Consider the following 144,179-nt stretch of genomic DNA (forward strand, 5'->3'; position numbering starts at 1 on the left):
TTTACATAAAAGACCTTAATGTCAGATTTTATCAAATGCCTGGCTTATGTCTAGGAATACCGCTGGGCGGTATTCTCTCTACAAGTTTATGTACCTGTTGTATTGTTGAGTGTTGTTTTATGAAGCAAAATTGGTTTGATGGTATTAGTTTTTTGTTTTCTAGTATAGGCTTTAGGCCAGTAGGTGTCAGCTTGTTAAAGCCTTCGAAAACCACTTGAAGAAGAGTAATAGAACGGTAGGACTGTACATTTTCTGGTTCTTTTCCTGGCTTTAGTATTATTGTTAACTGTGTTAATTTTCATTGTGGTGAAAAATAACCTAATCTCATTATAGAGTTAAATAACTGTGTCAGAAATTGGAAGCCTTTTTTTGAGACTTGCTGCAGAGTTTTTCCAGTAATAAGATCGTATCCTGTGGCTTTTTTGGATCAACATTGTGTTTTATAATACTCTGAGGTGATCTTGTTATTTGCCATTGTTTTCTGAGCCTTCTTTACTCCGTTATTTTTTCGTATATTGTATTGTAACAGTTATTACTCGTATGCTGTTTTGTAGGTAATGGTGTTCCTGGTGTTGATTTTCATGCTGCTTCCTGTACAACTGTGTTAAAATGTTCTATTGCATGTTGGATCTGTTAATTCGTCTTTAGTGTGATGTATAAATTGATTTAATTGTTTACTTGATATCTATAATAATTCCAATTTGTTTTATTGTTGTGTAATATGCAGTTTTTTTCTATTATTGATATGTTTTTACTTACAAGACTTTACAAACAAGACTTTGTTTTAAAGTATTTTTCGTTTATTCTTTTCACTACAGCAAAATCGAGAACATCTGGAACTTTCGCAGTCTGCCGGCCAGTATGTTGTCTCTCTTGCGGATACTATGTTTAGGTTATCTATTTGTATTTCTTTTGCAGTTCACGGCCTTTGGTATTATCACAGATTAACAGACCACCAATTTGTGTTCTGCTAATCTGTGATATTATTAAGTCTAGATCCCCACATTAAATGTTTTTAATTGTAGTCTCCGCCATAAATAAACCTAGGTCCAAGTGTATCAAAAAGGTTTTAAATTCTGTATACATTTGTGGTTTAAATATGTGCTTTTTGATACTGGGTTGTCTGGTAATGTTTGACGTTGTTTCTTATAATGATTGCTGTCCCACCGTGTGCAGTTCCATCTGGATGTGGTGTGTGAAATATTGTAATGTGTTTTAAGTATATTTCTGGAATCAGTATTATGTAGTTTATAATTAATTATAAATGCTTACAACTCTCGTTTGTGTTGTGTCAAGCCATTAGCATTCCATAGTGCAAATTTGAGTGTTTAGTCATTAGTTCATTTTTGAGACAAGTATTATGAGTAAGTCTCATAAGTCCTTTTATCATGTTCTTTAACTCCTGTATGTCATTTGTCTGAATGACCATCGGAATCTCTTGTTGGTTGGTATTTACTATTTTAGCATATGTAGTCTTTATGTTGTAATTATATTTATTGCAGCCACTGGACGCTGTTGGTTTTGTAGTTGATTCGATGACTTTTTTTCTTAAGATTGGAAATGTTAGTCAGCTTTTGCGTGATTTAGAGCACTTTTTAAACATCTGTATTGATAATAGCAGAAATTGTTTGTGTGATCGTATCTTTGGAATCTAGTACATTGCACTAACTCTCTTTTTAGTCTTGGAGCTTCGACATTAATTTTTGCGTTGAGTATATATTTAATCTTTTAAATTTCTGGCCGCAGGCTGCCTAAACGAAACAATATGGAGAAATAAAAATATCGGGAAAGAAACGAAAGGCAGAATTTACAAAACAGTCATCAGATCAATAATGAGATACGCGGCAGAAACAAGACCTGACACAGAGAGAACAAAAAGGATGATAGAAACAGCAGAGATGAAAACACTTAGAAAAATTGATGGTGAGACACTATGGGACAGAGCTAGAAATACAGATATACGACATAGATGCAAGGTGGAGAACATCAAAAAATGGGTAAGAAATAGAAGAGTAGAATGGAACGATCATATAAGCCGAATGACAACAAATAGAGTAGTAAAGACGGCAAGAGACGGTTCCCCAATAGGAAGACGATGAGTAGGAAGTCCACGCAAACGATGGAATGACAACTTACTGGAGGCACATTGAAAAACAGACAGAGTCGTGTCTATATAAAAAGAAGAAGAAGAAGAAATTTCTTTATTTTCCTGCATTTTTAAGTCCACAAAAACAGTGGTAGATGTTTTTTTTGTAGTTTTTTATCGTATATTGATTCTTGTCATATGTAAGATATTCGGTTTTTTTGTCATCAAGTGCTTGTACTATACTGTCGTATATTTCAATTGTTTGGGCCTGTACCTTGATTTGTTCTTCATTCAGTACTGTGATTAAATGTTTGTCTTTTGGTACAGTGTTTAATAGTTAGTATAATGGTTGGATATTTTTAATATTAATAATAAATATAGATGAGGATTTCTCTTCCTGTTTTTTGCCTCTTCAATCTCTGCTTCTTTGTTAATTAATACATTAAATGTATTTGCAGTTGGTGTCTTCAGCCAGTAATTATCTATCCCGGTTTAAGTTTGAAATGTTGTTCCGGACTATTTCTCGTACGTTTTTTATTTTGTACTGTTAGCCATTTTTTATCATTTGTTTTATATGCGCTTGGTGGGTTATATTGCGGTAATGTTCTTTGGACGAATATTGGTATTGAGGTTGAGGTAACTGTATTGACTGGTTTGGCTGGCTTGGAGCGAAATTTTGCTGGATTTGTGATACAGGATGTGGTATCATTTGTATATAAACATATATAGCATTGTATTTTTATCAGTACTTTACGACGTGACTAGTTGTATATTCAAATTTAAAAATTGATTTATAAAAAAATTGTTTAGAAAAATTGGTACCTACCTACCACTTTTTGAGATGGGGGACCTACATATTCGTATTCAGCGAAAAAATTTTACATACAGAAAGGTGTAAAGCTGCCGGAATATAAATAATAATTTCGAATTTTGCAATTTCTTTGAATTGTATCAGAAAAACTTTTTATTATCTCCTTATTAATTTAATAATTTCATGGGAATTGTAAATTGGAATAAATCGAGTAATTTATATTGAATGTAAATAAAAACATTTAACTGTTTTATTACTCACATGATCTTATTTAATAAATATCTCGTGACAAAATAATGGGACATCGCTCTTAGTAATTGATTGCCGAAAAAACAAAAATATTATTTATAATTAAATATTCAATTGTTTTTAGATGTGCCATTAAGAGATTTGACCAATTAATTTAATGTTTGGCTATTTACCGACAGGAAAAAGTGTAACTTTAGATATAAAAACCAAATAATAAACTGCAAAAAAACAATTTTTTTACAAAATTTATATACAGGTATAAAGTTTTTTCTTCGTACTTTTTTTTTCAAAATCTTCCTGGCCAAATTTTTAATGATCTTTTTAAATGGATAAATCTTTTGGATAAATAAATAAGTCAGCATCATCATTTCTGACATAGTTATGATTCTTTTTTTTTCACTTGTTGTTCTTCTATTTTTTGACTTTTCTGTGTTTTTCTACCATGTAGGTATATAAAGAATAAAATCGTTTTAACTCTTGAATATTGTATCATCATCATCATCATCATCAGTGGTGCTACAGTCCTCGTTGAGCCTCGACATTTCTTAGTCTATTTCACCAGTCGTTTCCGATCATCACCAACCTTCGCCAGTTTACTGAGCCTATCTTCCTCACGTCCTCATTCACACCATCCGTCCATCTGACTTGGTCTGCCTTTACTCTTATTTCCTACTGGTGCCGCTAACCTCTCCGTTCGGCTCGCTAAGATAAGAATACGGCCGAAGCAATTTATCCCTGCCTGTCGTAAGAGGTGACTAATGGGAAGAAATTGAGAGGTGGAAAGCCGTCATTTGAAATGACGGTTTTGTAGAAAAGCACGCAGGGCGCTTCAGCGTTACGGTCACCGGTCTACACTCCTAGTATCTGAGACGAGACTCTCGTGGGACCACTCTACTCTCATTCCTCAGAACCAGGTGAGGTTGAACGAGCTGCGCCCTGACGCACTCCTTCCCCATTAGGGGTGCTGGGTCACGGCACGTACCCACCTTGAGAGACACAAGAGTGGAAGAGGAGAGATCCTCGACGGCTACCTGTCTACGTGCGAGGTGGAATTCCTCTATCTGCGTTCACCTTTCCGCCCTGTGGGGGATAATGGACGGATGTTCGTAATCGCAACACAGGTACTACGGGGAGGGTGGAGCCCCGCGATGCTTCGTGCAACGCGCCTCCCTCAAATGGTGTCAGACTCGTAGGGGCTAGTGGTTCCGCTTACGGTCGTATGCCGAAAGGCCAGGAAGTCCAGGTTCCTGCCAATGTTTTCATTGGAGGGTACAGGAATTATTCAATGGTGCCGCTAATCTCCATCCGGCTCGCGGAGACAAGAATACAGCCGGGCAAGTTATCCCTGCCTGGCGTAAGAGGCGACTAATGGGAAGGAATGAAGATATGGAGAGCCGTCGTTCGAAGTGTCGGGCTTGTAAAAACGCACGCAGGACGCTTCGACATTACGGTCACCGGCCTACACTCCTAGTAGTCTCTAGACTCTAGTAGACTCTACTCTCATTCCACAGAACCAAAGTGAGGTTGAACGAGCTGCGTCTCTTATACACCCTTTCCCCATTAAGGGCATGGGGTTACGGTACGTACCCTTCTTGGGAGACCTAAGAGTGGGAGAGGAGAGCTCCTCAGCGACTACCTGTCTACGTGCGAGGTCGAGCTTCGACCAGTGGTGTCGGACTCGTAGGGATCAGTGGCTAGCTAAAGGTCGTATGTCAAAAGGCCAGGTAGACATGGGTTCTTCAGGCATTTATTGTCAGTGGAACACGAATTTCTTCATGGTGCCGCTAATAGGGTTCGTCTGAGTGGGTAATTTTCATTTGATCTTAACTCATGTCCAGTCCATCAAAGCCTACCTATTTTTGAAAGATATTACATATCTACCATTAACTATTTCTTTATACTTCTCGTACAATTCAAAATTATATCGCCTTCTCCAAATACCATTCTCACAGATTGCACCCATTATTTTGCGTATTATCTTTCTTTCGAAGACGAGCAGACGATGTTCGTCTGCTTTTGGAGATGGCCATATATACTGACCCATATGTCAGCACTGGTAGTTTGAGTGTTCTATATATTGTTAATTTGGTTTTTTGGCTTAAATTTCTGCTTTTACTTATTTTTCTGCTTTTACTTATTTAGTCCAAAATAATATTTGTTCGGTATCAGTACCCTTCATTTTACTTCTTCAGATGTGTCTTTATCGCTTATTATGAGAGAACCCAGATAGGTAAACTTGTTTACTACGCTAAAGTTTTGTTTCTCCACGGCGTGGAGATGCATAAGGCAACGGGAAACCAATGCATTTAAGGCTCATAGAGCATCCCTAGTTAATCATAATGACTAACAATACAACCAAACTCTGTACTTATCATGAAAAATTGGTCCAAATTCTAAAGACACAAAACATAGACCATTGGGACTTACGAATAATAACAAACCTCTACTGAAATCAAAGAGCACAAATCGTAATAGATAACGAACCCAGTCCAGAAATTGAAATCAGGAGAGGAGTTAGGCAGGGATGTATTATGTCCCCATTACTATTTAATGTATATAGTGAAGCCATTTTTGAAGAAGCATTACTATCTCAAAGTGAAGGAATAATAATTAACGGAAGATCTATTAACAACATAAGATATGCAGATGACACCGTAATTAAGGCAAGCTCTGCTGAACAACTCCAATTACTAATAAACAAAACAAACAGTTTCTGTGATAAACATATGGACTAAAAATGAATATAAAAAAGACCAAATACATGATAATAACAAAGAAAACAAATATACCAACAAACATACATTTGGGAAATATACCGATAGAAAGAGTTGATAAATACAAATACTTAGGAACCTGGATTTCAGACAATAATGATCAAACAAGCGAAATAAGAGCAAGACTAGAAATAGCAAGAAATGCGTTTGTAAAAATGAAAACAATTCTCTACAACAAAGACCTTAGATTAGAAATGGGAGTAAGAGCACTGAGATGCTACGTGTTTTCGATACTGAAATATGGGCTTGAAAGCTGGACACTAAAGCAAGAACACATAAATAAGTTACAGTCCTTTGAAATGTGGTGTTACAGGAGGATGCTTAGAATAGCATGGACACAGAAGAAAACTAACACGGAAGTATTGCGAGAAATGGGCAAAGAATGCGAAATAATAAACACAATAAAAAAAAGAAAGTTACAATATCTGGGACACGTAATGAGGGGACAGCGATATGAACTGCTAAGGCTGATAATACAGGGAATGATAAGAGGAGAAAGGAGTATAGAAAGAAGGAGAGTGTCATGGTTGGAGAATTTAAGGGACTGGTTTAAATGCAGTTCTATAGAACTCTTCAGAGCAGCAGTAGATAGAGTAAAGATAGTGATGATGATATCCAACCTCCGATCGGGATACGGAACTTAAAGAAGAAGAAAGTTTTGTTTGGCGTTTCTAGCTCTATCTCTGTTATTTGGTATCGACGCCAACATTTGGTTTTCCTCGTTTATTTTGAAACCCATATTTTGGATGGCCGTAGTTGACAACCATCGCTTTAAATCCTCGTATGGTGCGTGCGATCACATCCAAGTCGTTAGTGTAAGCCATAATCAGCGTTGACTTATTAAAAATTGTTCCCTTGTTGTGTAACTCCGCATCTCTCTTTCTTATGCTATAATAAAGAGAAGCCACGCCAGCGCATCTCCCTGACGTAACCCCGCATATGTTTCAAAGGCTTGTGACAGATCGCATTGTATTTGGACTTAGCAGATCGCTTTACTCATAGTTATTTTTATAAGTCGTATTAATTTGTGGGAAATGTTAAGTTCATGCATGACTTCAAATAATTTACGTCTTAGGATGCTATATCGTACGCTGACTTAAAGTCCACAACGGGACGAAACGTATCAATGTTAAATTTTTTTTTCCCAAGATGTCAGAGCACAAAAATCTGGTAAATTGTTGACCTCAATGACCTAAAACGGACACAAGATGTACCAGCAAACGAATGGAAAAGATACCTGAAGGAACTGTTTAAAGGAAAGGAAAATAATAATCAACACAATAAGACACGAAATAGAAATCAGTTTTCAGGAAGTAGAGATAGCAAATAGAAGGTCACCAGGACCAGACGGAATAACCAACGAGCTTCTAAAACACGGGGGAGAAAGTATAACCCTTGAGATGACAAAACTTATACAAAAACTAATATTGTACTACAAGATACCAGACGCATGGAGAAACAGCATAATGATACCAATGTTCAAGAAAGGCGATAAAGAAAACCCCAACAATTATAGATGTATAAATCTACTGAACACCGCACTTAAGCTTACCACAAAAGTCCCAACCTACAAAATCAATAAACTAACAACCTTATCAGATGAACAAGGATTCAGATCCGGAAGATCCTGCATAGACGTCGTATTTGTACTAAGACAAATCCCAGAAAAGGCCATCGAGTATAATAAACCAGCATATTTATGTTTTATAGACCTAATAAAGGCTTTCGATCGCAGCCAAGTCGAAGACGTCTTACACCTACTGTATAAAAGAAACATACAAATCAATATTATACAAACCATCAAAAACATCTACTTCCACAATCGAATACAGGCAAAGATAAATGGAAACTAACACAGTGTATATCAGTACAAAGCGGAATCATACAGGGTGACTCGTTAAGTCCACTTCTCTTTAATATAATAATGGACGAAATAATACAAGCAGTACGTAAAGGTCATGGTTACAGAATGGAGAACAAAGAAATCCAAATATTATGTTATGCAGACGACGCCGTATTAATCGCCGAGACAGAAAACGAGCTCCAAAGATTAACACATATCTTCAATACAACAGCCAAGAAATACAATATGATAACATGAGCAGAAAAAACCAAATTTAAATGAAAATATAAAGCAGAAAGCAAGGTTTAGATACCTGGTAATAGATATAACTAGTTACGGAGATGTTGAAGAAGTACGACTATAAAGCTTAAAAGCACGTAAAACAGCGGGTTCTGGAAGAACAAACACCTAAGACAAGACACAAAAACAAGAAAGAAGAAAACAACATAAAGCATCAATTAAACCTATATTAACATACACGGCGGAGACAAGACCCGACACGAGACGATCTAAAACGAGACGACTACTAGAAACAACAGAGATGAAAATACTCCGACGAATATCAGGGAAAAGTTTGTTGGATAGGGAGAGAAGCGAGAACATAAGAAGAGCATGCAATATAGAAGACATAAATGGATGGGTGACATAAGAGAAACAGGAGTTTAACGAACATATTAGTAGAATGGCAGAGGATAGAATAGTACGAATAGCACGAGATAAGTCACCAAATGGACGAAGAAGTATTGGCAGACCAAGAAAGAGATGGTGCGATAATTTAAACAATTATAATTTTGAAGAAGAAACAGGCTTTAAAGCCTACATACAACAAGGAAGAAGAAGAAGAAGCAAAAGCAAATAATAGGATGTGATAATAGGAACACAACCATCTTAGCCGAAGATGTAGAAGAGGATGATGTTGAGTAGGACTGAAACTGGTTAATTAAGTTTACTTGAACTGATGAATAAGTTTACTTGAAACTCATTATAATCATCATTATTAAGAAATATTTTGAGTATTTAAAATTCTTTTGTTTGAATTTACTGTTGGAAAGGTATTTATGCGATATTGTCCATGAAAGTTCAGAGTGGGTTTCTTCGTACCACAGGTTTATATGGCCTAGACCTGTGGGAGCCTCTTTGTCCTTAAACAGTGGCAACAACATTTACAAAATACAATATAGTTAAAAAAATTAGTTTCCTCAGTAATAATACTATAATTTGCTCTACAAATGTAAAAAATTCATCCACTTTTACTCTCTCCGTAACTACGGAACCGTTGATTTTAGAACAATTATGCATAGGACATTTCTTGTTTTAAATTTTTGCGTAGAACATTTTTTTATAGGACCTTATTTACGCTAAACTGCATAGTGTTCGAAATATTTGCGAAAAACGTAAAAAACTACTAATTTACTGACTTCTCCCCCACTCCCCCAAACCCGACGCTCAGAATAGTGTAACTTTTTACTGAACTATATGCGGACTATATAGAACAATTTGGTGTTGAAGAATAACTTTTACTTTGGATGTCAGGGTTTGGGTCTAATTATACCATACTGTTTTCTGGGCCTTCATTTTTGACCTTTGGTATTTAAATTTTCCCTAATGAACATTAATTCAAAAAAAGATGGCACCTATGATAAGTACATACTACATTTAAGATACAAGCAATTAAAATCACATTTAAGAATCAAATTGATTAATTAAAAAACAATAGTTTTTTTAAACAATACTCGTTTAACAACTCCTTTGTCGAATATCACATATTAACGTCATAAGTATTAATTAATATTCTCATCACCTACTGCAATAATCATGTTCATTACTGCGTTTAAACAAGCCAATCTTCATACATAATAGATATTACTTCGCCACTAATAAAAATATAACCTGAGTGTTTTACAATAACCAAATTTGACGTTATTATTTAAATCTGTCTCCTATTTCAGATAATTATGGCCGCTCTTAGATGCTAATAAAGCCTTCTATTATTACGTAGACAGAAGTAATGTACCAACGAATGAATAAAACATGCTTGACAAAAATTTTATTGATTTTGTAATTGTGTTATTAGATGTCACCAAAATGATAATTAGTTCTTACAGGTATGGTTTGAGGACAGATTCTTTAAGACCTTTGGATGAAAAAGTCGACAGATGCATTAAAAAAATTAAACAAATATTTAAAAAAAAATAAATAAAATAATAATTTAATATATCTAAAACAAATAAAATCTTCATTTGCATAGTTAAAATATGAAAATATAAAACAATTTTATGATTATAAGATCACGAATAAAAATTTTCGAGGCAAATTTTTTTTTCGTATTATTATATTATAAGCTTTATATAATACTGCGTTTGGTATTCGTAGATAGATTGCGTACCGCAATAAATAGAGACCTAATAAAAGACACAATGACACACGCAGTACTATAGAATAGAAAAGAAAGCAGAAGTAAATAATTTCGATTGGTGTTTGTAACTGACAATAAGAATAAAAACCTTTTCTTATATTTTAAAGAAGTGAAGTAAAGAATTAACATTTTTACCCTCTCAATTACCAATTCACCCATGGAGTTCTCAAAGCGAAGAACTCCATGGTTTTGTACAGAGGTGAAGGAAAAATGTTCAGACAAGAAAAAAAGCTTACCTGAAATGCATGCCAACCAAGAAACAAAAGACATACAATAATCACAAGACAATAACAAACGAAATACATGCACTTGTAAGAAGAATAAAAAATGATCACTGGGAACGTTTTTTGAAAAAAAAATGGAACATGATTTGCATGGTATGCAATAGGAAAAATGACGCTTTATAAAAGGTCAAAGAACGGTTATATTTAGTAATAGTATCATTAAACAATTTAACGGTGTTAACTGGAGTTTTGTCAAAAATTGCAAAACTGTTATCTGAAAGGAAGATTCTACTTTCTCTATGTATTGAATTTGTTCTAGGATTACAACACAATTTCCCTTATCAGCCTTGCTAAGTACTAGAAAATCTCTATCGATTTTTTAATTAATTAATTTTAGCAAATCGTTTTTTTTTTAATGGCGATATCTATGAAAATTAGGTTTATACTTACATTGTTGTTGTTGAAGTAAGCTAATGCAAGAGTTTCTAAAATACTGTTTAATTTCAGCACTGTTTGTCATACCTTATATCAGAGTATCCAGCTCCACTGTAAAGCCTCCTAGAGTCAGTTAACCTAAAATTCTGACAAGAAAACTTAAGGCCTAATCCTAAAATCACAATTTATCCTCTGAAAAGTTAATGCTACTTAGATTTAAGACTCTAGGATAAAATAGGTGACCTGAATCTAATCTGTTAACTGTATCTAATCCTATATGGACTACCTAAAATCCATAAACATAATTGTCCCGTAAAGCTTGTTGTAAGTGTGTGTAACATTCCAGTTTCTATATTATTAGAGTTTATTTATAACACAATTCAGTTAATTAAATTTCCTTCACTTGAAAAAACGTTTCTTGGCTTATTTTAATGCTCCTGAAAATGCTCTGAAAGCGAAAGTGCTTGGGCAAGATTTAATAAAAAAACTCGATATCTGTCTTTTATTAGATTAAAGTTCATTTATTCGAGCATTCAACCCTATATCACTTTATTGTTTATATTGTCTATTTATCTTAATGTATTCACGGGTATCTACTGTGTATCTCTAAAAACCTACTTATTGTAAGACAAAATTTTTTGAACAGACAAATAAAAGCCGATCCTGAATATCTTTAATTAAATTTTTAGCCCGTATCACTTCATACTATAGACATTCTTAAACTAATATACAATTTACGTAGATTTTATCTTAAATAAATCTATTCTATCGTCCCATTCATTGCGTCAATTGCATATTTCCGTTTATTTCACACATCAACATCATTATATTAATCAAATACTTATGAATAGAAAAAAAAATAAGAGATTTACTTAACCAAAAGGTTTAGAATGAACTAACTAAATTTTTTCGTTTATACTAAGCCCCTTTTTCATATATTATCTCATTAATTTCCATATCTTTCCAGTCGTGTTATTTAGCAATTTCATTTCCTCAATTTTCCAGTAGCCATGATCTTCTTTATGTTAGTTAAGTTAGTTTGTCAAAATAATTTTCTCTTTAATGAAAAAAATGCAACCAAGTGTTTAAAAATTTATTAATAACCATAGAATAACCACAGAATTTTCCAGGTATTTTTGATAGAGTTTATAATAATAGGAAAATATTGTTATTTACCAGCTCTTAACTATGAAATTAAAAAAACTAAATGAACTATGAAATGAAAAAATTAGATGAACTTTCACATATGGTATTGTTTTTCTCTTCGAAAATTTCTCTTCTCTTTTCCCTTCTTTTGAATTTTTCAGGAGCTGTTTTGATGTTTTGTTATCTTTCTTCCATTTTGTGGAATTACTAATAACAATGCATAGTTATCATTATCACCATTCTATTTGTCTTTATCCCTACACACGGTTGGTTTCCCTGATTATATTTCTCCATAAGTTTCTATCTTGAGTCAAAGTTATATCAATTCCTAGGGACTTGAAAATCGGCGCAATCATTCGTGTTGGGTGATTAGCGTCTCGATGTGCCCAGAACATCTTAACCCATGCTCTCTCATTTTGTTACTAAGCGCTGTTATCCATAGACTTTCCCTAGACTTTTTAATATACTTATTCTTAATTGTATCCTTCTTTGCCATTACACTAGCCGAAGGGAGTGAAGAGAAGTTCTGGGTGTGCATTGGCAAAATTCTAAAAAGTGGAGAAAGCTTCAGTCTCTCTGAATTCAGAGAGCAATTCTTCTTGTTGCCTATCTGTTTCAGATGTTGGCGACTATCATGGCAATCTATATTTTGCAAACTGCGGATTTGAAAAGATTTGTGATTGTTGTGTTGAACCATGTACGCAGATCTTTTAACCAGGAAATTCTTCGCTTTCTTGGTCCTCGTTTTCCTTCAACTTTTCCTTAAATAATTAATTGCAGCAACTCATACCTTTCGCTATTTCTCATGATGTAACCGAGGTATTCAATTTTGGCTATTTTTATTGTGATTAACAACTCTTTTCCTTTTTGCACCCTTAATAAAACGTCCTGATTAGTAACGTGGTCAGTATAGGATATCTTCAGGATTCTACGATGAAGACACATTTCGAAAGCCTCAATTTTATTACAGGTAGCGTCTGTGAGAGTCTACGACTCAACTCCGTACCATAGTATAGGAAAGATATAACATCGCAGTAACCTGATTTTCATGATTACTGATAAATCGTGGTATTTGAATAGTTTATCCATTTTTTGAAATTCAGATCTTGCTTTCTCTATGCTAGATTTTATTTCTAGGGAATGGTCTCAATTTTCATTGACGTTCGTACCAAGGTAGGTGCATATTTTTACTCTTTGTATTGGTTGACCATTCACACTGATTCTTGTAATTTGCTGTTCCTTCTTAGAGATCATCATACATTTTGTTTTCTTAATGTTCAGTGAAAGTCCTTCTTTCTGACTCACTTCTGTGATTATATTCATTAACTCCTGGAGGGCTTTATAACTGTCAGCGAATACCACCGTGTCATCCGAGTTTCTGATGTTATTGATACATTCTCCTTTAATTGGAATTCCGGCTTCAACATCTTCTACTGCTTCTTGAAAGATTTTCTCAGAGTATATGTCAAACAGTAACAGTGATAGTATACATCCCTGTCGGAACCCACGTTTGATTTTGATATCATCAAATTCTCTTGCCTCTGTACGGATAGATGCTGTTTGATTCCAGTAAAGATTGCTAATAATTCTTAGACCACATGTGTTTATTCCAATATTTGTTAATATCTCCATCAGCTTGTCGTATTTTACTGTATCAAATGCTTTATGGTAATCAATGAAGCATGCATAAATATCGCAATTCACATCTCTACATCGCTGAAATAGCACTTGTATGCTAAATAGAGCCTCTCTCGTACCCACTGCGTTCCGAAAACCAAATTGTGTACGGCTGATTTTTTCTTCGCATAGTCTATATATCCTTTGATGCATGATTTTTAGAAATAACTTTAAAATGTGGCTCATTAAGCTGATGGTCCGAAAATCATTGCAGGATACGGATTTTGTTTTCTTTGGTAGAGCAATAAACGGGAACTTCACCCATGACCTTGGTATTACTCCGTTTAAATATATGTCATTGAATATTTTTGTTAGTCGTTGAGTACCGTCGGTGTAAATAGCTTTATGAGTTCAGCATATGCCTTGTAAGGTCCAGGAGCTTTGCCATCTTTTAGTTGTGTAATTGTTTTTTCCAATTCATATGATGTGATTGGTAAGTGGTCATTACATATGCCCCATTTGTTCCTATAATGCATATTTCTTGATTTTTATCTGTGATGATGTTCCCCTGTTCTGTGATATAAATATACAAAATGTGCGAAAACGATCGAACGTTAAGAGCGAAAGTTCTTAATGATCAAATACGAGAAGTAATTTTTTAATGGCATAGACATTAGTCATTCAGCCAGTTGCAATAGATTCTCCAATCAGACAAATACACAATCTTATCCCTAATATAAAATTAAGGTATAATTAATAGAAGGAAATACAATAACGGTCATATGAGGTCACTTGCTTCTTGTCTAGGAACCTATCAAGAATTTTTAGTAGAGAAACAATACTGGACCACTGATAAGGTGTTATAATATTTAGGATAAACGAAGTATGCAAATAAAAAAATTCCATGCTGGCGTACAAATCTTATAGAACCGTGGATGTATTTGACAAGTAATCTATAATGATAATCTATATTTTTTGTGAGCCTGTAGTCAGCAAAGACTGGATATTAAATGGTGCATACATATTAAACTTGATTAAATTTTTGTGGAGAGAGTTAGGTCCTGTTGAAACTTATGACATTCTTAACGTTGAAACTTATGACATAAATAACTTGGATATTGCGCATATCCAAAGCGTAGTCGATTTATGGTGGTTATATATTTAAGTGGAGCTTTACAATTCTTAATCCAAGTAGTTTGTGGAATAACTGGTTGTAAAGTGGCATATCTTGTAGAGTTTGTAAAGCAGTAAAGATTTCATTGATCTTCTCATGTCAATATCAGCTTTTTTTTAAATCGTAATGGCATCTGATACACATATGACAATAAAAAGAACATGACAATAAAATGCCTGATGTTGTACTGGTGTTATCTAAGTAGTCTATATATTCATTATCTTTGATTCCATATATTAATTAGAGCCAAATAAATTTTATATTGAAGCCAGTTCTGCTAAGTGCTTTAACTGATCCTCCATCATTGTAGCAGTTTAAACCAGATCTAAGAATCCACAAGGAAACTAAGTTCCTGTAGTTGGCTGTATACCATATATTAAAAAATTTTCAATAAAATCCTTTATAAAAAGGTATATAAAAAAACCAGTTGGGCTATGTTAAATTGACAAAACGTTTTCGGAATAAGTATTCCATCATCAGTGTTCTAAAAAGTATTTAACCACTTAATTAAAAAGAACATGAAATAATTTAAATTTTGACTAAGGTTAATGTAAAATGTGGTTAATACTTACAGGTTAATACATGAATGTAGCCACTAAATATGGGGGTAAAAACCCTTTAAAAATTACTAAATGAAATTTAGTTTACATTATGTCTATGTATAGTTTAAAATTAAGATGGTAAAGTTACCGTTGGATTGGTAACATGGCGACATATGACTCTACATTAAGTTGCAAGTCCTGAGACGGTATGTCTACGAGGACTTTGTTAAAGCAACTGATGAAATGACAATCTTGACAGGTTATGACGGAAGTTGTGACAGAGCAGCCAGTGTAACTGTATATGTCTATTTAAGACAGAAGCCAACGTTGTTTAAAAATTGTGAAAGTTGAAATAAAAATAAAATTATAACAGTATCAACCATCAATGTTGTTGTTTTAAATTATGTATGTGAGATGAAATTGTGGTGAGAAAATTATGTGATTATAGTTAGGCAACCAACTATACAGTGTCAAGTGGTGTGATGAAAAAGATTCTAATATAAGGCCTTTTATGTTTCAATAACATTTGGTACCTGAAAAATGGAAACTAGACACAGGTGGAAAGTTGGGTTCTTGAAAAAGTATAGGAATTAATATATTTAATATGTGAGAATGTTATTCAATGAATGAAATAAAACTATTGTAATATAAAGTTCATGTAAAAATTGACTTATAACTCAATTATATTGGGCCCTGTATGTCAAAAAACAACATTTGGTACCTGGTAAATGTAAAACTTCTTGAGTTGCAAGTTCATGAATATAAATATCTGATTAGGTGTGAACAGACTGAGTGATGTATTTATATTTTGTGTGTTGACAAGTATATGAAATGGACAAAATTTGATGGTTGGAAGTGGTTTTGTAATATATTGATCGTAAAGTACGCAACTTATAACTTGAGAAAAGGCCCTATCTGTTATAAAGCAACACTAGGTACATAGGAAAAATAAAAGATTAAGTTATAAGGTGGTAAGTTGAATGAACTATTGGTCTATATTGACTATAATAGTAAAATGAAATTGTTGTAGGTGGCTCTGTTAAATTTGAGTAAAGAGAATGAAAATTCAGGTGTTTTTGAGAAAATTGTGATAAACGGATAGACTACGGAAGGCTGAGGTCCCCAGAGAACCGAAGCCAAACCCTGAGGGAGTTGTGTAGAGAAGTAAAATAAGAATTTAATAATCTGAAAGGGGGGGATGACGGATGATCTGATCTGAATTTGGAAGTGTCGAAATAGAAGCATGGAAAATATTGGTTATAGTGGTTAAGACATGAAGTTTGGGTTGAAAAGAAAAGAGTGGGATAGATGGAGAGTAAGATGTATTGGAAGAAAGGTTTTTAGAGTGAACTAAGGAAGATGAGTATTAGGTGAACTAATAATGAATATAGATTTTTATTCTAGAAGTAAATTGGGGATGTGGGTTAGGAGAAGAGTTGGCGGTGGAGAGGGAGAAAATCCCGATTGAATGAAACATGACGATTAACGCAATTTGGGCTTTTTTGTTTTTCTTTAAGAATTTCAAGATCTTCGTATAAATCTAATTTGAGGAAATTTTTTTGGGAGATATTGTGGATAAGTGAAACGTCTTCTGGGATATTGACGGTGTGGTTGTGTTCTTTGAGATGTTGAGAGAAAGTGGAAGTATTTTCTCTTTTTATGTGCTCTAGAGAGCGTGAGAAAGAGATCTGCATATTCTACCTATGTAGGTGGCATTGCAGTCTGAACATTTAAGTCTATATACTCCACTCCGGTTCATATATTTGATAGGATCTTTGGAATTAGAAATATGTTGTCCCAAATTGTTGGGTACTTTGAAAGAAACATGGGTGTTTTCAACCGAACGTTGGATGAGATTTCGAATATCTCCAGAAAGACTTTCATGATACAATGGGAGTGAATTCACTAAGATAGAAACAGGGCGCCACTTATTTTTTTTGAAGTTCAAGGAGAAAATTAAGAAACCTTAGAGAAGAAAAGAGATAAGGAAAGATAATTTGGTTCTGAGACCAAATCGAAGGAAAGATCTCAACAGTTAACTATTGAATAAATTTGGTCAACACTCTACATAAACAAATAATAAATATTTTTATTATTAGGTGGACTCCGTCCATCTACTTACCTACGAAACTTAATCGGCCTGATCTTTCTACTGGTCAAAGGTATAGTAATATTTAAAGGTAAAAAGCAAATATTCAGAGTTATGGTTATATCGGGAAACCTTGTTAGGAGTCGACAAATAAAATACATACATAAAACAAAAACAACATATTCAACAACACAATGATAATGGTAGCTAAATGTACATACAAGTAATAAAAATACACCATCAACTATGAAATGGTGGTGTACACATAAAAATAAGCAGTAATATGAATAATAAGTACCTTTACAAATACAACAATATAATAATGCACAGGTTCAATTATCAGCGAAGAGAGCCTGATAGTGAGTAAGGAAAAATTCAACCAAGGTTGATTAAAGGTCTCTCTTTGCTGTTTAATGGCGTATCTCGAGACACTGGGTTAAAAATGCATAACAATTATAGCAAATAACAAAAATTAATCAAATATAAATTTACGAGAATACAAAAAGGTTACCGAAATAAAAATTTAACCAAACCGCACTTGGTTAAGTTGATTATTTATCTCGCACTGTTATTTAATGATGGAGAACTAAATGTTCGTAATTATGTTTATTGAAATTTCGTAGTAGCTGATGGAAAGTTCGTAAGAAAATATTGAATGTAAAAATCAGTAGTTACTCTCAACTACAGGTGAAGACATGGATGAACTTAGATTCGCCCAGATGATTGAAAAAAAATATGATAGAATACCATATTATTCGCCCAGATAAGTGGAGATACTAAGATTATGGTAACTTACAGTAATTCCTGATGACTGCTGCACTATTTCACTGAAGTTAATTTAATTTACTATAATACTTTACTTGTATCAAGCACTGAAGTTAAATTAAAATTAAAGGTACTCTATACCAATATTTAATCTAATATGCTATTAGATAAAAAAACTCAAATATACAAGTGTATACACACTTAGAAAGAAAATGCACAGATAAAGTGACACAGAGACGATAATGAGCAAAGCGCCTTTACTCGACGAATGCCCACCGGGAAGTAAGTTGGTTCCTCTAAAATTTTACCAAACTCTCCAAAAAAGTGGGGAAAATGACAGTCAGCCTGTATCTATTTCTAAGAAGACAAAAAGATTCCAACGACATCGAAACTAACGGTACCCTTCTAGCTAGGAACGTGATGAAATATAAAATCCCTTGCATTAGGTTATTATAGAAAAACATTTCTACGTGCCCCGACGATATTTAACAACTTTATCATAAAGGAACCCGGCCTTAGAGCCGGAAGGAATTAACCGAGGATTACCTAAACCGTCGTTTTTAAATGAGTAAGTAGATTGTTCCCCTTAATATTTCGGTAATTTTCAATAAAATTCCCTAATGGTCAACCGACTACAGTACAACCGACTACTAGTATTTACAAGTTCATAGCTCTTGTCAAAATCCATTACCTATACATACGACACTATGCATGTTTCTGTTGACACAACCGACGAATGGTGTATTGGCTCCAACAACTACTGCATCTTTACCTGAGAACAACCCTCTCAGACACTTGCCTTGCTAGTATAAACCTGTGAGTACATTTTATTGTTTTCTTTTATTCTACCCAAAAGTCGAGAGTCTTACAAGCAGAGACACTAAATCCCATTGTAACTGATTTATAACATTTCCATGCTTTATTTTTCTTTGTGACAAAGGACTATTTATATTTATTATAAGTACGGTTAAATTATTGCTGATTAATTTATATGTATATATTTATCTGTTTTGCTTACCTGGTGAAGCAAAAAAAAATGGTGATCACTAAATTTTATTACATGTCCTCAAGGTGCAACAATTTTTAAATTCATTAATGATATTATATTGAGGATATTATATTTACATTTATATTTCTCATTTATAGCATGCATTTTTTTATATATTTATTTACCTACGTATATTACTTTCATTCTCTTATTTACTAGGTTTCTCTATTCCTTTCAAAAATAGGGTGGTGCCCAAAATTCTCTTCTCTTCCGCGTTTCTTTCTTCATCTCACTGGTTTATCTTCTGTAGTCTAGCCTTGTCGAACCCCGACCAAGATACCAGACTGAAGCCAGAACTTTAATATCGTTCTTTGTGTAAACCTTCCTATTGTTTATAAAAAGGGTATAACTTTTGCAATTTTTGTAGTAAAAGCTCATAATCCAGACTGTCAAAGCTTCAGCAAAAAGGTCTAGAAAATCACCAAATTTTTATTTTTACTTCGTTTTTCCAAAATTCTTGTCAATTAATGATAGGCAGCAGTCTTAACAGACTTCGCTGAGAGAAAACCATGCAAAGAACTAAATATTTTGTTAGGCATAAAAAAGTTTTTCAACCTGAAGTAATAGGCTTTCTTGAATATCTTTAAAATTAATAAAAGATGAACTATTAGCCTATAATTTTCCAATTTTAAGGAATCATTAGCAGAGTCATTACAATTGATGGCTTTAGGCTTTGAGGAAAATAGTCATTTTCGAGAGGATTAGTGAGTATGAACAATAGGGGAAGGGCAATATTAAGTTCGTTAATATTTTGTCATAGTCCGCAATATCAGAATAAAGAAACCTACATTGATCATTTTGTTCAATAATAATTTGGAAATTATTTATAGGAGTAATTTCTTTTACTGCTGCTGGTGCTGCATGAATTTATTTTTATTACTAGAAAGTATCTCTGGATCACCCTACAAAACAAAATTTCCATAATTTTTCTAGCTACATATATTCTCTTTCATAATATGCCATGATACCCTAATCTTATTGTCACTGACCTCAATTCTTAGCTGATAATGAATCTGGCGAGACTAAGAAAAGAGAGAGGCATATTTGCGTTTTGCGTTTTTCTGCTCTGTAAAGATGTCCATAGGTACTCAGCATTATTGTTACACAACGTCAGCAGAATGTCAAGTCTACATCTGTATGCTTTAATTTCAGGACATTCATAGTAATTATGGTTTTTCTTCTTTCTATTAGTATTAATATCTTTTAAGGGAAATCAATGTGGAAAATTTGTGAGATTAATATTTACAAAAATGTTCCCATTGATAGTCTACATTTTTGGAATCAATCACAAAGGGATGTTCCTTTTGATCAACCTGGTTCATTAAGAATTTAAATAAATTTTGGTTTTTATTCTTCTTCTTGTGGTGCCCTATCCAATTAGTGGATGTTGGCGACAATTCTGGCATACTCCTCTCGGTCTTGTGAGGCTCTAAAGACTGCATGGGCATCGAGGTTTGTCCAATCCTTTGTTTTTTAATTAATTAAAATTGTTTTTATTATTGAATAACTATTCGTTTTTGACAACTATTATTTTCAAAACTATCAAGTCAAAAGTTACCTTCTGGGCAGCGTAGTCCGATGTATGGGGATTGAATACACTAGAGGTGAATGCATTAAGGTTTGTAAAGATATTATGTAGTTTCTTTGTTTAGCAATGTCTATCTAGAAGCTAGTATAATATTAGTAAGTAAACATTGATTTGGCATTGGTAGACAGTATGCACTAAATAAAGATATATTTAGAAACTTAATGATTTTCTGAAAAGTATTATTAAACACCATTGTTTATTTGGTAATAAATATTATAAACAAACCCTTGGATCACCTACAAGAGCAAACATTAGCTCAATTTTGGCTGCGACCAGTTGAACATTAGTCATCCCTGGTTTGCTTTTTTAAAAGTGTTTTTTTTTTAAGCATGTAGAGGACATGAGTTAAGCTATTCGCAATGATTATGTTGGATGATCTTATTTGTATACTTAATCACTTTAATCCTTACATAAAGTTCACCATTGAAGTACCCAGAATATGATCACCAATCTACTCCATTTTTAGATATCTACTAGATTAATTCGTTCTAATGAGAATATCATTACAGTTGGTTGGTACAGGAAACCTACGAATTCAGATAGATATATCAATTGTATGTCCTATCACAAGCATTATACTAAAGATAATTTGCAAAAACAAATAAAAAATACGATACTAACAATTGCAGATAAGTTATTACACCATAAAAATCTTAAGATATTGTAGGATTTGTTTATTACTAGACAAATTGTATGCGCTCATTTTCTTAAAAATATTTTTGTTTAATAAGTCGTTGGAAACATCAATCACTTTAGTAAATTCAACACCATTTAGCATAACCATTAATACTAATGCTCATAGCAGTGTTTGTAATCAAAGTCTAACTATGAAGGGGAGACCGTTGTACCTTGGATCACCTTTTGGGTTTTATTCCTTTAAACACTTAGTTGTTGATTGTTGCCATTATTTTTATAAATTTTGAAACATTATGTGCACCATGGACCAAGCTTCATTTTGCTTGTGTACCTTGACACAAACGTCTTGTACCTTGAGATAATGTTTAGAAAAACAAAAGTAACAAAAGTGAAATAACGGTCTTAATGACAAAGGAAAATATTATGTTCCTTGTAACAAAGTTAGCTTAAACAATTAAAAATGACAGAAGTCACAAACATATGTCTTCCAAGCACTTCCTTCAACCCTGGCACATAGATAGTCAGTCCATCGCCCACAAGAGATGCATCTGCACCATTTTTTCCCACTGTTGTCAAAAAACTTCGAGTTAGTATAGTAAACGCATTCTTCGTTTGCACTTTCTTCACTGTCACTAAAAGTAAGAAATAATACCTTATCATCTTCTGTATCAGAAGACGAGTCAATAAATTTCTGTTGTTTTGCTTGCCGTCGTACCTTCTTTTCTCCAGACTATGGCTTTTGTACATATGGTCTTGATGATTTTAAGGGAGTACCTGTTAAATTCTTTGTTACTTTTCCTCTATTTTTCACCCTTTCCTCTCTCGCTGCCTTTCATGCTCGTGCTTTTTCTTCTTTTATAGCATTTTTCTCTAGAGTTTCTGTAGCTATCACGGTTTTACCTGGTTTCTTCCACCAGCTTTCCTTTTCCTTGTTTGTGCCCTAGGGTAAGGCTAAACTTGTTCCGGGGTTATAAATATTTTAACACATTTTTTTCCTGTGGGAGTCGATAGAAATTCAGGTTCTTTACTTTCGTGAGTAGAATTGGTTGTATTACATGTTGCATCTGATGCAATAACAGGAACTTGAATGACTTGTGTCACGAAGTTCCCGCAACTGAAACTAAAAGACATGTAGAGTGGGTAGGCTCTTCACCTGAGGGTCCTGCAACAGTAATAGATGGTTAACTTGTATTACCTAAACGCACTGCAGGAGAAGCAACATAATTGGCTATTTCACTTGAAGTCCCTACTTCTGATGTGGTGTCTACTAAAGCTGGAAGGGTAGAGGTTGTCGAGCGATTAGTGGAATCTAAGAAATCGTCATCTGAAAATACCCCTTCGTTAAAGGTGTAGATTCCAGATTTACGGCATTGCTGAGCGGAAATGCGAGGTTAAGCCGTTTCAAGAGCTTCAGCAACCGTGTATATATCGAATGTTTTCCCTGCATTGTTGATCAACTACGCTTCAACCGCTGAATAGACTGAAAGGTCCAGCGGCTGAAGCTTATGGCTGATGTGGGGAGGAAACCTAACCATCACCACTCCTGCATCAGAGGCTTTATCCAAGGCTTCTGGAGAAAGGTGTGGTTCATTATTGTCAAGAACAAGTAAGCATCTTTTTTCCTTAGAGCAGCTGGCATAGTTCAGAAAGTGATAAAGAAATTTTAAAAAAGTTTCCTCTGTTGGCTGTCTACTTACAGATGCAGCACCAATACATCCGGGAGGCCCTCCAAAAATCATTCTGTTCTTGTAATACACTCTAGGAAAAAACAACAACGGTGAAACTGCGTTCCTTATTGCATTAACTGCTACTATGTTTATTCTGTTTGAGTATTATAACTAATATTCTGTGGTGTGAATTTTAAAACTTTTAAGTGTGGTTTTTGACCGTTGTGGGATATTATTTATTTAGTTTTGTATTTATAATTTAAACTCTTGTGTCTTTTTTGCTGTAAGTAAAAAACGAATCATTGTAAATCATCTAAGTGTCATAAACTTTTCGAAATCTTCAAACTTAACGGCACATGTAAAAAGAAAACATTCAGGTAGTATATCATATTTATATATTAATACCTACCCTCTAATTTAATGCAGTACGCACAAATAATTTTTTAGATATGCTACATATACTAGTGCTAAAGGACGTTAAACAAAGTAAATGTACTGTCCTTGCTTAGAATGTAATAAAAAGTTTGCAAATCTGATCAATCTCACATTTCATGTGAAAAGGCAGCATTCAGGTAGGTTCATATAACGTATAACCAACACCAAGACACTAAGTCAATCATAACCAAATAGGGTAAGAGCACCAGTAATGAACACACCGCTAGTAATGGTCACCATAAGCCAATTAACGTTATTATCTTGATTTCTCGTTACATTTTACTGCACATTTTTACGTTACCCTGTTACTTATACTATCCAAAATACAAAGATGCCTCAAACTTTAGCGCTCCGAAAATCAGTTTGTTTTGATCTATGGGACAAGTTCTTTAGTCTTTGGGTTGCAATTCGTGCCTGTAAGTTATTGACATTTATATATTTATTTTGTGTTGTTATACATTTAAAGTGTTAGTATTTATACTATATATTTTTTATTCATATTTACTAAAAGCATTATTACTTTGTAAGTTTTTAACCATGGCATGGGTGACCACTACTGAATGAAAATTGTGTTAAAAATTTATAAATGGTCACCACGGGTGTCCATTTCTAAAATGCAATGATCCAATAATGGTCACCGATATATTCGACCCATTTAGCGGTTTAAAAATTTTGAAGTGTTACTTTTTATTTATGCCTGTTTTCTTAAAACATCATTGTGGACGTTTTTGATTAAGGGTGGTCATTGTTAAAATACAATAATTTATTAATGGTCACTTTATCCAGTTAGCGCTTTAAAGAATTTATAGTAACCTACAATTTCTTATTATTTTGGACATGGATACCCAGAAAGGAAAGAAAAGACCTTTTTTTAAATGGACGGAAGATAAAATGAGCCTTGCTATAGACGCAGTAAAAAATGAAGGCATTTCCAAAAAATGAGCAGCTAAAAAATTTTGTGTTCCTAGAACAACCTTAAAGAGTAGACTTGAAAAAAATATATTACCGTTTGAATTGAATCATTTCAGAACAAATTTTGACAATAAAGATGACTGGAAAGGAGACTTACAATTTAAGAAACTTAATGAGGTTTGGGCAGAACTTATGGATGAAGATTTATTAGTAACAAATAAACATAAACATGTCACTGGGGAGGATGACTCTAATCTAACTCAAGGAAATGAAGAAATGTCAATATCCTTTTCAGTTCCAACAAACGCCAACTTCAACTCCAATCCGTGAGCAGAGAGAAGAAATGGTAATTCTTCCAAATGAAGAAGAGTCACAGAGCGGTAACAGCACTATTTTACAAGATAAAAGTACTAGTTCACTAACTGTTTCCGAGTTATTTCCTTCACCGGATAAATTAGAAAACGTTGCGCTATATAAGGACAAAGAAGACCAATGATATGTGGTTAGCACTCCTTTCAAAAAATGTCTAATTTTTCCTAAGACTCCTGAAAAAGAACCACCCAAAAGAAAACGAAAAATATTTCCAGCGGTTGTATCCACTACACTTTATCCATTATGATAATATAAAATCTAACAGTTGTCCTTCAAAGCAATCATAAATTAAAGTAAAAAAGCCTTTTTTGCCTCTAGTAGAATCATAATGGCTGTACAACACAACACCAACTCGCTTACTGATCATGGACATCGGAGACCAAGATCCAGCAAGAGAGTTGATTCCCATGACCACAGGGCCTCCCGGGTCGTTAATATGCAAAATCCCTGTGAAATGCCCAATAACACACCTATAAGAACAATCCACACGAATTGTCTGAAGAGAATATCCACTTGGAACGTTAGGACTATGGCTCAATCAGGAAAAATCCAATGCGCAATCAAAGAAATGAAACGCATGAAAATAGCAATAATGGGCACAAGCGAAATGAGGTGGCTTGACTCAAGTTATTGTGACATAGAAGAATACAGAGTATACTATTCAGGATCAGAAAATGGAGTCGGAATTATCACACATAAAAGTATAGCCAAATATGTCAACAACTTCATACCAGTGAACGATAGAATCCTCTTGTTACAAATAAATACGTCACCGATGAACACTAACATTATACAAGTCTATGCACCCACAGCAGACCACAGTGATGAGGAAATATCAGAATTTTACAAACAAATAAGCAACCTTATAAGAGATATACCGAGACATGAACTACTTATAGTCATGGGAAATTTCAATGCTAAAATAGGTAACGGAAAAGAAGGGCAACATATTGGTCCTTATGGATTAGGAGAGAGAAATCAACGAGGAGAAACAATGAGTATCTTTGCAGCTAAACATGACTTAATCGTGCTAAACACATTTTACAAACTACCACCTACACGTCTGTATACGTGGAAATCACCTAGAGACAACGGAGAAGACCTTATTATAAGAAACCAAATAGACTATATACTTATTAACCAAAGATATCGAAAAACAGTGTTAAAACCTACCCAGGCGCTGATATTCAATCTGACCACAATCCTTTAGTGGGCGTGTATAGAACCAAGTTAAAGAAAACACGCAGAAAAACTGTAAAAAAACATGACGCGATAAAACTGAAATGTAGTGAAGTAAAAGAAATAGTCAGTAAAACAATAAATAGAAAATTCAAAGAAATCGATAATACATCGGAAAGCACAGAAGAGAAGATAGAATCCCTTAATAAAACGATAGACGACATTAAAGACAATTTTATGAAGAACGAAGAAGGTAGAGTAGGTAGGTAGGTTTATGAAGAACAATAAGACATGGATGACGACAGAGATTCTGCAGCTGATGGAAGAAAGAAGGAAAAACAAGAACAATAACTCTATGTATAAAATATTACAACGAGATATACAGAGAGATCAGAGAACCCAAACAGAAAGAACTGCAGAAAAAATTCCAAGAAATCGAAATTCTACAAAGTAAATACGACTACTTCAACGTGCATAAAAAGGTAAGAGAAATTACAGGCAAATGTAAAAACAGAAGAGTAAGTAAACTTGTTAATGACAACGGAGAGGTAATCGTGGAAAAAGAGAGTATTGATAATACCTGGAAAAATTACATACGAAATTTATTTTTTTGATGACAGTGAGGACCAGTCCCCAATAGCTACGGAAACAGGACCACCTATACTAGTGGCAGAAATAAGAGCAGCCATAATATCACTAAAAGAAGGGAGGGCTCCAGGAGCAGACGGAGTACAGTCTGAATTTCTTAAACTCGATGATGAATCTTTAAGAATACTATGTAAAATCTTCAATAATATCTATGACACAGGCAATATTCCAAAATATTGGCTACTTTCAGAATTTATTACGTTACCAAAGAAACAAGAAGTGAAAAGTGCGGAGAATATAAGTCTAAAACTTCTTCTTAAAATTATACATTGCAGAATATACAAGCTGTGCGAAGAGAGAATACAAGACACAGTTTGGATTCATGAAAGGCGTAGGTACGAGAGACGCACTGTTTAGTCTACAGGTATTATTCCAAAGATGCAGAGATATGATCCAAACATTCTAACAAAAGCCCAAATAGATAGGCGTTAGACAAGGATGTATACTTTCACCTATATTCAGAGAAAATATTTAGTGAAGCCTTAGAAAATTGCGAACATGGAATCTTTTTAAATGGAGAATGTCTAAACCACATCCGCTATGCAGATGACACCGTTATTTTTGTAGACAATTTAAAGTTTATAGCAACTAATAAACAAAGTAAAATGAAGCAAGTAAAAGATTTGAACTACGAGTAAACATATCAAAAACTAAATTTATGGTCATCAGCAAAATAAAATTAGAGATGTCCAACTGCTTATCAATAATACACCAGTGGACTGAGTAAAACAGTTTACCTATCTTGGAACAATGGTAAACAAACAATGGTATCACTCACAAGAAGTAAAATGTAGAATAGAGAAGGCTAGGAGTGCATTCAGCAACATGGCCAAACTCTTTAAAAGCCACAACATTAATCTGGATATAAACGTAAGGCTCCTACGATGTTATATCTTCTCGATATTATACTACAGAGTTGAATCCTGGACACTGAAGCGATGGAGAAAAAACTTGAAGCCTTCGAGATGTGGCTATGCAGAAGAATCCTAAGGATATTCTGGACGGATAAGATAACCAATGAGACTGTACTACGAAGAATGGGGAAAGAAAGAGAATTGGTGTATATGATTAAAAGAAGAAATTTAGAATATCTCGGACACATAATGAGAAACGGCAATAAATACAGATTACTGAAAATAATCCTTCAAGGCAAAGTATTCGGAAAGCAAGGAATTGGGAGAAGAATATCTTTTTAAAAAACCTGAGGAAATGTTTCTCCACAACAACATCTAATATATTTAAAGCATCAGTTAATAAAATAATTATAGCCAGAATTATAGCCAATATTTGAAACGAATAGGCACCAAAAGAAGAAGAAAAAGAGTCTTGTTGTACATTCCCTTTTATTATTCCCAAATTTAGATTTTATTATTAGATTTAATATAATACAAAGATTAGTCCTTCTAAGAAAAAAATTATCTATTATTCTTCAATTATTTTGTATTAGGTACTATCATTATTCACTATTCACTATCAGATAGTTTACTTCAATAATTCTCAGCAATAATCATTAAACATTATATTTTCACTTTAGTCTCCCCACTACTTATATTTTTAAACACTTTCTTGCAAACATTTCTATTCCTAATTTGTCAATTTTAATTTTCTTCCTATTCTTTGTATGTCCTGTCTTTTCATTTATTATTATTAATTGCTATTGTTATAATTTGAGAGACACCATGGTTATTCACTTTAGAAACTTTCTTAATCATGTTTTATTTAAAAGATATTGTTTTAGTGATTCTTATTGAATTCACCATATTTCCTATTGAATCTTCAATTCTGTTCCAGCCAGAAAGGAATAAAATGGAAATAATAAGCCAGTAAAAACAATGGTGAAAAGTAAAGTGTAAGTAAAACAGTCTAATATTGAATATTCCTTGAATATTTTGAAAAAGAATAAGCAAATTTAATAGGTAATTTATCAAGAACTTATCAATAATGACAGAGCAATGTCTATATTTTGAAATTAATATCAGTATTGAACAAAAACTCAATAAATTATATTTACAATTTAATATTTAAATTTCGCTACTAAATTACAACAGAATTAATATTTAAGACATCAAACCAATGTTTGCACGAACAGTGTAGTCCTTATAAGAACTGTGAATGTAATATTCATGGAATACAGGATGAATAAGAGTATCTTTGTCTTTAGTTTTGTAGATGGGTTCACCATACCATGTACCCGTTTTCCATCCCTCAACATTCTTCATTAATTCACGTTCTTCATCTCTATTTCTTCGTAATTGTTTCAGATATTCGCGATCTCTTTCAGCCATAAGTATCGGATAAAGCGCTAAGCTGGCGCCCTTTAATTCAAGTTCCCGAGTTTTTACCGCCTTGACATTTAAATAATATAAATACGCGGCTCCTGCAGTCATGCCAATGTAGCCCCCGATTAAGGCCCATCCTGAAAGAAAATGATTTGAGGTTATGTTAGTTACGTAATTGTGTTTTCTCTCCTTTACATACCTCCAAATAAAGTTTTGGCTGGAACTCTTTTAAAATTGATTGGATTATAGCCCCCCTGTGGGGGCATATCTTGTTTAAACTCCACTTTCGACATTTTTTCAAATATATAAAAATGTCAACATTCGGACAGAAAGCTGCCAGTTCCCTGTCAATGTGTCAATGTCATTAATTGATGTCAAAAAGTCAAAGTTTCATTTGGTTTTTTGGTTTCATGTTTACCAAAACAAAATCAGTATGGCAGAATAAGAAATAATTATGTCTTATTTTCAATATTATTATAGATAATATTTGTTAATTAGAGCTGTAATATATATAGTATTTTTAAGTGTTTTTAAAAATATACTTTATTATATTCAAATAAAAGTCTCCTATTTTATCAAAGAAGAAATCTATAAACCAGTTAAATGACACAAACACAAAAATATTTGTTTACGTATATAAAAATTAGAGAAGGATTATGTTCTCTTAACTTGTATTTAATTTGTACTCTCTATTCCTGTAAAATAAATATTATTTTACTATTTTATTTAGTTTTTAGAATAATGTGTTTACATCCGATATCTGTAGATGTCTCTATCCATTTGAAGAAAGATCAAAGAGTGCCTAAATATTCCGACAGATGTGGGTGAAGTTTTATGATTATTTTTTATTTGGCCATGAACAATTTATTCGATTTGATAAGAAACTGTGATGGTGTCAAAATACGTTTGTGAAATTAATTATGAACTAACAATGATTTTGCCCGTAACCAGATATTTGGAATTAACGAAAATAGAAAAAAGTTTATTGAATTCTTGACGAGGGAAGAACAAAAGCATGAGTTGAAATGAAGAAAAGCTACACCTCAACAGATATTAACCAAAATCAGGGCCAAGAGCTCTCAAAAAAATTATATCGGTAAGTTATATTAATTTATGACGTAGCTTGGTGATTCCTGAATTTCTAATATTGATACATATTTATAAATATGTTTTGTTAACCTCACTTTTTTATAATAGGAGTAACCATGCAGTTGTTATTTAATATTAATAGCTGCAAAACAAATGAAAACAATTTATTTACCTCTTGGAGATTTCTTGTAAATTTAATAATTTTATTTAGAGTATAAGATAATTTCACAACTTATTAAACTGTATTAAATACAATCATAATTTTGTGGAAATATTATTTTATTGCAACATGTCATCATTCTTATAATGTGGGGGTTAACTCTTACATTTCTGTCTTTTTTTGGATAAAATATTCTTTTTCAAACACATGTTGCTGCATTGTCACACAGATCTTCCTGAATTAGTATTTATTACCCTTTATGTGATTCAGGCCTTCATATTGTGTGATTGTGAACACCTTATCTACACATATTATAGGTCTCATTTTGCTTTGATAGAAGAATCCACACCTAGACTTTCCTAGCTTACCCTTTTAATTATTTCACAATTATTGGAATTGTTTTGCAATTCAAAATCACATAATACTGTATTATAATTCTTTGAGTATCTAATATTAAGGATACACATTTTATACACACAAGGAAACATATTATGTATTTTCTTTTAATACATAATTTCTGTAATATTTCAGTCATATTGTATGTACTATCTAGCAAACTCACTCCAAATGCAGAATTCTATAATAAAAAATTAGTAAACCTCTATAATTCAGACATGGCATACAATAATTTATTTTTGTTTTGCAGGTCCATAAGTGAACAAGCTAAACGTTTAGATGACACTAGGAGTTGTGCCAGAATAGTGGGAGACCTATTTTCACCAAATTTACAAGTACAGCGCAAAAAGTTCTGTGAATACTGCGAAAGATTAATATTTTCAGATCCTTCACTATATGGTCGTAAAGGAGAGGAGCTACTTTGGAGGAAGGGGTATTATGATGTAGTTTCAACGGCAAAGAAACTGAAGAAAAAGGAGTACCTTCCTGAGGAAATCAGTTTCATTGCTTCACACATAAATGCTGGGATAGGTTTTTACAGCCATATGTTGTCTAAGTTGCAATATCATTTTAATTTGGATATTAAAACATTCATTGATTTTCCAATGATACACTCTGAGAAGAAGGATACTGGCGATGTGAAGATAGAAGCAATAGAATGGGCTAAACAATCAGTTCATCAGTGTCTCATTTATTTGGGTGATTTAAGTAGATATAAACTTGAAATATATCCTAATTGGGAGTCTACTCTAGCTTGTCGTTATTACCTGCAAGCTATTTCTTACAAGCCTGAGTATGGAATGCCTCATAATCAAATGGGAACCTTAGCTATGAACCAAAATAGCTTTTTAGATGCTGTTTACCACTACATGAGATGTTTATCCTGCAAAATTTCCTTTGAAGGTACTTCTAACAATCTTATAGCACTTTTTGAGAGAAATTCTAAGTTTTTGGAGCAGCTTCCCAAGGAGGATAAAAATGCTGACTGCATTATAGAGCCTGACCAAAGTGAGAAGATCAAAAGATTTGTAGCTAGGTTTCTTTTGCTTATAGACATTTGGTATTTCAACAAAAAAGTTCCTAAAGTATATGATCTTTGTCATCAGACCTATAAAAACTTGGAAGAATGTTTAACATTTGTTAAATTGACAAACAGTGAGTCAGGAGATGGACCTACAGATGGAGATTCTGTAGAAACTGATTCTGTAGCTTCCCATATAAGTGGAGACATGATTTTCAAAATTGTAGTCATTTCTTTACTCTGCATATCCAAATTGAAGTCTTCAAATTCATCTCAACTATCCACAGCGGTGGCTTTCCTGTTGGGTATTTATTCTCAGTTGATAAAGAATGTTACCAATCATTTACAAGAAGGTATTTTAAATTTTCCCCAAAATGAAAGCAAAGGAAAGTCTTTGAATGGGATTTTAAAAGAACTGATGACTGGTAGGAAAAGAGCAAGATCAAAATTGAGAAGGAGGAAGGTGTTAAAGAATGAAAGTGATGATGAATCTGAGGCTAGTGGCAATGAAGAAGATGAATTTAGTAGTTCTGATGATTCTTTCATTTCTGATGATGAAGATGTGTTAGATGTATCTTCAGATGAGGAGTCAGATATTATTAAGGTGAGTTTGATAATTGTTTTTTTTTTCTACTTCCAATTCCATAAGTAACCATTTTTTATTCACGAAAATTTTGGCTTCCTCCTGAAAATACTGTGTATAAAATAGGGGATGTTAAGAAGTATTTTTGAATAATCATTTAAAGAAATCATTAACAATAAATTCAGAAACCCATTTCTATTGTACTTGGACTTTTTACAGGGCAAGAAAGGTAAATAAGTTATGCTGTCTTAAATTGCAATATAAATGTTACAAAAACTTAATAAAACATTTTTGTAAGCTTTTGCATACAGAATTGAAGTTTATAGTCAGTCTGAGTATAAAGTAATATGTATACAGATGTGGATGATCTACTCTTATCGAGGGCATTTTGAAACTGTTTCATAATAGTAGTTTTCCACTAAATAGACAAAATACAAACTTGTGTTGAATAAAACAAAACTGCAACTTTTTGCAAACCGTCTGAGGACAGGCTGGTTCTGCAACAGTTGGAGTTTTGTTTTTTGGGTTCTGCTCAGAATCAGTAATATCAAAGGGTTTCGGCGTGTTTTAAAACTCGAGTCTGTTTAGTTGAAACAGTCATGTTGTATTGATTATTGTCGCCTTACTATTTTGAATACGAATTTTGTACTAAATTAGTTGTTTTGGCTCGGATTATTTCTCCAAGTTACTCACACATTTTATTGAAACTTAATAGATCATATCTGAAGGTGACAAAGTTTCCAAAAAGCAGTGGACTACTGAAGAAATATGTATTTTAATAGAAGCCTTCTGGGAACATAGAAATTTGTGGTACCCAAAGGATAACAACTATAAAAATAGAATTAGAAAATGGATTCCTAGAAAATTGTCCAATTGTTTAACATCAACTGGATAAAAAGTGAAAGAAAAATTAAAAACATAATTTCACAATATCAATGTGAAACAAGGAACTACAAAAAAATGAAGAAATCGGACGCATGGTAGAATTTTACACCCAAGTGGTTTGGTTATAAAATAATCCAATGAGTTTTATGCATTTTCTTTTCTAAACATGTTGCTAGGTTATTGAAGAAATTGACTTCTTCATGACAACCAGTGGAAAAAGACCAAAGATAAAAACTCAAATGTTGGTGGAAATAAAAGTTTTGGTTTTGTTTCAGTTTTGATGTTGTTTTTTAAGTTCTAGAACTACAGTTAGAGTTAGTAGTCTAGAATTAAAGTTCTAGTTCTAGTGGAAAACCACCATAAGATTCATACATAATTTGTTGTGCAGTGGATGTAAGATAATTTTCTAAGTAAGAAGCAAAATTTTGTTTACTATTTTTTGGTTTTTTTCTCTTATGTTACAATTTGCAAGATTTTATTAGGTTTTTCATTTGTACAAGGAGAAAACATATTTTTAGGATGCTTAGTATAGATTATCTTCTCATAAAGATTTAACTAAAAGGGTTGAATAGATAGATAAAAACCATTGAAAAGATTGTATGTGCAGCATTACGTTAAAAACAACTAATCATTGTGGGACGGAGATTATGATTTACTCATTGTTTTTTAATATAATAATAGACGGACAACAATTTTATTTTAAAGTTTATTTCAAATTGAGTGATGTTGGTACCTATTAATACTTAGTGTTTTCAATTTAAAAACCATCAATCCTAATTACTAAGAGCTTGAAAACAAGTCATAAATATTTTATTATATTTTTTAATTGATAGTTGAATGCAGATTTATATTAAATATTACTCTGAACCATATAGAAGACTATTAAATAGAAACTGAAAATATAAAATGTACATCGTTATAGTGTTTCTATTAGTTGGTAAAAATGATAAATTGGACATGCTTCCAAGCTATATTATCTCACATACACACACACACACACACACAGATAAATACAAAGTCCCTGTCTTTTACTTTCATTCTTAGCCTATTTTAGGGTTTTTAGGCGCTTTAGTAGTTGTCTGAAAATAAGGCGGAACTGCCGCTATGCTGGTATTGGATAAGTGTGCAGTATTAGGAAAAACATGTTAATTCTTGTCGCTCTAGCAGCACATTTTCTATCACTGTTCTTCAGTTTTTCGAAGACCTTTCGGCGGTTTTCTGAAGACTAAAATACGATGCATCTATTTTTGATTAAGGATTCGTATTCAGAGTGGAAATATGCATCAAGAAAGTGTCTCTCTTCTTTAAAAAATAAATATTTTCGTTCACTTGACAGTGAATAAGTGCGCTTGATGTACACTGAGCACCTGAATCCAATAACTTCAGAAGGCCGTAGCTTCAGGTCCTAGGTCCCATTGACTTTTTTAATCTACGCACCGAGATTTTTTTGATTTTCTTCTATAATTTTGGCCTTTATTTCATGTTCTTTTTATAGTTTCACTCCCAAATAGGTAAATTTGTCACATTTTCTTGGTTAAGAAAGTTTTGGTAAAATGATATACATTTTACCAAAGTTATTTCTATTTCCTTAGACCAAATTTTTCTGCTTCCTGTGTTATTTTCTCTGCGTTTTTTTTTTTTAATTTTTCGTGTGTTGCAGTGCTAATTATTGTTTGCTGCAAAATTAAAATACTGATTTTTCTAAGTTTATTTTTATTTAGTATCTGTAATGGGAAATTAACTACGATTTCAGTTGAAAATGCGGTTACAGTTATTTTGACGTTTCTATTTCCACTTCGAGAATCGTTCTCAAAATACAAATTAATCATATTTTTTTGTTTTGTTTTACTTGGTAAGTTCGCAGTAAAGAAATCTGTTTGTATTAGGTATATGAAACGTCAAAATAAACATACACGGGTGCAAAATTAACCGGACCCTCAGATTTTTTTTTGTTTGTGACTAGATCAAAACTTGTTTAATTTGTTTGAATTGTATTTTATGACCTATTAGCGATAACGTTTTTTCTTGTTTGAACCTGTTTAAATGTTTTGTTTAGATGTTTAGATTATTAATGTGAAATAGTGGCTTAGTATTAATTTGGCAGACACCAGAAGAAGTAACACAAGCTGTTGCTTTACAGGATGATAGGCAAAGCATTCGTTACATCGCAAATGTTTTAGGAATTTTTCGAAGTACAGTTTTTGGGAAACAGGACAATACATCAGGAGGCCTGGTCAAGGTAGACGAAGAACCACAAGTCAAGTTGATCGTACATTATCAGCACCAGTACTTACTCAACGATTAAATGATGTCCATAGAAACACAGTTTCCGTTTATACCGTTCGAAGACGCTTAAATAAATATGGAAAAAGGTCCAGAATGCCTGTAACGGGACCTCTATTAACAGCAGATCATCGGAGGAAACGTTTACAATTCGCTCGCGAACATCTTAATTGGGGTGTTGACGATTGGAGTGCTGTGCTTTTCGTGGATGAATCAAGATTTAACAGATACTTATCAGATCAGCGGCCTAGGATATGGAGAAAAGCTGGTGAACGTTATCAGCAATGTTGTTTTAGCTATGTCAGGCATTTCGCTAGAGGCTCATACAGAAATTGTTACAATTCAAGGGGGCAATTTGAACGCTCAAACATGTAGTTGTAGTAGTTTGTTGAAAAAACTTTCGTCTGATGCAAGATAATGCTCATCTGCTTATCGCAAGAATAACACGGAATTACTTGGATGAAGTTGGGATTCGTTTATTACCATGACCAACAAGGAGTGCAGACTTAAATCCAGTAGAGCATGCATGGGATATTCTGGGATGACGTATTCGACGTAACCATGGTGAGTTTGAAACCATGAATCATTTGGAGCAAGCAGTTCGTGACGAATGGGAGCAAATCCCTGAAGCAGACTTTTCTGCCTTAATCCGAAGTATGCCTGATCGAATGAGAGCTGTAATTAGGGCTCTGGGAAGATAATACACTTTACTAAATATCGTTTTTCATAAAAAAATTTATATTTAAAAAATAATAATTTTTGTTTCTTTGCAGATTTTCAAATTTTTTGAATTGTTTATTGTTTTTTCTGTGTAACATTTTTGAGTTGTAATAAATTTGACTCTTAAATTGTGTTTATCAATAAATACTCAATTGAGAATATCTCAAACTTTTTTTAAACGCCAGGTTTTAGGAAAAATCTGATTCTCCGGTTAATTTTGCACCTCAGTGTATATGTTACTGAAATTGTGGTTTATTTCATTAATGATACTAAATAACATTAAAATGTCACAAAATAGTTTCAGTTTCTTGTTTTCTTCCTTTTGCGAATCTACTCTAATGCCCTGAAATTGTTGTGACATTAGAACTAGTTTTTTAAATTGATATGATTATAATAATAAATATAATGAAAATATATTTATTTTTAAATCTATCTACTACCACCAATAATTGATATTATTATATTTGTTCCCATTCACATTATCTGTGAATGGGAATTATTTTTATTGTTTATATTTCAAGATAAAGATATAAAATGCTAAGCAAATACCGAAGTTATTTATTTTTTAAATATATCTAAAATTAAAATACTGCACAAAACGTATTAATTGTGAGAATAACTATTCAATGTCAAACAGTGACCTTGCCAACGTTACTTTCAAACAGAGTTTTTACAATGTTTTTGTCAACACATTATTATGTGATATTTTTTTTATAAAATGTGTAAATGGGGCGATATTTAAATACAAACGTATATTGTGATGGTCAAAGTATTACTTGACTTACTTAGTTGTACTTTCTTGTCAAATCGGTTGTTTGGTATTTTGCAGATATGCTACGTTAGTTTTGACGTCAGGATATTATTTGTTTTTGACCTTTATCTTTTTGTGAATTTATCGTGGATCTTTATTGAAATAAATTAATAATTTTTCCTATTATAATTCTTTCCAGAAAAATGCTTTTGTGAGATCAGAGTCAGAAGCGTTTGTATTTGAGACTTCTGTGAGGGACGGACTATCAGCGATTTTTGCATGTTAATATTACATCTGTCACATTTGGATGTATTACTTTTTGTATCCCTCAAAAATGACTTATTCGTCAACCTCACGTGACTGAGTTATATGTTTTTATGGCTTCTATTAAATAGACAAAAAAACTTATAACATTTTGGCATCTTAATATTACATCTGTCAAATTTGGATCTATTACTTTTTGTTTCCCTCAAAAAGACATCCATCAACGTCACGTGACTCAGTCATAGGTTTTTATAGCTTCTATTAAATAGACAAAAATAAAACTTATAACATTTTTTTTTATTTTATAATCAAATAACAAGGACAACATATTATTTGCATTACTATCAGTGATTAACATTATTCACATCTTTATCATTTTTTTTTTAAACAGGCGACTTCTTTATCTTTACGTATTACTTTAAGTTTCTTTAAAAAAGTAGTGCATTAATAATATTCTTATCAATACTAAAACCTACACATTTTAGTTACACGAACAATACAAAATTGTATTCAAGATTTAATTTTATACAGAGAAAAATCACGTAATAGAAGTAGATATCTACAGATTACTAAGAACAACCATGTTTGTTAATTTCTTACGAGGTTTTCCTCTGTTTTTTTATATTTCTTTCAAAAAGTTGACCCAAGACCATTATTTGTATAATTTGTTTTCACTTATTTTTTATAATTGCTCCTTTGATACTGTCCTAACTGTGTGAACCATATGCTGTCATTTTGGCATCAATTGGAGCTGCATCCAGACTTCCCCTAATATTTGTATTTCTAATTTTAGGCTTTTTTGTCTCTATTCATCAATGTAGACATTCTCATCTGCAACATAAATTGGTTGTTTTTCTTTCTTTTTTAAATGCCCATCATTCAGTTTCGATCATTATAGCTCATCACAGAACTTCTCAACGTATTCTATCATGATTTCCCAAGCTCAGTGAATACCATATCAACCTATAAGGCATAATGCCTTGAAATTATTTTATGCATATATGATTGCATTGAAGATTGCATCTGTTATTGATCTGAAATGCAAACTGGTTTTCAGATATTTCTGTTTACGTATACGCCTATTAATTATTTATTTTTCGTATCAGCTCTAAAATTTTAACACCTTGCTACAATCTATTTAATCGGCAAAGAATATCCATGTTTGGATATATACATCCCTCTCTTTCCTCCATCATGCCTGCCTGGAGGTTATGAAGCGTCGTTGAGGTGCTTTGTCTCTTCAAGGATGACATTATTGGTTTGGGGGTGATATCAGTTTGTTTTTGCCCTCTTTATAGTCCTTGCTCCTCGTCTTCTTCAGTTCTGGTACCAAGCCTGCCGCCAACATTCATGCTCCATTGGCAACAAACGGTTTCTCTCAGATTTTTGGGCCTTTTTCTTTTTTGTGTTTAAACAGATGGAGGTTGCTGTGGCTATATCCTCACCTAGGATAGGTATCGTTGTGCAATGAGATTGGAAAACCACAAAAAATCAATCTCCCCCTGTCCTTGTAGTTTGAATGCGATTCTTGGGAGTGTACGCTTATGCTCACTTTTAATGTATTTATTAGTGTGCTTGTGTGTTATTGGTGTACTTGTTATTTGTATATGTATAATGTTTAGTAATGTTGTTTTTGATGAGCTTTGTGTAAGTATGGATTTGAATGAGTGTTATAACGAAAGGGTAGGTAAAGTATGTAAACTCGGTTCGCTATTCCCAGTCCGAACTGTCTAGTGAATTTAGTAATTATTTTTTTGCGAAGTCAGTTACTTTTTGACAGACTAAAAGTGGCTGGAAATTACTATACAACCAAGTACACGTACTCATAGCCAATATTAATAATAAACTAACTAAATAGTACATAAAATAGAACTTTGCGAATTACCGACAATAAATATTTATTTATCTACACCATATAATAAATATTTATCTTAAATTATAACAACTAAAATATATTTTTTAAATATACTACCCAAAATTTGATGTGTTTAGTATACACTTTCACTATTTAGAATAATTCTTCTTTTTTTAAACAAAGTAGTATGCAATAGTAGGATACTTGAGCTATTAATACTGAGAAGTAGGAATTGTTGTGTTGTAGGTTTCCGACAATGAATCTGTCAAAATATGCCCGAGCTAAGCGAATGGAGTTTATATGGTATGTTTTGAGTGAGTTGTGTAGTTTTATGTAGGTACTTGTGTGAAGGTTTGGTTTGTGGTATTATTGTAGGAAGATGTTGATATGGCATACTCATATAATAAATTGGTTGAGGTATCGGACAGTATCGTTCCTCTTTTCAGGAAAGACATTTAAAAGGATCATTAACGTGAAATGGATGAGGGATTTCATTTCCGAGGAAAGGTCGTAAAATGGGGCTTGTTTACGGGTTGTGGCTGTCTTGTGTTTGTGGTTGTGGCCTATCTGTGAGGGCATCTTGGTGAAAATGCAGGGTGGTTTCGGTTATAGTTGGGAGATTTAAAGACATTTGTCGTAGGGCATGCAGTGGACCTATGTTGGCCGCAAAACGGACAAAAAATCGACTTTCCAGGGCATTCGCTGCTGAGACGTCCGCTTTTTGCAATATCTTGAACAGTATTTTGGTCGATTTGGAACGGAATTGTTAGATCTTTAAATATCGCAATTCAATCGTTCGCCTTCTCGTCTTTGATCCTGATACCATTCAGGAGTAAATCACCGAACTTGTTTTCAGAATTTGTGAAAACTCTGATGAAGGAGAGGGGATGGTTAGTAGAACGGGCAGTTATACGAACTATTTTGAAGAATGGAAAGTTGTTTTCGGATAGATTATTCTCGATGTCTATCTGATAGATTTTTGTCAATGCCGGCAATGACTAAGTGTGGAAATGTTGTTGATGTGTGGGAGCGGGATAAGAATTGTAGGGGTGTGACACTTGTTTTTGCGCACAAGGTTTATGGAGATAGCTATATCTCCAGTGACTTAACGAAGTTTTTCCGTGAGATTTTTGAGGTCTAGAAGGTGGGTAGTTCGTATGGAAGCTGCCTTTTGGCCTGGGGAATCTTTTAGTTAGTCGAAGTTTTGGAAGAGATTGTTCTCTTTCAAAGAGAGACTGTTTGAAGAGAAAAATTTTTGAGGGATTAGTGTAATGTAGTATTTGTGTGTGTTGTCTTTGTTCTTCTACTTTGTTTTGTTTTACTGTGTTATCGAGGAATGCATTGGATTGGTTAAGGGAGGATGTGTTTGTTCGGTTTTGTGCGGCTTTTACGTCTTATACGTCTTCTATAATACCTATAATGTGTTTGTTGGCTAGGTATGGCTGTTGGTAGTAGATTTCCCTAATTACTTGCATCCATGCCTGTTTAGTCTGTGGTTCATGTCCATCGTGTTTATCATTCTTTATCTTGGATTTTTTATATCCCTGTCCAACTTTTGCAGTATGTCATCTGACCAGTTCCATGGTCTCCAATGTATAATTATTTTGTTCCATTTGAGTACTTCTTTTACGTTGGTTTTATTACGAATCCAATTTCTTTTTTAAACAGTTTATTATTCAACATTTGCCTTTCCATATACCGTTGTGTTTTCACTTAGAATCCTTGTTTTTAGATACTGGTATTTCTTGTTCTTTAGTATATGAGATTTTACCAAATGCTGCCCAAGCCAGACTTATACTTCTTTTTAACTATTTAGATTGAGTTTCTTTGCTCACTTTTCTGATTTGCCCCTGGTATATGTATTGAGTTTTTTGTTGTATATCTGTTCGTACTACTGTGATTTTAAGGTCTTCTTTTTGCTTTGTCATGGTTTTAGTTTTATCACATTTTATCTTTAATTCCTTTTTTTTTGCTGGATATAAGTTTAATGTCGTCAGCTTGTGACAAGTGGTTGATGTATTGTATATTTATGTTAAGACCGAAGTTTCAGTCTAGCTTTTTAAAAATGTCTTTGAGTACTAAGGATTGTTGGGTTTGTTCCATGAATTTGCAATAGTTTCAATTATTCTCGATAATAAGCAACATTAATAATAATATCTTATATCATTTTAGGTATCCGACGAATCAAACTGTGGCACTCCGAAGGATTCCATTCCTAACGGCCTCCCCAACGGTATAAAAACTAACCCGCTAAATCACGAGAAAACTAAAGAAGATTTGATCAGAAGCGTCCAGTTTATGGACGTCAACGACATCCTGGAGATCGTCACCGAAGAAGCAACTTTACAAAGCATCAAAACACTCAGCGATTGGCTTCTCAGCGACCTGGACGTCCTCAAATCATGCGGATCGAATTCCGCCAGTCTTTTAAGGCAGATAACTTATTTGTTAAATTTGGTCAATATAAATTTGGCTAGTCCGAAGATGATTGGAGTTCGTCTGAAGTTATCGGAGGTTATTAGCAAGGGAATTAAGATTCCATTGTCTGAGGATACTGTGCTTAAAGGTAATGATCCTACATCTTTCTGTCTTAATAGGTATGAACATCCACTTTATTATATAAGGTATCTTCTCCATATCATTATATTCTTCCACTTTGAGTGAGTGCCTTCTAATCCAGTTTGTTAAACGTTTCGGCGAAGTCTCATTCATCATTATCGATCCGATATGCTTGAGCTTTGTGTAAAAACTAAGCTGTTTCATTAGATGTCTGCATGTTGTCTTTTCTCGAATGAAGATAATAATAGATGCTGAGGCTTCTTTGCTGAGATGTTGCTGAGGCTTCTTTGTGCTTCTATTTCTTGTTCTTGATTTGTTTGTGGGTAGGAAATCATTATAGTGTATTTTTATGTATGAGAGAGTAATAAAACAATAAATTATGTATGCAAATCCCTAAACTGTTGATACGGGTGACTCAATGAAAAACAGATATTTGTCAACAAGTTTACAGAAGTATATAGGAAAACAATTTTAAATTGAGTATGACCACCAGGTATAAAGGTTGGAGCAGAATAGAATACAATAGTTGTGAGGGTTACTAATCCCTAAATAAGGTTGCCAGTGTCGGAGTGATGGAGGTTAACAGGTACTAATGAATTTGCAAGAAATGTAAGATGTTTATTTTATTGGTTATATATAACCAATAAAAGTTTAATAAGTACCTACCTATTTGCAAAATAAAGTTTAATTCTTTAGATAAAATAAAACGTTTTATTTTATCTATTTGCAAAATAAAGTTTAATTCTTTGCCTATTTGCAAAATAAAGTTTAATTCTTTAGATAAAATAAAACGTTTTATTTTATCTGAAATGAGTGCATTCCACGAAGTAAGGGTTTCAACAATCAAACATTTAATTCTTTAATTCCAGGAATCTACGACAGTAATTGACTAGATAATTACCTTCTAAACTTATTCCACAGAAAATGTGATAGTGGGTTTTTCCATTTTTTATATAGGAAGGTCCAAGTGGCGTATTCAAAATTCTTAACAGTTCACTAAAAGTAGGTACTTCAGTTGCAAGGTGCAGTTTATTGTGTATACTAGTGTTATGGAAAATTTGGAAGTGCCGTGTAAACGCCGAAAAATTGGTCCTCTAACAGTTAATGAAAAAAAAAATCGGTTGCCTGTAAAGTCGGTTTTACGGGCGAAGATTTTACGTGACAACGTCTTTTCCCAGAGACACAAGCACGCACCGATTCAACACGCCTAATTCTCTAGTGCTGCGCGCGCAGCGGACCGATCATGTTTGAGTGGGAGAGAGACGCAAGGCATTCGCCGGTCCGGCGGGCCTCTCTCTCGTTCGGTGACTCATCGTAACAGACGTGAGCGGGCGTTACACTTTTTCATGAGTGACTCCGAGCCACAACCTAATTTAAGACGTTGTCACGTCAAAACATTAATATTTAATTGTTTTAAATCATTTACAGACAAACGTTTATGTGAAAGTGTTGATGAGACCGTTGAGTTATTTAGCAGTACACTTGGTGTTGGGAAATCTACGATGTACAGAGTTATTAAAGAAGAGAAATGTGGTAGTTTTCAAATGCCACGTAATGCTCCAGGGAAACCAAAATTTCAAATAGAATATCATTTTAAAGAAGGACTTCGACGGAAAGTGCATGAATTCTTCTTTAGACAAGAATTTCCAACATTGGATAAAGTTCTTGTCTTAGTTCGAGATGATAAGGATTACCCAGAAATGAGTCGAAGTACGTTATGGAAACTTTTAAAAGAAATAGGCTTCCGCTGGAAAAAGAATCCCAGAAAGTCTATTTTATTAGAAAGAAGCGATATTGTCATATGGAGAAGACATTTTCTAAGAACCATAAAGGAAATGAGAAACCAAAAAAGAAAAATATTTTATCTTGATGAAACATGGATCAACGAGGGTCATACACCAAATAAATTTTGGCAGGATGAAACTATTACAAGTCAAAGGCACGCTTTTGTAAATAACTTATCTACTGGTTTAAACCCACCATCAGGAAAGGGACGCAGGCTGATAATAGTACACATTGGCAGTTCAGACAGTTTTGTTGAAGGTGGTTTATTAACTTTTGAATCAACTCGTACCGGTGACTACCATGAAGACATGAACGCTGATGTCTTTCAAGAATGGTTCGAACAAATGATAGATCTTCTTCCTAAGAACTGTGTAATAGTAATGGATAATGCAAGTTATCACTCCAGACTTATAGAAGGACTGCCCACAACCAAGTGGTTAAAAAAAGACTTGCAGAATTGGCTGAGTTCAAAAAATATTACGTACCATCCCGGATCTATAAGAAAGGAACTTTATTCGTTGTGTGCCCTTCATAAAGAAAAATTTAAAAAATACGAAATTGATGAAATTGCCAAAAATCGTGGAATGACAGTACTTAGATCCCCACCATATCATTGTGAATTAAACCCGATTGAACTGGTATCGGCACAGATAAAGAGTGAAGTTTCAAGAAAAAATACCACTTTTAAAATTCATGATGTTAAACAGTTGTTTTTGGAGGCCGTAAATAATGTAAAACCTGAAAACTGGGAAAAGGCAGTAAATCACACTATTAAAGAAGAGGAAAAAATGTGGAAGCTGGACAATATTACTGATAAAATGATCGAGCCAGTTATTATAAATCTTGGTTCTGAAAGTTCATCTTCTGAATCTGATTTGGATTTGTAACAAGTAGCTGTAAGTTTTATATTAATATTTTTATTCATCTATTTAACATACCTTAGACGGTTTTAAAAACTCTTTTTCTCTTTTGTAATTTTTAAAAATTTAAAAAAATGTGAATTTTTTAAAACCCTTTTTAATGTAGGCCAGTCAGTTCTAATATAGTGTGTGATAAAAGAGGTCACTTTTGTTTACATACACACTGAAATAATTCATTTATTTTTTACAATTATTCAAAGTAATTTTTCAATTAATCTTGAGCACGCCCATGGAGTGGTCGGAGCTACCAGTTAAAATTATGCTAATTACTCTCGTTCATAAAAATAAACTATAGTTAAGAAAACTCAGTAACATAATCCACAATAGGAAACTGTACTAGTAAACCTAACAAAGTTCAACCTTTTACACCACTTGACCCCGCACCAGCTATATTTTTCGCCTGAGAAGACAATATGTAGGCACATCACGAAACAGCTTAGTTTATATGAAAACTCATACACTACGTATCGACAAGGACGAATATTTTGTCGAAATTATTACGAACTTTTTCTATCAATAGGAAAAAAACAGTTTCTGTTCAATCTATATTTTAATTTATTTATGAGGTTATTTACCTATTATTTACCAAACTAGATTATTTGCAAAATACTATAACAATAATTTCATAATGCGAATATTATATGTATGTAAGCACCTCGGGCAAAAAGAACAAGTTGTTTGTTTTTTGACGAATTGTTGTTTTACGAGGCATGTTTTTTTAAGTAAGTACCGTTTTGCGATTCCGCCGCCGCAGCGCTACGGTCGGCGTTCCGCGCATGAGCGCTGTTTACCTACATCTCTTGTCTACGCACTGACGCCATTACAGTCTGATTCTTCATTGTATACTTGTTTACTCCAGTGTTTAAGAGGCCTCCAACAATCGTGAGTCACGCTGATTGTGAAGTACGGGCTGTTATACGATTTCTTAGTGCTAAAGGCGTAAAACAGATCGATATTCATCGTGAGATCGTTGAAGTTTACGGACAAAACATTATGAGTGATGGAATGGTAAGGAAATGGGTGAGAGCATTTAAAGATGGCCGCACAAATGTGCATGATGAAGAACGGAGTGGGCGTCCTTCGGTCGTTAATGAAAATTTGGTGTAGAAAGTGGACTAAAAGGTGAGAGAAAACAGACGCTTTACAATTTCATCATTGTCCGACTGCTTTCCTCAGTATTCTCGTAGTGTTTTGTATCGCATTGTTACCGAGAACTTGAATTACCGGAAATTGTGTTCACGTTGGGTTCCAAAAATGTTGACGGATTTGCACAAAACCCAACGTTTAGGCAGTGCATTGACTTTCCTTGGGCGGTACCACAGTGAAGGTGAAGATTTTTTAGACCAAATTGTTACTGGTGACGACAAAAGAGTGAAGTTTAAGCAAACAATTTCTGCCCGGAAAATCATCTGCACAGTTTTTTGGGACAGAAAAGGAGTATTGCTAGTGGAGTTTCTGCCTCGTAATGAGACAATCAATGCAGCGTCTTATTGTGAGACATTGAAAAATCTGCGTCGTGCAATCCAGAACAAAAGACGTGGCAAGTTGAGTAAGGGTATCGTTTTGCTGCATGACAATGCCCGTCCACATGTGGCTAATCAGACCAAAGATCTCATCAAATCATTTAAATGGGAAACTCTAGATCATCCTCCATACAGCCCTGATCTGGCGCCCAGCGACTACCATTTGTTCCAGCACTTGAAGAAACACCTGGGCGGTCAGCGTCTTCAAGACGATAACGAAGTCAAAACATTTGTGATGCAGTGGTTAACAAGTCAGGCGGCAGAATTTTATCAGGAGGGTATTCAAAAACTGGTGCCACGTTATGACAAGTGCCTCAATATTCACGGAAATTATGTAGAAAAGTAGATTAAGGTACAGGCTTTCATGTAAAAATAAAATTATTGTCATATCTTTGCACGTCTTTTTTTAATTCCAAAACGGTACTTACTTAAAAAACACGCCTCGTACATTGTAAGCTTTTATATTGGGGTTGAACTTTTTTGTGTACTTACATTGTGTAGGTAGTTTATCAGCATATTTACCTTTGAGAATACGTTTAGTCGTTTTGAAGTTACGTTAAGTGTACGTACCTATTTTGAGCTATCTACCGTAAAATCATTTACTCCACAACATTACAACCGTTAATAAACAAAATACACGCTTCTGGAGTACGGAAAATCCACATTGGTTTCAAGAAGGTCATATAGAAGTGTCACAAAAAGTATATGTTTGGGCTGAGATTGTTGGACATCGGATAGTTGGCCCATATTTTTTCGATCGCAATCTGAATGAAGATATTTACTTAGACTTTTTACGTTTCGTCCTATCCCAGCCTTAGCAGCCATGCTTCCAAATGAAGACCAAGGTAAGGAAGACGGTCCCCGCCTCATTTTATAGCAATGAATGCAGAATGATCAAGAAATATTTCCAAATCTATGGATATGTAGACGAGAGTTTATTGAACGAGAGTTTCATCGAAGTGCTGAAACAACTCATTAGAGAAGACATTTTAAACATCACTCCTACTATCATTCAAAATGTCACTGATGGATTCGAACATCGAATTGGTTACTGCCAGATAGTTATTTTGAACATTTGATTTAAGAAACTGTCTTTCCTATATTATCATTTTTCGTTGATTTGTTGTCATTTTTCTCTTAGTATATTATAAAAGATTTCTTTGAATATGTCATAAAGTAATTATAGAAGGATAACTAAACTATCCTATACCGTTGGATTTGTTTCTGAAAGGACTTTTCGTTTCTTTAATTAAATATAGGGTGTTCTAGTAAAAAGCTGATAACGCCATAACTTTGACAAATATAATAGAAAAAAATTAGATGTGTAACAACAAAATTATAATTTGAAAATAAAAATCGACTTGTTTTTGTGTTTTTTCCATACTCTATCAGGAACAAAATTATGAGTTTTATTCATTACTTTTAGGACACATTGTAAGTATATTTTTTTTAATTTTTAATTGTTTGTAGGTATGGAAATACTGAAAGGTTCTCAGGACATATTAGACTGGACGTTCGTAGAGAAAAAAGGCTTAAGTCTGAAGGAAGAGGCTGTTATTAGGGTAGTGAAACTGTTATCATTTGGAAAATTTTTAACCACTGTATCTGAAACTGGAATTATTTATGAAGAAGACAGCAACATTTTCGTTTGCAACCTAAAGGAGACAAACGTGGAAGATGCAAAGAAGTCTACCTCTTTAATGGAAGAATTGGTAAGTAATGATACATAAAATTTTACGACATACTAGCTACATTACATTTATATAGGTAACTGTTAACTGCGTTCAAATCTAAATAAATTTGTACAGCTTCATTAGAATAACTTCCTTGTCACGTTGGTCCCACGGGGCAATAGTAGTATTGCATTTATCTACCGAGTTGGTCCCATGGGGCCAAAACCTTTTTAAATTCTTGTTAGGCTGCTGGTTCATATTTGTGTGCAATATCTCACATTAAAGGGCCAACGTGGCCTAGACAGAGTAAACTGTAAGAATAGTTCATTTATTATTGGAAAATGTTAGCTTGCGGTCCCAGTTAATTTATAGGAAGTGATAAAAATTAGGTAATACAACATTATGTGTGAATAAATCCGTAAACTAATTTTTCGAAACCAAATTCAGATTTATGCTTTAATCTGTGCCTTCTAAGAATTGCAAGGCAAAACAGACGTTAAAAAAATTTTATTAGAGGCATGGGGAATCTACAATTGCATTCCACAACATATCTCCTCAATTAAGCAAAAATCATTAGCGAATTGGTTTCTAGGACTTATAAAGAGTATACCGGAATAAAAGGAAAAAGACAGTTAAGATTTGATTTCATGTATAGTGCGTCTGTATATCGCCTTATACGTATGTTACCCTAATAGGGATCATAAGAGACGGATATTCACAGACGCTCTGAACGTGAAAATAAATCTTTCCTGCCTTGGGAAACAACATGGCTTCGTATGGACGCAAATAGCGACATCTGATAATAAATCCGTAAACTAATTTTTCGAAACCAAATTCAGATTTATGCTTTAATCTGTGCCTTCTAGCCTTCTAAGAATTGCAAGGCAAAACAGACGTTGATAAAGATGTTATTAGAGACATGGGGAATCTAAAATTGCATTCCACAACATATCTCCTTATCTAAGCAAAAATCTTTAGCGAATTGGTTTCTAGTACTCATAAAGACTAAAGAGTATACCGGAATAAAAGCAAAAGACCGTGAAAATAAATCTTTCCTGTCTGTTTATTGTTGTAGTGGACTGTATTCATTGAAATTAATTAATAGTCTAAAATACTGCATTTATTTATGAATTTGCACAAAAATATGAAAACAATAACAAATAGTTCTATGCTTCTCAACGGCTGGTGATGGAATGTCATTCTGTCATCTGTCGTCTGTACCGACTAGCTGGCTGGCTGGGCTGCAGTGGCGGACCGTTCAAATACAAAATGGGTTGTCGTCGACATACTCCCGGCCTTGAAAGATCCTGAATCTTTCAATTTAATGGAAGGAGAGGACATATTTTGGAGAATGACCTCGTGATGATACCTTCTTGAGTCTTTATTTTTGCAACTCTAGCGGTATTCTGCGATCCGTCATGTATGTGAGTTATTCTGCCTAGTTTCCACTTTGCTGGTGGCAGACAGTCATCTTTGATAAGGACTAAAGTTCCTTCTACTAATTCTCCCTTGGATATTTGCCACTTAGAACGTCTCTGTAGCTCGACGACGTATTCGGAAGACCATCTCTTCCAGAAACTTTGGAAAATTTGTTGGATGCGTTGAAATCTATTGAGTCGTTGTGGAATCTCTTGGAGTAGATCTGGTTCTGGAGCTAGCGTTGGCATTCTACCGATGAGGAAATGAGCGGGACAGAGTGGTGTTAAATCATTAGGATCAGGACTAATAGGACACAAAGGTCTGAAGTTGAGTACTGCTTCTATTTGTGATAGTATTGTTGCAAACTCCTCAAATGTAAGATTTGTATTTTTAAGTGAACGTTTTAAGTGAAATTTACAAGATTTTACTCCGGATTCCCAGAGTCCCCCGAAATGTGGAGAATATGGCGGAATTAAATGCCATTCAATACCCTCATGTGTACATGAATCTTGTATGTGTGCATTGTTAATTTTTAAAAATCTTTTAAGTTCAGACATGGCACCTACGAAGTTTCTACCATTATCTGAGTACAATTTGGCTGGCTTTCCTCTACGAGCGATAAAGCGGCGCAAGGCAAGCATGAATATTTGAGTGCTCAAATCGGTTACGAGCTCAAGATGAATCGCCTTTGTAGCAAAACATATGAATAATGAAATATAGCATTTATTTAATTTGGCACCTCTGCCCTTATTTTTATACAAAAACGGACCGGCGTAGTCAATACCAGTGATGGCAAAGGGAAATGTGTACAGTAATCGGTCACGTGGTAAATCACCCATGATTGGTTGTATAGGTTTAGGATTAAATCGTAAACAAGTAGTACATTGTTTAACAGTCAACCTAGATAGGTTTCTGCCTGATATAGGCCAATATGTCTCCCGAATAGTAGATAGAAGCAGCTGAGGGCCTGCATGATATAGACGCAGGTGTTCATGACGGAAAAATAATATCGTGAAATGATGTTTTGAATCCAAGACAATGGGATGTTTTTTGTCATATAGAAAATCCGAGTTAACCAAGCGACCACCAACACGTATTAAACCATCCTGGTCAATAAATGGGTTTAAAGAGTTATCACAAAGTGTGGTTCGGGATCGTCTGCCAATTCTTCTATTTCTGATTGGATAATTTTAATTTCTAAAAATGTATTTTCTAGTTTATTTATTCTGTCGCTTAGTTCGATTTTTTCAACATCATGTAATTCTAATTTGCATTTAATAGACTCTAGAAATTTGGAGAAAATTGTAAATGAAGCCTTATGACCAGCACGTTTTCTAATTAATCTTTTTAAGTGTTCGTCCGACATTGTTTATTAATCAAATAGATTCGAATTGAATTTAAATAGATATATAGATTGTAAATAGTTTTATGCAACTTACACAAACAAAAACAATATAAATAGGTATAGGAATCAGATGGGAACTCACCGGTATTTTTGGCTGTATATTGTTCGGCAATCCCACGTGTTCTTTCACTTGACCGTTAACTGTGAATCACTTTTAGCACTGATTTTATCACAAATATCGGGTCGAATGGACCAATGTTTATTGTTGTAGTGGACTGTATTCATTGAAATTAATTAATAGTCTAAAATACTGCATTTATTTATGAATTTGCACAAAAATATGAAAACAATAACAAATAGTTCTATGCTTCTCAACGGCTGGTGATGGAATGTCATTCTGTCATCTGTCGTCTGTACCGACTAGCTGGCTGGCTGGGCTGCAGTGGCGGACCGTTCAAATACAAAATGGGTTGTCGTCGACACTGTCTTTTTCCTTTTATTTCGGTATACTCTCACGTTCAGAGCGTCTGTGAATATCCGTCTCTGATGATCCCTATTAGGGTGAAATACGTATAAGCGGATATACAGACGCACTATACGTGAAATCAAATCTTAACTGTCTTTCTCCTTTTATTATGTGTGAACTTTAACAGTCTTTGTAAAAAAAATGGCTCATTTTCATAGTTTTCGGTTTTGTTCATGGCATATTTTCGACCGTCTGTTTCAGAATTTTTTTGTAGCAGTTCCTGCACATTTTTGTTTCCTATGCTTATTCCCTCTTTCTTCACTCTATTAATGTGGTTTGCTGTACATGTTGGTGTCTTACTGGCACAGCTTTTAGCTTCCTCTGCTCTTATTAGGTGCTTGAAAGCATCTGTTTTAAAATCTGGTATGGATATTGTGTTTTCTGTTACCGGTTTATATAAAATGTAGGCATGTACTAAAGATGTAGTTAGGATAAGTTCGAATCCCACTTTTCGGAACCACTTTATCCTTAGTGGATTTGAATAGGTACCTAATTGATCTAATAAATCTACGGCTACGTTGCCTTTATTGTAGTCCAGTACAATTTTAGGTTTCAGTTCTGTTTGCTGATTGCAAGCCACTTCCCTCATTATGTTTTCTTGTTTGTAAAAAGTATAAGGATGTTCCTCTTATCTTTCCAATGAATAATTGCAAGTGTCTTCTTTGCCTGCAAATATTTTGATGTTATATGTATATACAAACGCAGAACAAAGGTTAATAATAACGTTAATTAATAACGTTATCTTATATTTGAGCCTTTTTGTTTTAATATACTGAAGAAACCCTAGTCTCCCCGTAAATGGAACGAGAGTTTTGTCTATACAATCAATTCCTTAGGGACATACAACTACTGAAAATTTGGTTTTAAAATATTCAGCAGGGGCGTTATTTGATACAATTTGTCACTTTTTCTACATTTGTAATACCAACAAAATTAACCACGCGTAATAAAAATTCAAATGGATTTCTCGACATTGATGAGATGAATAGCTCATCTTTGTTACTAATCCCACCCAATGCACTAATCCGAGAAATTGTCTAACTTTAGACTTTATGGACGGGACTCCAAGCATGCAAACGGGGGGTTTGGTGTAGCGTCCTCGGCTGCAACAAGTTGTGTCGCATAGCTGTTTGTCTCGTTGCATCAAAAAATTCGTCTGCTGTACGTACATTTCGCCAACAGTGCTGCTAACTCTGATTTAACTAATTGAACAGGGAAAGGATCTATTGACTTGTAGAAACAGTAGATAGATTTATCTATTTAGGATCCAACATCACAAAGGACAACATTGACGATGCAGAGCTTAGTAGAAAAATCATCCTAGCCAATACGGCATAGTTTGCTATGAAGCCGATATTTAAATCACGAGACGTATAAAAAAAATATGAATCTACAAGACGATAATCCGACTGATAGTGAGCTATGGATGTGAAACTTGGGTGTTGACTCAAAAATCTGTAAATCGAATAGACATCTTTAAAAGCGAGGTACTTTGTTCTTGGCCTCCAATTTGTAATTTTGCTCGTCCATCGTTAGTCGTGCATTGTCGCTACTTGGCCTGCCCAGTTCCATTTCAGTTCATCCGCAATACTTGTCCTTCGCAGATCTTCGTTTCTTATTCGGTCCCGCAACGTCACTTCCAGCATAGACTGTTCCATTCGTATCTGTGCCACTTTTAGTTTCGAAGCCGTAGTCTTGGTTGGAGTCATAGTTTCCGCCCCTTATGTCATGACCGGTAATACGCATTGGTCAAATACTTTTCTTTTGAGGCTAATTGGTATGTTGGCCCTAAGTGGTTCTCGCAGTTTTCCAAAGGCTACCCTAGCTAAAGTAATTAGTCTTTGGATTTTGCATGTTTGGTTATCCCTGCTGATTCTTATTTTATAACCCAAATACGTATATTTCTGCAACAGTTGTACTAGTTTGTATGGAATAGTTAAATGGTTATTGGGGACCATATTTGTCATAAACTTAGTTTTGGTCAAATTCATTCTGAGGCCCACCTTCGAACATGCAAAGTCCAATTCATTTAACATATCTGTGGCTTCTATTAAATTATCTGTGATAAGGACAATGTCATCTGCGAAACGGAGATGGTTAAGCTTTTCGCCGTCTATTTTTACTCCTCTGTGGTCCCTATTGACCATCTTAAATAAAGGCATACTCTAAAGCCGTTATGAATAATTTCGATGACAATGTATCTCCTTGCCTTACCCCACGTTTTATTTTTATTGGTCGGGTTTTATCGTCTATCTTAACAGTCATAGTGGCATTTTTGTAAATATTGTAAATAAGTTCACTATACCTATATATGGTCAATCCTGCGGTCATTCATTGCTTTTATAAGACCGTCTATTTCGATCGTGTTGAACGCTTTATGAAAATCTATAAAAGTGAGGACAAGAGGTTTGTTGTATTCTATAGATTTTTCAATGAGTGTCTTTACTGTATGGAGGTGAATTAGAAATCTAATTGTTTCTCCAATCTTGATGTCACTAACCTAGTGAAGAGCTTGTATATGTGGTTCAACAGGCTAATAGGTCTATCATTTTCTAGGTCCGTTCTATCTTCTTTTTTATGCAAAAGGATGGTTATAGCATTGTTCCATTCTTTGGGCACCTCTCTTTGCTGCAAACATAGATTAAACAGTTTCCTTAATTTATTTAATAGCATATCTACTCCATTTTTTACGATATCTTCTATTACAATTGCATCATCTCCTGGGGCTTTCTACTCATATACCTTTATCTCTCTGGCATTCTTTGAAATGGCTGTTTGTATTCCTGTTTGATCTTCTCGTCTACTTCCATATAATTTCTCGTAAAACTCTTCGACGACCTTTATTAACTCGTCTCTACGTGATATTATTTCATTTTGCTTCTTTCTTAATTTATGAATTTCGCATTTCCCATTCGTTAGCACTCTACGTAGAACTTTTAGGCTGTTATTTTTGTCTATAGTGCGTTTAATATTATCGGTTTTACATTTCCTTAAATCTCTCCTGATTGCCTTCGAAACAGTTTTATTCATTTCTCTTAGAGTGTGGCTGTCTGCATTCTTATCGCTTCTCATTTGTCTTCTTCGATCCAGCAGCGTTTCAATATATGGACTCTCTGATTTTACTCTCTGATTTTCTTTTAGGACAGTGCACTCGGTGACTTTATTGTAAGGCGTCTATGATGCAATTTTTTAAGTCGTTAACGTGATTCTCGGAGGTTTCATGCAGTAGTAGCTTATTATTGATATGTGCCTGATATTGGTTGATATCTAATGGAGGTGTCCAGATACCATGAGATTTATTTTTAATCATTATGTTCCATCGATCTTCAATCAGATGGATATATATATATATATATATATATATATATATATATATATATATATATATATATATATATATATATATATATATATATATATATATATATATATTATAGTGTATAACAAATATTGGTGTTGTATTTTTTTTTTGATAACTGGTAAAATTTATACACTCCTGGACAAGAATATCGAATATTTTTAAATTTTCTAATTTTTGTTTTTTTCAAAATAAATTCTGGTCAATTAAGTAGTTTATTGTGAAATAGAGTTTATTTTAACAATCTTTATTGAACAATTTTAAGTTTTTATGCAAAGAAAATTGTGAAAAAAATAAATGCTTAATATTAGGTAAATAAGCTTATTTTACTCTAAACTTAAATGCGAATTTAAATTGCTTAAACAAGTCTTTTTAACTAAAAGAAGTGCATAATCAGTAACGAGTATTCCCCCTTCTAGCTCTTATTACTGCTTGCATGCTTCCCGGCATGCTTGCAAGTAAATTTTGGACATATCCTTGGGAAATTTCATTCCATTCATCCTGTGCAGCAACCCATAGTTGCTCTATCGTATTTGGAACGGGATTTGTTTGTTGTATGCAAGGTTTAAGGTGATCCCACATCTGCTCTATTGGATTTAAATCCGGGTTAAACGGTGGCCAATCCAATCTTCGAATTTGGACCTCATCATGATAATTACTCACTATGACAGCGGCATGTGATGAGCATTATCGTGCATTAACATGAATCTTTCATATTTAATGTAACCAACATATAGCAAAACATGATATTACTGGATGTTTTAAACGTAAGAGTCACCAGTCATCCGTCCAATCACTTCCACAAGTGCGATGCGTACCTCCCAACAAATACCTTCCCAAAGAATTATGCCACCATCTCCAAAACTAACGGTCTGGGCAAAATTGCAGCTGGCGGATCGTTCTCCAACTCTTCTGTAGACGTATTTTTGACCATCTGGCTTCCATAATAGGATTCTGGTCTTACCAGTTAAAAGAACATTTTTCCAGTTGTCGATATTCCACTGAATATGTGTTCTTGCAAATCCTAAAAGACGTGCTGTATGATTTTGGAGAAAACGTGGAACTTTGGCGGGGCGTCTGGGCTTTAAGTTTGCTTCTTTTAATCTTCGTCTAACTGTTTCTGAACTCACATTAACTTGTCCAACATTTAATAGCTCATTTCTGAGGTGCATCGATGTCAATGAACGATTACGTGTAGAATTAAGAACCAAAAAACGGCCATCAATTGTGGTTGTGCAAATTGAACGTCCTTGACCAGGCCTTCGTACAAAATTTCCTGTTTCGCGGTACCTTTTTCAAGTATTCGAAACTGTAGATTGACTTCTCCTGAGACGTCGTGCGATATCTTTTTGTGCATATCCTTCCTCGTACAAAATTACAATCTGTGCTTATCTGAGCTTCATCGCAGTGTCAAATTGGTGGCATACTTGTTTTTAACTTAAATAATATAATAATAATATATATGGCAAATAATATAATTAAACTTAATAAATTAAACTGAAAATAACCGAATTACTATGATTTTCTTTACGCAAAGAAGGTTATTTATGATAAAATGTACGAATGTCACTAAATGCTGAATAAAAGTCAAAATTAACGTCAAATTATTTCAAATCAGTTAAGTACATCAGTCTACTATATGAGTATCATCAGTAATCTAAAATTATTTTGAAATAATAGTGTCTACAAAAAAAAATTTGAAAATTTAAAAATATTCGATATTTCTTTCCATGACTGTATATTTCTGATTGAGAATATATATCGTAGTATACCTTGATATATAAAAAAAGGTTGAAATCGGATAATGACTTCCAATTTTGCAGAAGTGTTTCCGATCTAAATTACTCAACCAACGAAGCATTCCTAAAATAAATCGTACTACTAGTTTTAGAAGAAATAAATAGTAGCATTTAGAAAATAAAAGAATTAATAATATCTAGAAAATTTGAATATTGTGGACAACTGTGAACATATTGACAAACAATTGAAAAAATACACCCTTTGGGTACACATTACGAAGAAACACTTCAACATAATTTAAAATTTTCTATAACAGTAATTTTTACCAGTTCAAATAAAACAATAAACCGGATGATTCCTCCCAATTATTTTTCAGTCAGAAAGAATAAAAAATATGAATACCGTCTCAATTCACGGCAATGCGAATTATTCTAATGAATATCATTGTGATAAGCTCGTGAAATATTTCCACCTGTGTTTGCGCCAGAGAAAACTCTCGCTTGAACCCATATAGATGCAAATGAGGTTGCTGGCAATTCTCGCGGTGGTACGCGCTAGCAATTACGCCACATCCGGTTTTGCCGCTAATCCTGTTCTTTTTTCTGTGCGTCTTAAATGAAAATAGAACTTTTTCTTTTTCATTGGGTGGAAAACCATCAAATTTCTTGAATTATACTTTTAGAAGTAAGCCAATTGAAAAGAATGGTTAATAGTTAGAGAAACGAATGTATGTTATATTCTCATGGACAAAATTATCGAGTATTTCAAAATTTTCAGAATTTTTGGTTAAAAAAAAATTAATATTGATTAATTTAACTATTTCAGTACTTTGTACTTTATTAGTATAAGCTTCAGAACACAAGAAAATAGCTTCAGAACAATGCTTCTATAATTTCCAGCAATCATTTATTTTTTTCTTTGCCTATCGACCTGATCATTTTCTATGATCTTGACTTTTCCTACTTTTACTCTTGTTTTGTATAAAACTTAATGAGGTCGCTGGTTAAATGATATTCGATAAATAATAATAACGAAAAAATGAAATATTTTGTTTGTAAATCAGTTAGCGAAAAATAGCAAACACAACTGTCAGTAAATTACGAAATTAACTGGTCTTACTCATTATTGATGTTTGTACAAAGAATATCGACTTACCCTTTGAAATATTGATGGATTCTTAGTCAAGGAGATCTCGTTGGTACGTCGGGACGCCCGCCGACGTGGCTCTATGGCACGAGAGCCAACAAACTTGGTGTGTTTCGTTCGCTGTCTTGGGATGAAGTGTGGAGATTGCAGGTCAGAAAAGAGACTACATTCTAAACAGCAAGGTACATTTGCTGTAATTGGTGGGTGGGCGTGTCTTAATTTAAAATTTGGCGGGTTTAATGTTTATTGAACTGAAAATGGGGTATTGGTAGGAAGAGGATAATATTCGTATTTTAGGATTAAGCAGACTTATTACAGTTTTATTTGAAATGTCTTTAATTTTCCTACATTGAAAATAACAAAGTACATTTGCTGTGATTTATCGGTAGATGTATATTAATTTAAAATTTGGCAGATTTCATGTTTATTAAAATGTAAGTTGGGTATTGTTTGTTTGTGTTTAAATGACTGCGGACACTAAATCAATTCGCCAATCCAATCTTACAATTTGTACTCATTTTTTAATTAGTCATTGTTTCCTATACAATCTTATCCTAAATCTATTACTAGTATTGAGCTATAATATATAGTCTTTTTTTTCTATTAGGTGCTTTTAGTTATTTATATATAAAATAAGTGATGAGGTCCTCAGAGTTCCGCAGTAAACTGTTCTGCAGCTATCTACTTAATTCAATAGCTACTTTACTGTGGACTGTCCAAGTTCCTTTTTTTTATTTGTTTCTTATACATTTTTTTTTTTATTTTTTATAATTTTTTTTTAATTTTTTTTTCTAACAAATTACAAATTGAGTTTAATATCTAAAACATGTTTATACAATAATCTATATAAAAACTCATTGTTTTCTAATGTTAATAAATAACTTAAATTAATGGGATGGTGGACATCAGTCAAAGAATACAGCGAATTTAAAAAATTATTAACCTTATTGAAAATAAAATAAGAGAACAGTACAAAATGTTATGTTATAGGTTACCCATCTGATTACAAGTACGTTGTGGACTTTCATCTAGCTTCATTTTAAACATATATGATGGTGTAAGACAGTGGTTAAATCTCATTCTGCATATAGTTCTTGTCATATCCTTTGTACACTCCATTTTAGCAAACCAAGATTTATCCGTAATATGGTTTCTGATTGCTCTGTAATGGTTTCCTGTATTTATATTCTCATCAATATATCTTTCTTTCCATTCTTTGTTAAGCTCTTTGAATGTGTCTTATTCTATATCTCTAGACGTACAAAGATAATGATTTAATACTCCTTGTGTCACAGCGTTTTTTGCCAATTCATCTACTATCTCCATTCCAGTTATTCCACACTGGCTTTTAATTCATGCCAACTTAACAGTTTTGCCTTGTTGCTGAAGTTCTTTAATTTTATTTATTATATATAATTCAACATAATTTACTTTTGATTTAGGATTTATGGCACTAATTTTACTTAAAGCGGTTTTGTTCACTATAAATTATAAACTTTGAATGATTTATATTAGATAAATATTTTAGTGCTTCCACTATCGCTATTAATTCAGCTGTGTATATACTCATGATGGAATTGAGTTAAACATTTTACTGTTTTTATTATTGTTATCCCAGTATGCACATCCCACACCTTCGATAGTAACTTGGATATTAGTACTAGATATTTTAGGAATAAGCTGTATCATATCCTAGTGCTGTTTTTTTTTATTAAATATGTAGGTATCATTGTTTTAATTTTTTTTGTAGGCATATGCCATCTCAAGTTTAATAAAAATTATGTAGTCTTTCCTTTTCACTTTAAATTTTTCCATTGGCTGTTTTATAATAAAAATTGCTATTGTCGAAAACTTGCGTTATATATATCCAAATTGACTTTTATCTACTTTTCTTTCTAGAAAGTTGAACTAAATTGTGTTAGATTTCACCATGAGGTGAAAAATTTTTTGAACAAAATTAAGCAAATGTTTTTACTGGAAATAAATATTGAAAATCAAATAAAACACTAAATAGCTATGTTTAAAATTTATTCTTTGAGGGGGGGCCTTATTGGTGCAATGGCGAAGGTAAAACCCCTCTAAACCCCGCCTAGGACCCAGTACATCCCGATTTCAAAATACAACTCTAATATAAAAGTCTACAAATAACATCATTACTTAACATGATTTAAAATTCAGACCTAACTTAAGCATGCATACATATATTTTATGAAATTTTATTATCACTAACTAAGTAAACATATAATGTTAAATTAACTTTCTTGTAAATAAGCCTATAAAGCTGTAATAAAAATTCAATACAGATACAAAAACAAAAAATACATGTGAGCTACAAGAATTTTTCAAATTTAATTTTTAATCAGTTTCTTTTTTTTATTGGAAGGAAAATATTGCTGCTTTTCCATTTTTCGCTTCTTTGTAATATCCTTAGAGGCTTCCTGAAATTTTTCCTTCGCCTTACACTTTGCTTCTTCAACACCTGTCATAAATTTTTCTTTTAATTGTGTATAACTTTCATCATCTAAGTCAACTAAGCTGTCCAATACATTTTTCCAGTGTTGTATGTCTTGAAGACGTTGTTGGATGGTATTTTCCTGGATCATATTTCTCTGTTCCAGCTTCTTTGTGATAAATTCATTAATTTCCTCCTCATGACTTGATTTGATAATTGAATTTTCTCCCAAACACCTTGCAGCATCATCTAAAACAGAGTTAGTACCCACACGCTCCTCATACATTCTTACCAAGTGCACATGCTTACACATGGTATTTCTCACCACATATTCAGCACATTCACACTGGTATCGATGAATACAAATTTTACACACTCTACAAAACAATGTCTTACACTCATTTTCACACAGTTGTCTTATACTTACATTATATAATTTATTAGGATCCCTAAAGGATTTTACCTGAAATTGCCCGTACACCTTCACATTCTTCTTAACTTCCACTTTTTCTTTCATCATTTCTGCTATTTTGTGCGCTTTCGCTATAATCCTGTCTTGATAGTTGTTGGCATTTGGTCTTTCCATGTCTATAATTCTCTTCCACATTTTGATATCTACTAAATCTTCTATTGTGTCCAATAATTTTTCAATTCTCACTGCTGCATTTCTTCTTAGATGGTTCGTTTTTAATAAGTTGTTGAATGATTCGATCGCCATATTGGTGTTGATTCCTGAATTTCTTCTATAACAGTGGGCCCACATTTTGATCCTCTCTCTATTCTGAAAGTAATACCTACAAAAAAATATACTGAAGGGTGACTTAAAATGTATGATTTCATATATTTATTTACCTTGCCAGATAATTTAAAAAATCAAGCTCATTTGCTTCTTGTAATTTTCGTAAATATATATTGCATAAGTCTATAAATCGAGCTTCATTAGTTTCGGTAATAATTCTCTTCATTTGATTTTTCATTTCTTTCTTCAAATTAGTATCCTGTATTTTCCTCTTCCCTTGAATGTTCCAACTCCTTACAACATGCCAGGTGCATAACAGCCTCCTTGGTCGATTTCCCATTATCTTCACCCATGCATTATAATATTTAGGATCGTCATCACTCATGAAATGGTCTGCCTGAATTTCTGTCTGCATCTTATTCTTGAGGGCTCCTAAAGGGTTTTGAAAATTATTCTTACCAGTCATAAATTGTCACTAGGTACTCATATAATACATACCTAAAAAAACTTCTTGGACTAGTTGGTCCAGTCTGTTTGATAATAAGAATGCAACTGGAAAACCCGCATTTTTGTCATCCTTAATGAGAACTATTGTTAAGTCCATCCCTCTTTTGTTAGTGCCATGTGTTCCATCCATACAAATTATGCTAGAGAATTTTCGTAATTTATCTTCCATTACCGAATTCATAAATCCTAAGACAAAATCTTCTTTTTTGAGTATTTCATGTTGTTCTCCTAATAAAAATAAACGACCAAAATTATAATTTACTCAAAATTTATAGTTTAGAGATAATTCGAGATAAATGTTAAGAGACTGAATTTTTTTTGAATATTTTGATAATCATTACTTCTATTTTTTAAGCTTACTCTGTCAATTACAATATAAATTACATTTTAAAGTAGATAATTTAAAAGTCTCATAATTGAAGTTACCTAGTTATAGTACTGAGCCCATGATATGATAGATCTGAGGACAAATGTAGATTCTGAACCTTATGAAGACAAAACAAAAGAATCTTCAACAACAGACTATAAAATAAAGCAAGTTATGAAAACATAAATGAGAAAAAGCAATCCAGTAAAAAAACCATAAAATATGCATTCAAAAAGTATTAGGCATGGAGGAAAAACAAAGAAGTGAATGGTTTGAAGAAAAATAACTGAAAGAAAAAAACAGAGCATATAAAGCAGCAGTGACACAGGACCAGGTAAGTAAAAGCAGAAGACAAACAGCTATGAAAGGAAGAGAAACAAGTCCACAAAAAAAGGAGGGAAGTATAGATAGACAACAACTTCAAGAGTTACAAAATCTAAGTAAAAGAGTAGTGGCAAAAAAGTCCTACATGAAAATAAGCAAATGAAAAACAATATTTAAACTTAGGACCATGATGTACTGAGATTACAAGCATTACATTGACAGAACAACACGAAATAAAAAGATGGACAGAACATTATAGGGAAAAAATGGAAGAAAGCAGAGATGTGAACCATATAAATTACATTTGACCAATTAGATAACAGAGAAAAAATATCCCAACAATGGCTAAGATTTGAACAGCAATAGATAAACTAAAACATAATAAAGTAGCATCATCAGACTAAAAAATATCATTTGATGATACTGAAAGCAAACCACATATTGAAAAACTAACAATTACCTGATAAATGGAATACTGTACCATTACAAAAAGGAGAGACTAGTTGGAATACAGAAACTACCACAGAATCATGCTTCTGAATACAGCATGCAAGATACTGTCTCACATTATTTATGAGATCATATGCAGAAAAAGTTTTAGGTAAGTACAAATGTGATTTCTGACAGAAAATATCAATAATAGATCAGATATTTTTTTCTACAGTAAATTCTCAAAACAATTAAATGCAATATATCAATAAACACAATCTTATCATAGATGTTAAAAGTGAATATGATAACCTAAATGGAGGGTAGGTATCTAATCCAAGGAATAACTCAAGGAAAAAATCTTAAACCACACATATAAATGAGTAAAATAAAATTGTATACCAGGATCTGAATATCATAACATTCATACAAATAGGACAGCTTCAGTAGAAGGGACATGTGGAAAGGATGGAAGATGAAATACCTTAAAAAATAAATGTCAGCTGGACATAAAACAAGAGGAAGACTGAAGAGTATATATAAGGAACAAATAAAACATTACATTTTTAAAAATCAAAAATTTGACGAACATACAGAACAGAATCGGGAGGTATTCTTAAATAGACAAAGAACCAAAAAAAGTTGTATGTTGATTTTGATAAGTGAGATTTATTACATGAGGGAGGCAAAGGTAACAAAGCAGTAAATTTGACCCATAAACTATCACCACCTTCACAATAAAATTAGATATGTAAAAGGCCAGTAACTACAAACTTAGCAGTTATATTATTTAAAAATGTTTATCGCTTGTATAAAAAGGATTGTTACATGAGCAGCCACACAAGATTAATTATTATAAATAAATGTGGTAGGTATTAAAAATTTTTTGGTGTTTACCTTCTTTCTTGAATAAGAAAGCATAATTCTTGTTGTTAGCGTTCCATTCCTGAACCTTTAAGGCTGTTGCTACCTTATCATTTTGATCCCGTTTTTTGTGTATATTATACTTTCTGGATAAATTTGTGATATCTTGACTTGTTAATAGGGCAATTCTTTCTAGTTTTGGTGTTTCCAATTTTCTTGAATCATCTAAAATTCTACTGGGTGACACCCCAGACATTAACTTCTCTACAATCGTTTTTTCTTGTGCTTTTGAGAGATGCATGGTTCTTAATTCTTCTTTATGTCCAGCATGTGTTTTCCAATAACTGACAGAAACTTGTCCTTGATCTCTCTGTGTACAGAGCAGCCTGGAAGGGCAGATTCCTTTAATTTTAATTGATCCACCAGATTTCTCTGTCCTAATTTTATTGTTGGGCTTATATCCTAAAGATAGACAAGTATAAGCTTTAATTATTACAAGTAACAAAGTATTGCACCTACCGTTGATATTACTTCTGTTACACTCATAGTATAATATCTTATAATCATTTCCCTTAACCACTCTACTCATTGCATAACTTGTCTCAATTTTCTGCATATCTTTCCATGTCTCATATTCTTGTTTACTAGAAAATTCTAAAGTTATTAGTTCAATACTCACCTGGTGGTGGTCCTTGAGATGTTTTCGTAACTTCTCATGACTTTCACAATGAGTTTCTTGCTCACATATCGGACAAACTATATGATTCATTTTCTTCTTGGATACATCTATGTTATGCATTCTTTTGATATGACGATTTCGTAATTTTACATTTTTAAATGTTTTGCTGCAAAGGTGGCAGGCCCCTGAGAGAATTTCAGAGCTTGTTGAAGTAGATGGAGTACAGGAATCCATAATTTCTTGCTAAAACAAAGACTTGGATAATTAAATATGGTGTTCTAACGAACAGATTCTTAAAACAATTTAAATGAAAAAGTTTTAAATTGAAATTATTTATGTAAGCTTGGAGTTGGAATAAAACCAGCGCCAAACAGAACAAAAAAATTTTTATGTGCGCTTGGTGTTAAATAAAACCGCCAATATAAGACACATAACCTCACAAATCATATGTCGATAACGACCAATCATAGCAAATGTACCTTGTTATTTTCAATGTAGGAAAATTAAAGACATTTCAAATAAAACTGTAATAAGTCTGCTTAATCCTAAAATACGAATATTATCCTCTTCCTACCAATACCCCATTTTCAGTTCAATAAACATTAAACCCGCCAAATTTTAAATTAAGACACGCCCACCCACCAATTACAGCAAATGTACCTTGCTGTTTAGAATGTAGTCTTCAGAAAAGACCTTTTGGCCGTTGGGTGAAAGAGGGTACATCAATAAATCACCCTATTGTATTGTGATTTAGAATGCAATAATTTAAGTTAATTGAGACCGTAATACGAAACCGTACACACGTGTGCATATTTGTGACACAGAATACAAAGGAAGTCAAATTCTCCGTACTTAAAACATAATACATGAGACAACCAGTTTAGCAATTTTACGAAATAACAGGAAACAATATATTTTACTAAAGTCGTTAGGATACAGCAACACCATTTTAATTACATTTATGTTTATTATCTCTTCACCATATCTTCCTATGCACACAAGTCTTTTGTTTTCCTCTCGCCTTATCCTTGCGTTCCATCAGCAATATTCTTTCACATTTTTTTCTTATCTCGTGTCAGATATTCCGTAGTACGTCGTAGTATTCCTCAATTTTTTTTCTTCTGCTCCTTCTATTGGTTCATACATTTGCGTTATGTACCATTTTTGAAAATGTTTATTTTTTATTTCCTATTCTGATATTCCTCTGTAATCGATGCATTAACGATATTTATTGGGCCATAAATGCATACTAACACGTATTCGATCCTTTTGATACAGAAAGCGTCGAATGTGCCTAACCCTTTCCAGCGATACCACGAGCCGTACCTGTCATGGCACCTGCTACTGAGTCTGTATCTGTCGTTGCTGGACGGAGCGGCATATCTATTTTTGCTCGGACGCCAATTTGTCATGGGTAGCTCTTTTAGACAATAGACTCAGTAAAACTCAGGTTTAATTTACATAGAAATATATTTTAAATAAATAAAATACCAAAATAAAATTGTATCCAAGATATGTACAGAATTATTCAAGCGTTAATCCGAGGGACGGCTGTTTCGACGACTAGATGACCTTCTGTTTAATACCTGCGAAAAACAAATGCCTGCGTGTTACTACTCACGCGGCGAAGACGGAAAGAACGGGTCAAAGGAATAGAGATAGGAGGGGCAATCAACAATCGGTCCGGCGAAGTGAGGACAGCGACTAATAGTCACAAGAAAGAATAGGTCTGTCTCAGATCAGTACTCCAAGACCGGGTATGGAACACTCTAGCAGAAGCGGTTGGACTTCAGTCAATACCCTAGGGCCAGTAGAGTTGTTATCAGATCAATACTCTGACGGAACTCACCTTTCTCGTGTGGCGGCTGCTGTTTTATACGGTCTTAGGCCTTCCATCTCCTCTAGCGCACAACGATGGAAGAAGAACTTGCGATGGGAATGCGTATGTACGGAGCTCTGACGGGACTGATGAGGCGATGCACATCGTTACAATAATATGGGAGCATATTATTCGCCCCGTCCTCTTGTTGCCTAATTATGAGAAATAGATATTGAGGGGTAGATTAAGAAAAATTTGGTGATTGGGAGAGAACGAGATATGATCGAGATATAACGTCTCAACTAGTCCCATTATATGATCTGCGTAATATAATCTCTTCGGTAATATTCTCACGTCGTCTGTTCATTTGCTCGTAATTATCAAATATAACAGATAAACATTGTTTTCCTTTGTTTTTTAATGTACTTGTTAGGAATAGTAAATGTTTTATTTGGGAGTAAATTATATCTATGTTATGATTTATTTTAGGACATACAAGACTCCCTGGCCACCACAACGTTCAACGGCACCTCCAAGCGTACGTTCTCCCCCAACTTTGACGACGATTCTTCAAGTAAATCGCCAAACGACGGTGGAGGGCAACTCAACAAGATGAAGCACATGGGTCAGCTATGGCTAGCAGCAGAGGTTCGAGCACTAGAAAATAGAGTGGGCGCCGGCAAAACCACCGCTCTTTCTCCTTATTTGGTCTTAGACGCCGATGCGCTGATCAAGTACACGTTCATGGTGAAGCAGTTGGTGCATTCTAGGAAATTTATAGTGTTGGTTCCTACAGCAGGTACGGTATTTTAATAGGTATGCATAGTTTACAAAAATTATTGCATCAAGTAGTATAAAAAGAATCAACTTCTTAACATTACTTTAATATACATATAATATCACTTTAAGTCGTCTGATAAACAAATTTCAATCATTTGACATATGAATATTTTTGAAAACTATTTAGGCTATAGTAACAAGATAGCTAGTTCACAAAAGACAAGCAATGCAAATATTGAAAAATTAAAGTACCAGATTATGATTTTGGTCGGTTTAGGAGACTATTGTACATATTTTTGAAGATATTATAAGCAGACAATATTTACAAACTACCTATAAGAAGATTCGATATATTTTTTGAACAATCAATATCAAAATTAAACGAAAAAAGTGTAGAGTCCAGGCACGCCTGTAAATATTTGGGGCATGCTTTTGTTGTCGGCTGTGTTTAAAGCTTTGGCCGTCATTGAATCTTTGACATCTCTCCAGGGCTCTTTGTCTACCTAGTTTTCTTCTAGTGGACAGAGTCCATTTTTCTATCTTTTTTGCCATCTATTTTCAGGCGTTCTCTGCAGGTGTCCAAACCAGTTTAATCTGTTGGCTCCAATTGTGTCTAGTTTTCTAGATTAATTTCTATTTTCTATTTCTGGCATTGATGTTGATGCAATTAATTTTTTGAGCTTTTTTTGAGGCGGTTGAAAAAGGAATTAACATTTCTTTTAAGTTGTGTGCAACATCGATAGTTGAGCCCAAATCATCTGCGCTGGCCATAATTTGCGAATATTTATTAAAATGTTGACGTCACAATGTGAAGGTGTCCACGATCTCTTGGACAGAACATGTGCTAACATGAAAATGGTGATGACTGAGAAAGAACTCCCTAAACATTGTAAAAAACAGAAAAACTAGTTATCTAGGACATATTTCTAGTTTCCTACGACTAATAATGGAAGTGAAAGTGGATGTCCAGGAAGAAGAAAATGCTTGTGACTAAAGAATATAAGAGACTAGACAGGCATGGACACCCGTTTGTTAATAAGAACATCCTTCAGTAATGGAGAAGCTACCTTAAGAAGAAGATTAAAATGTTCCGCAGTTGTCTAATTTCTAAAAGACTATGTGACAAGGGAGACGCGCTAAAGCATCTCTCTGTAGTAATTCCAATATGTGTTGACTGTAGATAACTTTATGCATTATTTTTAACCTTTCTTCTTGTGGTGCCTATCCGTTATGGATGTTGGACACTAACATGGCTATTCTGACATTGTTGACTGTTGCCCTGAAAAGTCCGGTAGTGGTTAAGTTGAACCATTTTCGCAGGTTATGCAGCCAGGATATTCTTCTTCGTCCTGGACCTCTTTTCCCATGCACTTTACCTTGAAGTATGGTCCGAAGTAGGTCATATCGTTGTTCATTGCGCATTATATGGCCCAGGTATTCTAGTTTGCGACGTTTTATGGTTACGACTAGTTATCGCTCTTTACCCATTCTTTTAACCTTTACCAGTCGTATTATTTTGCCTGGAGTGGCTTCATACAGTTTATTTCTAGTATGCAAATCATAAGCTGATTTAAAATCAATGAAAAACAAATACATAAATAGATATTGCAAAATGCCAGTAACTACTATCAAGCATTGTAAACTGCTGCGAATTGTTACAAAATGGATGCTCAACTGCTACTAATCTTAGTACATCCTCAAATTTCCAACTTAATTTATACAACCTGTTACTTTTTTTGACTGTTGTTATAATATGCATACAACTAACTGATTTAAAAAACTAGTGTATCTTGCAGACTGTTGTCAACATGTATCGTTGCTATCAAGTTGTAAACTGTAACCAACTATTGCCTACTAATTGGTAAGATTGATACCAACTGTGTTGCAACTGATATCATACTATGAAACGTATGATATGGAGAGAATGATTGAAGACTAATAATTAAAAATTCTACCAACTTTAATATGATGGTAGAAATTAGATTCGATTAGAATCTAATTTCTAATCCAATATTATTGATTACTATTCAGATATTATTAGAAACTAGTCCAACCACCTAGTAACTTTGGAATAATTTCATTAACCATCGTAAACCGCTACCAATAAGCACTAATTACTGTTAGTTTTCCTAATGCTGTTTTAAATTTGCCATTTATTGTTTTCTGGCAATAAACCACAATAATTGTAATTAAAATTATATATTTTATTGACTTTTCTACTTCCAGTGCACAAATAGTTCTCTGAATGTAAAGAACTTACCCAAATAAGGAAGAGAAAAAGCTGACAAAATCTTATACAGGTATTTGAAGGTTCTAAAAGGTAAAATGGAGGAGAGCTGATGACAAATCCTGTAAGGCGCACAGCCGATTTTATTTTGTTATTTAAGTTCTTTAATTTTGAGAATTTCCAAATTAAAATACATAGAGTTTACCGAGATAATTGCAAAAAGTCTTTTTTTGTAGTAATTTATAAATGTTAATAACTTTTTTGCATAATGACATGTAATATAACTACTCAAAATTATGGCAGTTAATTGAGTAATTAAAATGTACCAAATTTCAAACAGAGCGACCTCCCGGATAGCGATTATTTAAACAAATGTACTTGCCCAAACAGTTACTCTAGAGTTATTTTGTAAATCGCAATCCATTCTTTGATGCTTCATTTTTAAGGTATATTTAAAAAAAATTCAACATTTTATTAAATTTTTTATTAAAAATCAGTTTGAAAAAGAGCTGACTTTTCGCTTCTAAACATTTATACTAACTTTGATATTTTTTTTATGTCACACGGTTTTAAGTAGGCTCAATGAAAAACTGGTGAAAAAAAACAGAACTTTCTGTTTTTCAAACCGTTTTTTAATATCAAATTTAATAAAATGATGAAGTTTTTTTTTAATATACCTTAAAAATGAACCTTTAAAGAATCGATTGCGATTTACGGAATACCTCTAGAGTGATTGTTTGCTCAAAAAACGTATTAGAAACGTTTTATAGGCAAGAAATGATTTTTTCACTTTTTAAGATGAAAAAAAAACAAAGCAAAATCAGCTATGCACTTTCACGGTATATCTACCCCTCATATACCTTTTAGAATGTTCAAATATCTGTATACGATTTTTACGTCAAATCAATGTTTTTACAGATAGGTTTTGGTGTATATCCTAAATGTTGTATTTGCTGTCAATTGGCGGTAAATAAATTTTTGACGGTTTAATCTTACATACGTCGCATGTAATGTTCGCTCATGTACTATACTTCTAACCAAATACTTTGAATGGTATACTCGGTTCGCTATTCCCAGTCCGAACTGTCTAGTGAATTTAGTAATTATTTTTTTTGCGAAGTTAGTTACTTTTTGACAGACAAAAGTGGCTGGAAATTACTATACAACCAAGCACACGTACTCAGCCAATATTAATAGTAAACAATCTAAATAGTAAATAACATAGAACTTTGCGAATTACCGACAATTAATATTTATTTATCTGCACCATATAATAAATAGTTATGTTAAATTATAACAACTAAAATATATTTTTTAAATATATACTACCCAAAATTTAATGGGTTTAGTATACACTTCCACTATTTAGAATAATTCTTCTTTTTTTAAAGAACGAAGCTGCAATAGTAGGATACTTGAGCTATTAATACTGAGAAGTAGGAATTGTTGTGTTGTAGGTTTCCGACAATGAATCTGTCAGAATATGCCCGAGCTAAGCGAGTGGAGTATAATATTATTATTCCAATATCAATATAAGGATAAAGATATCAATATAGGGAAAATAATAATATAGCAGGACGTAGTAGTATAGTATATAGGCTAATGAAGCATCTAAACAAATATGCTGCACGTTTGAATGTTATCCTAATAGATCAATGGAAAGGACACTATAGAAACTTATGATACAACCCGAACTCAGATCTCGATGAACACGAAGAACAGAAGATAGTCGTGGAACTTTTAATATACGGAGGCAGCCTACTAAAAGACTCCGACAATTAATAAGCGCCTTGGAAGAAACGCGAAATATCTAAAGAGTGGAAGTGAGATCGCTGTTTAAGACAGAAAACGGAGGAAACTTCAAGAACTACCGAGGAATAAGCCTGCTGCTAATTTTATGACATCCTAGTCAGTCATAATAAAATATAAAATCCAAAAAAACATTGCTTCCTCTAATTAATTGTCACAACCGATTTTAGGTTGGCATAATATTTGGAAAAATGGCTACTTTTGAAGTAACTAAAGTAATTAATATTAATTATTTGATGCCTTACAAAAAATTAAGTTTTAACATTGTACTTCAGGAAAAAACTTTAAATTAAATTATTTTAAAATAATAAAATAATCTTTTTCCTTTTAGACATAAATCTAGATCTGGTAACTTTTGCAATATTTGGTCAAAACTGACATCAGAAATCTGTTAAGGAGATAAGTGGACAACCGCTATTTTGTTTAGTGCTACTACTGCGTCTGCTAGTAAACCCCGCGCCCCAGTCGTTAGTAAAATAGTCCGCTGGTAAGCTTTTTTTATTATTTTTAGAGTTTTAATAACCAAAAATTTGTTTAAAATAATTGATTATCTAGTATGTTGCCACAATTCTTTCTTTAATCTGATATGTTTAAATAATAAGTATTTATGTAAAATTAAGTCCAGTCCCCTGTGCTATGAAAGGGCAGGCGCCTGTTATATTTACATGAATACTTAATAAAACAAAATTATTTAAACATATCAGATTAAATAAACAGCTGTGGCTACATACTAGATACACAATTATTTTTAAAAAAATGTTGTTATTAAACTCTTAAAATACTAACAAAAAGTTTGCCAAGGGACTGTTTTGCTAAGGGATAAGTATTTATAATTGTGCCGATGCAGTAATTTTTGTAGAACTAATTAATTAGTAAAATAAATTTATTGTTTTCAAATTGTTCATCAAAATCTCAGTTTATTAGTTTGGGGTCAACTACCTCAATAAAATTCGCTCGTTAGTGATAAAATAACAAGGGAATAATTTCTTTCTCTTCTTAATTTAGGACTCGATCCTATTCATTCTTACAACTAAGTATTGTAACTATGATATCCAGCTCTCGTACCATCGTTTTGGGGGTCCCAGGTGGTCTTGATATATTGGGTTTTTCAGACAATTTTTGTGAGCCTCTCATCGTCCATTTTGCTGATGTGGTCTCTCTACTCCCTGCGTCTTTGTCTAGTTCATCTTACGATATCCCGGACGCGGCATTGTTACCTCTTATAAACTCATTCTTTTTTCGGACTTGGAGTATGTACACTCAAAGAGTATAACCGGTAATGGATTTCAGCGCTCTCATTTCAGTTGTACTTCGGAGCTTCATGGTTACAGCTTTTTCCGCTGTGGTCTCCATCGCGTAGGTCATTACTGGACTTACGCAGGTCTTATATTATATTCTCACTTTACTTCCCATGACTCCAGATACCGTCACGTAGGTATCTAGATATTATTGCTGCTCTGTTAGAATGTGCTCTGACTTTTTCCTTGTGGTTTCTGCTACTGGTAATATTGGCTCCTAGATATTTGAAGTTTATGACTTGCTCAACACTTTGGTTGTTTGCCGCTAATTTATATCTCCTAAGTTCTCTGTTAATCGTGAGTGACTGTGTCTTTTCAATAGATATAACCATATTAAATATTTCTGCAATATTTTGGAACTTGTATAGTAATTGTTGTAGGTTTATTAAAGTAAACTGTTAATTATGGGTGACAAAATCTATAATTAATCTCTTCACAATGTATTCAGAACTACACAATGTTTTACATAGCCTCCGAGTCTATCGCTGATCGTCGCTGTTGTTCTACCGATTCATTAATGAATTTTCATTGCTGCAGATTACAAGTCACCAGATTCTTTGTTGTTTTCTATTTTTTAGATTTAATAGCTTTTCAGTTAGAATTGGGTCTTTTTATTTTAAACAAATTTTTCATTATTTTTATTCAATAGGTAGTTTTTCACCTGTTGCTATTAATTTGTGAGATCCATTTTCATGCATAAGTAAAATTGAAGCAATGTGTCTAACAGTTTTGAGTGTGAAATAATAATATACCTTTCTCTGTTCTCAGTTGTCTCGGCGTTGGATGATCTAAAGCGAGAAAAGATAGAAGCAAGGGACGCCATCAGATGGCTCGAGTCCCAGTTCCACCGCGGCAACCGCTTCTTTCGCGCCCAGCGCCCTCAAGAACGAGCTCCCATTCCTTTCATCAAATACCCCAAGAAGAAAGACAAAGAGATGCACATCTATATCCAGATAATCGAATGTTGCCATTTTCTAGCCGAGCAGCAAAAGGGCGCGTCAAACGTCGTCACGCTGCTCATTGGAAACCAAAACGTACTATCGAATGGCGAAAACAAAGAATTCAGTTACGTCGGATTGGCGCAGTCAGTAGGAATCGCCATCGAATCCATCACTAGTTTCTACGGAAAATGGAAGAAGACCAAGGGCAAAAGGTGATGAGACTGTCTACAGGAATGATAACTGGACTCAGATTTGATAGGAAAAAGGCGAAGGCGTGTAGGGAAAACCATCGCAAATGCAGCCAAGGCGTGTATCTTATCTTTGGATTTATTTAATACTAATGAGAATTTTATACTGTGGGATTTTAACAATCTTAATATTATTTTTGGGCATAATTCATATTATATTGTTCCCGTGTAGTTCTTTTGTTTTAATTTAATAATTAAACGATCAAATTGAGTATCATACACAATGTCTTATTTTTTCTTTGAAGAATATCCTTTTCATAATAAAAAAACGGGTGTGGCAGTCCAGTGGGACTGCCGGTAGAAGTTATACTTCTATACACGCGTTCGTCGGTACAAATTTATATGCGAGTCAATCTGCACAATCATTACATATGTAATGCTATAGGTAAGAGAGAGCAGAAAGAGAATTAGGTATACAGGTATATGGTGCATCGTTTGCTGTATATAAACATTTGGCCTGTAATGTGAGTATAGTACCTGTGAGTATAGTAAGTAAATGAAGGATTGAATCAATATTTTAATGAAAATATATATATTTTTATTTTCATATATGTATAAAAGGAGTTGAATGCAAAAAAATTTTTTTATACATACTCGAAAACCGAAGAATACGAAAATTGAGGACTTACCATTAACAAAACGGAATATCTAACAATAAAGGACGACGAATAGACCCACAAATCTCGATTATAGATATAAAAGATTGCGAATAATTTAAATTCCTAGGGACAGTGAAAACGAAGGAAGGAACATCGAAATAGGACATTCAGAAGAAAATATAACGGGGCCAAAATGTGGTACAAACACTAAACTCCTTACTTTGGCCTCCTAAAATTAGTTTACAAACAAAAATGACAATCTACAAGGCGGTTGTAGAACCAATTTTGACGTACGGATCTGAATGTTCGCAAATGACGATGAAAGAGAAGAAAAAAACTGGAAATGGTAGAAATCTAGCACAAGCGTGCTAGAAATCCAGACTTGGTCACATCCAAAATGAAATAATAAGAAGAACAGGATGGATTTATAATATCGTAGATACAATAGAATCCAAACAACTTTTATGGTACGGGCATGTAATGCGAATGGAAGACGAACGATGGCCAAAACAGGCGTTAAACTATGTTATATGTAATGGAAAAAAGGAGAGGAAGACCAGCATTAGAATAGAGAGAAGAAATCAGAGGAATAATGACAGATAGAGTCATAAATGATAATGAATGGAGCGACCGAAATAGGTGGAGATCGAATGGTTAACTCATAAGCGAAAATTAGAAAAAAAGGAAGTGTCACAACCAACCACACTACAGGGGCAGTTGTGATACTGCTTGAGGTTGGTAGTAAAAAGCCATATTAGCTGATTAATAAATTGTATAATCTTCTTCTGAAAAATATAATATGTACGTAACAAAGGGAATAAAATCTGGGAATCCTTTAATCGCTTATAACTAATAAGACACTGTGGCATATATAGTTGTTATATTAGTTTTCATATTACAATCAGTTAAAAAAAATTAACTAAACATTTCTAACTATACATTAAGGTAACTATTTCAAATTACAACACAAATTTGAAAGAATATTATACCAGAATCAGTGAAACAAAGAACTAGAAATGTCTTAGGAATAACCAACAATTACGTAAATATAAATAGATCAACATAAAAGAAATCGAAAGTTGATGCTGAATTTTAAAAGCTGAAAAGTCATAAAATTATGACAAATGTAAAAAGTGGTGCAAATTTTGACAAATGCCAGGCGAATGGAGAAGCAGTGTATTAGTACCTGTCTACAAAAACAAGGGAGATGTACAACAATGTACAAACTACAGGGCCATAAAACTACTTAGTCACACCATTAAAATATGGGAGAGAGTAATTGATAGACGGGGACGTGAAGTAATCGAAATATCCGATAATCAGTTTGGCTTTATGCAAGGCAGATCAACAACAGACAATTTTCATTATAAAGCCGTTGATGGAAAAGTACAGGAAGAAACAAACTCATATGGTATTCATTGATCTTGAGAAAGCATATGATAGAGTTCCTCGGAAGATTATGTGGTGAATATGTAAAGATTGTGAGAGACGTGTATGAGAGAGTAACAACTAGTGTTAGAACAGGTGTGGGAGATACTGATAAATTTCATGTGAAAGAAGGATTGGACCAAGGCTCGGTGCTTAGTTCTTATTTATTCTCATTAGATCTGGATCAAATAACAGCAAAACTATAAGGTAATGTTGCGTGGTGCTTAATGTATGCTGATGATGTAGTGTTAGTAGGAAATAGTGAAAGCGACTTGGAACAAAAACTGGAACAGGTTTAAAACTTAGTAGGACTATAACAGAGTATTTGGAATATTCATTTAAAGATAGAGTTAGTACAAATATAATAATATATATGGATGTTGAAATGATTGTCAAAGTAATAGTTTTAAGTACCTAGGATCGGTGTTACAGAGTAATGAGGGAATAGATGGAGATGCATGCAGTAGAATTAGGGTTGGATGGATAAAGTGGAAGGAAGCGAGTGGTGTGTTGTGTAACAGAAAAATTACAATGAAGCTGAAGGGAAAATTTTATAAAATAGCCTTAAGACCAGGAGGAACAAAAAATGTATGTGGCGGAAAGGAGAATGCTTAGATGGATGAGTGGAGTGACAAAAAAGGATAAAATAGGAATGAGTATATTAGGGGAAGTCTAGGGATGGCACCAATTGTTGCCAAGATGAGAGAGCATGGAGCATGAGGGTAAGATCGTTTGCTCATGTTCAACATAAAGACGTTAATCACCTAATACGAAGAATTGCTGATCTGCGGGTTCCTGGAAGTAGTATGAGAGGAAGACCTGGGGGGGAGACGCTTAGGCAGGACCTGTCGGTAAAGGGTATTAATATTGATATGACCCAAGCTAGAAACTTATGGAGAAATGTAATTAGGGAAACCGACCCAGCATAGGGATAAAGGCAGAGAGAATGATGATGATAAGGATGATAATGTTGATGAAAAGGTGCAAAAGTAAATTTATTTTAGAGAGATTGTAATAAATATGAGTTTTTCAAAATCCACGCTACATGTACCCTTATGTGCAAGGTACATTAGCAATATTAATTTTGATATCTGGTATATCTTAGATATTAAATTATCACTATTTTCCAGGGTGACTAAGCATGTATCCATATATTTTTATACAGAGTCCGAACAGAGTAGATTGGATGGCGAAGTTCGTATCCACTGGTATGACACGTCCCAATGGTTAACAAAGAATGTTCTATGGGTATACAGAACGTAGGACAAGTATGGATAAGGTATAACGAAATAAACCCCCACTGATCAACTGAGAACGTGATATGTTGACTGTAGATTTGTTGGTTCAACATGGCACGTCGGATTTGTTCTGTAACTACTGCGCTCCCCAATCCCGAAGTGTAACACCATCCTATTCAGGGATCATAACTCATGGGGGGGGGGGGGAGAAAGTGTTGCCTCGTTAAGCTGGCTAACTCTGATCAATTACGGCCTTAGCGTGGTATGGGTGCACTATCGTGCTCACAGCATTTCGTCCCAACCCGTGGAGACAGACAAGAATGGACAGCGAGAGAAAAGAGATCTCAGAAATGAGAGATGCTTCCGAGTTTAGACATAATAACATGCCCTGGAGAGACTCCAGTTGCGGGCTCTGTCTCTGCTACAAATATTCATCCAAAAAGGGTTACGAGAAGAACAGACTCTGAGCCAACTCTGAACAATTGCCCAACCGGAGCTTCATACAACTGGCGTAAGTATTGGAATAGTGCACTGGGGGGGTTGAACCACCAAAACCCCGCCTGGGTGCGCCACTGGACTATAGCTTTGACACGGGCTCACTGTCCTGTCTGACAGCATTTCATTCCAACTCGTGGAAATGAAATTGACACGAGGCAAAAAGGGATGTCCCAGATGATGACTCAAAAATAAAAGACTTCTCTAAATCCATAATTGGAAAGAAGCAATTTTAAACGTTTAAGATTGTTTGTAGTGAAAGTTTAAATTCAGAATGTTTTAGACTATATTTAATATTAATATTAACTAACTATATAGTTAACAGCTTTATAAAACCTGAAAGAGTACCCTTATAAGAACTATAAGATACTCTGATCAAAAGATATCGAATTTTTACGGAATACAATTTGACTTTGCACGCGTAACTGAAAATCACAGGTAGCTTCAAGCGTTATTTCTGAGAAAACGGTTCATCTACATCAAAAGTGCTTATAAACATTTTTGTTGAAAATTATCTGTTATATTTTTTATGTGAAATATTTTTTTTTCTACGGCTTACAGATTCTTGGTAAATCGATTTTTTCTTTTTTAACCCTCCCCTACGGGGAGTGGTTTTAAAGAGAGGTCAGGGGATAGGAGAAGTAGACTTTCATATTTTTTGGGGTCCCAAAATTGATATTCTTAGCAAAATTCAGCTCGTTCGTGTGATTTTTAGAGGTTCAGTGGTATTTTCGTCTCTAACGCCTGGAGCATAATTTCAGTAAATTAAAACTTATTTGATAACTTGTTTAAGATCAGCGATGACAAATTTTTCTTGGCAATTTTTTCAATAAAAAATGAAGTTGAAAAAAAATATAAAGATGACCAAAAACATACAAAAGTCTGCAGATTTAAAAGCTAGAAAAAAATATTTTTAAATTATTTTTATAAAGCTTATATATTTTATTTGTCATTTCAATTATATTTTGAGATTATATTAATTGTTGTACTGTTTTGTGTGTAATGGTGCTATAGCTTCACTTAATGTATTTTTTATGGTATCAAATAATGCAATATTTTAAAAAATACCAATTCCAAATGGCATTTATGCATGTATACCTGTATTCTAATATTTTAGAATATGTCGTAATAATTATTGTCAATATATCAAAATTATTACTATATTAAATAACTCCATTATTCCAACTTAATTAAGTAAAATTTCTCTGGTGTGATTTTCGGAAAAATTAATTCAATTAACTTGATATTGAATTATTGACAAATAGAATGACAAAAATCTTGTATATCATACGTACCTAAGTAAAAGCAACAGCATAACTGACTCTCGCTCCTTCGTCGCTCGAACTTTAAATGCGCTCGTTATGCTATTCCATATGTTGCATTAATGAAAAGTAAATAACTATTGTATCATATTTTAAACAAATAAATTTTGACACAGTTCTTTATTGTGTAATTTTTATTTTTTGTCTTTTAATTTCCTTTTGTATACCTATTCTTGTATGAAAGGACGCCAAATTTTATTTTGTCCGAGGTGCACAGATCCCTAGAACCGACCTTGCACATACTAAGTAGTTACAAATACGATCGTGCCTTCGCTCGATCTACTTAAACAACATTTTATCTTAGAAGCAATAAATAATAACGAATTTATTATATTGCCAGTATGCCAGTCCTACTCTTTTAAATCACCCTAGAAGGAGACTATGTTGATGAATTAGGTCGAATTTAGGCGATCTACTCTAAAGGTGGGTACACATATGCTCCGAATACCGTCTCGAACCCCGTCGCGTTCAGCGACGCGATCAACAGAAGTTCGCGACGTTGTTACTTCGATGTACGTTGTTGACGCGTCGAGGTACGGTACGCGGTTGCATGACTCCGTCCACACTTGAGAACGCGACGGGGTTCGAGACGGCATTCGGAGCATATGTGTACCCACCTTTAGGTGACTAACATAATTGAAAAACTAACCAGACTAAATTGTAGATGAGCAGAACACATAGCGAGAATGACAAATGTATATAGCTAAGTAGCTATTGGAATGATCTATGGGCATAGTGGCTACTGGAATGGAGACCACGTGAGGACCACTAGCACTATGGACTCATGACTTGAAGAAAATTAATAAAAAATGAGAGCGACGCATAATAGATGGAGTTGAAAACAAGGAAATAGAGCATATATTTAGCAGTGCAATTCCAAGCTGGATGATGAGCGGCCTTAGATTTTCTAGGTAAATTGGTTGAGTTTACCGAAAGTAGAAGCTGATCATAGCCGCAAATGTCATACATGGAACAAAAAATTTCGGTTTAGCAGTGTTGGCATGTTTTTATAATATATATGCTGTATTCTTCAGATATAAAAAGATAAAGCTTTAGAAAAGTACATTTTGTTTACATTATGTTATGAATTCTGCAATTTTTTATTTATATAAAACAAGAATGAGTAAATATTTGTTTCTTTGGAGATTAATTGCAGTTAATTATTAGAAATTTTTTTTTTTGGCAATTACTTACCCTTTGATAGATTAGGTGATAGATTTGGCAATCGTCAAATCAGCAGTTGCCAGATTTCAACAGAGGTTTGCAATTAATCTCGAAAGAAACAAATATTTACTCGTTATTGTTTCATATAAATTAAAAATTACAGAATTCATAAAATGGTATGATATTTTTTTATATTTGAAGCATACAACATATGCATTATAAAAACATCCCAACACTGCCAAACCGAAATATTTTATTTAATAGTTGACATTTGCGGCTATATTCAGCTCTACTTTTGGTAAACTCAACCAGTAAATTATACTACGGGTGCGTTCATTACGGAGACCATGACATGGTATCCTCGCTTAGAGCATAGCACTGACAGTGAACGCTCGCATTTAAAATAATGCATTTATTTTACGTGGCGATGATAATATAATACCATCCTATGGTCCGATCGAGGGTCGGCGCCTCGTGAACGCACACTAAGTTTAATGTAAAAGATAAATACAATAAGACTGTAATAAAGATTATACAAAAAATTGTAGTTAATGTTAGTGGATGGAATAAATAAATGATCTATACCACTGTGCTTGATTCAGCAAAAGAAAAAATCAATATGTGTACTACTTTCCCAATTTTAACACATATAAGAGAAGGTTGAATCTTATTTATGTATATTTAACTTATTTCCTACACCAACTCTTTATTCGATAATTACGTGTTAATAGGAAATTATTCGTAATTTTGTCACTTTGTAACTCTAATCTATTTTGGTGAATCTGCTCTTGCTAATATATCTCCAAAGTGGTAATTGTGGCGTTGTGGTCACAACGGCCGCTCAACTGCTCATTAACAGGGTCTCGCGTTACACTGCACACTCTATAAACCTAAAATGAACTGACCTCGTCGATCTATTTATATTACGGAAATATTTCGAAGATGTACCATAATATTATGAATATTTACGCAAAACTTTCGAAGAAGGGAAAACTTAAATACATGGGACGTCAGATTAAATGGAACACTGTATAATTTAGGGAACATTTTTAAAATCATTACCATTGCCTTATCTCCAATGTTTTATCAAATATTAATTAAATTATATAATTATTTACAGAAAGAAAATATTTTGAATTTTGGCTTCTTTTTCGTAACTTTAATAATATAAATCTTTGATTTTAATAGTAAGTCAGTAGCGTGTGGTATCTGCTTTAGCCGTATATAAATACATAGGTAGATCCAAAGGAAGGGCGATGAGGGCGATCGGCCACCCTCTCAAACCAAGTGATTTAATTTTTTTAAACTTTAAGCTCCAGTTTTATTAAAAACTTTACAAAAAGCAACTTTAGATGTTAAGAATTACTTAGGCCTAACTATAGACGACTGTCTGTAATAATTATTTATTTTAGTCAACATGATTCAGTCATATTTTAAATCTTTCAATTGATAAATCTTTATCACTTCAATCTGTGAGAAATGTAATTGGAATGATGAAAGAAGTAATTTATTTTTTTAAAGTTTGGTCAAATCGCAATGCAGTTCTTAAACAAATAAATATATAGTGGTTTGTACGGGGCGAGATGGGGTGAACGTCACAACGGAGTTCTTCAATTTCTAAAATATCTGCCAAAAATCTACGAATGCCTTGACGCTATATCTGCGTGGAGTGACCTACAGACCGCTGCAAAGGTAAAGATATTAAAATCGGCTATATCCCAAACTGTCTTTCTTGTAACGACTATCTGCTTATCAGTAGTACGTTCTAGTACTTTACCATTAAGTCGTTTCTTTCAAAAATAAAAAATGTATTTAAAATCAGCACGTGATATGCTTAATGATGTTTTGAAGATTTTGAATCGAAAGCAAGAAAAATGTAATTAGACAAGTCGAAAAGCTCGGGTTCGTGGAAAAATATTCCCATGAGATTTTTTTTGCATAATCACTTTCATGAAATATCCTAAAATAAGGTTCAAGAGGTCGTCCAGGCAAAAAGTTCAAATTTTTTTAACACCTTGACTACCTTGTGAGACGCCGGCATCCAACGTTATTAAATGATTTCAAATACCCTAAATCAGCCGATTAAAACGAGAGTTTTTAGTTTGTCGTATTAGTTTCAAGATGAAGTTATGAAATTGTAGTTACCTTGGTTTTTGAAAAAGTATAATATAACCTGCATATTAGATATTAAAAGTAAAATATGATTTTTAATGGATTCAGATTAATAATAAGGTAAAAAAAATTATTGCTTAAAAATTAAAACACAAATACCAAGTTACAAAAAATAATCAAATTTAATCAATGATTTAATGTTTTAAGTTAAAACAGTCCAAACACATACTTATAGCATTTTTCATATAAAAATGCTTGCACTTCATTCAAGATTTACGACGTCAGAACCCCACAGCGTTGCCAAAACATCAGAATAGTTAGGAAGTGAGGAATTTTTAAAATGTCAACTATTTGTCAAACTATTATATTCACAGTAAAAACACTTAGTTTTAAGACTACTGCAACACACTAAAATACATAAGAAAATATTTTAATACAAAATTATATATTCTAAATTTTAAACTTACCTCTTTTAGGGCTTTAATAGTAAAAACGTCCCGCCATTATTTCTTGTTGAAAATAATCTATCTTACATGAAAGCTTATCAGCTTTCTACAGACTATTTATTTGTTTTGGCATAGCACAATCACAATAATAATTAGTTTGTAAAGCTATTAATCTAAATTTAATATGTATTTATAAATACAATTTATTATTATATATTATATTATGATCAAATTGTGTAAAAAATCAAAACATAAACAAAATTCTTACTCTAAAAAAGCGGCAACACTTTATACACGTTTGTCACACGCTGAACTGTCAATAAAATTTTGAGGTATTCCCGTATCAGTTGCGTACAATGGTCTAATCTATTTAATTAAAATTATTATTTTGTGGAATATTAGTATTACAGTTATTTCATAAAATTTATAATAACAAATATTTTTGGTTATTTAATGAATATAATTATTACACATGTTGATGCCTATGAAAGATCGAGCAGTCATATCTGGGTTTCGTATTATTAGCTGTGTTAGGAAAATTTGACTCTAAGGTTGACGTTCTGGAAATTTTAAGTATAAGTGACGTCACTTTATATAAATTGTGACGTGCAAGCATTTTTAGATGAAAAATGCTATATATGGATTTCCTGAACAACTATTACAAAACGTTGCCACTTGCTTGCATTTATTCTGTGCAAACTTTCTAATGACTAATTAGCAACTTATTGTAACATGTCATATAACGCTTTCTCTTCTTTCCGTTTGTCTCGTCTCTTTATTGTTCTTCGATCAGCTCATGTTTTTGGACTTTTTCAATTTTCTCGGTCGAATTAAATCCAAATCTTTAAATAATTTACAATCTGAAATCTCTAAATGTACCTAATGATGTTGAATGATGATGAATAAATGTTTTTACATGTTATTGTTTTATATAGAAGATGAGCGTTAACAATCAAGGTTCCCAAAAGTAACTGCAAAGCTACTTTGTAATACCATCTGATAGTTCTTCTTAACACACTATAATAGCTGGCCGTTTGGTCAGATATATAGATATCTTGTTTGCATTTATTGTAAAATTTTTGTGAAATATTGTGAAACCTGGATTATGAAGGTTAACATGATGAACAAATTAGAAGCCTTCGAGATGTGGTTATATCGTAGAATGCTCAGAATATCATGGGTTCAACACATTTCAAACAGAGAAGTCTTGAACAGAGTAGGCCAAGGTAAAGGCGACTTAATAAAGATGATAAAAAAGAGAAAACTCGAATATCTGTGGCATATAATGAGAGGAAGCAGATACAGGATAATGCAATTGATAATCAACAGAAAGATCGACGGAAAAAGAGGAATTGGTAGAAAGAAATACTCATGGCTCCGAAACCTTCGTCAATGGACTGGCTTATCAGCAGATGAATTATTACATGCCGCACAAGATCGAGAACGATGTTGGCAAATCGTCATGGAAGCTACCCACGCCTAAAACTTGGGCACGCTACTCAAAGAAGAAGATTAATGTCATTTCTTCTCGCTAAATGTCCCGTGGACTGCCATTTTCAACATTTAATTCTGTGGATTACATCAGTGATCTTAGTTTTCTGTCTGATCCATTCTATTCTTTTTCGATCTTTCTATGTTATAACTAGCATGCATCGCTTGACCTTTGAGTTTCGTTACTTTCTCTTTCTTTAGTGTCGAAGTTTGGCAGCCGTAAGACATGATTGGTAGTATACACTGATCGAATGCTTTTTTCTATAGGTGGAGTGTCATCTTCGATTTGATTATAACTGCATTTTTACCAAAAGATGCCCAAACCAGTTTTATTCTCCTGTTGATTTCTGGGAGTAAGAAATCAGATTTATGTATTAATTGTCGCAGGTATACATACTCGTGTCTGTCTCAAGTGCAGTATTGTTTATTATTACATCTTGGACATCCACTAGCTCGTTGTACATGGTTTTTGTTTTTGTCAAGTTCATTTCTAGACCAACTTCATTGCTAGTTGCATTTAGATCGCTTATAAGTTCTTGTAGTTTTGCAGGATTATTAGCAATCAGAACGATGTCGTCTGCAAATCTTAGATGGCTGAGGTATTCTCCATCAATGGATAGGTCTTTGTTGTACCAGTTTATTTTGCTGAATATAATTTCTAGAGTTGCAGTGAAGAGCTTTGGTCATATTGCGTCTCCTTGTCCAACGCCTTTGGTAGTGGGAATTTCTGGAGTGTTTTTATAAATGTGCACCTTACCTTTTGCTTGTCTGTATATATTTGTTAATGTCTCTAAGTACGGTTTGTCAATGCCTTGGTTGGTTAAAGCTTGCGGATCTAGACATTTGCCTTGAGAGGGGAACAGGGAGGATTTCCAATGATCTTTGTGAATATCTTGTATATAATTGGTAGTAGATTTATAGGTCTGTAGTTTTTGATATTCTCTTTGATACATTTCTTATGAATGAGAATTATGTTTGCTGTATTCCGGTGATCTATTCCAGCTGCTTTTGCTTTACCGCCTTTAATTTTTGTAATTGCCGAAAGAACTTCTTTCGGAAGGACTTCTGGTACACCTTCTTTGGGACTGATTACTTCTCAAAGTGTTTCAGGGGCTTTTTTATAGTTCGCTGTAGAATTTAGTCACGAGTTGTATTATTTCATTTCTGTCTGTAATTCTGGTGTTTTCGTTTGTTAGAGCAAAGATCTGCTTCTTCCCAATGATTAATGCTTTTCCTGTTTTCTTATAGTCTTTTTTCTGTTTTGGACTGCATTTTCTATCAGTCCTTCATTTATTTTCTTATGTCTTAATACTTTTTCTTATTGTCTTACAAAGTTCTGTGTATTGTATTCTCTGTATGTTGCTGCTTACTTTCATTTCCCTTTTTTGTTTTAGCATTATTTTAGTTGAGAGCATTAATTTAGAGCTATCGATTTGGTCAAGTAGTCATTCATCAAATGTCCTTTAGTACTGATCTCAGTTTTCTTTTAGATTGTTTATATTTATACTGGTTACTGTTGTTTTTGTGATTAATTTTATTCTTTCTAGTTTCAGATCTAGAACAATTTTTACTCTGATTAGTTTATGGTCGCTGCCTGTTTAAAATGTATTTATTACACTGACATCTTTTATTGCAGTAATCTTGTTTGTTAAAATGAAGTCATTCTTATTATTCAAATTTCATTCTTAGTGGTTTTTAGTACCAATTAAATATTACTTTTTAAATTTTTATCCATTATCAGTATGCAATATGTAGTAGATAAATTAAGTAGATAAACTATGAAATGATTTACTTTTTACATGTAAAATTAAAAAAAGGTCAATCTGAATACTTTTTTATTGTCTACATTTTACGTCTACATTATTATTATAATTCCGGATTTAGCCATACGGCCCACACTCCCTGTAAGGGAAAATTCACTCATCCCAGATACCTACGGTATCAAAAGGATTGAGCTCTGGTGAGACTCTTTCCCTGTTATCGAGCCCTAGGTGACTTGGCAGGCTGGAGTGTCTTCCAAAAATATTTTCTAGGAGGTTCTTCGGAATGACACCAGTAGTAGAGAGAGTAATAGGTATTGCCTGGATACTTCTCATTCTCCATTGTCTTCCTACTTGAATTTTCAGATCTCTGTACTTTACGATCTTTTCATTGTATTTAACACGCAGATTTTTCGCGTCTTTGTTCTTTTATATTATTTTGTTACCAATTTTACTTTTGTTTATGATCCCTATCCTATATCGTAAATTTGTTGACCTTTGTTAAATTGTTTTAAATTCGTTATCCTAATTTTTTCTAGTACAGTAATAACATTTTTGATTTCTGTTTCGTCGTACTTTTTATTATTTAAAATACGGAAACGGTATGCAGTTTTAACAAAATTACACCACCAGTTAATGAAAATAAAATCCAATAGTCTACGTCCATGGTACTTAAAACTCAAAACAAAAGAAAAGCAGATATGGGCACGCCACGTTAGCGTTCGGGAGGGTGGTAAAATCTTAGGTAGCGGTCGGCATGCGGTTCTTTCTGGTCTGAACAAGTCACGCCATGTTTGTGTGTGTACCAGTCGCTGCTGGTCTCAAAAGTGAGACGTTTAAAGGGTTCGGAGCGCAGATTGATTGATAGCAAAACGAAGGGGGAACTGGCCATTTATATTCGATAAAAGAAGTTCATTTATAATTTAAACTGATAAAGTGGCTGTCTGTGTATTGGAAATATATTTACTTACTATCACCCTTTTTATTTTCTCCATTCATCGTCTCATTTAGACCATTTTTGTATTCTTCTTATCTCCATCGTCTGTGAGCCAGTAATTGTAGACTTTGAGGTATTACAAAACTTACCCCTTATACAGTAGTTCCGGTTTTTTATTCTTCTTCTTGGTCTTCTATCGTCCATTTTTGTACATAGGCCTCTCCCAACTCCTTCCATCGATATCTATCCTGAGCAACATACTTCCAATTTGTTCTGGCTATTCTTTTTATAGTAATCTACTCATCTCATATTCGAGTGGTTATCGATTCCTCTTGGTCGTATGCCTTTGTAAGGGTCTTTAATGTTGTATTGTGGCGTTTCCACGTTGTTTTTTTTTTGTATAGCCGTGAAGCTCTATTGGAGTTTGGCAATTTTTGTTGTGATATTCTCGACTTTGGTTTTTGGTCTTACCCAGTCATTCCTCTTTTTATCTGACAGTAGTATATCTAGCATTGTTCTTTTCATTGCCCTTTCTTTTGCATCTAGTTTATTAGTTGTGCTCGGTTAGAGTCCAGGTTTGACATTCATATGTCATGATAGGAAGGATGTATTGGTTGAACACTTTGCTCCTCAAGTATTGAGGTATTTTGAAGTTCCTAAGTATCTAACTGAGTTTTGAAAATCCTGTCCGTGTCAGTCTTGCTCTTCTAGTTTTTTGCGCACTTTGGTTCTCTTTATCAAGTTTCAGAATTTGGCTTAGGTACATACATTCCTGGACTTATTCTATCTCACTGTGAGCTATAGTTATAAGACTAAGGAAGTCTGTGTTTGTCGTTGTTTTTGTTTTTGTCATATTCATTTTTAGGATGACAAATTGGGAGCTGTCTGTGAGTTCCCCCATCATAATTTGTAATTTCTCGAAGGCGCTCGTTACAATCACGTTGCCGTCAGCGAATCGAGGTGGTTTAAATTGTTGCCTTCAACGTTGGTGTCATATATTAACCAATTTCTAGTTTTAAAGAGCTAAATTACAAAGCTTTGGAAATATTACGTCGCCTGGTCTAACTCATATCTTAATGGGGATGGGATTTGTATTTTCGTCTAGGTGTATTATGATGGTTGCGTTTTCATATATATTATGTATTAATTGCCTGTATCTCAAATATATTCTACAACAATTAATAGCTTGTTCTATCGCCCCATCTCGATACTATAAAATGCCTTTTCTTAGTCTACGAAGGCAAGAAATACAGGTAATTGGTACTTATTTGGCTTCTCTATCAGTGTTCTCATTGTCAGCAGGTGGTCTAACGTACTATATCCTTTGTCAAAGTCAACCTGTTTAACCGGTTGGTAATTATCCATTTTGCAAGTCAACCGATTGTTTATAACTCTCAAAAACAGTTTGTATACTTGACTTAGCAACGGCACAGGTCTACAGTCGCTGCTAATATTATTAGACTCAGTTAGCAAATTCTAGTTAACTTTCTTTCATAATCAATTATAATTATAACTATGTTAGTTGTATATAAGAGGATTACATAAATGATAGTATTAACCTTTTTATATACTAATTAAACAAAAAATTGAAATTATCGCAGAATTTTACTACAATACTAATATTTTGTTAAGCCACCCTTGGATTTAAGAAGTGCATCTACTCTCCTAAGCGCGCTATTTATACATATTGCTGCTATTTTAAATGGTTGTCATTATGGTTTCAATAAAAAATGATTCTCTCTATCAACTGACCTTTGTTTGTTATTGCTTCTTCGGCTAATTTCCTTTCTAGGCACTTCCAGATATTTTCGATAGGGTTCATGTCTGATAAGTTGCTGGACCATGGTCATAAAGGAATTTCTTGCTCCATTAAAAAACTCTTAATCCTTTTGGGCTTATGGAAAGGTGCTCTTACCTGCATAAAGACCTTGCAACCATTACCAAACCATTCGTTTATTTATGGAATCAATATTGTCTGCAAGACTCTTTTATACTTGTCCTGTCGCATGGTTCCGTGTACCACATATAAACGTCTCATTCCTTTGCCACTCATTACAGATCAGATTATTGCTAATCTGGGATGTTTAATTGTTTTTTATTACACATCTCTTTTCATATTTTTTTCCTGGTCTTCGGACAAATTGGTTGGTATCATCGATAATTTGAAATGTTGCTTCATCACTAAAGCAAACCTGCAAATGTGAATAAAAGTTTTTTATTACACATCTCTTTTCATATTTTTTTCCTGGTCTTCGGACAAATTGGTTGGTATCATCGACAATTTGAAATGTTGCTTCATCACTAAAGCAAACCTGCAAATGTGAATAAAAGTTATACAGTATAAAAAAAATGATTTGTATTAACTTACTTCTTACCAATCATCAATAGTCCACTCTTTATGCAAATTGGTCCGAGCTAAGCGTTTCTTGAGCATTTGTGTTATTTTTAGCATTTTAAGAGGATTAAGACATTCCAATCCCATACTGTCCACATTTCGGCATACAGTGGCCACTTATATTGAACTCTATAGGTCTCATAGATCTCTATAGGTGGGTCTTTGGTGTTTTACAGCCAAATTTTTTAAAACTCTTTGCCCTATGGGGGAGACTGAAAGCTTTCTTCCACACCGAGCCTTCCGAACCGACGTTACAGCTCGTTTCTTTTTAGTTTTTTATTCAACCTGCGAACTGATACTTGAGATACACCATATTTCTTGCTGTTTCTCTTTGACTAAATGTGGTATTTTCTAATAGAGCAGTAACAGTAGAGATTTGCTCAACGGAAAGATATTTACATTTACTCATCTAAAAAAGTTCCAATCGGAGATTAATCGTCTTGTCTTATGATTAACAATAACCATATTCAAAACTATTGAATCATACCAACATTCACCACTGCCAATTTTACAAAATTTAAACACCAATCACTAATTTAAGAAAAAACTAAAGTTTGAAAAAGTCCAGTCACTGAACACTTTTACCACATTATATTTTTGACAATTCAATCAAATCTTCATTCAATCTCTGTATCACTTTGAAGACAGTTTCAAGGCGCTTGAAATTCAAAAATATGATATGTCTAGGGTGAGTCTAATAATTTGATAAGGGAGTGTATAATTCTTTAGGTCACATTTGTCCCCTTTTTTTCTGTAAGAGTATTAGCAAAGAATATAGACGCATACTATATTATTATATGCGTCTATATTCTTTCATTAGTCATTATCAGTCATTAATGATTTTGCTATTAGGGAGACATCTATTAAATAGCTCTGTTACTTAAAGTATAGGGATTGTTACTGTCTTGCTTGTTTTCAAGTGTTCGGTAATTATACCGTCGCCGTCGTGTCCTGGAGCTTTATTATTTTCTAGCTCTTTTAAAGCTATTTCTATTATAAATACCTCTATATTTGATATTATATCTGATCTCACGTTTCTTATTTTTCTTTAGATATTTTCCTTTGTTGATTCATTAGGCTGGCTTTGTGAGCTGTACAAGATTTTGTACAACTCTTGTTGATGATCTTTGTTAGTATAATTTTCCCTTCTCTTGCTTATTATTGGTCTCATTAATTTTAATAATTTATTGTCTCCTTTTCAAAATAACTTAAAAAGTATTAGTGATATAAAAAATCTTGAAGAGAAAATACTGGTTTTGTTTTTCTAAACATTTTGTTTTTTTTTGTTTTTGCGTGAGACAAAAATTGGTTCAAAGATATTGCTGCTCAAAGTTTGTCAAACACTCGTGATTAGTGACTCGTTTAAGCCCTTTCAACTACAACCCTTTCAGAAATAAGTGTTTTAAAAAATTAATTCAAATGATCTAAAATGCTTTTGTAAGTACTTCATGGCTTAAAAGCTAACTAAGTTATGAGTAAAAATTAAATGATGCATTTTAGAAGATATTGAAACGTTTATACTGGAACATTGTAAGATACCATAATGTACTATTAAGGCACAGCCATACTTTCACCTATCTTTACAAACTAATAAGGGTTGTTTTTAAATTGAAATGAAATAAATTCATAACATTTTGATGAAAAAATATTGTAATTATAGTTTGAATAAAAAAAATACTACAACTATTTGAATTTCTTCGAAAGGGGTGGTTTTTATAAGGATAGAAATTATGTGGTAAAAAATTAATACAGTAAAGAAATCTAAATTTAATGTCACTGTATAATTAAATAATTTCAAATTGGTTGAATTTACAATTAAATGATTTATTTCTAATAGAGATATTTCTACACATAAAAAATACAAGCAATCAAGGGCGCAAGTTCAATTTAAAAGTGGAGCGTAATTAAATCTAAATCCAAACTAATCTAGGGATTGAGATTTACGGGTTGAACTGTGGTAAAATCTTAAATTTTGTTGTTTAATGTTAATTGACATTCATTTACTTGGTTAAAAAATGATTTGAATTATTTACCCACTTTAATTTGGAATTATATGATTTTTTATTCTAATAGGGGTAGCTTTCACAATTAAAAACTAAAACTCAACCAATGGCACAAGTTCAAAAGTGAAGTGGAGGGTAAGTACAATCTGAATAAAAATCGTCATGCAATTTGCTGTTGACACGGAAAATGACAGAGTATCGCCGTATTTCACGTTCATTTACTTGACTAATTCATATCATCAAAAGGTAAATGATGTTCTATCGTAAAACGTATTTTTAACGTATTTTTATCGTATCTACTAAACAAAACTTTATAACGTGATTTTATTTCGAAATTAGCTGATATTTATTAAAGTATAAAAATTCTGTTTTTCTATCCATTGTAAAAAAATGATAAACATTTTGTTATGAGTACTGCGTTTATTTTTAATCTCTAAAAATATATAGAACGAGCATTTTTAACAACACAATAAAATTAGACATCCGCGAAAATTAATTTTTGGTTATTTTATAAAAATATCCATACAGTTTTCCCATAGGTCTATCTCAGTGTGTTAGTTGTTTTAAATCTTCTTTGGTTGTTGCAGTTTCTTCCGATTCTTTATAATATAATGTATAAAGCCTTTTATTATGTTGCTCTTTAAATCCCTTCTTGTGAGTATTTCTGAATCGTTTTTGACGTTTTGTTGTTTCCTTCTTCGATCATTGTTTATAAATGACAATTGATAATCATTTTATATTAAAATCCTTTTTTTTTGGCAGCTTTTTCTTTCTGAATGCTACAATAATAGCTGATGCCACGATAGACCCACATCTATCGTGAAGCCTGCAGACATCTCCAGGAGAAACTTAGCACTAGCTAGAATACATTCAGTCCTTCCTACAGAAGTGACAGTACGATAATATATAATTTTCATAAGTATAATTTTACATTTTTATTTTACCGTAAAGCTTTGGCAAAATTTGTTTTTTGTTGCTATTAAATTTAATTTTTTTATCTATATAAATAAAAATGAATCATCGAAATGTTTGTAGGCGCATAACTTCAGAACGACTAAACCAAATTAGATCATTCTTTTTCGTTGTGTTTGTTATTATCAGGAGAAGATTTATGTAAAAGATAATTTACAAAAAATTGTACGAAAAGACGTAAAAAACAGTTCTCTAATTTTAAATCGCAATATAACCAATAGATGGCGCCATACTATGATCAATAAAGAAATCTATGATTAACAAAATAAATATTAGTATTGATAGATTGAGGCGGTTGATATTGAGATGGAATAAGGCGGTTTGGAGAATGTCTTTATTTTCCATACACAAACGTCATCCCGCTGTAGTTAATTTAGCTGTTCACCTGGTGAATGGACAACGACTTTATTTCATGAAAGAAAACGCAAAGCAAAGAGTTAAACGATCAGTAACGACAACGTTAAAATTGAAACAAGAGAGACTTGACAATATATTTATTGTTTAAAAAAACTTACATAAAAGAACTTTTTCTTTATAATGGTATATTTTTTATTAAAAATAATTTAAAATTTTCTTCAAAACGTTTTCGGTCCAGTCGGACCATCATCAGTGAAAAAACCTGAAAGTATATTTTCACTTTCAAATGACAAAAAACAAGGTAAAATTTTGACTGATAAATTACAAAACATGCGAAAAATACTTATATTAAAAGTAATTGAAACTATCTACGTAAAAAGATGTAGAAACCCGTATCTTACATGAAAATCTTGAATAATTTTAACATTTTAATGACACTAGGTCGATGTTATAAGATTTAACATGAAGTGGACATACATCTTCCCTGCTCGAAATGGTGGAAAACTTTGTCCAACTAATGGAAACAGCCAACTGATTAGGCCGGACAGGAAGTCAAAATTGTTGTTAGAATTGACAGGTACTCAAGACAGCGGACAGTGAATTTTTGGCGACGACTCAAACAAGTCCAATAAGGATATTGTGTGTAAAAATTCTTTTAAAGCAATGTATTGTTATAATTAAAATTTAAAAAATAAAAATTAAGTTAATAAGTTGGATTAAATAAATTTAATTATGAAGTTAAATTAGTCGCTAACAAAAACAAGTTAATTGCATGAAGAGTCAATCTCTGATCCTGCATTTGAGCAATGACGTTACCAACTTGTACAACAAGCAATTTGATTAACCCAGTCTGACAGACTTGCACACCCCTTAGAATGACATTCGAGTGTTACAATTTATTGGAGCGAGGTGTATTGATTCGTGGTATTAGGGGGGGACAAGGAAGGAGCCTCCACGAGATCAATAGTGACACATAGACGGCTTATCCTTCGAACACTGGACCAAACCAAATCAGATGGCAAACGTCAAGCCACAACGGTTCTTCTCAAAGCCAACACTGGCAGTAGTGAGCGTAAATATCGAGGGCATCACTATAGCCAAACAAGACATCTTATCAGAATTCTGCAAGAACACGAAATGTGAGTTATTGTGCATTGAGGAAACCCACAGAGAACGGTATTTGTGAGAACTCAAACCATAGTCTCATCTGTGGGAACAACAAATGTACGCGGTATAGAGATAATAACCACTGAGATCTGAAAATGCACAATAACCTCGTTATACAAGTCCCCAAACTAGCCTTTTATATTTTCACCCCCAACTAACTTCCAATCACAACCCAATCAGCTTATAGTGGGAGACTTTACCAGTCACAATTTACTCTGGGGCTATGCAGATTCGGACGCAAATGGAGACGCAGTAGAAGCAAGGGCCGAATCGAGTGGCCCCACGTTAATCCATGATCCTAAACTTCCATCATCTTTTCAGAGTAAAGTTTGAAAAAGAGGATATAACCCGGATATCTGTTTTTCAAGTAACAACCTCGAAGACTAATGTACCAAAGTAGTATATGGCCCCACACCAAAAACTCAGCATAGACCAATTGGTATAAATATCTTTTCAATTGTCAGACCACAAACTATTCCATTCAGAAGATTTAACTTCAAAAAGGCAAACTGGCAAAAGTATGCAGACATACTAGATTCTGAGCTGCTACGTTTTGAACCAAAAGTAAAGAACTCTGAAAAATTTGTAGAGGTATTCAAAAATGTGTCTAGAAAAGCTATCCTCAGAGGATGTAGACAACAATATGTTCCCGAATAAATATGATTAATTAGTATAATCTTTTATTTATTCCCTGTCAAATTTCTCATTGTACAGTTTGCAATAAGATAAGACTTAATCTGAGAAAGCTCTAATCGAAGCCCTAACAATAAAATTGTCGCTATGTGCAAGTTCCGAAAAGCGACACCTAGCAGCATAAATCAGCGAAGGTGTTAGCACTATTAATATTTTAATCTTATATTAGATAATTATTGAATTATTGTAATATAAATATATATATATATATATATATATATATATATATATATATATATATATATGTACATATTTGACATGTTCACGTCAAACTTATTACGAAATCGGACGTAAGAATGCAGAATTTGTGTTATGTTGCATACTTCTGCTTTAATATGATATAAATCCACTTTTCTCGTTGCATTAATTTGTGCTTAGAAGTTGAAAACCGATAAAACTTGAATTCACTATTTTTTTGTTGTACTTTTACAATTTATAACACAGCATTTTCAAAATCCCATTTTCTTCAGTAACTACTTATGAAATATGCTAACAAAGTTGCAAGATTTCACCGCTGCACGCGCACGATCGTTTCTCGTATCTCCTCCAAGTACTTGCACAGAGCGTTGCACTACTGAGGTGCCGTTTTATTGTTAAAAAATTGGCACCAAATAATCTAGGTGATAGCTTTATTGTTACACATTGGTTGTTATATTGTTACAGGGTAAATAGAGGTTAATTATTGTAAAGATTTAATGAATTTCAGAACTACTTTAGTGACCTAAAATAACTATATCGAGAAATACAATAAGCTTTATTGTGTATGTATGACTGTGTCCTTATTGCTCGTGCTTAAGTCAGCACATGCCTTAGGGTAAGAACATACCGAAGATACATGGATGTGTGCGATGGAGGTCGCGGTCGTGGTCGATACATGGATGTCAAAACAAATCTTCATTCGCGACCTATCATCGCGGTTTACAGCGATGTCGATGTCAGAACAAAATAGTTTACTTTACATCGGGTCGAGCTGTTGATCGCGTGGTAAGTTACAAGTTTATTGGTGGTTTTCAAACCATGTGATATTCGCTGGAGATACGGATGGTATAATAAATATACTGAAATGTATCCAGACTTATTCTCATATAAGCATAAAATCTGTCTGAGCGGTGTTTCTTAAGCTCTTTAAATAGGTGATGGTGTTCTTCTAGATACTGCCTTTTTTATTTATAGTTTGAGCGAAAAGCTGGCGATTTAAAGTATTACAAATAATCCACTACTTTTTACTTGAAGACATAAATTCAGTGTTCTCACTACTGTTGCTCATATACATAATTTTATAATGTAAATAAGCTAACTTTCCCGGAACACATGTGAAACACCTTAGAAACCGCACTGAAAGGAAGGTATCTTTCCGTCCGTGACCGCGACCTCCACCGCGCGCATCCATGTATCTTCGGTATGTCCCTACCCTTAGAATAAATTTTTGACAGTGTATTTGTATCGATTTAATAAGTTTTATTATATGTATTATTACATTTAATTATCGTCATAATTCGTTAAATATTACCAAAGCCCAAAAAAATTTGTCCGTTGTGAAATAAAGCAGGTTACATAGTTTATTTTATTATTTATATAATTAAATCACGCTCCGTGAACGGCTGAAAGTATTTTGTTTTTGATTAATTAAGTTGAAAAAGAATAATTTATTTTACAAACATAGGCGTGCATATGGATTTGATTTAAGTTTATAAAATCTTTCACTATTTTCTTTCCTTTCTGATCACGTCACAAAGTGTTTACATATAAATTCTGCTGATTCCGACCAAGATCCTCACATTGTTAATATATGTTCTGATGGCACCATCAGATAGGCACCGCAGACAGTTTTTCTTTAAAAACCTACAACTGACAGTCTCTGTAACAGTATTGCGACTATGCGGCAAACCGTGTTTACAATGTAATAATTTTGGAAAAAATGTTTTTTTTACTGCTTTTATTATGTAAAAAGCTACAACACTGACCACTAATACAATGTTATCTGCTGGAATCTTATGCATTAGATAAAAATTAATCAAACAATCGTTAATATACCTAGAGATGGTTACAATATTGAAAGATTCAACTTGAACATTGGTATACTTGTTCCCACAATATCTTATACAAATCTTTTTAAAAACTGTCATTAGCTGCCAGTATCGTTTCTATTGGTAAGTAATAACTGTCTACAATGTCGGAGAATTTATTTTTTTGCCTTGTGACAATGCTTGTGACCAACTGTGTTTAGATGCTGATCAACGTAGTACTTTTTAACACTCGTAATCTGTAACCAAGAACGGTAACTAGAAGGATAGAGTCTGTCCTATGCTCTAATGTAAGAAATGCACTGTGTTGAGTGTGACGTAGGTGTGAGGTCTCGTCGATGGCATTACTTATTGTTTTCTATATAATAGTTGTGCTTGCTGCCTATTTTTTTGTTGTACTAGCGGTTTAACGGACTTCTAAGACTATTAAATTATTGTTTATTGTTTCTATATATTTCGATCTACTTGTCTAAAAATATGGGTGGTAATAGATCTGCTATATATGGTTGTGACTGTGATATTTTTTACTGTTTGCCAAACGCAAAAGATTTAGTGTCGAAAACTGTAAGAGCTGAATAGATAAATCGATGCAGAAGAGTCCATAATTTGATTCCTGATTCTACTAGAATATGCTGTGTTCATTTTACAAACAATGACTATGAAACAGATCTTCAAAATGAATTGTTAGGTAAAATGCATTAAGCAATAAAATGTCTATAATAATTTTTAACGTAACTTATTTTTTTCATAATGCGTTTAGTAGGTTTACCTACTAAACGCATTATGAAAAAAACTGCAGTTCCATCACTTTGTTAGTATAAACATATACAGGGTGTCCAGAAACTCTCCTGACAAACGAAAACCGCCGATTCCTCAGATAATTTTAAGACGATTTAATCCATTTCACTTAGTCCGAAAATGGAGTCCTAAGGGAGCTAGAGCTCTTTGAAGATGACGCCTTGTAAGTAGTTTTTTTAATAACTCCAGAACGCTTCTATTTAGAAAAATGAAAACTGGTGCGATTATTTATCCTTCAGAGTTAAATCAATTCCATTAATTGCGAATTCCTAGTACCCTTCATAGGCGTCCGTTTTGGGTAGGTCAACGGGTATTTTAATGCATACCTTTTTTTTTCTGTTGCTTTTAAGCATTTGTGATACTAGATTATTAAATTTTCAGATATTCTAATACTCCAGTCGTCAGAGACGAAAATGTCACTCAACCTCTAAAAACCATACGAAGAAGCTGAATTTTGCCTTAAAAAAAGATACAAAAAAGTGTACCACTCTCACCCCCGGCTTCCTCCTAAAACATCCCCGCAAAACGATTTTGGTCATTTTTTATGATCCTTATAATGTGATCAATACAATATCCCTTTTATTGACTGGCCACTATAAAGTTTCGATTACTAGAGCCTAACCTTTAAAACCTATAGCATGAAATTTTAATTTTGAGTTTTGGCAACAAATGTGAGGCATTTGAAATATGCTTAAAAAACGTTGGATATAAAATTTCACATAACAAGCAAACTAAAACGTTTAAAACTTTTTTTTTTCGATTAAACTAATCCCTTTTTCAAAAGAACCAAACTTCTGCTATAACCTACATCCAAAACCGTCTTCTTTTAGGCTTTTACCGTGACATGCAATCGTTTGAAATGTAAAGCATTAAATTCTGCGTTTTTATTCAAATTTCAAAGGTCTCATCTTTGTTGCCACAACTCAAAATTGAAATTTCATGTCATAGGTTTTAAAGATTGATCTCTAAAAATGGAAATTTTACTACAACTGGTCAATGAACGTGATCAATTTTATTGATCTCATGAGAATCATAAAAAAGGCAAAAATCGCGCTACGTTTATTTATTTAGCACCTTTATAAAAACTGAGTATATTCGCGGCAAAATACAAAAACTGCATACGAAATCCTTTACCTTTACAACGCATTTTGATTTTTGTATATAGGACACTTGGATCAAAATATATCGAATTTTTACCGTCGAGCTGATACAAATTTTATTGAACGTTGATTTCGCTCACGTGACTAACATTCAAATTGCTTCAAGCAATATTTGTGAGAGAACGGTTCATTTTACCCAAAAAGTGCTAATAAACATTTTTGTTTAAAATTATCTCAGTTATATTTTTTATTTAAAATATTTTTCTTTTTACCCCGCTACGAGGGGCGTTTTAGGGCTGTATTTGACACACCTTATATCTCTACTTGTAAAACTAGATTAGATATTAGAAACAGAAAGCAACTTGTAGCAGAAATTACAAAATTTGATTCAAATAATTTTGAATATTGCATCTAATCAACATACTATTACTGAGTCTGATATAATTTTTGAACAAGCTGGTGACAATATAGATTCAATGCCTGAAGTAGATTTTGAAGCAAAATATAAGGAATTATTAAACAAGTATGAAAAATTAATAGATGATCATTCAAATTTAAAAAAAAAGGTGTCAAATGAAAATACAAAGATTAATAAGTCAGTTGTGGTATTATAAAGCAAAAAATATAAATGTTCAGAAAAAATAAAAAAATCTGAAATAGCTGAAAATTTGTTAAATAAAGTGTTAAACCACAAACCAAATTGCACTTCTCTCGAAGAAGAGAGTTTGTTGGACAACAGCAGAAATATCTAGAGCTTTTACACTGAGGTACTACAGTAAAAAAAGTTACCTCTATTTAAAAAATCCTTGTCGCTATCTTCTACCTGCTCTATCATCTTTAAGAAAATGGGCTCAAGATTAGTGTTAGTGAAGGCCTCTTGAATGACATATTGTTAATGATGAAATTAGCTGGAAAAAGTTTTTCTTAAAGTACAATTTTACGACTATGATGTTTCTTTGAAGTGAAGGATAACTATTTTATGTTTATTTTGAATATGATAGTGAATGATGATATATTAAAAGTATGTATTATATCTCGTCAGGCCTTATTGACGCGCCGGTAAAGATCCTAGGTATCATGTTTACATCATCATCATAAATCAGCTATGACTTTTCCATTATTGAACATAGGCTATCTCCAGACATTTCCATCTATTTATATTCCTTGCCTCTACTATCCAATTGGTCACAATTCTTTTGAGATTGGCAGTCCATCGCATTGGTAGTCTTCTCCGGCTTCGCTTGTCTGTCGTGGCCTTCACCAAGCAATTTTTTTGTCCAACTGTCGTCTTTAATTCTTGCAACTCCTGCTCATCTGCATTTTGCCATAATACGTTCGCTAATGTCTTCCCCTCCCGTTCGTCTACGAACTTACTCGTTTCTTAGTCTATATTCACATTAGTTTTGCACTCTATATATATTCACATATAACCCAAATAAATGAGTTGCTAATTAAAATTAACAATATATTGATTCCGCTAACCAAGTTGCACTGTTTTTTATATCTTTGACTTTCTTGTTTTATCCTTTCGGGTATTGTCTTGATTTGTCTGTGTTATTTTATTGAAAAAATTAAAATTTTCCCCTATTTTTCAACCAACTCGGCGCTGCTCTCTCAAAGCACTCTTTTGTTGAACACGGAAAATGAAAAATAAACAGTTGCACAGCGAAACATGGTGATATGATTAAAAAATATGATTATGTTTGATGCGATTACTGATGTAATTAAAACATTGTTTGTTTTTAAACTGCAGATAGGTTTTTTTTTATCCGACATCGACTGGATTCATTAAAATAATTTTAATTTTCGAATTCATTTAAATTATTTATGCTGACGTTTCTATTTAGTTGATTTTGTAATGTATTTTATAAAAATAATACCAATAACAAAATGGGCTTTTAAACTGATTAAAATCCAAAATTTGAGATAAAATAAATGAAATATATACGCTTCCGTATTGGTACTTCTCGATTCCGAATACTCGTCAATATTTTTTATAATTTGTGATTATGTCTCCTACAATGAGGTAAAGATCTGTCACCGATCAAAAATTAACTAAGGACGTAACGTACAATTTACCTTTCGCTTATCTCTTATTTCTTCTTTCGGGTGGGATTCCCTAATTACACTTCTCCATAAGTTTTTCTTTTAAGTTATACCAATATTAATTCCTTTCATAGATATATCCATAATATGTGAACATAAAAGGAACTTCCTTAATAAGTTCTTCTTTAACTTTATCTCGAATCAATATTTCAGTTTTTAGTCAGTCGATCAGAATCAATTAGTTTTTCTAGTTCATAATTTACCCTCCTCAGGGAAGAATACAAACTCAGGAAAAGTAAGTACTTTACTAACTTACTTTAGTCTTTGGCTCTTCCGTAAAAGTTATTCCCAAAGATGCTGCTGCATCTGCTTTTAGCAGTTCACACTTCTCTTAATATATTAACTTTTAATTTTTTGCTTTTTTGTCACTATTCATTAATCAATCATTCTCATTTCTGCAATTTTTTTTAATGCTCAATATGATCATTAACACCTTGTGGAATGAACGTTGTGCAACATATGTAAAAGAATACAAAACTGCTCTTCATAAGTACCGCCGAAACAGAAGTGACGAAAACTGTAGGGGATGTAAGTTAAATCTTATTAGAATTTCACGTAGAGTAATACAAAAACAAATCACTTAAACTAAACTGTATTGAAGAAATAAAAAAGGCACATGTAAAATATTTTGTAAGCGATAAATTTAAAACTAGCGTCCTTATTGTAACGATATTGTGATGAGACTGTCTTCTGTCCGCAACTACCTGTAGCCCCTCTCGAGGGGTGTAAGATAAAAAGGTCGGGTAACATTTAACTGAAAGTATATTATACGGGGTTGCTCGAAAGTTTTAACATTTAAGCCGCCTCCCTTGAACGCCTGCAGGGGTTGAACAAGTAATCGAGTTGAGTTAAAAGTTTGTTTCACCGTTTGTTTCACTGAAGCTTAAGTCACTGATCTGTGGGTAGGACGCACAACTTTGTCACTGGTCGCTTGAAACAACCTCTATTATTTTTAATTGTCACTGCACGAACTATTCCGTCACTACCCGCATGTAATTGAGTAACTCTACCCAGGCGCCATCTTAAGGGTTCAGTCCCGTCTTCCTTCACCGTCACTAGACTTCCAATTCTGAGAAGACTGTTGAAATGTTTTTTCTACTTAACTCGCTGCTGGAGGGATGAAATATATTCCTTGGACCACTTAGTCCAATAACCTTGGATCATTTTTTGAAGGCTTTGGAATCTGCTAAGACTGTTTTCTTTGTCATCTAAGAAATTCCGTTCAGGTATTGTGGTCAATGTGGATCCAATTAAAAAGTGTGCAGGAGTAACAAGAAGTAAGTCGGAAAGGTCGTTAGACATTGGTGAGAGTGGTCGTGAGCTTAGGCAAGCTTTAATTTGACATAAAACAGTGGAAAATTCTTCATATGAAAGAATTGTATTGCCAATGACACGCTTTAGATGAAATTTGACAGATTTTACTCCCGCCTCTCAAACTCCCCCAAAGTGAGTTGATCGTGGCGGAATAAACTGCCAATTGATACCTTCGGTAGTTAAATTGTCCCTAATAGTTGAACTAGAGGTGTCAAAAAATTTGACATGCTCATTTTTTGCGCCAACGAAGGTACTACCATTGTCCGAAAGGATGGAAGTGCATTTTCCGCGTCGAGAAATAAAGCGTTTTAGCGTTGCTAGAAAACTTTCCGTGGTCAAGCTGCTCACGACTTCTAAATGTATGGCCCTAGTTGCTAAACAGGTAAATAGAGCCTTGATAGTTTTATAATTTCGGGTGTGTCGATCCTTTAGCAAAAAAGGTCCTGCATAGTCAAGTCCACGGTTGTAGAATGGCCTAGAGGGAACAAGACGTGACGAGGGTAAATTACCCATAAGATAGGTTTCTAATTTAGGAGCCACTCTACAACAGATAATACAATCGCGAAAGATTTTGCGAACCACTTGACGTCCATTAATGGGCCAAAATTTTTCACGAATGGAAGCTAATAGTAATTGAAGGCCGCAATGATTTAAGGTAAGATGCTCATTTCGCACAAGAATAGTAGTAAAGTGGTGTTTAGAATCAAGGACAATGGGATGTTTTTTATCGTAACAAAAATCAGAATTCAAAAAGACCTTCTTGGCAAGATATTAGTGCTGTAGTTCAGAAGTCAAATGTTACTGGAGCCAATGGAATTGCCTAGTGCTGAAAGATGATCTTCTGTATAGAACCTTTAAGAACGATATTGGTACAGAATCTAAGCTTCAGTTGATTGTACCTGAAAGTAAAGTGTCAGAAGTATTGCGTCAATTGCATGACGGTGCATCAGGTGGACACTTTGGTATTACGAAGACTTTACAAAAGGTTCGAGAACGGTTCTATTGGGTGAACTGTAAAGATGATGTAAGAAGATGGTGCCGGAAATGTGAACTGTGTGCAACCAGTAATGGTCCAGTTGGTAAAAAGAGGGCGCCCATGAAACAGTACAATGTTGGTAGTCCTATGGAACGAGTAGCAATCGACATTGTAGGTCCACTTCCAGAGACAAATGATGGAAATAAATATATCCTGGTAGCCATGGATTATTTTACGAAATGGACTGAGGCCTATGCGATACCAAATCAAGAAGCTGCTACCGTTGCAGAGGTACTTGTTAAAGAATTCTTTAGCCGATTTGGTGTTCCTTTGGAGATCAACTCCGACCAAGGGCGAAACTTCGAGTCAACCCTTTTCCAAAACGTTTGTAAATTGATTGGTGTTAATAAGACCAGAACGACACCCCTATATTCTCAATCAGGTGGAATGGTCGAGAGGATGAACCGAACGATAAGTAAACACCTGTCCAAAGTTGTATCAAAACATCAAAGAGTTTGGACCAGTACATTCGTTTATTCCTAATGGCCTACCGCTCGGTCGTGAATGAAACTACAGGCCAGACTCCAACCTGCCTGATGTTAGGTCGTGAAGTTCGTTTGCCCTGCGACCTAGAGTTTGGCTGCAGACCTTCCGAAGAACATGTTGCAAGCGAAGATTATGTCGACCGCCTAAAGTTAAGAATGAACAACATTCATGAACTTGCCCGACAGCACATCCAGTTAGCCAGTGACAGAATGATGAAAGCTATGAAGTAGGTCATCTTGTCTGGCTTTATAATCCACAACGTCGTCGAGGCTTGTCTTCTTCTTCAGACAGAAAGAGTGCTAGATTCGGCGTGACCACAGAAGTTCAGCAAGATCTTTTTAGTGTTCCGCATAACGTCTCTCTAGCCCACTGTGTTGCGTAAGATCTTGAAATGACTAAAGGAATCTCATCTGTATTCTATAGGAAGTTCGGTTGTTTGAACGAGTTAAAACACCAGCAGCCCAAAGTTGGAAGAGTACTAAAATTAGAAGATGGTCCTCGATCTTTGCTGTATATGGTGACCAGGAAGTCGTATACAGAGAGGACAAGCTACGAGGATATATGGCGTGCTCTAACTAATTTGAAGAAAATCGTGTGCAATTATGACATTAAGAATTTGGCCTTACCCAAGATAGGCCATACACTAGAAAATATGGACTGGAAGATTGTCAGAAGCATGCTTGAAGTTATCTTCCGAGAAACTGGCGTACAAATTACTGTGTGTTGTATTAACCCAAAGAGATCGTGTCCTTCAAAGTCTGTAGACTGTTATTTCTTTCTGAGGGGTTCATGCAGAGCTGGAGAGTCCAGCAGATTCCGCCATCCTGGGCCTACATATAGAGTTACTGATCAGGACGCTCAGATTTAAGAGGGGAGCAGTGTTACGAACATGCTTTCAGCATGGCCCATGTAACGGTTGCAACTCTAAAAAGGCATCAAGAACATTCGCGATGTATCGAGTGAGAGAAAGAACAACAGGTCACGTAGGCGAATTAGAGGTGGGACTACGCCAGAATGTTCTCGAACAGTAACTTTAGTTATGTAACGATGTTATGAGTTTAGTTTAGTTGATACGAGATTACCGAACTGTAAACTTATAAATAAATATATTTATATAAATTCGAACCGCTCGTTTTATATTTAATCTCACTACAATATTTTTGTTAATTTTTGCGATTTAAATTCTTACTTTAGCTTTACCCAGTTATAAAGGTATTCCATCTAATTCTAAAAATATTTATTTAAAACCAGATTTGTCTAAATTTACATTTTTGATTTTGTTATCTGCGTTGTTTACTTGGCTAAACTTTATAGAAATAAAAATTGTTAATTTTTAATACCTGGTATTTGTAATAGCAGTTATTTATTTGGTACTCTCTCATAATCTTCCTTTCTTTTGGGAAATAATGAGGTAATTCTGACAGGAATCTAAAACAAAAATATAAGGTAAGTGTGTTTGTTTCTATTTCCTTTTGACTATATATGAATTTTGGTTTTTTAGAGAGGTGCAGCTTATTTGTCATTTTTTCCAATGTTTTTATCTAAATTTACCCTATTCTAGATCTATAGACCCACGTTCCAAAGCTTATCGTTGTGTCCTTCAAGACGTCTGAGCGCCACTTAAAGTACTTGCACCTGAAAATCCTATTCCTATTTTAACCCAGAATATTCCTTCCGAGCAAGTTACTTTACATACCTCCATCTTGGAAGAAGGGGTCAAGTCATGAATTTTTCAAGAAATGGTCTTTTTTATCGTTTTTTTATTTATCTCTAAGAAATATGGGACCGATAAGGTTTTATAAAAAATATTTGTTTCTTTTTAATTCTCTATCAAAAACCTATTGACAGTATTGCAATAAGATTTTTCACTCTAAACGAAAAAAAAACGAAAAACCACGATTTTTTTCGATTTTTCCATATATAATTCAGAGAAAAGATAATTTCTGTATTGACTTTCAGGTTTTTTAGGTTCTACGAACCACTTTTTAAAAGAAAGTAGAGGTGGTTTGCTCTTAAATTTTGAAAGCCAAAAACCCTACATCTTGTCCTATTAAATTTCCGTCAAACTCATTGTTTACTAAGCTCTCAAAGTATTTCTTGCTGAATTGTTTCTTTAAAATATTTATTATTTTTTACATTTAATCTAATTAAAACTGTTGTTTTATTTACTCTATCTATAGCTAGTTATCTTTTTCCACCCTTTTGGTATTGACTAAGGTAATTATAAGCGTTTTATACGTCTAATTAGGCACTGGGGTGGACGAGACACGTTAATAATGCCAAACGTAATATTGGCATAAAAAAATAAGTGCGAAATGTTATTACAAAAAATCAAATATTTATTATAATCGGCCTTGCAGGTCGCAAATTTAAAAGCGAAGAACTTAAATACGAAGCGTTCATATTTCAAATCAGTAAGTATTATTGCTTACCGTTATAATTTAAGTCGAGACCGCGACCTAGGTCAATTGTAAGCACGTTGAAATTTGTAATAATGTAGAAAAGTATCATGTCTTTTATTTTGGGTAAAAATATCAACAAAACTTCAGTTGGGCTAGTGTAGTGGAAGCCCAACATCACTAGTGGAATGCAAAGGCTGGTCTTCTGGTCGTTAAGGAAAAGGTTTTACTAAAAATAAGTTAGATGTTTCTGGTCAAATTCTAGTCTCCAAAGGAACCTAAGATTAACTGAGTATCAACCAAATATCAGTGGAATGTAGGTTGGTCGACTCTTCAGATCTATTGGTGAATATCCGTACCTCATTCAAATTGGAAAACAACAAAACGTTGTAAACACATTCGCAAGATAAATTTATTCTGAACGATTATTGAGTTTGGTGTACGAAGATGACGATTTTTTAAAACTTGTATGGTTTCCGGAGGATCGATAATATAGTTTTTAAGACATCAAATAAAAATTTAATCTGATAAGATAAGAAGTTTAAGGATAAAATATAAATTCATTCACCTTAACCTTTATAACAATCAACAAACTCGGATTCCTCGGATTTGAACTTCTGAATGTCATTTTAGAGAAAGATCTTCACAGTTAAAGAGTTACAACTTGGTGAGCTGTATCTGGACATAGGATTAATAGTCCTTATTTTGTTTTGTTGAGAACAAGGATCCAGTTATTGTTAATCAAGAACTTTATAGAGAGCTAATACATATTTTATAAGAGATTTTAACTGGTAAGTTTTATAATCATTAAATGCTCATATTCATATTATTTTTTTATCAACGATACTGTTTATTTTGGCAAATTCTGTACTTCAATTTACGATTTCTACAATATTAGTAGCTACATTTTTACACTCATGGACAAAAATATCGAATATTTTGGAATTTTCCAATTTTTTTTTGTAGTCACTATTATTTCAAAATAATTTTAGATTACTGATAATATTCATATAGTAGGCTAATGTACTCAACTGGTTTAAAATATTTTGATGTTTATTTTGAAGTTTATTCAGTGGTTAGTGTCATACGTACATTTTATCATGAAAATCCTTCTTCACGTAAAGGAAAAATCATACTAATTCCGTTATTTTTAGTTTATTTTATTAAGTATAATGAAATATTATTTTGATTTAACTAAGTTTAAAACAAGTATCCCACCAATTCGCCACTGCGATGAAGTCTAAGTAGCACATATTGTAATTTTGTACGAAGAAGGATATGCACAAAAACCTATCGCACGACGTCTCAGCAGAACTGAATCTATAGTTTCAAATACTCTAAAAAGGTACCGCGAAACAGGAAATTTTGTACGAAGGCCTGGTCAAGGACGCCCAAGGTGCACAACCGAAATTGATGACCGTTTTTTGGTTCTTTAGTCTACACGAAATCGTTCATTGACATCGATGCACCTCAGAAATGAGCTATTAAATGTTAGACAAGTTACTGTGAGTTCACAAACAGTTAGACGAAGATAAAAAGAAGCAAATTTAAAGTCCAGACGCCCCGTCAAAGTTCCACGTCTTCTCCAAAATCATAAAGCTCGTCGTTTGAAATTTGCAAGAACACTTTTGCATTTAGTGGAATATCGACAACTGGAAAAACGTTCTTTTCACTGATGAGACCAGAATCCTATTATGGAAGCCAGATGGTCAAAACTACGTCTATAGAACGATTCGCCAACTGCAGTCTCACCCAGACCGTTATTTTTGGAGTTGATGGCATAATTCTTTGGGAAGGTATTAGTTGGGAGGTACGTACTGCACTTGTGAAAGTGATTGGACGGATGACTGGTGATTCTAACGTTTAAATCAACCTACAAGATCATGTTTTGTCATATGTTGGTTACATTGTATATGAAAGATTCACGTTAATGTACGATAATGCTCGACCACATGCCGCTGCCATAGTGAGTAATTATCTTAATGAGGTCCAAATTCGAAGATTGGGTTAGCCACCGTCTAGCCAGCATTTAAATCCAATAGAGCACATGTGGGATCACCTAAAACGCAGCATACGACAAAGAAATCCCGTTCCAAATACGATAGACCAGCTTCGGCTTGCTGCACAGGATGAATGGAATGCAATTTCCCAAGGATATGTCCAAAATTTACTTGCAAGCATGCTGAGAAAGATGCAAGCTGTAATAAGAGCTAGAGGGGGGAATAGTCGTTACTGATCGTGCACTTCTTTCAGTTAAAACCTGTTGTTTAAGCAATTTATATTATCATTTAAGTTTAGAGTAATATAATCTTATTTACCGAATATTAAACATTTATTTTTTTCACAATTTTCTCCGCATAAAAACTTAAAATTGTTCATTAAACATTGTTAAAATAAACTCTATTTTACAATAAACGACTTGCTTGACCACAATTTATTTTGAAAAAACAAAAATTTGAAAATTCCAAAATATTCGATATTTTTGTCCATGAGTGTATTTATTTTATTATCAAACTTTAATATCCGTTGAGACATTATTATTTGCCGTAATAAAATATCTCAACCAAAAACGTTAATGAACACTTATCATCATTTTCCATTTCGGAGTCACCCCGTAGACAGCGCGATTTCAATATTCCAAATTAATTTCTGCGACCAGGATAAAGGGATAAAAAATTTAATGTAAACCGTTCTCTTAATAACAGTTTCCATATTGACTGTAGTTCATGCTAGACTAATTCATTGGATGATATCCATTCATGAAGCTTTTTGGTCGATGGTCGTCCAATGCCATCAGCGTCATTTCAGTTTGGTCAATTGGAATTTGAGTCGCACGTACAAATGAATGACAAGTGAATCCGTTTTGTCCATTAGATGATATTAAAAAGGAAATTTATATACAGTGGTAGTGTTACTATGCATTTTAAAAAGGTAAACGGGAAAATTGTGCATTTGTATATTATAAGCATGTACATGTGGATGTCAATAATTTGTTATCGGAAAGCAAAGGGGGAATTCGGGAACAAAAAGATTTCATCAAATAATTAGAACTTTGAAACTGTTAAGGACAGTATATGGGTGCAACTTAACTATCGGTTTATTATAAAGAATTTTATTCCAGTCATCAGAGACGAGAATGCCACTCAACCTCTAGAAATGATACGAACAAGCTAAATTTTACTAAGAATATTAATTTTGGGGCTCTAAGAAAGATGCAAGAAAGTGTACCACTTGTACCCCCCGGGCTTCCCCCTACAACCCCCCTCGTAGGGGATAAAAACGCAAAAAAATCAATTTAACAAGAATCTGTACGCCGTAGAAAAAAATGTTTCAAATAAAAAATTTAACTGAGATAATTTTAAACAAATTTGTTTAGTAGCACTTTTTGTGTAGAATAAACCGTTCTCTCAGAAAAAATGCTTGAAGCGACCGTCGATTTTGCATGTCAGTTACGTGCGCGAAATCAATGTTCAATAAAATTTGTATCATCTCGACAGTAAAAATTCGATATCTTTTGATCCAAATGTCTTATCCACAAAAACTAAGATGTGTTTTAAAGTTAGAGAGCTCAGCTTTCGTTTACAATTTTTGTATTTTGACGTAAGTAAACTTAAATTTTATAAAGGTGTTAAATAAATAAGCGTGGCCCGATTTTTGTCATTTTTTATGATTCTCATGAGATCAACACAATTTATCCCTTTTATTGACCGGCCACTATTAAGTTTCAATTACTATAATATATTGCCAGAACGGCTATTCACAGTCGCTCTGAACGTGAAAATAAATCTCTTCTGTCTTAGGAAGCAACTCTAACATGGCTTCGTATGGACGCAAATAGCGACATCTGATATTAAAATCCGTAAACTAATTTTCGAAACCAAATTCAGATTTTTGCTTTAATCTGTGCCTTCTAAGAATTGCAAGGCAAAACAGACGTTGATAAAGATGTTAATAAAGACATGGGGAATCTAAAAATTGCATTCCACAACATATCTCCTCAACTAAGTAAAAATCCTTAGCGAATTTGGTTTCTAGTACTCGTACAGAGTATATCGGAATAAAAGGAAAAAGACAGTTAAGATTTGATTTCACGTATAGTGCATCTGTGTATCCGCTTATATGTATTTCGCCCTAAAAGGGTTCTTTAGAACGGCTATTTACAGTCGCTCTGAACGTGAAAATAAATCTCTTCTGTCTTAGGAAGCAACTCTAACATGGCTTCATATGGACGCAAACAGCGATATCTGATATTAAAATCCGTAAACTAATTTTCGAAACCAAATTCAGATTTTTGCTTTAATCTGTGCCTTCTAAGAATTGCAAGGCAAAACAGACGTTGATAAAGATGTTAACGTCTGTTATGCCTTTGCAATTCTTAGAAGGCACAGATTAAAGTAAAAATCTGAATTTGGTTTCGAAAGTTAGTTTACGGATTTTAGATAAGTTATAAATAACAAAAACACACGTTTCAAACTGTAACATGAAACTATGCTCATATTGTTATTAAAAACATGAAACAATTCAACGATCAAACGTGTTAAAAATCCATTACACGCCTATATTGACGTAGCGGATACTTAAGTAAATACGCAGAACAAAAAATAATAGACTAGGGTTTACTATTTGCTTTACATAATTGACTGTTTGAGGTAGTAGAAGTAGAATTATTTACCAAAGGTATTGATTATTTAGTGTTCAAACGCCGCTTAAGTGTCACCATATTTGTTTAGGATTTTCATTTGCGGTTTTGTTCGTGTTGGTCAGTTCAGTGGAACGTTGACCCGGCAAGTTCATACGGAATGTATGTTTTTGTGAAAGAATGAAGGATTAGAACTTTTGCGTTTGCTTTGGCAAACAGTTAAACGTCAATATTTATTTTAGCAAAGTTTTACTAGGTTTTAAATTAGTTTTTATAGTTTTTTATGTTTCATGGAAAAAGGGTTTGTAGTTTGCATCATAAAATAAAAATTTAGAGTTGTCAAAACACAATATGTCCATAGTGTTATTATCATCATTATCATCATCTAACCTTCTGCGTCCAAAGTTGAACATAGGCCTCCCCTAATTTCGTTCCAGTTCTGTCTGTCTTGAACTGCCTGTAGCCAATTTCCAGCGATTCTATTGACGTCGTCTGTTCATCGTGTAGATGTTCTACCTCTGCTTCTTCTGCCTGCTCGTGGTCTCCATACTTGAATTTTTTGGGTTCACCGCCCATCGTTCATTCTGAAGACATGGCTCGCCCAGTTTGACTTCAGACATGCTATACGCTCTACGACATCTGTGACAGCCTGTTCTTTTTCTTATTTCTGCGTTTCTAACCCTGCCTCTGAGAGTCAGTCCAAGTAGCGAGCGTTCCATTCTTCTTGGCGCTACTCTAAGTTTTTTGGTTACTGTAGCCTGGGTTAAGAAAAGTATTTCGGCGCCGTAAGTCATGATTGGACGAACACATTGCTCGAACGTTTTCTTTTTTAAAACACTTTCGCTGCCAATGACGTTCATTACGTCATAAGAGTTCTGACTCTAACGCCCATGACGTTATGGAACGCATTTGTACATTTAAATTATTATGTGTGTAGATAGGCTGGCATGTATAGTCTTAAATTAATTAATTACGAGTATAAACTTGGTTTCGATTTTGGGATTGTAAAAGACATGATAGCAAGGCGTTATAAACAGCTGCACAAGAAGGCAATTTTCCAATCATTAACTGGAATTAATATCGAAAAAAACAAATATTTATTCTTTCCTGTTTTGTTTAAATAAAGAAATTGCAGAATCCATAAAGTAATATAATAAAAATGTACTTTTTAAATCTCTAAAAAATTCTGTCTCCGGCCTCTTCAAGTAATGTAGCCTTCCTTAAATTATTTTAAAGTGTTTGTTTGTCTATTTGTAGTGTAGTGTAATGTACAATTATATGTTTATGACATCTTGTTCTTGCCGGATAGGCCACAATTGACGAAATGCCCCTGAAGATGATCTAGGGATCGAAAGTACTTGGGCAAGATTTAATTAAACTGTGCTCGATATATGCCTTTTATCTGATCAAAGTTCAATTATCATTTTATCTTCTGTTTACATTCACCATGTATACATAATGGCCTTTCTTTTAAATATTTTATTTCTTTGGTTAATTTTCAGAACAAATATTCTATATTTTTATTGTCTATGGTCCATGACGTTAATTAACGCACATACTGATAGATGATCGTAGAGCGACTGGCTACGGCGTTCAGTAGGTATTAAAGCTTGCGCAGTGATAGTGTTAAATAATTTGGCATGTTGCTTTTGAAGATGTCTGAGAGAGCTCCATATGCTGCCCATGCTAAAGTGATTCTTCGTTTCAGTTAGGCAGTTTGGTTGTCCCTGGCAATTTGGATTTTATGACCTAAGTATTTATATTTATGAATTAATCTTATTTCGTCATGGATTTTCGCTTTCGAGCATGGCACAGAAAGAAGAAAAAGAGCAATGATTACGCCCTTTTTACATCAGAATACAGGCATGATTTAACCGAAGCAAAATATATTTTCTCATTTATCAGTGTTAACATATTTGGTGAAAATTGTCCTAAGAAAACAACAAATGGACATACTTTAAATTGGCAGCTTCCCATGTCTACTAATCTAAACTCCAGTTTATCTGATAGCAAAAAATCTGATCAAATTTCTCTAAATGTGCCGTTTACATTACAGACACTCTGTACTGCTGCATTTACAATCTTTCTAGACCTAGTCTAGCTAAACTGTTTAACCTATTTCTGTTAAAAATAAGGCAAACCTTCAACTGATCCAATTTCCTACAGACCAATTTCTCTTACATATAGAATGTGCAAACTTATGGAAAAATGATCAATAAAAGACTTGTGTGGTACCTAGAAAAATAATAAATTTAGCACAATCAGATTTTAGGTCACATCATATGGAAGTACACAGACAATCTAGTAGTCCTCCAAACATCAAGTATTAATGCTTTTCAGTGCATATCTCGTTGCTTGTAGTTCTTGGCCTTCTTCTTTTAATGTTTTGAATGGACAGAAAACTCGAAATAAGGTTGTCCTGGGCAGTTCTATTGGGTATAGATAGCAAGTTTTTCCTCGCATGAGAACAGTCATTGGGAGTAAAGCTTTAACACGAAAAACCTTTTAGTGGATTGTGAACACGGGTTGAAGGTATTGCAATCTTTAGGTTGGGTTAGCCTTTTTTTCTTTGTCATTTCTTTCTTTCGTGGATTTATAGGCCTCTTCCTTAATCTATTGTTTCCATCTTCCACACTTATAAAGGACTCATGAATAACTTCATTCATCCTAATTAATATTAAATTAAACATTACTAGGTCTGCGGCACGGTAAAAATGAAGCTGAACAGAACACTATCAAAACTTCTCTAACCTCAAACAACAGAGCATAATGGTTAGGGCGAATGCTGTCCTGTGATTGGCGGGTTGTGACTAACCTTTTCTGATCAACCACTTATGGTGGACAAAATTTGTTTTGTTCTCAGAGGGTACTCAGAAGATCTCAACAGGTAATTTATTGTGACAAATCCTTTTTTGAACGCCACCTCATATATGCAAAAATTCTTGATTTTTTTCGTGCTTTATGATGATTTTTCTAAAAATATTTTATTTACATCAAAAGAGGTTATTATCAGTTTATAAAACATAAATATTAACTTATTAAATATAGTACATTTATCCAGAAAACTTTCATTAAATGGTGGATGTATAAGCGCCTTCGCCAAAAATTATACGGTTCACCGATTTATAATATACACACAACGCAAAAGTCTAAGGATATTTTAATAATTTGACAATACCAATAACAGAAATTTCATGACCTTATAAATTTGCTTGTACTATAATTGTTGATACAGACACTCACTTCTGATCAAAAAAAAATTGTAAAACTGATAGCAATACGTGTTTTAGAATGTTTTTTATAAGGGACAAAAAAATCGAAATTTTTATGTTTTGTTTATTTTTAATTTTAGTCACTTTATACCATTCTTGCTTAATAGGTGAGTTAAAGATATTGTCTTTTTACCATGCAACGACAACATTTAACGTTGGACGAGATAAATAGAGCCGTGAGCCTCCTTCAGGCTGGTATACGACAAACTCAAGTTGCTGATCAGCTGGGTGTCTCCCAAAGCGCCGTAAGTCGTTTGTGGCGTCGGTTTAGAGACACTGAGAGTCCAGCCAAGCAACATCCAGGACGTGGTCGCTCTACAACTGTCGCTCAAGACCGATATATTTAATTTTAAATGCCAAAAGGCAGCCAACAATCACAGCACCCAAGCTGGTTAATGAATTACAGCTTGCACATTATGAAACAATTAGCAGCAGTACTGTGAGGAATCTTCTCCATGAAGCCAATCTTCGTAGTCGGCGACCACTGAGATGTCTACCTCTATCTAGAGACAATCGCGCTGCACGATTAACCTGGTGTTCAAGAGTTTCAGAATTGGACTGACAATGACTGGGCCACAGTTTTGTTTAGTGACGAGTCTAGATATGGATTTCATCCAGATTCTCGTCGAACAAGAGTTTGGAGACGACCTAGAAATAGAGAACGATTACGACATCTTCAAGAAGTGTATGCATACAGAGGTGGTACATTAATGGTATGGGGCGGAATCATGATTGACGGAAGAACTGACCTCATTTTCCCACGTGGCTTTCTCGCAAGTCAGCAATATTTGGACACTATTCTTGAACCTGTTGTGCGCCCGTTTGCTGCTGCTGTTGGAGAAAATTTTTACTTTATGCATGATATCGCTTGACCACATGTTGCGCATATTGTAACAAACTGGTTGGATAACGAGGGTATTGGTGTATTGCCGTGGCCAGCACAATCACCGGACTTAAATCCCATTGAGCATGTATGGGACATGATCCAACGAAGAATTACTCCACATACGGGCAAAATCTACAATGAGATTCAATTAAAAGAGCTTCTGAGAGAACAATAGTCACAACTACCTCAAGCAGACATTAACAATGTGATTCGGAACATGAACAGTAGATGTAGAGCTGTGATAAACCAACGTGGTGGCCATACTTTATTTTCAGTTTATATTTCGTATTTTTGACATTTTATGGTGGTATGTGAAACATGGGTGATTTGCAATATATTTTTTTTTGTTCCAATTTTCTGTATTTTTTTTGCAATTTATGGTTTTTGACATATTAAACAACAATTTAAACTACAAATTTTGTATTATTCTTTTAAAGTTGATTACAGCTAAACAAAATACGTCTATTTATAAAAATATCCCTAGACTTTTGTGTTGTGTGTAATTGTCATAAACCTAGAGGACCCTAGAAGTAAAGGGGCATAAGTGACATTTTTGCAAATATTGAGAAAACTCGCTGAACTAAAAATCTTTCATTCTATTTAGAGGTAAACAGATCTAAGCGATAATTCTAACAGGTGCTGCTTTCTAGCGCACTAGCGCTAGTTACTTAGCCTCCAGGCCAACTATGAGTAGGGCTTGGAAGAGAAGGGATACAGGCGTACAAGTGCACTTGTACGCCTGTTCCACTGTGTTAGTTGAGTTTGTTATCATTTTGGATGGGTAGTGGTATAGCTCCTCTAAAGCAATATTATTTTGTTGTTAAAATAATACTTTAATGTAAACTATAGCGTTTCAGGCTATTATAAACTACAATGTTTTTAAGAAGAGTTCATTTCTTATTCGGGGGCCACATAAGTGGAAAAAAGCTATGAGTAGGGCTTGGAAAAGAAGATATATAAGAGCACTTGATGTATCCAAGAAGAGATATAAGTGCACTTGATGTATCTAACAAACGTTTACAAAATGGAGTTAAAAGCAAAAAAGTCTCCTCAGGCGTATCACGCATAGACAAACGAGGATATAAATCACCTCCGAACAAAATTTCTGAAAGGGCAATTAAAATCATATAAGAGCATATTAATAAGTTCTCTAGGTACACATGCCACTACACTAGAAATAAGACTCCGATTAGGAGGTATCTTCCTTAGAAGCGTAATATGAAAATAATGTACAAACTTCATTGTGATTTCTGTAAGGAGGAAAAAAAGGAAGAATTTGTAAAGGAAAAACTTTTACAAGAATATTTTTAATACTCATTTCAACCTTAGTTATATATAAAATAATATAATATAAATGTGACAAATTTCAGATAAAAATAAATCTTGGTTCGACAGAAGAAAACGCTTTAGCTCAGACAGAAAAAGACTTTCACTTGCATAAGACGGAAGCCGTATGAACAGCAAAAGATGAGTGGCATGCCTAAAGGATGCTAGCAAAGTTGCAATCATCTTCGACTTGCCAAAAACTATCCGAAGTCCTAATGTGTCAACTTCTAAAGCATGTTATTTAAGGCAAGTATGGATGTATAACTTCGAGGTCCATAACCTACAGACTGGAACGACCCATTTCTTTATATGGTACGAAGGTCAGGCGTCACGTGGATGTTAGGAAATATCATCTTGTCTCCTAAAATATATCGAAGCATTTCCCCATCTGTGAAACACATAACTGCATTTAGCGACAACTGAGGAGGTCAAAATAAGAATCATCTGATAGTCAAATTTTAGCTCTACATTGTCAGAAACACCAATATTTAAACAGTAGATCATCGTTTTTGATAAGTGGTCATTCTTATAATGAGTGTAGCCAAGGCTTTGGTTTGATAGAGTTCAAAAAGAAAAGAACCCAAAAGGACCTGTATGTACCTCAACATTGGATGGAGGTGGTAACTTCTACAAGTAGAAAGTTTTTTACAGTACAGATGGAAAATTATGATTTTTTAGACTTTCAAACACTTGCGCCATACTTCAAGCAGAGCATGAGTGAAATACAGAGCATACAATGGTTAGATTTTCAACAGGACAAATCTTTAACCCTGTTTTACAAGAAACAGCTGGAGGTATCATAGAAGAGTTTAGTGAGCTATCTATGAAACATACTCGAGCTGGCAAAAACTCTGCCCTTCTGTCAGATCTCTTGCCAGTACCGATTGGCAAAAGGCCTCTCATTAAGCAAGCTAAATTCAAATGTTCAACAGTTATTCAACTATGTACCTAAAATTTACCATGAGTTCAAATGTTCAACAGTTACTCAACTATGTAAATCCAATTTACCATGAGTTTTTCATAAATCTACAACATGAAAGTCAACAAGCTGGAGAACTAGCACACTTAGAAGAAGCAGAATCCGAAAACGACGACTGGGATCACCATTATGACACTGATATCGATGAATCATAAGTCAATTATGTATTAGTGTTATGGTGAAGAATAAAATTTTACAAAAACTTTATGATCTTTTTACATGTTTTACCTTTATGTTACATTTCCTAGAATGAAAAAGGTACAAGTGCTATTTAGCAACCTGAAAATAGCTCCAAAATGAGTAAAATCAATAAAACTATAATTTTTTGTTACAACTAATAATAATAATGCCTACAGTTACTAACTTGGAGAAGAAAACGGCGTTGAAAGGCGTTTACACAAAATTTACTTTACTTCTAGGGTCCTTGTGGGCGTTCTGGGAAAATCCACTAACTCCATTTTTTTTAATTTTGACATTTTATTACTATTAAATCCAGAAACATTAATATTTTAACAGGAAAAACACTATATCTTCAAATTCGTCATTCATCATTTTTAAATCTGAACCATGATTTAGTCTAACTCCTTTCGCGGACTTTTTTATACAGCAGAAAGAAATTAAGTGCACTTAGTTGATTCTTATTTACAAACAATTACAAAGCTTGACAGGAAAAATCAACTAACTGCACATAGTGTAATTTTAGTTGCCTATACAAGCTGCAATAGTAGAACCTGGGACAAGGAGAATCAACTAACTCCAAATAGTGCGGTTATGTTTGCTAAACACTTCAATAATTTTAATTGTGTTTGGACGTCGATGCAACGTAGTTAGTTTAGTGGTTAGTTTATAAAATTCTTTAGAATGTACAGCAGAGGAAAGTTATTATGTAAAATGGTAGAGGATGCTGAGAAGGCACAAAATCCAGATCGAGGTTAGTATTCACTTTATTTGTTGTTTGTGTAATTATTTTATTATTAAAATAATACGATTATTAACAATACTGTTGTTTTTGTTTAGAACTGGAATAAATTGGTACTTGCTCTAAAGAAATCGCAATCAATGCTGTTCAGGAAGAACCACAATATGTGTCAATATGTAGAACTACAACTCCACTGTCCGGTATAAAACTTACATAGCTTTCAAATACAATTCGTTAATTTTAGTGTTTGTTGTAGATCCATTTAGTGATGATTCCGTCAACGATCCAACGTATAATAGTGACTCATCTCTGTCTGAACCGAGCAGCTCGGAAAACACTAAGAAGCCAATCAAAAAGTTAAATAGGCGGAAAGAAAGCAATGCTAGCAGAAAATTGTTGTGTAAAATGGTAGACGATGCTGAGAAGGCACAAAATCCAGATCGAGGTTAGTATTCACTTTATTTGTTGTTCGTGTAATTATTTTATTATTAAAATTATTTAATTATTAACAATACTGTTGTTTTTGTTTAGAACTGGAACAAATTGGTACCTGCTCTAAAGAAATCGCAATCAATGCTGTTTAGAAGGAACCACAATCTATGCCAATATGTAGAACTACAATTCCACTGTCCGGTATAAAACTTATATAGCTTTCAAGTACAATTCGTTAATTTTAGTGTTTGTTGTAGATCCATTTAATGATGATTCCGTCAACGATCCAACGTATAATGGTGATTTATCTCTGTCTAAGCCGAACAGCTCTGAAAACAGTAGGAGTCCAATAAAAAAATTAAATAGGTGGAAAGAAATCAATCCTAAAACTTGGAAATGTAATGTTGCCAGGAAAAGACGAAGTTAGGGTTTAGATTATCAAATTAAGAAAAAAACGACCAGCTAAGACACCCCAACCATTCAGTCAAAATCGTCGCTTTAAATATCACGAGGACTTCACAGGAGAAGACAGGTAAGTGATGTGTTTAGCATACTGGAATCTTGATTTTGTCAGACAGAAAGATTTTATTTTAAGTAATGTTACCGTAAAAATTCCAGAAAGAAGATGACGCAAAAATGATGACTCAGCTATTCGTCAAAATTCTAAACAATACTATTTTCAGAAGAATAAAACCAAACGTCGTATATGCCAGCTTTTCTTCGTAAGAACACTTAACATTGGTAACTGTGTTGTTCTAAATGCTTTTAAATATAGAGGTTCATCTGGAAATTTTGTTGGTAATGACAAAAGGGGGATGTCATCTCCTGTCAATAAAACTAAGCCTGAAGTTATGGTCGAGATAAAACGCCACATAAAAAGTTTTCCACAATGGAATCGCATTACTCCCGACGAGACAATAAAAGGCAGTATTTGGATAGCAATTTGTCTATATCCAAAATGTATCAGTTGTATACAGAAAATTGCGAAACGGGGGAACTGGAGGAGAAAGGAAAACCACCAGTGTCACTGGTAACGTACAAACGAATATTTTGCCGAAATTATAATTATTCATGTTTTAAGCCGAAAAAGGATCAGTGCTTAATATGTGAAATGCATAAGCCATTTACAGCGGAAAACCTAGATAATGAGACACTGCAGTGTCATTTACAAAGGAGAGATGACTGCTACTCTGCAAAACAAGCAGATAAAGAAAGATTTCTCCAAGATAATACTTTTGTGTATGCAACATTTGATCTACAATCTGTGTTACAAATACCAAGTTCAGATGTTAGCCCAATATATTACTCTCGCAAATTATGTGTATACAACCTTACCATATACCAATCATCCTAAGAAACAAGTTGTTATTGTTGGACTGAAATAAATGGCAAACTAGGGGGTTCAGAGATAGGAACGTACCTCTTTAAATACATTAACCAGTTGCCTCCACATGTAACTGAAATAGCATTTTGGTCTGATACATGTGGAGGACAAAACAGAAATCAACATGTGGCAGCTCTTTTGTTATACGCAGTGAAAAATTTACGTATTAACGTTATAGAACATAAATTTCTAGAAAGCGGGCACAGCTATATGGAAGCTGATTCGATGCATAGTGCGATAGAAAAAGCGAAAAAGCAAGTATATATGTATTCAACGAAATGAAATGAAAATCAAAAAATTCCAAACCGTACAAAATTACAGAACTAAAGTACACAGATTTTTATGATTTGAAGCACCTTTCAAAAAATCTTATTAAAAATAGATCTAAAGACGAAACTGGGAAGGTTGTTAATTGGTTACTAATTAAAAGCTTAAAATATTCCAAGCATGAACCAGGCATAATTCAATACAAGTATAGACATACCGACTCCTACCGCTCAATTCCTATTTACGGAAAGGGGAGGCCACCAAATCAACCAAAAGATTTACCCAAGCTTTACACAAAACAGCTACCTATTAGTATTCAAAAAAAGTAGGATTTAATAAAATTGTGCAAAAACAACATTATATCAGATAAATTTCAGGGTTGGTACAGGTCTCTTCCCACGTCAAAACTGGTAACAGATGTCATAATTGAACCCGGTGTTGTTCCTGATGTATATCTGTTTTTTGATAATATAAATATTCAAAACTTTTTTATCTTTTATTATAAAAGGTTTTACCCCATAAATATTAATTTATACAAAAGAAAAGACAGTTAAGATTTGATTTCACGTACAGGGCGCCTGTGCATCCGCTTATACGTATTTCGGCCTAATAGGCCTCATCAGAACGGCTTTGTATAGACGCAAATAGCGACATCTGATAATAAAATCCGTAAACTAATTTTCGAAACCAATTTCAGAATTTCGCTTTAATCTGTGCCTTCTAAGAATTGCAAGGAAAAAAAGACGTTGATAAAGATGTTATTAGAGACATGGGGAACCTAAAAATTGCATTCCACAACATATCTCCTCAACTAAGCAAAATTCTTATCGAATTTGTTTCTAGTACTCGTACAGAGTATATCGAAATAAAAAGGAAAAGACAGTTAAGATTTGATTTCACATACAGGGCGCCTGCGCATCCGCTTATACGTATTTCGGCCTAATAGGCCTCATCAGAACGGCTTTCGCAGTCGCTCTGAACGTGAAAATAAATCTATTTCTTTCTTAGGAAGCAACTCTAACATAGCTTCGTATAGACGCAAATAGCGACATCTGATAATAAAATCCGTAAACTAATTTTCGAAACCAAATTCAGAATTTCAGAATTCACGTGTGGATAACATACTTCCAAATCATATCCAGGTACCAGAACTTGACCAACCAGTGTTCCTGATTTTTAAGAGGTATAGTAATCTTTAAATGCGTTTTTCTCAAAACTTTACTTTTGTGAGTTAGTGGATTTTCCCAGAACGCCCACTATATACTTCATTTCAATGAATCATTAAATCATCACTAATATGCAAGTGGACCATCAAATCATTATATGCTAGGACTAAAAATGTATATTATAACGAAAACGATATTTTGGAAGAGAAAATGAAATATAGTATAGCCCAAAATAAACAGTACTGAACTTTTGTTTTGTAATTGTTTTTTTTAAGAAAAATATATTATTGCCACTTTACTACATGTTCTAAATGTGCTAAGAAGAAGGTTCTAACGGTATCCTTTAATTCACTGATGGATTGTGGTACCCGTTTAAAACGACAGCTTTAGCACTGCCTCAAATGTATGCGTCTGGAAATGTGATCTCTGCTCACATGGTCTGGAGAATGTGAAGGATAAGGGAAGTCAATTAATCGTAAAATGAATCTGCTTGGAAAATACCCCTGAAGAAATTGACGAATTGCGACAGTAGTATGGCAATTTGTCCCATCCTACTAGAAAAATTGATCTCTAAATGCCAAATTACGTTCACGACAGAATTGATGTAGATCATAATAGATAAAGCGTTTTAAAAGTTGTATGTACCTCTGTTGATTAATTTTCTTCGATACAATATGGACCAATAATTCCGTGTCCCGAAACGGCACTCCAGACACTCCCTTTTGCACTACGTAAAGCAATTTCATCTGGTCTGGCAAAGTTCAGAAATCGATTTGTGCGACGATGTTTACGTGGCCTGATAGATGCAAATGTGCTTCGTCTGAAAACAATACATTTTTCAAAAATTCAGGATTTTCATACTGTAACGCAAGAATTCTGGCGCAGTATTCCACTCTATCGCGATATTCCGAGGACGAAATTGTTAATGTACCTGAATCACATACAAAAATGCACCGAGCTCCTACAGGATTCTTTGCAAGGAAGTTCTTTTTAAGCCAAGATGCAACGCTGTTCTTGTCTGGCTGGTTTTCGGATTTTCCAAGATTCAACCCAAAAAATGTTTATGGTTATTTTTTGTTAGCACAATACATTACCCGTATATCTGAACTTTTCAATAACTTTCAAAATTATAGCATTACTTCGAGTACGTTATGTGAATTGATCACACACGTATCGCAGACTTGCAGCATTACGTCGGCCGATTCCTTAGGAGCGAAAATAGTGCTCCACCAAAAACACTTTCTCCTGTTTACTTAACATCATTTTTAAAGGCGCGTACAGACCTACAAACGCATGCGGTGAGCATCCACGAATACACATACGTGTGCAAATGTGGACGGCGCTTTCGTAACCTCTCGCCGCATGCGTTGCTTCCCGCGAATGACTTGAGCACACATGCTGCGAGCCAGAGTGGTGTCGGTTTTTTCGCACACATCAAAGAAACATACGTGTGCGTTCGCGCTCAGTTTAGACGGATAGCGTGAGTTTAGACGGATAGCGAGAGGATTTGTTGCATTTGCAAGACAAGTTCGGATTTATTGAGTTTTATTCATTTTATTGATTTATGTGTAAAATGGAGTGGTCAAATGAACAATGTTTGCAATTAATAGATTTGTATGAAGAAAACCCTATATTATGCCCTATATTAGACTTGTGTAAGAATCCCCTGTAGCCAGAAATCTTAATGTTATCAGTAAACGTTACTTAACAGGTATGGCTTTTCTTAAAACTGTGTAGTTTTTCTTTATTACAGGGCCTATATCATTTAAAAGACGTTCAAAGTCTTCTACTGACATACGTGTAAAATTTTGAAATTGTCCAGTATTAGGTTTTAACGCCAATGTAACAAAAATTGTGCTAAGGAGTCTGGGTGACTATCCAGTGTAGCAAAAGGGTGGACTCTAAAATGCACCTTGATACACCAACGAACTAATATGTGGAATAACGGAAGATGGAAGGGATTAGATAGAAATAAATTATGTAAAAGAAATAAAAAAAAAGGTAAATACGAATTTTAAAATATAACAGAATTAAGTGTTGGCTAGCGACTATGCAGGAGAATGACCACTTGACACTCAAAGAAGGATTCGGCCAATTTGCATGCCCTACAGAGACCGTAAGATATAAGAACTAATGACAAGAAAACCACCAAGAAATAAACAGATGAAAAATAAAAGTTGCTCTAATGAATGCTTGGGCGCCAGGAAGTTAAATGTTTTCTTCCGAGATATCTTGTATTGCTGAAATATGAAAGATAGGTACTAATTGAAATATTAAATTTTAACCACAACTTTAATAATTACCAAACTTAGGTACAAACTATTTTAAAAGCTTATATACTAAACCACCACCTCTTATGTACAGTTAACTATAGCTATATTTACAGTAAAATCCCTGAATATAATTATAAAACAATTTACCCCTGATATACCCCTTAATTTCAAATCGTGACAAAAGTCATACCCAATAATAATGTATAAATAATAAATATAATTATATACTACTCACTAATAGTTTAGTTTTCGTTCAATAATTGTTTAGGGTTTTAAGTGAAAATTCTCCGGATATGTGTGCACACGATAACCTAACAAAGAGAAATTCAAGGGAGAGTTATAACCTCATCCCTTGGTAGACAATAAATAATTAAATTAAATTACAATGATAAATGTTTTTTAAAAAAGTTGAAGATATTTATTATTAAGGATATTTTTAAATTAAAGTGAAACCAAAAGTTAAAACCTTAAAGAGGACGTAGCAAAAAGTTATTTAAAATAATTGAATGATAACAAAAATAAAAGTAAGTTCTTCCTGCCGGTTTCCGTAGGTTTCCCTCGAAGATGATCCGGTGGAGAACTAGACTCAGGTGGTAAAAAGATACCAAACCTGGCTTCCCTGGATCAGGTACTATTGGACAAATAATTCCAACTAAAAATTCTTCTTAATTTCCATAAATAAACTTGAAATTTCTTCCCCTTGTCCTAAGTAAGGATAACCCCAAAACTAAAAAAAATTCTTCCCCTGACTTGCAACTGGATTCTTGGAGTAGGCTAAAAGGAACAATTGTGTTACTTCATGTTCTTTGTACATACAAAAGGTAAGGAAAAACACAAGGGTTATCAACCTTGAAAGGCGATACAAAAAATGTCAGCAAGTGACCTTAAATTGAAATAAAAACCTTAATGGTTTTCGGTAAATAGTGACCTTCGAATGGTGTGACAATGTTTTTATAATGTATGGATATATTAAATAGATAATTTTAACGGAAAACATGATCTTTATATATTATAGAATAGGGAAAAAAAAAGAAATATTAGCCGGTTTTAACGGTATGAAATTGAAATAAATAATTGTGTGCTTTCACTCTTGAAAGGAAATAAAAATTTGAGATATTGAATCTAATACTTATAATTTATTTAGGTATAAAACTTTTCCTTAATGAAATAAGGTGAAATATGACATGTATAAAATATATGAAATACCTATCAAAGACGAAATTAAAATAGGTCTGAATTTTACTAACAATGGCGGATGATATGAAGGATTTTTCCTTATAATTTATTTGTAATTTTATCTTACCGGCTAGGGTGATCCAACTGAAAATATCCTCGTACAAAACAACAAAATAACTCAAATGATTTCTTCTAAAATAAACAGCTCTTCACAATAAAATAAACTTAAACTAAATTCGGGAAAAAATGGCACTCCCAGCCGCAACTACTCTGATCGAATCGATCCTCTTTCGATCACATCCAGTTGACAAGTAAGCGTTAAGGTCCTACACGTCTTAGAATGAATGTACTTTCAGAATCTTGCCACTGGGGGCGCAATTTACTGCCAACCTTAGAAAATAAGATTTACTGGGAGTTATTTAAATATTTAGTTTAAGAATATTTCAATGTGAATTTAATTTAGAATTAAATTAAAAGATTCCAGTCACAAAAAAAAGGTAAACGATTATTTCAGTAACGGACTCGTTACACTCCCCTCTTACTTGGAGAAAAAAATTTTAAGTGAAAAAAAAATTTTTTTCTTTTACTTGACTAATTGTTTAGCTGTAGGATAACCAATACTTCAACGATTTGTGGTGCAATCAAGAATCGAGAAAAAAAAATAAAATAAACTTATATATAAAAAATTATAGCCATGGCACCAGTTTGCCAAATACAGCTATAAACTATATTAACTCACTAAAATACCTCCAAAACAATCTACATCGATTCACACGATTATCATTAACCACAGATTATGAGTGATGTAGAAATAAAGATATGATTTCATCTAAAGATACCCACATGTAACTAAGTACAAAGTCACATACTATCTAGAGTAAAATTAAAGTAGAGTAAAGCTTTAACATAGCATAGTATAGACTAGTACTACAAATACTCAATGCAAATAATCCAAAATAATGTGCAATCGGACTCTGGTTCCAAAATTGACTCATCAATGGACAACAGATTTATAGAAGAGCATATCCAAGGAATAATCAATTAGGCAAATGGGTGGACCGATGCACAATAATAAGTAACAATAAAAATACCAAACGTATATAAAACAATATAAGTGTCGAATTGGATGGTAAATCCAAAATTGACCATACAGTGTACAACAGATTTATAAAGTAGCATATCCAAAGATAATCAATCAGGCAAATAATGACCCAATTCACACTATAACCAACTAAACCAAATATGGTAGGTCCACATATACCCACATCCGGTAATATGTGCCTAACCTTAAAATTCATCAAATAAATTATTGGATCAAAATGTGGGACTAACGGCTTAAACAAAAGGACAGCCATAAAGTCGATTCCATCCTGATGATCTGCCATCAGTACATTTGGCATCCAAAATAAAGACCAAAAATAAAAACTAGGAGGTGTTATAAACTTAATCATCCTAGCAAATGCAAAGCTGAACAACTTGAACTCAAAAAGGTAGAGTACCAAAGCATGTGAACTGCTGTGGTAACTTCTTACAACAAAATTAACTTATGCTGATACTCGATAACTATAGCAGGTAGCTACAACAAATTTATAAGAATATCTAACATAAGAGCACTAAAAGGAGTTTAATGTGCCAGTAACTCTAACAACCATAGCAAAGTAGTAAGAGTTAAGGTAGAAGTAATAACAAAACAGAACATCAAGAACGAGTAGAACAATTTCTAAAGAAACTGCAGATTTATAATTCGTTCTGATATTAATAAAAGAGAACAGGATAATTCCTAGTTCAATATACCAAAATATAGATAAGTGCCTAAGGAAAGAAGTGAAAATAACTATAAATGGTCATTTGTTGCCAAAATATGAAATACTATCCATAACTGTAATCTAAACATGCTAGCTGTAAAGGGAGCAATCCATGACTTGAATAAACTATATAAGTAAGAATAATAAATCAGCTAAGGAACAATTCTGTTATTAGACCAAAGTCTGAAATATTAAGGATTAAAGCTAAATGTTCAAATCCTAATTAACATTAACGATAATTTACTATCTATGGAAGACGTTCTACTGCCTAGATAACTGTACAACTTGTCATGAAAATGGTGAATTCCGAAATTCATTGAACAACTGAGGCCTCTAATTGAACTAAAACTTCGAACCCACATATTCAGTCACATAAACACAGGCAGAATAGTCTATATAATATAGGAGTGTACTAAAATTATGCGTACTGATTATCTATATAAATTCCTAATGACATAAAAAAAACCATCCCACATAGCAAATCCAGATACATGTTCCTATATAACTTGATCATGATCAATAAACGGAATCAAATCCATAAAAAATTACAACATTCTTTCCAACCTGGCAAAACAAGTAAGTAAAATGAGAACATAGGTTATACAACACATAAACATATAGCACAGTATAGTAGCATTACAATATTTAGTTCCATACCAGTGCAACATCTAATATAAGTAAATACTCTAATGGCCTTAATAATTTTAACTTATTATAAACAGATACTAATCAAAGTATAAGCTGTAGGTATACCAAATCTGGTGATTAATAACAAAAATCTAAGAAAATACCAAATCGTAACCAAACCGAGCCAAAACAATAACAATCAAAGGAATAGGTTAGCTTAATAGACATTAAATTAATCTTCCTCTGAAGATGAAGATGTTGCCTCATCTGTTGTATTATCAGGGAGTAAATCCTTTATATGAAATTGACCAATTCGTCTATTTGTCGAATTGTCTTTTAATTCATATACTAAAGGAGATATTACCCTAACGACAGTACAGGGAACATATTTCTGACAAAACTTAGCAGAAATGGCATCACCTTTATTTGATTTTACAAAATTCCGTTTCAAAACTCGATCGCCCACAAAAAATCGCAAATCTCGTGTCCTCAAATTATACTGATGCTGATTTCTACGGTAAGAAGCTTTCAACTTCTTCCTAATGTCAGCTAATATTGGAGGTAAGTTTTGGAGATCTTCCATACGGTGAAGTTTCTCAGAAATTTGAGGAAGAGTTGTTGAATTTTCAGAAATTAAACCGAAATAATCACCTGACAATGGAACATGCCTACCAAAATTAACATAAGCTGGAGAGCACTGAGTGGTTTCATGAACAGAAGTTCGAATGGCTTGAGCAACTGAATGAATGTACTGATCCCAAGCTCTATGATCAGTGTAAGTGTAAGATCGAAGAGCAGTAACAATGCTACGATTTACACGTTCAGTGTGGTTAGCTTGCGGATGATAAGCTGCATTGTAGAATATCTTTTGGACCTTATATTTACTTAAAAGATCTTTAAAGGCTTTAGAAATAAATTGTGGACCATTATCACATGATACTATTTGGGTAATACCAAATAGTAAGAACACTTGCTCCTCTAAGAACTTCAAAATAGCTGGAGTTGTAGCCTTACGAAGAGGGCAAACTAAAGGAAATTTGGTGAAGTAGTCTACAACTACCAAGCAATATGTATTACCTAAATAACTACGTGGATACGGTCCAATAAGGTATAAAGAGATCATTTGCCAAGGAAAATTAATGTTCCTAAACGAACCCATTAATCCAGCTTGAGGTAGGTTACTCGGCTTGCATGTTGCACAAATTCTACATCTAGAGATGTATTTCTTAACTGAGTTGCGCAGACCAGGCCAGTAATATAACTCAGCTATTTTACTAAATGTTTTATAAAACCCAAAGTGACCTGATGTCACATCATCATGAAAAGTTCTCAAGACTTCAATCCCTATTTGCTGTTGGGACTACTATTTTCCAATCAGACATATTCGATAAAGATTCAACTGGACTGATTACATGTTTATACAGGATATTATTCTCTACCTTGAAATCAGGATATCTAGTAGGTTCTTGGGTGACATTATGAATCATCTTTCGATACCAATTATCTGGAGATAAAGTGGACAGATCTAAAAGATTGATATCGAATGTACGTGACAACGCATCTGCAACCACAACACCATTGGCTTTGCGATGAACAATATTATAATCAAAGACAGAAAGCTTACAAATCCAACGGGACAATCGTTGTGACGGATTTTTCATGGAATGTAACCATAATAAAGAACTATGATCTGTGATGATAGTAAACTTACGACCCTCAAGATAGTACCGAAAGGCATCAAGACCATGGATAATTGCAAGAAGTTCTCTCTCTGTGGTGGAATAATTTTTCTGTGCTTTATTGAGCTTTTTGCTGGTATAAGCTATTGGATGTTCCGAACCATCCTTCATTTGAAATAGTACACCACCTGAAGCAGTATTGGAACAATCTGTCATGAGATAGAAATGCTCTTTAAAATTCGGAGATGTCATGACAAGTGCACTAGTAAGAGCTTCTTTTATACGCCGGAAAGCATCATCGGCTTCTGAAGTCCATGTAATAGTTTGGCCTTTTTTTCTATTTTTAAGGAGATCTGTAAGTGGGGACAACAAAGTAGAATAAGACGGCACAAACCGACGATAATATCCACACATGCCTAATATCCTACGGACTTGGGTAGTAGTCTTAGGTATAGGAAAATCCTTGATAGCAGTAACTTTATCAGGATCAGTCCTTAAACCTTTACTATCGACTACATATCCTAAAAATTTAAGACTAGGACGACAAAACTGACATTTATCAAAAACAACAAAATAACTCAAATGATTTCTTCTAAAATAAACAGCTCTTCACAATAAAATAAACTTAAACTAAATTCGGGAAAAAGTGGCACTCCCAGCCGCAACTACTCTGATCGAATCGATCCTCTTTCGATCACATCCAGTTGACAAGTAAGCGTTAAGGTCCTACACGTCTTAGAATGAATGTACTTTCAGAATCTTGCCACTGGGGGCGCAGTTTAATGCCCACCTTAGAAAATAAGATTTACTGGGAGTTATTTAAATATTTAGTTTAAGATAATTTCAATATGAATTTAATTTAGAATTAAATTAAAAGATTCCAGTCACAAAAAAAAGGTAAGCGATTATTTAAGTAACGGACTCGTTACACAAATATACTAGTAAATCGGACTTCATTTATAGGGTTCTTCTTTTAAATAAATGCGTCGTCCACCATCGCCTATTTTTCCTTTGTTTTTTTCTTTTTTAATGAACTAATAACCACAAACGCCGCACTAACCATAAGCAGCTTAGACATTTTTTCACGGATGGATGGAGCGCCTTGAGCACGCATACATATGCGGTGATTTCTAATTTCAACGAATGCTCTGAGCGCGAATGGTTTGAGTATGCACGCATATGCGTGGCTTCTCACCGCATACGTGTGCTAGTCTGTACACACCTTAACAATTAGACCTTAGTAATTAATTGTTTACGGATTACTTGACATGTCTATACTAGTTAATTTGAGTATAGCGTGCACAAAGAGACACCTATGCTTTAGTTTCAGTATCGTTTATTTCGGGCTATACTGTATTACAACATTTAACAAAATAGCATCATTAAGGAAAATCCGTATTTTAAAAAATTCCTGAAGCCGCCGCATTAATCCTATTTTATCAGGAATCGTTTTAAAGTTACCAGCAACGAAACAAAAAAAAAACAAAAAGGATGTTTTTGTTTCTTCCTAGGTCCGTCCAATCAAAAATATCTCCATTATCACTTAAGATGAAGCTTATTATATTTGCTGCCATTGTTACATCCAGTCTAGCATTTTTGTGCCCTGTAGGAGTTTATACAGGTCTTTTGCTTGGTGTGTCCTAAATATACTAGAGTCTCCTCATGGTTGCCCATATACAGTTTTTCCTTTTTACGATCCAACGCCTTGCAATCGCATAATACATGTTTTACAGTTTCTAGTTCCTTATCACAGAGTCTGCAGTTAAGGTCTACATTGTAAATGCCTATTATATTTAGGAATTCTCTTACTGGTGCATGCCCGGTCAACATTCCTGTTACTGTTCTCAGTTTGTTCCTGTCCATATGAAGCAGTTTCTCTCTTCTTTTTATACATGGTCCACCAATGAAGATTTTTCCATGTGTTTGTTTTGGGATTCTCTCCCAATATCACCCATGATTCTCTCTGATTCAGTCCGCTACAGCCCTACGAACGGCAACGTTTGGTATTCCCAGAGTTACAGCCAGTTTGTTTGATTTGTTCGATCCTCTTTTTGCTAGTTAATCTGCTTTTTGTTACCTTCGATGCATATATTTACCGATTTTTATCTTTTGAAGTATAGCACAAGTATGAGTGCTTTCAATTTCCTCACAGTGCTTCCTCCATGTGTCTCTCTTGGCTTCTCTTATAGCTGCCTAGTATTCCATACCTGTGGTTCTGTATTTTCCCCACTTCGCGGTTAGTTTGGCTCTGTTGAATAGCTTCCTCGTCCTTTACCTTAACACAGACAGTTCTTTATCCCACCACGACGTATCCCTGGTGGAACTCCTCTCAGTTAGGGGGCAGGTTTCTTGGAATGTTAAAATAATAGCGTCATTTATATCATTCACTGCCATTTCTAGATCCGTGGCGTCATTTATTGTTCTCCTCATCCTCGGTAGATGCTGGCCTAGAACTTCTTTATAAGTCTCCCAGTTGGTTACACGTGGGTTTTGATAAGTGATTTTTGCTACATTCATCTCTAAAGTGTATCTAATTTAAATATAAGGTTGAATGCTCGAATAAATGAACTTTGATCAAATAAAAGGCATATATCGAGCACAGTTTAACTTAATCTTGCCCAAGTACTTTCGATCCCTAGATCATCTTCAGGGGCATCTGAAATAAGCCAAGAAACGTTTTTTTATAACTAAAGAAATTGATTAACTTCGATAAAAACTCAAAGTTTATGGTTGATAAAGAGTTTTTATGTGATTGACGTTTATAGACTTACTTCGTTAATTGCGGCCTATCTGACAAGAACAAAATGTCATAAACATATAATTGTACATCACACTACACTACAAAAGGGCAAACAAACACTTTAAAATTATTAAAGAAAAGCTACATTGCGTGCCGAAGCCGGAGACAGAATGGCTCCCGATCTAACGGAAATGTTGGGGTGACATGTGACAAATGACAGCTTGGATGAGCAGTCACAATCATAGATATGTGATCTGCACCTTTTTAAATTCTATGAAACTAAGTATTGACCAAAAGTCCAACTGACACCACTATAGGAGGTCACTGATGAAATATAAAATTATATAGAATATTTTTTTTAAGTAGATTGAATAATCCAGATCTCACACTCAAACCTGTCTATAATAAATAGGGTGTTAGTTTGAGGGCAACTGAAGTCGACGTAAACTAAGAATGCAAGAAAAAGACTAAACAATATATTAGACAGTGGGTAGTTGACTACAATAAAATGGTCTACCAAGCACTATCTGTAATGTAGAAAGGAAGAAATCTGACTATGTAATTAAAATACTAAAAATTAAAATCAAAATTGAAAGCAAAGTATATAAATGGTGTGTAATCCAAGTAGTTGAAACATTACCTTTAGTACACAATCTTCTAGACAATTGCAACATATCGGCAAAAGACAAAGATGCTATCTTAACTATACTTAAATTATGTCTGGATCAGGACTTCTTTCAATTCAATCAAAAAATATATAAACAACCAACAGGTTTAGCAATGGGATCTCCATTATCACCTTTTCTAGCTGATATTTTCTTAGACAGCTTAGAACAGAAGTTTGTTAACAACAACAGCAAAATAGTTTTTTGGTTAAGGTATGTTGATGATTGTATAGCTCTCATACAGGGAACCCAAGATGATGCTTTACAGATTCTGGATGATCTTAATAACCTCCATCCCAACATCTCTTTTACTCTGGAACCAGAATCTGATAAAAAGTTGAACTTCTTGGACATGACTATATCCCATAATAAAGATTCTTTAGAGTACACTATTTACAGAAAACCTACCCAAACAGATCATGTTATACATGATACATCTAATCATCCAACCAACATAAAATGGCTGCTTTCAACAGTTACATTCATAGGTTACTCAAATTTCCACTTTCTAATGATAATTTTAATTCAGAACTTAATACTCTTAAACAAATTGCTTTCAATAATGGTTATGATCCTAACATTATCTATAAGCTTCTAAATAGAGCTAAACTAAAAATTGCAGAAAAGCTTGCATATTCATCACAATGTTTCCTTCAATCTACTGCTTCAAATAACACCAGATATTTCTCCTTCACTTACATTAGCAGCATTTCCAATAAAATATCTAAACTTTTTACTTCTACAATTGATAACATTAAAATTTCCTTCAAGTCACACAACACCTTAGGTTCCTTCTTAATCAACACCAAAGATAGGATGAACACACTTGACAAAAGTGGTATTTACAAATTAAAATGTAATGATTGTGATGCCTCTTATGTAGGTAGAACCATTAGAAAGTTATCCACTAGAGTTTCAGAACATTTGAAAAGACCTAACTCTTCAAGTTTTGGTCAACACTTATTATCCAGTAAACACAATTTTAACATCAACACTGGTTCATCTAACTTACATGACATTAGTAGAAAGAAAAACTATATGGAGTTGGATTTATTGGAAGATTTGGAGATTACAAGGGAAACAAATGGAAACTCTCACTGTCTTAATACTCAAATTAATTTAAATTGTACTAAATTTAAACCTATTTTTAAAAACTTTATTACAGCTTCACCTCGTAGGGGACCCAGCTCGACTGTTTAGACTTCCTGCACTGAGCACATCCATATTAATTTTATAGTTCTACCATTGACTGTGGGTTCAACTGAACTACTTGGATTACACACCATTTATATATTTTGCTTTCAATTTTGATTTTAATTTTTAGTATTTTAATTACATAGTCAGATTTCTTCCTTTCTACATTACAGATAGTGCTTGGTAGACCATTTTATTGTAGTCAACTACCCACTGTCTAATATATTGTTTAGTCTTTTTCTTGCATTCTTACTTTACGTCGACTTCAGTTGCTCTCAAACTAACACCCTATTTATTATAGACAGGTTTGAGTATGAGATCTGGATTATTCAATCTACTTAAAAAAATATTCTATATAATTTTATATTTCATCAGTGACCTCCTATAGTGGTGTCAGTTGGACTTTTGGTCAATACTTAGTTTCATAGAATTTTAAAAGGTGCAGATCATATATCTATGATTGTGACTGCTCATCCAAGCTGTCATTTGTCACATGTCACCCCAACATTTCCGTTAGATCTGGAGCCATTCTGTCTCCGGCTTCGGCACGCAATGTAGCTTTTCTTTAATAATTTTAAAGTGTTTGTTTGTCCTTTTGTAGTGTCGTGTGATGTACAATTATATGTTTATGACATTTTGTTCTTGTCAGATAGGCCGCAATTGATGAAGTAAGTCTATAAACGTTAATCACATAAAAACTCTTTATCTACCATAAACTTCGAGTTTTTATCGAAGTTAATCAATTTCTTTAGTTATAAAAAAACGTTTCTTGGCTTATTTCAGATGCCCCTGAAGATGATCTAGGGATCGAAAGTACTTGGGCAAGATTAAATTAAACTGTGCTCGATATATGCCTTTTATTTGATCAAAGTGTATCTAATTTGTCTGTGGTCTGAGCAGATCTCGTCCTCAGACACATGTCATTCTGATATAAAATTGCTCAGGAAATTTAAGGCTATTAGAATGTCTATTACTTCCTTTTAAGGTTTTAGGGTGTTTTTAATCATTTCTAAATATTTTAACTTTTTTATTAAAATTCCCGACCTATTTATGAGGGAGGAAAAGTCAATTATTATTATTTATCAATAGTATAAGCATACAACTTTTTATATAAAAATCAGAATGTTACCTCTCACATCCAAATTTAGTCGTTTTTCACAAATCCTTCCTAGTTTACATACTAACACAAGCTGCCAGGATCAGCTTAACAAAATATTGATCTTTAATTGTTTATTTCATTTGTAGTGATTTGAAAAATTTTAAAAATTAGTTTAGTATTGTTATAAAAGGGCGTTTTTTTTAATTTTTAGACTGTATGCACCTGTCATTTAATCCACGTATTAAGTAAAATTTACGTTTATTGTATGTAACAATGTGGCATCCCTAGAGTCCAGAGGATAATAGGGCAATTTCAGCAGTTGATGAACCGACATGACATCGACAAGGAGCTGATCTGACTCGAGTCTTTAATAGAGTGAAGACTCCCAACGAATACATTTGTCTATTGATGCAAAACAAATGATTGCGCATGTTTTTCAAACTCTCGTAGAAAGAAATAGGAATTAATAGGAAATAGGAATAGTGACGAAGACACATGAAACGGTGATTTTGACTCAGAAAAATTTACATCCTATTATACCAAGGTTAACAACACCTGCTAATTTACTGTGTACACTTAGTACTGTAATCATATATTTTTTCCCGATGCCGACGATTCTGAATGTTTGTAGAGTAAATAAATAAAAATGTTTTGTCTATTTTAACCTGATTACAAGGTCAATGTAGAAAAAATAAATATACTAAATAACCAAATATCTACTTATATAACTCTATAGTTTCTGCTCGGTTATTTAGATACCGAAACCATACCGACCGCAACTTCCTCGCCCATTAGAAGCAGCTATCACATGTTGGAAAGTATTCGTTTTCCCATTATATCTACCCGCATATGTTCATTTTATCATGTTAAAAGTCGTCGCTTGACCGCAAAACCAAAATTATCAAAATAACGTTAAAATAATTGTGTTTCTCATAATGGCGGTGCCAGGGAATTGATAATGAAAATTGTGGAAAATAGTAATGATTAATTATTAGATATTTTGGAAATTAATAAATATTTCTAAAACTATGCCAAAAGAATAGAAGAAGACAACAATAGTGACAGTATCAAATAAGGCTTTTAGTTTTGGTTTTCCACATAGTTAGATTTGGTAAAAACTGTCGAGTATAAATTTACGGATTTTAGATTAGATTAGATTTAGAGAGGTGGCCTTTTGGCCTATTTACTGCGACCTTTTCAGATCTATTGTGGCCCTCTAGTCCTAGATAACATTCTCTATCCTGACATTTTTTAAAAAGTCTAGTAGCTTCGAGACTGTACCTTCCATGTAGCTATTTGCCGGTGGATTTTCTTCTCCTAATGCAAAAAACCGCACATTTGCCAAACTGTCACACTGACATAAAATGTGCACTGCTGTTTTTTCTTCGCGATGACAGAATCTGCACAGGTCATCATCTGAAAATCCCATCAGCTTCAAGTGCCTATTCAGCTTACAGTGCCCTGTTAGAAGACCTACTATGGCTTTACGGATTTACGAAATTTACGGATTATAATATATAAAATTACGACGCTAAATAAGACGAAGGCGGTAAAGAAATTTGAGATAGGGACATATTGAAAGATCTTAAAAATCTAACTAAAGGATAGCATGACCACGAAATATCTAAAGGATGAAAAACAAAGAGATACAGCATTGACAAATAAAATAACAACAGAAAAGTATAGTTATATGGGATATTTTACACGTGGAAATAAATCCGAATTATTGCAGTGGATTAGGTAGGAAAATATTTGGGACACGCGCAGCATAGGGAAAAGAAAAATGCCTTGGTTGAGAATTTTAAGAGAATAGTTCAGGTTACAGATAACAAACTAGGGGGCTTTAGGCCTGATACACAGACCTTTATAGATCTATTGTACTTCTCTTTGTCACTTAAGCTTCTCATCTGGTCCACTGTGTTTCCACAGCCTTAAGTATTTTCATATAGACTGATGCTTTTGGTTTTTACTCTCCAAGTTCTAGATGCCGCAGCCTTGTGAAGCTTTCACACTAACATAAGACGTGCAGAGCGCTTTCCTTTTCTTATAGACAATACCGGCAGGTAAGCCATTAAGTCGGTTTTAAACTTGGCTGAAGGTCCCTTAATGAATTCTTTAGCATATCTTTTTCCTGGTACATTTCTCCACCATTCTAGAGACTTACCTTGCACCCATTTATCAACGGCTGCTGTTTTGTGTATGTTCACAACACCAAAGCAGGTCTCCGGGTCAATTAGCGGCGTACAAGCGCTTTCTCGAATCAATTTAGTAGACTACGTAGCCTTGGAACCCAGGCTAGTGTCAATTGATTCCGACTCCAACCTGGCATAGGATACACAAACAGTCCCACAGAAGTTTTTAATTGACCTGCATAGAATTGAGGGCTTTTCGAGCTACCTGACTTCGAAGTCGATCACGATTGAGTCGTTTTTCCCTTGCCGACTTTTGTATAGTTCCATAACACACCTTTGTATAGCGGCAACTTCTGCCTGCAATACAGTGAAATATATTCCCAAGCTTAACCAGATTTGTGTGCTTGATCTTATATTATATATACCAGCCACTGTACCTTCATCGGTTTTGGTGACATCTGTATTCCAACTTAAGTTTGCCATTACAGGCATTAACTTAATCCTGTATTAGCTGTGTACTGTTGACCTGGCCTCTACTGGTATAAATATATGCAACGGTGATAAGTTTAACAACACCTCTAACGCATACTGAACCGTAAGTCACCATGGACCTTATAACCCGTCTGTATAACCAAAAGTTTATTTTTGGACTTAATCCTTCATTTCTCGCCACACACTCATCTGCATTTGCCAAGAGCCATTGTAGCCACTGTGTGACATTCTTGATGGGTTAATTTAAAGTCAGCTTCTGATCAAATATTACACCTAAGCACTTGGCGTGACTTAAAAATGAAATCTCTACTCCCTTGAGCATCGGTGGATGTAATTCTGGTAGTGACCTTTTTCTGATAAAGGTAACTCAGGCGTACACCATTTATCCACCTCTCTTAGAGCGATTTGCGTTTGTTCTGGGAGTGTCTTGGAAAAACGATCTTTGAAAACCATTCTTGCACAGTTTTGTTAAGAGATCGTCTACTAGTATTGCCCACAACAATAAAAATAATACCCCTCCTTATAGCCAACCACTTCCTACCCTCGTCTCGTCAATGGTTTCGCCTAACGTGGACACGATGGTCCTTTTTATTAAGGCTGACTTCGTTGACTTGCGTATGAAGGTAGAGACACGTCTTCTTTTTAGCGCTTTAGTCACGGATGCTAAGGAGCCTTTGTTAAACTCTCCTTACTCGTCTATATCTATAAAAGTTGCTACCGCTATCTCAGCAGTCTAGTGAGATCATCCAGTGCCAAGTCTGTTGACTTTTCTGGTTGGTGCGCATATTGACGATCGCTGAATGACTTATACTTCAGCACTTCATTTCTGATGTACCTAGCTAGGAGGCGTTCTGGCATTTTTGCTAGAAAAAAGGATGAGTTTATTAACGGTCTATATGACTTTGGCTGAGATCTGAGAATATCAGATCCCAATATTTATATGTTTTATTGACTATACAAAGGCCTGTGATAATGTTACTTGGGTCAAATTATGGAGCATACTGATGACAAGGGGTGTACCCAAACACTTGATTCACCTTATTAGCAAACTGTATCAAGATTACCTGACATATATTCGAATGGACCACAGCCTATCTGACGAATTAACTTGTACGCTAAGGATGCGTTTTATCTCCCTTATTATTCAACACCTATACATACTTTAAATTGCGCAGAGTTTTGGATGCTTTGGAGGGAGGAGTAAACTTAGGCGATGTCAAGATACCTAATTTGCGATTTGCAGGTGACACTATATTTCTAGTCTCTACTTCAGAAAAAATTACTCTTATTAAAAAAACTCGAGGTAGAAAGTGCTAAGGTTAAACTAATGGTTAACTGCAACAAAATCAAAATCATGGATATTGATCGCCAACATCACGTGTCTAAAACACAAACTATTGTGGGGTACGAGGTAGTCACCTCTATGATGTATCTTGGAGCACTAGTTAACAGGAAAGACAGTTGTGAACCCAAAAGTCGAAGATGCATACAACTAGCAAGAGCAGCAATGTGACGTGATCGTCACATTAATACAATAAACAAGAGTTTTAAACAAACAGAGACTCGTTTTAACTCAGATGTTTTGCATATTTTACCCTGTATGCGAGACATGGACAGTCAAATAATCAGATAGACGACGCATATATGTTTTTGAAATGTGGACATGGAGACGACTGCTTCGAATTCATTGTCTCTCTTGTATGGTTGACTCTATAATTTTTGTAGTTCTTTGGTCATATTCATCGAAGCGTTTGATGGTCCAAGGGAGGCCTCACAGTCAACACCAACGAGGCAGATCTCCACAGCGATGGACGGACATTACGAGAAAGCTTCTCAATAAACAGTATACTGAGGCAGTACATGTAATAGATGACTGGGACCAGTGGAGAAATATCATGAATCAAACTATCCGTGCTGCTGAAGTTTAATGATGAATTTGATCCATTACCCTATCGAGTTTTGGTATATAGGTAACCCTCTCCATGTCTCAATGCCGAATCTAACCATGTTAGCTAGGAGTCCTAGTCAGGAGAAATCCTGGATGTACAAAAGATAAAAGTTAAGTCTCTACAATACTCATAACTAGCTGTCATCCTCTAAAATTTTATCCCCCAAACTTTGGCGTAGTCGGCTTGTTACCCCTATGACGTTTCTTTCGTCTCCATTGATTTCGCTTCTTTCTTCTATGTGAAAGTGATTTTCGCAGGCTTTGTTTCATTATTTCCCGTCCTTAATAAATATTATTTTTATCCACCTAAATCAAACCAATCTGCTAAAATTTGGTCTGTTTGGAGCACTTGTAGCTTCATCAATTGTTTTGGAGATCATTGCTATCTTGATCAGCATTAGAGCGGTTTTTTACCATAATATTTTTAAGAGGAAGTTGCAGGTTTGTACTTTTTTGTAACGTCTCCATCTGGTGTTTGGTAGATGTAATTCGCTTAGCAGACTGTGCCTTATCATTTCTCTTTCAATAAGCCGTTAAAGGTTTTCGTAGTATGATGATCTTGTTATTGTCAGCACCCTGATTCCTCATATGTTTAAGCTAACTTGCTTGAGCTCTGGAAAACCTTACATAGCTCTAACGTTTCGGTGCCTACGTCCTCTATTCCGATTTTGTGGGATCTCATAGATCTTCCATAGTCGGATGAACCTCCTTTTCGAAGTAGTTTTTTGGAGGATCATTGGTAGTTTTTTAGGCACGCAACTTCCATGCAAGTTTGAGTACAGTACAATTTGCCTTCACCTTGTGTATTGTAGTTATTTTGTCCAATGGTGGTATTCTATCCAGCTCAAACCTCCTTATTAGGTCAAGGTAGGCATAACTTTTAAAAAATCATTACACTTACAAAACAGAAAAAAAAATAAAAAAAGGAACTTTTAATTGATTGTAAATAAAAAATTGATTATAAAAAACTGGTTTTTACACTAGAATTCTTATTCTCAATTATCACCGCATAAGTAATCCTCTTTCCACGGTGACCTATAATCTAATTCTTCAGTCATTAAAAAACCAAATTCTTATCCCTAACATTAAAAACCCTCCTCTAGAGCACTCGGAAGAAAAACCGGCCACACATCGCGTCGACTCTCGCGACGAGAGAACAAAACAAGCCAATTATTAACATATTTTCGCGTACGCATTAAAGAAATCCAAGAGCATTTATTAAATTAAAATGCTTACTTCGCAGCGAGCAATTAATTTAAAGGTTGTCATTATCCGAAGAGCATTCGTTGGGTGCGCTTCGTCGGAGCGAGACGTATTCGGTTTGTGGAAGAGAGTGTACTCTTAGGAAACACATAAAACATCTCATTGCTCTCCTCCGAGACGTGAGATGAATCTCAGGACCGTCTGAGATGAAATGAAGATATTTCCATTCCAATTCTTATAAATAAAATGTCCACTAGCTAAAAATTCCATTTACATTTTTTAAATTATTTCTTACATATACTTTTATACAGGTAAATTTACACCAATTTAATAAAAAATGGGATATCATAGGCCTATCAGAAACTCAACGAAAAGATGAAAACCGAATACAGCTAAAATCCGGTAATCTACTGTACTATAAAGGAAATAAAAAGAATAGTAAATTTGGAGTAGGGTTTATAATAAATAAAGCTATAAGTAAGCATGTCCAAATTATCAAAGGTATATCAGATCGTGTCGCCTATGTCATTCTTAAAATACGAAGAACACCATTTAAAATTATCTAGGTATATGCCCCACGACAGCTTATGATAACGAAGATATCGAACTATTTTATGAAGATATATCAAAGGCTATGGAAGAACATAAAAATTAAAAAAAAAACTAAAATAGGAGATTTCGGGTATGGTCAGAGAAATGATAGAGGTAATACTTTGATGAACTACCTAGAAGAAAAACATCTATACGCAATGAACTCCTTTTACAAAAAGAAGCCCCAACGAAAATGGACATGGATCAGCCCTAATGGATCCACAAAAAATGAGATCGACTACATCCTGTCCACGGAACGATATATCATTAAAGATGTAACAGTTCTTAACAGATTCACAACAGGTAGCGATCACAGGATGGTCAGAGCAAAAATTAGTATTGACGGTAACTATGAAATGAAAAGAAAAATAATTAGAAACTGGGATCTAGTAGATAGAAACAAACTAGGGCAATATAAAGAGATATACAAAGACCTATTAAAAGAACAACTTACCCAAAAATTAGACAGTGATGATAAAGATATAGACGAAAGACACAACATACTTACCGCAACGATGATTACATCAGGAAAAGAAGTAGCAAAAAATGATCTAAAAAAGAACAACTATATATCAACACAAACAAAGAAGCTTATGGATAAAAGAAGGAAGCTGAACGAAGAAGGCAAAGGAAATCTATAGAATATGTAGAAATCAATAAAACAATAAGCAAAATGATAAAAGAAAATCTAGGATCTAATCTAAAAAAAAGATCTAAAGAAAATCTAGGATCTAAAAAAGAACAAGAATCAACACAAACAAAGAAGTTTATGGATAAAAGAAGGAAGCTGAACGAAGAAGGCAAAAGGAAATCTATAGAATATGTAGAAATCAATAAAACAATAAGCAAAATGATAAAAGAAAATAAGAGAAAAGAACAAGAAATAAAAATAGAAGAAGTAATACAGAACAACAAAAATTTGAAATGCTTAAGACAGAAATTAGGTAAGTGTGAAATAAACAAAATAAAAGATGTAAACGGAGTAGAAACAAACATTAAAGATGACATCATAAATTTAATCCACCATTTCTACTAAGAATTATATAAAAAAAAGGATCCACCAAAAAAAATTAAAAACCAACTTAAGGCTACAATAAAAAATGTCAACTCAGAGCTACAGTCAGAAATAAGCAAATCAGAAATAAAAAAGGCATTGAAAGAAATGAAAAACAACAATTTACCTGGAAAAGATGGAATAACTGCAGAGATGCTGAAATATGGTGGAAAAGTGGTAATTAATACTCTACATTCCCTTTTTAACAAGATATTAAAAGAAAAAAGAATCCCAAACAACTGGAAGGAATCCGTACCCATTATCCTACACAAGAAAGGGAATAAAGCAGATATAAAAAACTACCGTCCTACAACACTCCTTAATGTAATGTATAAACTCCTAACAAAAATTTTAACCAATAGATTGACGACAAAATTCGACGGATACCAGTCGAAAAAACAAGCAAAAAAACAAACATCAAAGATATATTTTGAAGCTGGTTGTTGGCTGGCCGATAAATAGACCGCCATATGTATGAAATTATTAATTAATGTAAGGTTCTATAGGTGCTGGTTCACGTAAAAAATTCAAGTAGAAATTATACAGATAAAAAAATATTTAAATAAACAAATATTTACTGACTATTTTGTGAGAGTTTTGAACATATTGTGGAAAAACAGGGCGATATAGCACTTTTCAGTAGCGGCCTTGCGCAATTGCATTGAAGTTTTTAACAAAAAATGACCAGCATAGCTACCACTGTCTTTAAAAGATGGTCTTCAGATTTGATAATTTGTGCATATCAGCCATCATTTAAGTAGAAAATTTAAGCTTGCCTTCAATTAGAAAACGAGACCTAGAAAAACGAAAATTATCTTCTTGCGAATTCCAGTAATCCTAACACTTTACTATTTTGAGTTTCCTTAGTGTGAATTTCTACATTATCGCGAGTTAACAGATTGTTAAACATCAAAAACTTTTATGAGCTTGAGTTAAACTTTCAGAAAACTTGAGAAAAACAAGCTGTATTCAGAATGGAAGGCAATTGTTCATGCAATACTTGCAATTTACCTTACGTTTGAGTACCAGCTAAAATATCATATAATGTGTATCTGATTTAGAATTGCATTGGCGGTCAAGGGCATCCCATAGGTCTTGTTAAACTGCATTTTAACCCATATAACAACCTTTTATACTCAATTATCTGCAATGGGTCTAAGGCATCATTGCGCCATAGTATACGCAATAATGCGTGTTGTGTGGGATCAATAGCACTGTCCATGTACATATTACTTAAATCCACAGTAATCCACAGAATGTATTATCTGAAACGACATATAATAATAACAGCTGCAAATTGCCAATATTTAACATTACCATTTAAAGTAATGCCATTGGAAATAGGTCAAGAACCATCGTAAACCACACGAATTTCTATTTCGAGATTTCCAGCGCTCTTTGCATAATATGCTCCCCATATATATTAAATAATTGTGGAGACAGTATACATCATTGTCTAACACTTTTTTCTGGATGCAATTTGTTTGAGAGTGTGTCAAGTACTTAAAACTTTTCCAGTAGCGTGTTCGTATAGTTCAGTTATAAGCGAAATAAAGTCTTGTGGTACGACTACTTCTTTAAGTATCTGCCATAAGTGTTGTCATTTGACCCTGTGAAACGATTTGGGATAATCTATTAAACAAATGTATAGGAGAATATTGAATTCCCTAGATTTTTCTATTTTTTGTCTTATGTTCAGAAGATGTTCTCAAATATCTCTACCTTTGGTAAATCCAGTTTGATCTTGAGGTATTTCTCTTTGTAAGAAAGTTTTCAGTCACTCATTGATTATGTCTAGCAATATTTTGCTGGCATGTAAAATAAGAGAGATGGTTCTACCTACCTACCTAGTCTAGTCTAGTTACCTAAAATAGTAAGTCTATAAAGTCACTATTACCTACCTGTATCGTCATTTTTTTATTACCTCATTTACACACAATAGCGTCTATTCGTATACCTAATATTATACTTAACACATAGTGTAGTGGAACTTACGAGTTTTGCCAAGTATCTACTTGGACATACTGTGTAATTCTTACAGGAACTAAATTTCTCCGTTGGAATTTATTTAAAATTTCAACAACATTTAATGAAATATATAAAAAACAGTTATAATATATAAAAAATAAATGAAATTCAAATATGTATTTAGCTATAAAAATACATATCAGACTGTAGCCTTGCCTTAGTCCCATATTTACCACTAAATATTCTCGAAGAACTAGTTGTTAATCTTTATTTTTGATTAAGGATCGTAGTAGAATCGTGGTATTGCTTTGACAAGTATAATATTAATTAACAATTTTTCTTAAAATATTGAAAATTGTTGTTCAACATTTTCCATAGTTTACGTAGGGGTATTGTATCATAACGTTTCGTCAAATCCACAAATAATAGATGAGATGATATATATCTAGCCATTATTTTTTCATTTAATCAGGTTAAAGTGTATATATGGTCGATGCAAAATAGATCAATTCAAAATCTTGCTTGCTGTTTCAGCTCCAGTGGTTCGTATTCTTTTATGACTCTTTTTTCATATTTTTTTTATATAGTCTGCTGAGGGTGCAGATAATTGAGATGCACCGATAATTCTTGCAGTCTGCTTTATCCCCTTTTTTATGGATCGGTGTGATTCATCCTTCTTTCAGGTATATTATCTCCGTTTAAGTATTATCTTATTAAGTATATTAGTATATTATTTAAGATTATTTGAGATTCCTTTTGGCCCATAGCCCCTTTTATTTTTCATGGTTCTTATAACTGTAACGGTTAGGTCGTCTCCGATGGTAATTTCTGGTGAATGAATTTGGTATCTTCTGGGTGTTTGTTGGAGATATTCATGTCTGGACACTTGTAGTTCTTTTGTGTAGTAACTTTTATACACATCGATGTTGATGTTTTAGTACGTTTACGGTAGGTTTATTATTTTTTTATCCTCCTACTTAGATTTCGAACGATTCTCGATGGCTCCGAAGACTTGTTTCCACCTATTTCCACTTTATCGCATTTTCGTTCGCATGTCTGGCTTTTATTTCTTAACACAAATCTTCTAACAATGCTTTGTTGATTACGATATTGGTTTTATCGCCTACTTCTTGGGAAATAAGCCATTTGTGATGTGCTCCTTGCTTTATCTGTTTCTGTTGTTCTAGTTCATCACTCAATATTCTCTTATTTGTTTGTCTGTAGGTTTGCATTTATTTTCCCAACGCTTCATATGCAGCTCCCTTTAACGATTATAATATGTGGGCATAAAGCATATTTGTGTTGTGGTTTACATATGTACGAGTACTATTAAGTATCGGGTTTAGTCTGTTCTGATATATTTTACGTTCTCCCCTCCCTATTGTTTCGCAGTTACGCGTAGACAGAACTAGACATGCTGCGTGTAGCATGTGCCTACAGGACTGTGTCAGCTGCCGCTCTTTGGGTGATCACTGGTTGAAACATTGGAGAACGAGAGATGACTGAGATGAGACTAACCGAGAGATTAGTTTCAATCGGTCAGTGGCAGCAAGAGTGGGAGTCAACACGTAATATGGCGGAATGGACGAAGTCACTAATCCCGAACCTTCGAAGCTGGGTGGACTGTAAGCATAGGCAGCTAGATTATTATCTGTTGTGACTGTGACACACACGATGTTGAAGTGTGAGCGTTGGGCGAATGAAAGAGAGAAGTTTGAAAGAGTGTAACTGCAGAATGATTCCGGGAGAGAAATGGTAGAGAAAATGATGAGGAATGAGTGGTGGTGGACACGGATCCACATATTTATCAGAGAGCTGCTCTCTTCAAAAGAACGAAAGGAGAGGCAACTTGCAACAGAATTTTAAAATGAGTGAGTAGCACCTCGGTGGCATTCGGGCTGTCGCAGGCTGAAACAGGAGAGAATGAGACACAGACGACGCGAGAGAGATGTTAGCCTCACTAAAGCAGGTGTTGAAAGTCTTTGGTGGTTCTTATGGGTGT

The 144,179-nt window shown here is 33.8% G+C and overlaps 3 protein-coding genes across 3 annotated transcripts; 1 reads left to right on the forward strand and 2 right to left on the reverse strand.

Annotated features, from left to right (window-relative positions):
- Positions 1 to 28,657: 28,657 nt before the first annotated feature.
- ND-B16.6 (NADH dehydrogenase (ubiquinone) B16.6 subunit) lies at positions 28,658 to 29,300 on the reverse strand. Its single transcript, XM_072544224.1, has 2 exons — positions 29,135 to 29,300; positions 28,658 to 29,072 (listed from the first exon to the last, which is right to left on the reverse strand). The coding sequence occupies exons 1-2, from the start codon at positions 29,226 to 29,228 to the stop codon at positions 28,714 to 28,716; spliced, it is 453 nt and encodes a 150-aa protein (XP_072400325.1). The 5' UTR covers positions 29,229 to 29,300; the 3' UTR covers positions 28,658 to 28,713.
- Positions 29,301 to 29,730: 430 nt separating this feature from the next.
- Smg5 (Smg5 nonsense mediated mRNA decay factor) lies at positions 29,731 to 72,632 on the forward strand. The gene is made up of 6 exons (XM_072544214.1): positions 29,731 to 30,031; positions 30,831 to 32,205; positions 41,115 to 41,508; positions 47,200 to 47,441; positions 65,606 to 65,915; positions 71,999 to 72,632. Exons 1-6 carry the CDS (start codon positions 29,961 to 29,963, stop codon positions 72,385 to 72,387), a joined length of 2,781 nt encoding a protein of 926 aa, XP_072400315.1. The 5' UTR covers positions 29,731 to 29,960; the 3' UTR covers positions 72,388 to 72,632.
- LOC140450563 (uncharacterized) lies at positions 58,952 to 63,723 on the reverse strand. The gene is made up of 5 exons (XM_072544221.1): positions 63,138 to 63,723; positions 62,652 to 63,080; positions 60,626 to 60,862; positions 60,241 to 60,559; positions 58,952 to 60,182 (listed from the first exon to the last, which is right to left on the reverse strand). The coding sequence occupies exons 1-5, from the start codon at positions 63,529 to 63,531 to the stop codon at positions 59,285 to 59,287; spliced, it is 2,277 nt and encodes a 758-aa protein (XP_072400322.1). The 5' UTR covers positions 63,532 to 63,723; the 3' UTR covers positions 58,952 to 59,284.
- Positions 72,633 to 144,179: the final 71,547 nt, after the last annotated feature.

The sequence above is a fragment of the Diabrotica undecimpunctata genome, chromosome 1 (genome assembly GCF_040954645.1).
Source record: "Diabrotica undecimpunctata isolate CICGRU chromosome 1, icDiaUnde3, whole genome shotgun sequence".
Taxonomy (NCBI): domain Eukaryota; kingdom Metazoa; phylum Arthropoda; class Insecta; order Coleoptera; family Chrysomelidae; genus Diabrotica; species Diabrotica undecimpunctata.

What these genes read in the sequence shown, in the direction of transcription:
- ND-B16.6 (XM_072544224.1), bottom strand. Translation starts at nt 29,228, where the DNA reads ATGTCGAAAGTGGAGTTTAAACAAGATATGCCCCCACAGGGGGGCTAT. An exon ending in AGCCAAAACTTTATTTGGAG is followed by an intron (nt 29,073 to 29,134) that starts GTATGTAAAGGA and finishes ATTTTCTTTCAG; the next exon opens with GATGGGCCTTAATCGGGGGC.
- Smg5 (XM_072544214.1), top strand. Translation starts at nt 29,961, where the DNA reads ATGAAGAAAAGCTACACCTCAACAGATATTAACCAAAATCAGGGCCAA. An exon ending in CCTCTTTAATGGAAGAATTG is followed by an intron (nt 47,442 to 65,605) that starts GTAAGTAATGAT and finishes GATTTATTTTAG; the next exon opens with GACATACAAGACTCCCTGGC. An exon ending in AGTGTTGGTTCCTACAGCAG is followed by an intron (nt 65,916 to 71,998) that starts GTACGGTATTTT and finishes CTCTGTTCTCAG; the next exon opens with TTGTCTCGGCGTTGGATGAT.
- LOC140450563 (XM_072544221.1), bottom strand. Translation starts at nt 63,531, where the DNA reads ATGGATTCCTGTACTCCATCTACTTCAACAAGCTCTGAAATTCTCTCA. An exon ending in TAACAGAAGTAATATCAACG is followed by an intron (nt 63,081 to 63,137) that starts GTAGGTGCAATA and finishes GTCTATCTTTAG; the next exon opens with GATATAAGCCCAACAATAAA. An exon ending in AGTCCAAGAAGTTTTTTTAG is followed by an intron (nt 60,560 to 60,625) that starts GTATGTATTATA and finishes AAAACCCTTTAG; the next exon opens with GAGCCCTCAAGAATAAGATG.